This window comes from Panthera onca, chromosome C2 (assembly GCF_046562875.1).
Source record: "Panthera onca isolate mPanOnc1 chromosome C2, mPanOnc1 haplotype 2, whole genome shotgun sequence".
Taxonomy (NCBI): Eukaryota; Metazoa; Chordata; class Mammalia; order Carnivora; family Felidae; genus Panthera; species Panthera onca.
Genome location: NC_138347.1, coordinates 71799693 through 71943871, shown reverse-complemented (window position 1 = coordinate 71943871; position 144179 = coordinate 71799693). Strand labels below are relative to the sequence as shown.

Sequence of the window (144179 nt, the reverse complement as noted above, 5' to 3'; positions counted from 1 at the left end):
TTATACTCAGTAAATTTAGTTTTCTGGGTATAAAGGTTTTTGTAATGCTTTCTATTCCTGAATGCTTAAGAACTTCAGGATGGGATACTGATGAGACACCGTATTTCTTGCAACTATCACCCACTCCCGTTTCCTAGGTGGACAGTCTAGCTTATTTTGTTATTATTTCTGGGGGACTGTAGAACCAAAAAGGAGTCTCTTTGTGTCTCTGTCATTTCTCTTCTCTATCCTTCTGGGATAAGAAGGGCTCTATAGAGGGATTCTTTCTTTTCTTTCTTTTTATCTGTCTCTATCTCTGTGACTGCTATACTTTGGCTCCTTGATAGTAGTGGAGAGACTGTCATTTTTTTGGCACTGGAAAGTAATGTAGAAAAGAGGCATAAGGGACTACTACAGTTTGAAGAATCTCTTGACTCTTCCAGCTGTAGTGGAGATGTGGACTGCGTTAGGGCTATTTCCCATATCATAACAGTAATGGAGAGAGTGTGAACTAAGAGGCCACAGCAAAGAAATGGGGACTGGTAAATTGTGTACCATAGGATGGGTTAAACAATGTACGTTGGTGCCATTAGTAAGCTTAAAATAGATAGAAGGAAGAAAAGATAGGGGTATAATAAAAAGAGTGTATGTAGTGAGAAACAATAGAGTGGGGCTCCTGCCATTGATTACAAATTGAATTTTTGTGTTCCCTCTGCCCCCCAACATTTCATATGTTGATATCCTAAACCCCCAGTGTGATGGTATCAGGAGGTGGGGGCCTTTGGAAAGTGATTAGGTCATGAGGATGGAGCTCTCATGAGGAGGACTAGTATCCTTAAAAAAGATACCCCAGGAGGGGTGCCTGGGTGGCTCAGTTGGTTAAGTGTCTGACTTCGGCTCAGGTCATGATCTCACGGTTCGTGGGTTTGAACCTCTGCATCGGGCTCTGTGCTGACAGCTCAGAGTCTGGAGCCTGCTTCAGAGTCTCTGTCTCCCTCTCTCTCTGTCCCTCCCCCGCTTATGATCTGTCTCTCTCTCTCAAAATAAATAAACATTTAAAAAAAAGAGACCTCAGGAAGCCTTCTTGCCCCTACTGTGAGGACATAGTAAGGAGACAACAGTTTTTGTTTTTGTTTTTTTATATATGTTTTCTAAAAAGTTATGTATTTTAGAGTTTATTTATTTTGAGAGAGAGAGAGAGCAAGCGAGTGTGTGAGTCAGGGAGGGGCAAAGAGAGGGGGAGAGAGAGATCCCAAGCAAGCTCTGTGCCATCAGCACGGAGCCCGACACAGGGCTCAATTCCACAAACTGAGATCATGACCCAAGCTGAAATCAGGAGTCAGATGCTTAACCAACTAAGCCACTCGAGTGCCCCCAATTTCTTTTATTTTTTAAAGTTATCTTTACACCCAGCATGGGGCTCAAACTCACAACCCTCAGATCAAGAGTTGCATGCTCTACCAACTCAGCTGGGTACCCCAAGGTAGCTGTCTTTTTTTTTTTTTTTTTTTTTAAGTTTATTTATTTTTGAGACAGAGAGAGACAGAGCATGAACGGGGGAGGGTCAGAGAGAGGGAGACACAGAATCCGAAACAGGCTCCAGGCTCTGAGCTGTCAGCACAGAGCCCGACGCGGGGCTCGAACTCACGGACCGCGAGATCGTGACCTGAGCCGAAGTCGGCCGCTTAACCGACTGAGCCACCCAGGCGCCCCAAGGTAGCTGTCTTTGAACCAGGAAGCGGACCTGTACCCCACACCAAATCTTCTGGGGCCTTCATCTTGGACTTCCCAGCCTCCAGAACTGTGAGACATAAATGTTGTTTAAGCCACCCAGTCAATGGTATTTTTGTTATAGCAACCCAAACACACTAAGATGCAAGGTTAGATTAAGCTATCCTGTTGCTATCTATAATACTGAGACTTCAAAATAAGCCTATTTAAACAATTATACAGATAATATAAATCTGCAAACTTGTGGGGTGCCTGGGTGGTGCAGTCAGTTAAATGTCTGACTCTTGATTTTGGCTCAGGTCATGATCTCATGGTTTGTGAAGTTGAACCCTGTGTTGGGCTCTGCGCTGACAGCACAGAGCCTGCTTGGGATTCATATATTCTCTCTCTCTCTCTCTCTCTCTCTCTCTCTCAATAAACTTAAAAAAAAAAAAAAACAAATCTGCAAACTTGCGTTATTAGTTCCCCTTCCCTTTAAAAAAGGTATGTTTTTATTCTGAATGTAATAAGCTTCACATTTTTTATAGCTGACCCATCAAAAATAGTTATTATCTCTGAATATATGGGTAAAACTTGCAACTTTATTAAACTTGTTGACTACTGTTTCTTTCCCCTATGTATCATTTAGTCCTCCATACTTTTCCTCTGCCTTCTCAGTTAACCTTCACTTCTTCGTATTCTTCTGTTTAATTCAGTGGGAGTGTTACTGGCATTTTGGCTGGGACAATTTTTTATTGTATAGGATTGTTCCATCTGTTGCAGAAGATTTGGCATTTGTATTCGTTTTCAGTGGCTGCTGTAACAAATTACCACAAACTGCATGGTTTAACACACATTTATTCTCTTACAGTTCTGGAGGTGGTAAGTCTGAAATGAAGGTGTGAGCAGTCTTTGGGGAAGGGGAGGCATTTTTCAATATGCTATAACATCCCTGGCTTCTCTCCACTAAATGCCAGTAGTGCTCCCCCAGCCTCCAGTCATGAAACACCAAAAATGGTCTCTCACATTACTAAATACCTCTACTACTTCCCAACATAAAGAACCACTGGAACCTTTAATTATCTCTCTGTTGTCTTCTGTTTCTAAAATGATACACTAAATGATACAAGTGATACACCAAGAATGATTATAGGAGCAAGATGACTCAGATAATTTGGCTTTATTTCAGAAAGTGAATGGTGTACTTTGTTTCTTTGGTCCCTCTCTAATACTACCTTCTTCAGTCTTGCCAGGATTTAGCATGTACTTCCTTTAAAAAATAAATATTCATGGGTAGAGGCCCCTCTTTTTTTTTTTTTTTTTTTTTGAAACACTCTTACAGGTCACTATCCTGACAAGCTCCAGTGATGCAGGTTGTCCTGTCAGATTGTCAGCAGAGATATGATAGGGCCATCTCTGGGATATGCTGCCTACAGCTTAGATTCTAACATCAAATGGTTAAGTAAGGATTATAAATAGGATGGCAATTCTAGGCCTCAAGTGTTGATACCATCTGCCCCTAAAATATCACAGTTATATTTCCTTTATTAGGGCTTTATTTTTGTGTTTTAAAGTCACTCCCTTTAAGAATGACTTTAAAGAATTCCCTTTAGAAGCCCTTTTAATAAAGTTCAATAAACCTATGGACCTAGGAGATTTTGGAATACTTACCTATACTTTTATTAAGTTTTCTGTTGTTTCTATATCAGCTCCTGATGCTTCTCAGTCATACTAGAATGCTGCATAGTTATAAATTTCTTTTTTTTTTTTTTTAATGTTTTTATTCACTTTTAAGAGAGCGTGGGGTGGGGGGGGGCGCAGGGAGGGGCAGAGAGAGAGGGAGACACAGACTCCGAACAGGCTGCAGACTCCAGGCTCCAAGCTGTCAGCATAGAGCCCAATGTGAGGCTCGAACCCACGGGCCGTGAGATCATGACCTGAGCCAAAGTCAGGCGCTTAACCAACTGAGCCATCCAGGTGCCCCATGTTATAAATTTCTTTAAAGCAGATCTCTTTTGGTATTGTTTCATTCTTTATAACATTCACTTTTTCTAGAGTGATAGTTCTTATTTTACTCCTGCTTTAAAAAAAATGAGTGTTTAACATGAGTGAAGTACATGTTCATACATCAGATGAATGAGGGAAAGAAAACTGTGAGATTTCTTACTCTGCCTGCCTGTTTGCCAATAAAGAACTGTGCCAAGTTCTTTAATGTGAATTTTCTTTTTTTCTAATGTTTTTATTTATTTTTTGAGAGAGAAAGAGAGCAGAAGCGGAGGAGGGGCAAAGAGAGAGGGGGACAGAGGATGTGAACCAGGCTTTGCACTGACAGGCTGACAGCAGCAAGCCCACCTGGGGTTCGAACTCATGAACCGTGAGATCGTGACCTGAGGTAAAATCACATACTCAACCGACTGAACCACCCAGGTGCCCTTCTGTGAATTTTCTTAATCTACACAAGTATTTCATGAAGTTGATAATATCTTCATTTTATAACTGAGGAAACTGAGAGCTAGAGAAATTAGTAACTAGATCAAAGTCCTATAACTAGTGAATGAAAGAACTAGAAGTCAAATTCAGGTTTATCTGAGTAGTATCTAGGCTCTTAATATCTATATTATACTCCCTAGCCTGAGAACTAAAGGGAATATGAAAAATGTTATTCTCAGGGTGCCTGGGTGGCTCGGTTGGTTGGGTGGCCAACTCTTGATTTTGGCTCAGGTCACGATCTCATGGTTTGTGGGATCAAGCCCTTTATCGGGCTCCATGCTGGCAGCACAGAGCCTGCTTAGGATTCTCTCTCTCTCTGCCCTTCCCCTGTTTGGGTATGTGTATGTGCGTGTTTTCTCTCTCTCTCTCTCTCTCTCTCTCTCTCTCTCTCTCTCAAGATAAGCAAATAAACTTAAAAAAAAAAATGTTATTCTCTAGGACTGGCCAGAGGAAAAATTTTGGTAACTTTATTACAGCTGTTTGGTGTCTCTGTCTCCAGGTACCGAGTATCTTATTCCCATCCCTATGTGGCACTTCATGTAGACCTTTCTTAGCTCTCCTCCAAAAGGTACCTGGGATGCTAAAGCTACTTATATCTCTTTTTTCCTGACCCAGCTTCCTGAAGGTGTCTTAACCTTCATCTCTTAGTGAGTTTTAGGGAGAAGCAATATGATTGAATTAATTCACATTGTAAAATAATTGATACATCCTTAATTGTTGAGTAGGTGTTTATCATTTTAAAAAGCATGTTTGTAATCTCTTACTTAGGTGGTTGCATTTTAGGCAGCATAATAAAGTAAAAGAAAAATTTAGGCACCTATGAAAAGACTTTTAGGATAGGCAGACCATATTGTTGACAGGCTAGCTTACTTGAGGATTGGCTTTACAAGTTCCCAATTTTAACAGCATCTTTTATTTTACTTCACAGCCCACAAATTCTCCAAAGGATTCCCATGTCATTGGCGTTGGAGTTGTGATAGCTGGAGGGTGGTGGAGAGGATGGCAACTATTTGTATGCAGTGGTCATTTTTAAGTTGAATTTCCTTATGAACACATTTCAGAAGGGGTGAAAGCAGCGAGCATTGGTTGGGTTATGGTAGAGGGAGTTTCACTCCCCCACCAACAAGTTCTTTGTGCTTTTTATGGTGCTTTAGTTTGTTGTGAGCACCTAGAAAGACAGGAGCCAAAAATGATATGAACTCAGCCATTTTGTTCTCTGAAAAGGAAAAGATTAGTAGATAATGTAACAGTTCATGCATCTCTTTGCTAGAATAAGCAGCCAGAGGAGTCTACTTGTAGGAACCTTTTAACTTTTAGAAGTTCCTGCGTAAGTAAGTAAATTAAAATGGAGTACAATAGATACTGAACTTATAGGCTAGCATTTAAGAAGTATAACTAATACAACACACTATAACTGGACATAATGGAAAAATATAAGGAAGGCACTAAAACAAAGCCTTGGGTTTTATGAGAAATATGGAAGCACATGAGTCTTGAAATTGTTCATCAGATTTGTGCTGGGTTTGCCCTGAGATTAGCTAATGTAAGGTTGGCTATTGGGATATTTGAACTCCTCCTTCCCCTCAAAAAGTTGCATTTGTTTGTGTTTTGAAATTTCATTTTTTAAAAGTGTGCTTATTAATTGGTGAGAAGGTAAATTTGTACATACTAGAACTGGAGAATTTCTAGTTCAGCTTGATTGGGAACTTAGGGAGAGGTAACGGGTATGAGAAAGTGAGAACTGGGCAAGTTCAGTGAGTTTTTAAAGTTTGCAAGGTAGGAAAGCTAACAGAGACAAGGATAGAGATTGAGACTGAATGGAAAAGTGTCTATTTGTATCTACTTCAGGGAGAGGAGGGGTGGGAGGGTCCAAAACTTATCAGAAAGGTCATTATTTGGTGTGTTTCTAAGAAAAATGAAGGGACTCATTTGATGATATCACTATCCATATTATGCAAAGAAAAGTACCACCAAGGGCTCTGCTAGATAGGATATACCACCTGTGTGGCTGGAGGGAATAGTATAGGGTGAGAGAGAGAGTGGAGGGGTATCATTTGAAAGCAGTAATAAATAAGTGCCAAATCTTTTTTTTTTTTTTCAGTTTATTTATTTTGAGAGAGCATGAGCAGAGGAGAGGCAGAGAGAGAGGGAGACAGAGAATCCCAAGCAGGCTGCACGTTGTCAGTGCAGAGCCTGATGCAGGGCTGAAAATCATGAACCATGAGATCATGACCTGAGCCAAAACCAGGAGTCGGACACTTAACCAACTGAGCCACCCAGGCATCCCAACAAGGACCAGATCTTAATGGCAGCTTGAGAGAGATGAAAACTTCCAGTCAGCAGTGCAGAACTGTTGATACAGAGGAAGACAATCAAATTTACATTATTTTGCAGTGTAGAAGGTGTATCAAAGGGAGCATGACAAAGAGCAGAGAGATGTACTAGTTCACGTAAGAGGTGAAGGCTTGAACTAAGATTATAGCAATAGACACAGAGTGAACAGGATGGTTAGGAGTGGTGTCAATTATATGGAACCTGTAGGGGTTTTCGGTTGACTGATGGGATGTTTGCAGTAGAAGGAGAGAGAAGGGTTGGAAGTTTCTTAAGTTTGAATAATATATGAAGCCTTTTTAAAGGAAAAAGCGTCCCTGCCTCTGTGTAACTAAAATGACCATATATATATACCCAGATATATGGCAAACCCCAAATGAAAGGCTATCCTCTATTTGTCTAATTTCAAGAGAGATTTGTTGCTGACATAAATATGTAAGTTTCTGGAGATCTAAGTGAAATGGTCAGATGTTTTTTGTAATTTTTTTTTTACTGATTTAACATTAAATCCTAATATTATGTATTCATGTTTTTTTCACTTGTATTTCATGAAATTTTTTTTTTCATGTCTTAGTATTATTTTTTTTTTTTAAAGTAAACTCAACCCCCATCCTGGGGCTTGAACTCATGACCCTGAGTTCAAGAGTCACATGCTCTACCTATTGAGCCACCCATGAACCCTTCATGAAATAATTTTTCACTGGCATCCTAGGTATATGTCTTTGTCAGCTATCTGACAAAGTTATATCTGCTGTATCATCTGACAGATTTTTGGAACATGTGATTTTCACCTTACATTGTTTGAGGTTGAGCACTTTTAAAATTTGTATGTAATTCTCTCACTGGAAATTTAATCTTAACACATATCTTAAGTACCCGTTTGCTCTTTGTGATTTGCACAGTGTAACCATATTGCTTTATAAATGAAAATTAAAGCATAAACATATGCACACAGTATAAAATTCAGAGGATATGGAAGCATTGTTTTGGCTGAAGCCTGACCTTTCTATCTCTGGTGTATTAACTGGTGAGCTGAAGTACTGTGAGATAGTTCAAAGTCAGTTTGATATTAGACATTGATCTTATGGAAGCAAACACAATGCTAGGTGCTGGGGATACCAAGAGAGAAGCCAGTCCCTGTGTGGAAGAAGCTTCTACTCTTCTGAGGAGCCAGAAAGTAAACCAGTATAGGAATACTCTGAGGCTTAGTATATTCATGTACATACATAATAGAAGAGTGTCATAGAGATGGGAGTGGGGAGGTAGTGTAAAGAATGGGTAGCACACAAATTGGCAAAGTAACATTTAGGGTAATTCTTGAACATGGATGAACTAGATGAAGGTGAGATGAGGAGGATAAGGACATTCCAAGCATGTAATTCAGTATGACTGTACTGAATTGTGTAGGATAGGGAAGAGGAGAGGCAAAACCAGAGAGATGAGCTGAGGTTTGATCAGAATGGACTTTCCAGATCATGAGGGCTTTGGGATTTATACTGTATACTGTGGTGTCAGAGAGCCATTAAAGAGTTTTAAATAGGTGTGTGTGTGAGAGAAAGAGGGGAGGTGGGGGATGAGGGAGAGGGAGAGGAAGAATAAGAATCAGACTTGTATTTTGGAGCATAACCTCAGCAGCAAGGTGGAAGATAAGATGATGATCAATTAGGAGTCTATTGTAGTAATCCAGGTAAGAAATGTTATAGGCTTGATTTAAAGCCTTAGAAAGAAGAGTGGAGAAGAGAAAACAAATGAAAGATATTAAGAAGTAGAGTCAGTACTTCCATTGCCGGGCAGTAGGGGTAAACTAGAGAGATAACATGAATAACCCTCTTGCTGAGAAAAATCCTAAATGAAATGAGTATTTAAAATTTTTTTTCAAAATACGTCATTGGGTTGGTGAGAAAATAAGGAATACTCTGAGGCTACAAATGAAATGAAATTGGGAATGCACATGTTAGCTAGATTTAAAGCAAGCCTTCACCCTAGTGGAAACTGCCCAAATTGAATGGCTTTAAACTTCTCTTTTGATAGCCTCATAGGCCACAAGAAATGGGAAACAAAGCCTGTGACCTTCCTAAGGAAAGGAGTCTGAAAGGAGACCCTTCCCCTTAATGAAGCTGAGACTTTGTTTCAACCTTGGCAGTTGGAGAGTGGCAGGAGATATTGTCACTGAGAATTTATAATAAGGGTCTTTTATAGGGTCACATTTTCCATGTGGTCTTACCCAACTTAAGAATATATTTAGGGGCACCCGGGTGGCTCAGTCAAACATCTGATTTCAGCTCAGGTCATGATCTCACCATTCGTGGGTTCAAGCCCCATGTCGGGCTCTGTGCTGACAGCTCAGAACCTGAAGCCTGCTTCTGTTTCTGTGTCTCCCTCTTTCTCTGCCCCTCCCCGCTCATGCTGTCTTGCTCTCAAAAATAATAAACATTAACAAAAAATAAAAAGAATGTAGTTAAAGAGGCAATGCACCCCAATGTTTATAGCAGCACTATCAACAATAGCCAAAGTATGGAAAGAGCCCAAATGTCCATCAACTGATGTATGGATAAAGAAGATGTGATACACACACACACACACACACACACACACACACACACACACACCATGGAATATTACTCAGCAATGAAAAAGAATGAAATCTTGCCATTTGTAGCAACGTGGATGAAACTGGAGAGTATTACACTAAGTGAAATAAGTCAGTCGGAGAAAGTTACATGATTTCACTCACATGTGGAATTTGAGAAACTTAACAGATGACTATAGAGGAAGGGAAGGAAAAATAAGATACAGAGAGGGAAGCAAACCTTAAGAGGCTCTTAAATATAGAGAACAAACTGAGGGTTGATGGGGGTGGGGAAAATGGGTGATGGGCATTGAGGAGCGCACTTGTTGGGATGAGCATTGGGTGTGTATGTAAGTGATGAATCATGGGACTCTACTTCTGAAGCCAAGACTACACTGTATGTTAGCTAACTTGACAATAAAAAAACAAAACAAAACAAAAAAACTCACTATCAAATCACATCCTCTTAGGAGGAATTTATCTTCAACTACTACTTTAAAAATCCAAGGCACAAGAGATCACAGGGAAAAAAACCACAGAATGCACAAAAACCATGGCACAAGACAAGAACCACCAGAAACAGACAAGAACCAGCCGAAGTGAGATGATGACCTCTATAGACTGCAGAAAGTTTGTTTTTTCTTAGTAATTCCAATAAGTTTGGTCAATATGTTTGAAGAAATAAAAAGATTGAAATGTGAATATGAAGGGTCTCTGAAACATGGTAAGGCATATTAGGAAAAAAACAAAAACAGAACTCTAATTATAAAAAAGTAACTGAAATTAAAAAAAAAAAAAAAAACAGACTCGCACACCATAGAGTGAAGAGTTCTAACATATATCTTATTGGAGTTTCAGAAAGAAATAAGTGTGAATGAAGGAGTATGGTAATTGTTAAATAGAAATAGCTGAGAATTTTTCAGAATTGATCAAAGATAACATTCCTTAACATGGTAGAAGTGCAGTGAATCCCAAGGAGAAAAACAAAATCAGCCATGACAGACCAGAATGAAACTGCAGAAGACCAAAGACAGAAAAAAATCTTAAAAGCAACTAGAGAGGAACAACAGATTGCCATAAAAATGATTTTCTCTGGTCTAGCAACTGATTTCCCAGCAGCAACAACAGAAGCCGGAGGACATTGGAATGCTGTCTTTACTGAGAGAAAATAGCTATCAGCCTGAAAATAGAATATCCAAATAGAACCGTCTTTTAGGAATGACAGCAAAATAAAGATGTTTTCAGACCCAACACACACATACACACCCCCCAGAAGGAAATTATAAGGGACATGATTCTGGTAGAAGGAAAGTCATCCCAGATGGAAAACGTGAGATGCCTTTTTTTTTTTTTTTAATGTTTATTTAATTAGAGAGAGAGAGAGAACAGGGGAGGTGCAGAGAGAGACAGAGAGGGAGAATCCTAAGCAGGCAACATGCCGTCAGCCCACGGCACAATGCAGGGCTTGATCTCATGAACTGTGAGATAAGGAACCTGAGCCAAAATCAAGAGTCAGACACTTAACCAACTGAGAAACCTAGTTACCCCCTGAGATGCTTTTTAATGGTCACGAAATGTTCCAGCAAATAAATTCTACAATTTAGACTCTAGTACTATTGTATATTTATGTTTCCAAGTTTTCAGTACTGAAACAATTCTAGACATGTATATGGACGTGTTTATACATGTAGTATTTGATGTGGAATAAATAAAAGAATAGGTATTTTTTTTTACTAGAAAGCCCAAATTACTGGGTCAAAAAGGAAGGAGTACTTTTTGATACATGTAAAATTGTGTAAACATTTTTGTAAAGGGCTTTACCAGTTTATATCGCATCTAAGAGACTATGCTGGCTTTACTTTTACCAATAAATAAATGTGTGATAGGGCCAGTTTTAAACGATGAAGACTGACATTGCTTACCAGATTTTGACTTGGTTATATTATTGACAAAAATATCCCATCTCACTTCTCTCCGTTGTTACTAAAAAAAGGCTTTCTTTTTAATGGAAACAGAAATGCTAACTGACTGAAATCCATTCTAACAAAATATTTCTCATTTTCTAGAATGTAGTCTTTCATTTTTCTTTCTTTTTTTTTCAGTTTATTAATAAATATGTAGTTGGTCCATTTAAAGACATGCTTTATTTAGTGTGGTTTTATTGTAAAGGAAGACCACTATTTTAATGCTGTTAGTTTCTTTTCTAGCTTTGTATATTTACTAATCAGCCACCATTGTAAAAGTAAATAAGGTGGGTTTTTTTGTTTGTTTATTTGTTTTTTTTTTTTAAGTCATTCATTCTAAAAGGGAAAAAGTATTATTAGTTTGCTTGGGAATTCTGTATTCTAACATGAACTGAATATAATAAGAAGGTGTCTTTCTTTTTTTAACTTTTTCCCTCTCTTTTTGCTATTTCAGGTGCAAGTGAAAGTGTAGGGAAACATATGCTCGAAGCCTGCAACAATAATCTGGAGATGGCAGTTACTATGTTTTTGGATGGTGGAGGAATTGCTGAAGAGCCCAGTACCAGTTCAGCAAGTGTCTCCACAGTCAGACCTCACACAGAGTATGAATTTATTATTTATTGTTAGGAGCCACCCCTTGCCTAAATTGCGCAGTTGCATTTTTATCAGTTAGGTTAATTCTGTGGTTTTGAAAAAATTAAAAGTTCAAAGCATCTGAAAAAGTGTCATGTGGAAATTTTTATACTTATATACCTTAAATTCTCTAGAGCACAGTCATGTCTATTATTTAATCTTCAAAATAACCCTATAGGATGTCATTATTTATTTTATTATTATTTTTTTAACATTTATTCATCTTTGAGAGACAGAGAGAGACAGAGCGTGAGTGGGGGAGGGGCAGAGAGAGAGAGGCAGACACAGAATCTGAAGCAGGCTCCAGGATCTGAGCTCTCAGTACAGAGCCCGATGCAGGGCCCAAACCCACAGACCGCGGGATGATGACCTGAGCCGAAGTTGGACGCTCAACCAGCTGAGCCACCCAGGCACCCCCGTAATCTTCAAAAGAACCCTATAGGATAACATTATTATCCACATTTTACAGATGAGAAAGCAGAGGCATAGCCAATTTCCTAAGCTACACAGTAATTACTTCGCAGATATGGATGGAACTAAAGCCCACTACAGCTCAGATTTCCCAATTCTAGATTTACTTACATTGTTCCAGGAGAGTTTTGCATTGCCATGAAAATTTTTTGAAAAATAATTACAATCCTTTATACCTTAAAGATAGTTACATGTAGTTAATCATTAGAAGCACCTTTTTTTTTTTTTAACGTTTATTTATTTTTGAGACAGAGACAGAGCATGAACGGGGGAGGGGCAGAGAGAGAGGGAGACACAGAATCGGAAGCAGGCTCTGAGCCATCAGCCCAGAGCGCGACTCGGGGCTCGAACTCACGGACCGCGAAATCGTGACCTGTGTCGAAGTCGGACGCTTAACCGACTGAGCCACCCAGGCGCCCCAAATTAGAAGCATCTTTAACATATGGAACTGTAGTCTGTAGAGACTGAGAATTAATGGTGAACAGATTTGGATATTTTTTGCCCTTTACATTTGATACCAATGAGCATTTGAAATGAATACCTTATAGGCAAAATTCCAAGTCTTTGGAAGATACTAGGGATGAATGCTACTCGAGGAAAACCATTGATTTTTGAAACAAAATTATGCAGATCCTTAAATAAGACTTTAATACTTAGATTTCTTTATAACTCTTGGTGTTTACAACATGAGATACTAGACAAGAGGAATCCTCTAGGGATTCCTAGAGGGAATTCCCAAGGGAATAGACTAAAGACATGGATGGATATTATTTTTAAATTAGAGATAGATTTAAAAATCTAAATAACATTCAAGACAGAGTTGCCTCTAGCTCCAGATTCTAGACTAATAATTGTTTCCACATGAAGAGTGAACTTTAGGGATCATTATTAATACTTAATAAAGTTTTTTCCTAGCAGTGTTGGCCATGTATTTCAGATGTTGATATCCCATTCTCCCCCAACATAGCTCAGATTTTTCATGGAAATCAATATGAAAACATGATTAGTTTACAGAAACTTGAGTAACAGGTATTCACAGCTCATTTGGGGGAATATAACTTCTCATTATACAAAACATGTTTTCTTAAATGTGTTTAAAAATAGTTTTGATATGGGGCGCTTGGCTGGCTCAGTCAATAGAGCATGCAGCTCTTGATCTCAAGGCCATGAGTTCAAGCCCCACAGTGGGCATGGAGCCTACCTAAAAAAAATTAATTTATTAATTAAAAATAAAAATAAAACTAGTTTTGATAGATGAATGTCTTTTCCTACTGAATTACATTATAATTTGACTTAGATTATTTGTATTGCTAATTGATTAACACTTGATAATGGCTTCTAATTCCTAAACTATAATTTTCACTCTTTACAGTTTACCTTTTTCTGTTCCATTCTTTCATTTTGTTAGGTAGCTAGCAATCTTGGAACAGATACCCTCAAACATGTAGTAACCAAGTTTTCTTGTATAGGGACTACTACTTAATCCATCCCCTAATTGATGGATTTCATCAGATTTAAGGTTTGTTTTCTGAGTAATTGTTTTCTCTCTTAGATTGAGATAATTTTATTTATGCTGTAAAATGATAGCAATCATGGAAAGATTTATTTAGGTAAAAGAGGTCTTCTAAATTCTTAATTTTCTTAAGATAATAGATTAATTCTCTTTGATGAAAGAGGGTTAATAGAGCTTCCTCTTCCTCTTATAGATGCATTGTCTATTACTTCAGATGATTTAAATTTTTTGTGTGAGCAGTGACTGATACACATAACATAATTTTGAATTGCCCTTTATCCATCATTTGGCTTATTGTATTTGTCCAGCCAGTTGTTCTTTTTGTTGTTGTTGGATGTTTTTGTTGACAAATGAGTATTCATAGTTTATTTCATAAAGTATGTTTTAGAGTTCCAGTTCTTTGATATCAAAAGCAGGGCCTTAAGCTCAGTTACTTCTATTAGAAACACCTGAATGAAAAACATAGGCCTAACTTAAATTAACATCGTAAATAGGACAATAATAAATTGGGAATTCACTTTTCCTTGCTGTGAAAATAATAAGTAGAGATTAATATTTGAGTTTAGGGGCGCCTGGGTGGCTCAGTCAGTTGAGCATCCGACTTCGGCTCAGGTCACGATCTCACTGTGAGTTCGAGCCCCGTGTTGGGCTCTGTGCTGACAGCTCAGAGCCTGGAGCCTGTTTCAGATTCTGTGTCTCCCTCTCTCTCTGCCCTTCACCCATTCATGCTGGCTCTCTGTCTCTCTCTCTGTCTCTGTCTCTCTCTCTCTCTCTCTCTCTCTGTCAAGAATAAATAAACATTAAAAAAAAATTAAAAAAACTTGAGTTTGAACTATAAAATAGTTAAATATATTTAAAGGAGTATACACCATTTTTACAGTGTTTCTAAATGAATAGTTTTTACTGGAAGAGATAGGTTATTAGTAAACTCTTTGGAGATAAACGTTGAAGAGTTTATAGGCCTTTAAAAGATTAATAATTTTTCTGTGCTCTATGTATTAGAGTCTACTTAATAAATAATCCAAGGTAATACCTATGTTAACCATCTTTATAGCTAGCATAAAATTCACTGCTTGTTTATATAGCTTATTTTAATATATCTGTGTGATGTATTGTTTGATGCAGTAGTAATGTAATACTGCTTTTATTACGCCTATATTTTTCCATTAGTTTAAAAAAAATGTTTATTTATTTTGAGAGCATGTGTGTTCAATTGGGCAGGGGAAGGGCAGAGAGAGGAGGGGAGAAAGAATCCCAAGCAGGCTCTGTACTGTCAGTGCAGAGCCCAGTGTGGGCTTGGTGTCATGAACCATGAGATCATTACCTGAGCTAAAATCAAGAGTTGTATGCTTAATCACCTCAGCCACCCAGGTGCCCCTCCATTAATTTTTTTGTCTGATTTTCTGTTTTGTTTTTGGTAAACTCCCTTTTTTTTTTTTTTTCTGAAAAGAATCTAGGGTAAAGACCTTGGGAGGAAAGGGGAAAAAATTTTTTTTTCTGTTTGTTTTCTTTTTTATTTTTACATTTATTTTTTAAGTTTATTATTTATTTTTGAGGGGGGGGAGGGAGAGAGAGAGGGCGCATGACCGAGAGAGGGGGCAGAGAGAGAGAGGGAGAGAGAGAATCCCGAGTAGGCCCTGCGCTGCCAGCACAGAGCCCGATGCGGGGCTCGAACTCACAAATCGTGAGATCGTGACCTGAGCCAAAATCAAGAGTCAAGACACTTAACTGACTGGGCCACCCGGACACCCTTGTTCTCTTTTTTTAGAAATCATTTGAGCCATCTATGCCAGGTACTTTATTCTAGTTGACCTCTGTATGGAAACCATCTAGCAGTAATTTAACACCATGGTTCCTAAAAGTCACTAAGTTTGATGTTCATGTTACTTGTTAATTTGAATGCATTCACAATAGTTATAGAGAGAACATGTAGCAGAAAACAGTTTTCCTTTTGATATTTTCCTACTTCTTTTGATAGAGAAGAAGTTCGTGCCCCAATTCCTCAAAAACAGGAAATATTGGTGGAACCAGAACCTTTGTTTGGTGGTAAGTTCACCTTTTTTTCCTTAGTTTGTTGGACTCTGTTGTTATCTTTAGAGTTTTAATAAAGCTATCAAAAGATATGAAGGCTTACTCAGAGATTATTACTTCAAGTGTAGAGTCAATTCTTATCTTATAATTCTGTACTCCCTCCAGCAAAATTGCGTAGTTGTCTCCAAGGAGAGAACCAGATTAAAAAGTTGATATTTGTTGTGGAAGGCCAAAAAGAGGAAAATTAGCAAAAAGAACTACTACCTTGTAATGGAACAAATCTATCATTTAAAGACTCCGAGTATTTTTTGTTTTGGGGGGCACTTACTTGACTGCCATATCCATCTTTACTCTTTCTTAATTTCCAGAAGCGCTTTTCCTGTTTTGAAAGGAGAAAGTAATACCTTATCCATGCAAAAAATTGTGATATCAATCTGGGTGCATATAGAGACTATAGAAAATGGTACATTTAATTAGAATTAAAGAAAATTTATAGTTTTAGATTAATAAACACTTTTGCATGCCAAATATTTTAGGTATTAATAGGTATATTAAAAAATAGAAAACAAAGTTATAATCTGGGCAGGCAAAGTCATAGAAATGTATATTGTACATATTGAGAACAGTGATGCAGAGAAATAGACCTATATAAAGTTTTGTAGGTAAACTAGAATAAAGGAGAAGAAATAAATAAGAAAAGGAGGAACAAAATGATATAAACCATATGTTTTGATTTGAAAAAACACCTTAGTTGGAGTTTTTTTTAAAGCAATCTTTGACTTGGCAGCTTTGGAGTTTACTGTAGTAAGAAATAACAATGTACTGTCTAGATTCAGAAATAAAGATGGGAGGAAGAAAACTGTAAGAACTGAATATTGAAGTATAATATGGGCTTTCTGGACTTTGATTCAGCCAGTCATTGTGCTGTTAATATACCAGAAGTAATAAAATATTGTTCATGATTTTTTTCATATAAATGTTATGAATGGATTTTGGAATTGAGGGGGTGATGCCCTTGGAAGCTTTATCGTTTCTTTATTGCAAGGAATAAGGCAGGATTTCTGAGTGGGGTAGACTACAGGAAATAAATTTCTGTGCTGTTTTACCATTGTAGAGAGGCCAAAGAGTTCCATTTGGAACCATTTCCTTCTTTTCCCTCAGGTTTGATACACAGCAAACAGGGGATGAGAATGACTATATAGTTAGGAAGTTAGTCCTAACTTTCATATTAGACCTTATTAACTTGATAAAGGTCTTTGGAGTACTGTTTTCTTCTTATGACAGTATTGATTTCAAGTGTGGTCTGGGTGTGTGTGAGGTCAAAATTATTTTCATAAGTTATTTGCCTTTTTTACATTATTGACATTTGGACTGATGGTTCAAAAGCAATGATGAATCAAACTGCTGCATCTTAATTGAAACAGGACAGTGGCACCAAACTGTAAAGTCTTCACTGCTATATACTCACAATAAAAATTAAAAAGAACTCCTATTTTATTTAATAATAAATAAAGCAGTACTGCTTGATGAAGCAGTATAAATTAATTTCATTAAATCTTGATCCCTGAGTATACATTTTTTTAAACCACTCTGTTTTATGAAATAGGGTATGCATAAAGCACTTCTGCATACTGAAAAGTACTGTGATTACTTTAAGGAAAAGCACTTGTATAGTTGTTTGAGTTGTGAGCTAAACTAGCTGCTTCTGTCATGGAACATTATTTTTACTTGAAAAATTCCTGACAAACTATGGTGATTTAGACTTCAGCATTTGGCAGACATTTTCTTGAATGTGAATAAAAGCCTATTACTGCTTTAAGACAAACAACTGACATTATTTGTTACCAGTTATTTAAAAAAAAAAAAAAAAGAGCTTTCAGGCAGAAATTAGGATTTTAGCAAGTTGATATCCATAATTATGAGCTTGATAGCTTCCCAATACTTAAAAGCTTTCTGATAAGAGTAGTGGTGGCCTTAACAGATGGTGATTTTTAAATTATTATTGTATAATGAAATGCTTGGTGTTTGGAATGTTTGCATAACTCAGTAAACAAATGTTTTCTTTTTCTTTTTCTTTTTTTGGTGCAAAAAGGATGGTTTTAATAAAGCACAGGGACAGGACCCATGGGCAGAAAGAGCTGTGACGAATATATTCAAATGACCAGTATACCATATTACAAAATTGTGCATGGGTAAAAGATCTATTCAGACAGTAAGATGGATTGCATAAAAGTTATCTATTGATGTATAACAAATTGCTCCAAAATTTAGTTTCCTGAAACAACAAACATTTGTTATCTCACAGTTTCTATGGTCCAGGAATCCAAAAGTGACTTAGCTGGGTGTCTTTGGTTAGACTTTCTCACAGGGTGTAATCAAGGTGTCAGCCAGAGCTATAATCATCTCAGAGCTTGAATAGAGGAGGATCTCCTAAGCTTACTCATGTGGCTGTTGGTTGGCTGGAGACATCAGTTCCTTACCACAGAGCAAATGAGAGAGCAATAAAAGGCAGCCCATTATAGAAGCCACCATCTTTTTGTAATCTAATCTTAGAAGTGACCTCCCATCACATCACCTCTGCCACATTCTATTTCATCCTGCCCATATTCAAGATATTCACACACAGGTTATGAATATCAAAGATTGGGATAATTGGAGGCCATCCTAGAGACTGCTTACCACATAGACCAGTGGATTTTATTGCAACAGATAATGAAAAGTTCATTGATAAGATTTTAGATTCCATGCTGCAACTAACCTTTAAGAAGCTACCACTAGTTGAGTATCAAAGGAGAATATTCACAATGATCTTAAAACACTATTAAAATACTCCTCCCCTTACAACTATGTATCTGTGTTAGGTTGAATTTTAATTTTTTTCATTTATTTGAACTTTGAGAATAACAACAGATAGAATGCAGAAGTGGATCTGAAAATCCAGATATCTTCTCTTAAGTCAGTTGTTAATAAGGATTTGTGAAATGTGTGCAGTGCCACTCTTCTTACTAAATATTTATTCTCTACCTGTCCCACTCCCCTATTCTATGAAGCTCCTCTTGAATCTTTTATTAGCTTTTTATAGCTTAGCCTCTTTGACCTCAGTGACCAGCACTCCTGGTATGTGGGCAGTAGAGTGAGAATACAAAGGACTGATGTTTGCTGTATAGCAGATGGTTTGGAAGAGTCAGGAAACCACATATGGAAGAGGCAAGTGGGAGTATGGGCATGCCTTTTTTATTGTGCTTTGCAGATACTGTCTTTTTTTTTTTTTTTTTTTTTTTTAAAATAAATGAATGGTTTGTGGTAACCCTGTGTTGAACAAGTCTATCAGTGCCATTTTACCAACAGCATTTGCTCACTTCGTGTCTCTGTGTTATATATTGGTAATTCTTGCAATATTTCAAACATTTTCATTGTTATATTTGTCATGGTGATCTTTGTACTATTGTAATTGTTTTGGGGCACCACAAACCATACCCTTATGAGTTGGTGGACTTGGTTGATACAGTGATTCACCAACCAGCCATTCCCTTGTCTCTCCCTCTTCTTGGGCCTTTCTATTCCCTGAAACACAGCAATATTGGAATTAGGCCAATTAATAACCCTACAATGTCCTTTAAGTGTTCAAGTGAAAGGAAAAGTCATATATCTCTTACTTTAAATCAGAAGTCAGAAATGATTAAGCTGTGTGAGGAAGGCATATTGAAAGCTGAGATAGGCCGAAAGCTAGGCCTCCTATTCCAGTTAGCCTAGTTGCGAATGGAAAGGAAAAAAAAAATTTTTTAAGTTTGTTTATTTCTTTTGAGAGAGAGCGTTTGTGGGGGGTGGTGGGGCAGGGGGCAGAGAGAGAGGGAGAGAGAGAATCCCAAGAGGCTCCACGCTGTCGATTCAGAGCCAGATGCAGGGCTCAAACTTACAAACAGATCATGACCTGAGCTGAAATCAAGTCAGAACCTTAACCAAGTGAGCCACCCAGGCACCCTGCAATGGAAAAAATTTTGAAAGAAATGAGAAGTGCTACTCCATTGAACACACAAATTATACAAAAGGGAAATAACTTATTGCTGATATGGAGAAAGTTTTAGTGTCAGGATCAAAGATCAAACGAGCTACAACATTCCCTTAAGCCAAAGTGTAATCCAGAGCAAGCCCTAACTCTACAGTTCTATGAAGGCCGAGAGGTGAAGAAGCTACAGAAGAAAAATATGAAGCTAGCGGAGGTTGGTTCATGACGTTTAAGGGAAAAAGCCATCCCCATAACATAAAAATGCAAAGGGAAACAGCAAGTGCTGATGTTGAAGCTATAGCAAGTTATCCAGAAGATCTAGTTTGGATAATTAGTGAAGGTGGCTACACTAAGCAACAGGTTTTCAGTGTTGACAAAACAGCCTTCTGTTGGAAGAAGATGCTATCTAGGGCTTCCATAGCTAGAGAGGAGAAGTCAGTGCTTCAGATCTTCAAAGGAGAGTCTGGCTCTGTTGTTTGGGGCTATTGTAGCTGGTGACTTGTTGCAACCAATGCTCCTTTACCATTCTGAAAATCCTAAGGCCCTTAAGCATTATGCTAAATCTGCTCTGCCTGAGCTCTGTAAATGGAACAACAAAGCCTAGATGACAGCACATCTGTTTGCAACGTGGTTTACCAAATATTTAACCGCACTGTTGAGACCTCAGAAAAAGATTCTTTTCAAAATATGACTGCTCAGTGACAACACACCTGGTCATCTAAGAGCTCTGATGGTAATGTCCAATAAGATTAATGTTGTCTTCTTGCTTGCTAACACACATCCATTCTGCAGCCCATGGATTAAGGAGTGATTTTTACTTTCAAGTCTTACTATTAAAAAAATGAATCCCATAAGGCCATAGACAGTCATTCTTCTGATAGATCTGGGCAATGTAAATTGAAAACCTCGTAGGAAGGATTTACCTTTCTAGATGCCATTAAGAACATTCATGATTCATAGAAAGTGGTCACAATAACATTAACAAGAATTTGGAAGCAGTTAATTCCAACCCCTCATAGACGACTTTGGGACTTCAAGACTTGAGTGGAGGAAGTGACTGCGGATGCGGTAGAAATAGCAAGAGAACTAGAATTAGAATAGAAGTAGAACTAGAATTAGAATTAGAATTAGAAGTAGAGCCTGAAGATGTAAATGAATTGCTGCAATCTCTTGATAAAACTTGAATGGATGAGGAGTTGCTTCTTAGGGATGAGCAAAGGAAATGGTTTCTTGAGATGGAAGCTACTCCTGGTGAAGATGCTGTGAAGATTGTTGAGATGATAACAAAGGATTTAGGATATTACATAAACTTAGTTGATAAAGCAGTAGCAGGGTTTGAGAGGATTGACTCCAGTTCTTAAAAATTTATTTATTTATTTAAAGAATCTCTGCACCCAATATGGGGTTCAAACGCACAACCTCAATCAGGATCAAGAGTTGCACACTCCACTGACTGAGCCAGCCAGGCGCCCCTTGATTGAGTCCCAATTTTGAAAGAAGTTCATCTCAAATGTTGTCAAAATTGGATGCTGCAGAGAAATCATTTGTGAAAATAAGAGTCAATTTATGCAGCAGACTTTATTATCTTAAGAAGTTGTCACAGCCACCCCAACTTCAGCAACCACTGTAATCACTCACAGCCATCAACATAGATTCAAGACCTTTCACCAGCAAAAAAAATTTACAGCTTGCTGAAAGCTCCAACAATGGTTAACAGTTTTTAGCAATACATTTTTTAAAATTTTATTTTAGAGAGGGTGCCATTGGGGTAGAGGGGCAGAGGGAAAGAGAATCCTAAGCAGGCTCCATGCCTAGCACAGAGCCCAATGTAGGGCTAGATCCCATGGCCCTGGGACTGTGACCTGAGCTGAAATCAAGAGTTGAACACCTAACTGACTGAGTCACCCAGGTGCCCCAACAAGTAAAATGTTTCAAATTAATGTGTACATTTTTAAAGACAGTGCTATTGCACACGTAATGGACTACAGTATACAGTTGTTCCTTGAACAGCTCAAGGGTTAAGGGAGCAGACTCCCAAGCAGTTGAAAATACGCATATAACTGTTGACTCTCCCCAAAACTTCACTAATAGCCTGCGGTTGACCAGAAGCCTTACCAATAACATAAACAGTTGATTAACACATATTTGGTATGTTATATATATCATATACTGTTTTCTTAACAAAAAAGTAAGCTGGAGAAAAAATGTTATTAAAAAATCATAAGAAAAATTTTTCTGTATTTGTTGAAAAATATCCGCATATAAGAGCCTTGTAGTTCAATTCTGTATTATTCTATGGTCCACTTTAGTGTAAACATAAATTTTGTATGCACTGGGAAACTCAAAAATTCATTTGACTCGTTTTAATGTGATATTTGCTTTATTGTGGTGGTCTGAAACCAAACTTACATTATCTCTGAGGTATGTCTATAATAATGATCCTAGTACTAGAGGTGTGTTGTGTGTGGACTGAGGAGAGGTTCTTCGGTTTTTGGGTTTTGTTTTTGTTTTTTAGAGAGAGAGAGGGTGACCAGAGGAGAGGGCAGGAGGGGGAGGAGAGAGAGAATCGTAACTAGACACCACGTTCAGTGCAGAGCCCAATGCAGGGCTCAATCTCGTAACATTGAGATCATGACCTGAGCCGAAACCAAGAATTTGACACTTAACTGACTGAGCCACCCAGGCGCCCCTTTTATTTTTTTTTCTGGGGACAGATTCTAGGTTAGACTTAGCATAAATGAGGAGGAAACAAATAGGAGCAGATAACGAGCGCAAGAAATCAAAGGGGTTGGGTTCAAGGCTAGCAAAAGAGGAAGTAGGAGACATCAGGTGCCTAACAGAAACGGGCTAAAATGGGAAGAGAGTGGGTATGTGTGTGTGAAATAGTGTAGAATATTGAGTGGCCTGCCTTTGGCAGTTTTAAAAGTAGAAGAAAACTATCTTTTATATGCTACCTCCCCAATCAGAATATGCTCTTTTTAGGCAGCCATTCTATGCCTTATCCTTTGATACCCTTACTTTCTTAATTGTTATGGTTAAAAAGTATCTGATAATGAGTTTTAAGAAGGCATTATTTGACAGGCCATATTATTTTTGCCAGAAACATACATTTGAAATAGGAACTCTTGATTAAAAATAGTTCCAAGATTGAATAACATTCCTTGCTGCTTGAAGGGAGGAGAAAATACTGCAGTATTTAAATTTTAAAATTTTTGGTTAAAACAAATTCAATATAAATAAAATCCAATACAGAACTAAAACATGGAAGTTTCTTTCTCCTTTTCTTAATCACATCTCTTTTCCTAGAAATAATATTGTGATTTTTTAACATAAATACACAAAAGTACATAAATTATATACAGACAAATAATACTTTAAACAAAAACGAGTTTTTAAAATATATGGTTCTGCATTTTGCTTTTTTATTCCATTGCTCTTAGAAAGAATTATATAATGACATACACAGACTTTTGGGAAAGATGCTTTGACATGGGTGGAGGACTTTTATACTTTGTATCTAACCTCACTGCTCAATTTATCATTTATTAACGCAAAGCATTGTTCTGTTTACATGCTGGCCAAGCATGCCATAAGTCAATTTAATAATTGTTACCCATATTTTAAGAATTGTTAAGTGTCCTTGTTTACTATATATAAATGATCTGGTTTATTGTAATGCACATACATGATCTGGCAAATTATTTGAACATATGCATATAGGAAGATAACATTTTTATTATTGCTTTCTAAACTTCATCTATAAAATACTTAAGGATTGGGTAATAGACACTAGACTGAGTATCAGAAGACCTTGGTTCTGTTCACTTTCCTCTCATTAAACCACTGTGTAACTGGAAAAAAAAATTTTTTTCCAAAATTAAAAATGTTTTTGGTGTTTATAATTCTGTGAATCCACTCACTAAGAATATCTAATATTAGGGATTAGAAGTTAGGTACTTAAATGTCAACTAAAGGGTAGTCCGATTCCTTAGGCTAACCTAAATTAGATATTTGCAGCACGTATATAGCTTCATCACCAGGGGGAGTCCTCCTCAAAATCTTCTTTCTTCCTGTCTTTTACATAAGTTTGGTTAAGTCTCTTAACTGGGCCTTAATTTTCTTATTTGTAAAACAAAATGGTTGGGCTGAAGATGGTTGAGTTTTTGTGTATGAATGACTTAAAGGTTTTAAGATATTTTATTTTTTGAAGAGGACACCTTTATAAATCTATGAGTGTTTTAAAGCAAGATGTACAGATAAGGAAGTTTTTAGAGTTGTTTCAAAATAAAGGTTTAAATTTCTGTATCAACTCTATTTTTTTCCCCTAAAGCTCCTAAAAGACGACGGCCTGCACGTTCAATATTTGATGGTTTCCGAGATTTTCAAACTGAAACTAGTAGGTATCTTGGGCCAGTTTATTATCTCTCTCTTCCTCCTTCTTCTCTCTTCTGTCCTCTCCCCTCACTCTCCCACATAGAAAACCACAAGTTGGAAAAGCACCTATACACTCTGCTACAAGTCAAGATCCTGGTTTGTTTTATATAGGTGTTTTTTTTTTTTTTTTAAAGGAAAAAGATGATTAATCAAAGGAGTCACCTTATTTTATTATTTATTTTTTAAATTATTTTAGAGAGAGTGTGTGTGAATTGGGGAGGGGGCGGGGGGGTGCAGAGAGAGAGAGAGAGAGAAGGGAGGGAGGAAGGGAGAGAGAGGGGGGGAGAGAGAATATCTTAAGCAGCCTCCATGCTTAGCACAGAGCCTAACATGGGCCTTGATCTCACGATCCTGGATCATGACCTAAAATCAAGAGCTGGACACTTAACTGACTGAGCCACCCAGGCACCCCACGAATCACCTTAAATTTTTAAAAAATATTTTTATTTTATCTTATTATTATTATTACTATTTTATTTTATTTATTTTTATTTATTTTTTTATTATTACTATTTTCTAAAATAGTAATAATATTATAATAGAGATAATAGAGAGATATAATAGAGATAATATATAGAGATATAATAGAGATAATAGAGAGATATATATAGAGAGAGATAATATAGATATCTATAGACCTAGAGATATATCTATATCTATAGTATCTATATCTATATTATATATATATAATATAGATATTATCTATAGATAATATATAGAGATATAATATAATATAGAGAGAGATATAATAGAGAGAATAATCTCTAGAGAGAGAGCATGGGAGGGGCAGAGAACGAGAGCATCCCAAGCGTGTTTTGCATTGAGCACAGAGCCTGACTTGGGGCTCAATTTCATGACTGTGAGATCATGACCTGAGCTGAAATCAAGAGTTGGATGCTCAACTGACTAAGCCACCCAGATATCCCAGGAATCACCTTATTTTATTTTATTATTTCATTTCAGTTTTATTTATTATATATTTATTTATTATGTTTATTTTTTATTTATTTTGAGAGAGAGATAGCAAGTAGGGGAGGGGCAGAGAAAGCAAGAGATAGAATTCCAAGCAGGCTCTGTGCTGCCAGCTAGCAGCATGGGGCTTAAACTCACAAACTGTGAGAACATGACCTGAGACAAAATCAGGAGTTGGACGCCCAACTGACTCAGCCACCCAGGCGCCCCTGAAATACCTTATTTTAAAAGGAAATTGTGAATTCAGTCTGTGATTGTTACTAACTTCCCCTTGAGCTGAACTGTTACAAATGCTAACCTAACTGATGATAGAATAATAAGAGTGATGGAGAAATGTAAGAAATCTGGTAATTTACAAAGTTAATCAGCTTTTGAACGAGCACTTAAATGTTGACTATAATAAAAGAAAAAGGTGGTTTCCCCCAAGGTCTTGATATCTCACCTCACATCAGTCATAATGGATAGTACCAAATAGGCAAGAAATAAGAAGTGTTGGCAAAGATGTGGAGAATAGGGAACCCTTGTGCACTGTTGATGAGATTGTAGATTGGTGCAGCATATGGAAAAAAATATGGAGGTTCTCAAAAAATTAAAAATAGCAATACCATTTGACTCAGTAATTCTAATTCTTGGTATTTATTCTAAGAAAACAAGAAATATGCACCCCTTCGTTTATTGCAACGTTATTTTCAGTAGCCAAGATATGGAAGCGACGTAAGTGCCCATCAATAGATGAATGGGTAGAGAAGATACGGTATTACCAATGGAATATTACTCAGGCACAAAAAAGAATGAAACTGGGGCACCTGGGTGGCTCAGTTGGGCATCCAGCTTCAACTCAGGTCATGATCTCACGGTTTGTGAGTTCCAGCCCTGTGGTGGGCTCTGTGCTGACAGCTCAGAGCCTGGAGCCTGCTTCAGATTCTGTGTCTCCCTCTCTCTCTGCCCCTCCCCCACTCATGCTCTGTCTCTCTCCTTCAAAAATAAATGAACGTTAAAAAAAAAAAAAAAAACCTTGCCATTCATAGCAACATGTATGGACCTTGAGGATATTATGCTAAGTGAAATAAGTCAAAGAAAGACAACTACCATATGATTTCACTTACGTGTGGAATCTAAAAAAAAAAACATGAACAAACAAGCAAAAAGAGACTCCTGCATGCAGAGAATAAATTGGTAGTTGCCAAAGGGGAATGGGAGGATAGGTGAAATAAATGAAGAGGATTAAGAGATACAGGGGCGCCTGGGTGGCTTAGTCCATTAAGTGTCTGACTCTTGATTTCGGCTCAGGCCATGATCCCAGGGTCGTGAGATCAAGCTTCATGTCAGGCTGTGCTGGGCGTGGAGCCTACTTAAGATTCTCCATCTCCCTCTTCTCCCTTCCTCCCCAACCCACTGCTTGCATTCATGCATGTGGGTGTGCTCTCTCACTTGTTTGCTCTCTCTCAGAAAAGTCACGGTGATGAAAACTACAACATTGAGAATATAGTCAGTTAATACTGTAATAATTTGTATGGTGACAAAGGTAACTACACTTACAGTGATAAGCATTTTGTAATGTATATAATTGTTGAATCAGTGTTACACACCTTAAAGTAAAAGAATATTATGTGTCAACTATATTTCAACTTAAAACAATAATTGAATAATTGGCCAAAAAAAAAAAAAAATCCCGATAGCTGTCAGTTTAAAGGAATGACCATAATGAAAATGGATTATTGTGGTGTATTGAAAAACAGAACAGGAAAAAGCCACACCACCCAAAGCAGCCACTATTAACATTTTGGCTATAATTTTTTGGAATAGGTTTATATCTTTCTGTGGAGTTAAGTCAGAATGAGATTCTTGGCCTTATTCTTTTAGAGGATTTAGTACTGATTTAGCAATGGAATCTTAAAAGGAAAGTTGTTTAGAGAATATGTGAAAAACTATTAGACCATGCTTGATTTTGTAGTTGATTTATAATGAGCTCACTGAAGCACAGATAGGGCTTGTAACTTTGGAGAGAGTTGAAGGGGAACCCAGACTAACTCTGGTCATCAGGGAAGCCCGTGCACTTCCAGCAGAAGGTGACAACAGGTGGTGGTGTTCTCTTACTGTCAGAATCTTTGAAGATTGGGAATGTAGCTAGAAACGGCAGATACATTAGGATCATTGAACTGGATAAATGGAGATGGAGTTTTCTCCTCTGCTAAACTTGGTTTGGAATATGAAAAGGAAATATTTTCATTGTGTGACTCTACTATAATTTTCAGCTTTTATCCTTCCTTACATTTGGATTGAGAGCACCAGCTAAGTCTTAAGACTCCCTCCCCACCTTGCTTTGTTTTGGGGTTTGTTTGTTTTTAGAATCAGCATTAGATATTTGCACTTGCATTTGGGGTCAGGCATGTTGTTCAGTAATTCTTGCAGTTGATGCATGTTTTTTATATTTCTAGATGCACGGCTTTTATTTTCTGGCTAACTGAAATTTCCTTATCCTCCTGTGCTGCAGTTCGGCAAGAACAGGAATTAAGAAATGGAGGAGCAATAGATAAGAAACTGACTACCCTTGCAGATCTTTTCCGGCCACCCATTGATTTGATGCATAAAGGCAGCTTTGAAACAGTAAGTTGTTGGAAATTTTAAGCCTTAGGTATGAATCCTTTTGCATTTTCAATGCCATTTTTTTCTTTCTAAGAACAAAAAAGTTTCCAGCATATAGAGAATCGGCATCTTAATAAGTATGACACAAGTGTGAGATACCTAAAAGTTTACATGATTTATATTTATGCCAGCAGTAAATGAGATGATTTGATAAAAATCCTTTTATTACCCTTGTGTGGTATCACTTTAGAATCTTTGCCATTTTGGTAGCTTTTGAAAAAAATCTTAATGTGTTTTAGTTTGTGTGTATCTTTGATTAGTACTGAGACTAGTGTGCCTGTGTTTATTGGCCATTTGTGAATTTTAGGTATCTTTTGCCCATATTTCTATGGGAATCTTATTATATTTTAAAAGAGTATCTATGTAGTTGCAGAATATATTCTCCCTCAGTTCTTGGTTTTAATTTGGCTAACGCCAAAGAAAAACTTTCCAGAGCAGGTTTATTTGATTGTCTGGTAAATTATAAGCTTAATGAGGGCAGGGGTAACATGTTTCTTTTTATTTTGGTAATCATTGAGACCCAGTTTATGGTATTTTATAGAAACATAGTATTTGTTAAACAAATGAGTTTAGTTAGGATTTTAAATATCCTTCTCTTGAAGTGTTCAAACAGCTGCTTTTGTGTGTTGACTAGCATGTTAATGCTCTTTTGAATCAGAATAGCATTTCCATAGATGTAAATCACTTAAATTTTAGGTAAGTCTTATCTGTTAGGATAAAGTGGGTCAAACAATAATCACAAAAATGAAGTTTGTAGCTACATATTTGGAAGTGAGTTATGCTTGATTTTTTAAAAAGATTTTGTACTTTGACATATTCGTATAGTGGCCTAAATGAAATACTCAGGATTAAAAATTTAACTGTAAGCCCATTCTTCAGTTTTAATTTTCTGAATTGTAAAATCTCAGAGTGTTTGGCTGCAAGTAACAGAAAATCCAAATGATGGTGATTTGACCAAACAAGCATTTCTTTTTGTCGTGTAAAGAAGACTAGAGTTGATTGAGGGAGTTTTTGGTGTTCATTAGTCAGCTCAAAGATGTTTTCTTTCTTTGCCTTGTGATCTTAATATGGTAGCTGTGTATCCTCTCTACTGTTCTGGTGATAATTCAGCCATTGAGAGAATAGCAGCAATATAAAAGGCAAAAAGGACTTGAGTTTGTTTTGCCATGTTTCCCATTTTTAGTAGCTTCTGAGTTGCTCAGGGCTGAATGAAATAACTCTGAGTTTGATTTCGTTTGATCACTTTGGGCTCATAATAGCAGTTACTTTGATGCTTGTTCGTTGAGGGAAAATGTGAATCTTGTTTGATCTTGTCCTCTGAAGTTTGATTCACTTTTAAGTTATTATATGACCTGTTTTTCTTTGTATTTCATGACCTATATTATTCGCAGCAATCTTATCTTTTATTTATTGATAATATTAAGCTTTATTGTTTACAAGTCTTTAAATGATATAAACACTCCCACAAAAGGTAGGCATTTAATTATGGCTAGTGGTAAATCCATTAGTTTTATAAAAATTAGGGAGGTAATATACAAAATTAAGTCACTGAAGATTAAGGAGGTGAATGTTAAAAATTAGAGGGACACTGGCTGCTCAGGCAAAAGCCATAGGTTTGGGAACCATTTTAGATGTAGATTTGAGCTACAGTTTTACAGGTTTAGAAACTGGACTTTCTTAGTGGAACTAGAGGTAGAGTATGTTCAAGTGTTCTGGTTCATGCTAACCAAATGAGAAACGGATTAATTCACTTGTTCACTCAGTAACTATTTATCAAAGCCTTCTATTACAAGGTCTTGTTCTAGGTAATGGGGATTATATTTGTTGGGATAAAGATTTGACGGCATATGAGAGAGACCAGGAAGAAAAAAAACAGCTTAAAACAAGATAGAAGTCCAGATTGTTAGTGGTTCTGCTATATAAAGTTATTAGGAGTGGAGTTTTTTTTCTGCATTTCACTGTTGTTTCCTAGGTCTTGCTTGCTTCTGTTCATATGATTCAAGATAGCTCACCACCTTGTTTGCTTTCCAGCCAGCATGAAGGGGGGGACGGGGCACACTTTTTCCCTTGAAAGGCACAACCTAAAAGTTGTACATTTCACTTCTGTTCACATCCCATTAAACAGAACTCAACAACATAGCCACACATAGCTGTAAGAGACACTAGGAAATCCAGATGCTTAGCAAAAATTGGAGGCTCTGTTACTAAGAGGGAGAAGGGGAAAATGGGTATTTGGTACCTATACGCAGTTTCTGCCATAGGGAGATAGTGATAAACAAGCTCTACAGAGTTCTTGCCATCAAAGAGTTTATAATCTAGGGGGAGAAACAGACTATAAACAAATAAAAAACATAATATATAACATATATTTAGTGTATATATATATATATTTTATATGTATGTTTGGTATGTATATATATATAGAGAGAGAGGCAGAAGGGGAGGGAGAGAGGAAGAAAAATTTCAGGTTATAATAGTTGCTGGGAGAAAGAAAAATAGAATAAGGGAAGGAGAGAGGGCTATTTTTTTTTTTAATGTTTATTTTTGAGGGAGTACGTGTGCATGCGTGCACACAAGAGAGGGGCAGGGAGAGAGAATCCCGAGCAGGCTCTGCACTGTCAGTGCCTGGGTGGCTCAATTGATTAAGTGTCTTAACTCCTGATTTTGGCTCAGGCCCTGATCTGACAATTCACAGGATCAAGCCCTGCATTGGGCTCTGCTCTGACCATGCATGCGGAGCCTGCTTGGGATTCTCTCTCTCTCTCTCTCTCTCTCTCTCTCTCTCTCTCTCTCTCTCTCTCTCTCCCCCCAAATAAATAAGTAAACTTTTTTTTTTTTTTAAAGGTACAAGTGTGCTTAATGGAAATTAAAAGCAAGATTGATTTCATAAATTTCACATATGTCTATAATTGTGATAGAACTATTTTAGATAGTAAGATCAGGGAAGATTATGAAAGGATAAGATTTGATAGAAATCTGAATAGAGTGAAGGACTATGAATCATAGGAATGTCCAAGGGAAGAGCAGACAAAATAGTTAAGTGTAAAGGTACTGATATTGGAAATATCTAGGCCTATTTCTGATACAGCCAAGAAAACCCGTGTAGCTGGAACTGAGTGAGCATAGCCCTTAGGATGAATGATCTGACCTGGGCAACAGAACATTTCTTAGGTTTTCTTATTTCTCCACTAGCCCATAAGTTCCATGAACACAGGGACTTTGTTTTATTTACTGTTCCACAGTGCCTGGGAGAGTTTCTGGTACATGGTTGGCCCTCATTAAATCTGTGTTAAATGATTGAATGGCATAATCTGGAGTACATCGTACAGAAAGAGTCAGAACAATTTCCCTGATATTCCTTAATGCATATTTGTTAAAGTTGCCATTCAGCTACACGTGCACCTAGTCCTAATTACTAAGAGTAATTTCAAAAGTACTTGCTATAAATGTGAATAAAAATAATTAACATTTCCATAAAAAAGTACTGTGTATATTCCTTCTTAGTGTTATATATATATATATATATATATATATATATATATATATATATATAATTTCCTCTATATCTTTGTTTTTCATACTTTCCTGATCTGTCTGGGACTGAGAGAGAGGTTAGTCTTTACTGTTTCTGCCTTGTCATAATAAATCCCATCACATACCTATTTGGTGTAGCCATATTTACCCTTTTGTCTCCCTGTAATGGCTTTTAAATATTGACTCAGAACAGCCTAATAGATTCCAAGAGGGAAGATCATCATTGTCCCATGGTCCACTTACACCTCTAGCCCTTGACTCATATAATTTGTATACTAAGTGAGATTGTGTTAAGACTCTCTTATAGTTAGTCCAGATGTTGCTTTGCATGAAATTTGTATCTTCTGTGTTCCTTCCTTCTAGCAGTAGTTTCTTAATAGATCTTCAGATGTTTTGGCTGATACAAGGTTTTGCCCCATGTAAGCTTCAAGAAAGCAGGGGTTTTTGTGTTTTGGTAACTACTATACCCACCATCCATAACTGTACCTGAAACATAGTAGATACTCAAATACTTGGTGAATGAATGAATCTGAACTAATGAAAGCATGAATGTGAATGAATGAATTTTTGAAAAATAGAAATCAAATGAATTCATCATTTTTAAACTCTGAGCTTTTTAAAATTTATTTTTGAGACAGAGCGCACGAGCTGGGGAGGGACAGAGAGAGAGAGAGGGAGGCAGAGGATCCAAAGCGGGCTCTGCACTGACAGCAGAGAGCCTGACGTGGGCTCAAACCCATGAACCATGCTGTGATGACCTGACCTGAGATCAGATGCTTAACCGACTGAGCCACCCAGGCTCCCCTGGACTTTTATTATTTTTGACGTTACACATTTTTTTCCTTGTCAAGTGCTGTAGTCGAGGCAGATGTAAATTTACCTTGTGTGTTAATTTTTTCTTTATTCTCAAATAGTTTTTCTTCCATTAAAACAGTATAATTACTTACTACTCATTTATGAAATCTGTATGCATGCTATAGGTAAGGAAGTAAGTGGGGCACTACTATGTCCTAGGAGCAAGGAGTTATTATATTTATATACTTTAAGCCTTTGAATACAGCTTCCTGACTCAAATACATGGATAATTCTTTTTAGAACTTGGGTTTTCACTTGTGGAATCAGTAGTGAATATTAGAAAATGATTTTCTCTGGGGGATTCATACAAAACAATAGGATAATAGTATTTTCAAGATTGCATAAACCTTAAAACAGAAGATATTCTTAGTTTTGCATTTTATGATACTTTCAAAATGTTATGTTTTTCAATTGTTATTAATCTGAGTTAATTGATTCTTAAGATTTTCCCATGTCAAATTGATTAGGAAAAGAATATTGTTCCAGGACAAAATTATTCAAAACTATGGCTTTCATTTCACTTCCTGTGCAGAGGTTTGAGGTAGCATTTGCTCATTTGCTTTTGTGCCATTCTTTTCCTGTTCATCAACATTTCTTAGGTCTTTGTGATAATGAGGAACTGTGAGGCAAAAAGTACATACTCAAGATTGATATTTGTATTATACATTGGGGAGTCTTGGAGATCATTCTGAAATAGTCTGTGATCCTGTGATCTCATTTTTGAAACCCATTCTTAGGAATAGTAACCCCAAGAGAAGAAACCCTCAACAGCTTTTACTGAAATGTCTAGGGTAGTTCTATAAAATAGCAATAGACACATACTGCTTACATTTGTTTAAAAGGAGAGACATTTGTGGATAGGGATTGGAAGAGATGGTATGATAGAATTACATGATTTTTTGACCTAGTTTGTGGAATCTTTTTTAGGTAAAGATGTTTAATGTACAAAAAAATCTAGCCGTTAGAATAATAACAGTGTATAAATGAAAAGCAGTTCATTTAAATTTGAAAAATGCTTGAAAATGAACCTTATAATTACATACATATACTCAAATTAATGTATAGATACTGAAAACTCTAGATGTCATATTTGAGAAAAAATTTTGTATATAAGAGGACAGCTTCTGAATTCTGAAACATATCAGTTACCAAATGGAAAGTGTTTCTGACAAATGTTATATAACTTTACTCTACAGGCCAAAGAGTGCGGCCAGATGCAAAATAAGTGGCTAATGATAAACATTCAAAATGTACAAGACTTTGCATGCCAGTGCCTCAACCGTGACGTGTGGAGCAATGAAGCTGTGAAGAATATTATCCGGGAACATTTCATTTTCTGGCAGGTGAGGAGAATTAATCAAAATTTTTGTAGTATTTTACTATTGTAGTATGAGATGTTGGGGAGGAGGCAGTAGGTTATAAAATGGGAAAAAAATTAACAGTTAAATTGTGATATATGAAAAAGTAAAACTACCCATAATGGCTGAAGTAGTAAGGACAAGTGAAAATAAGGTCAGCAATGAAGAACTCCTAAGGGAAGGAGGAAAAAGAACCAACCCATGTAAGCCATGTAGTATTTATATCTCAGAAGAGTTGATATATTTCAATAGAATGTACAACTATACTATTCAACAGAAATATAATGTGAGCTACATAAGTAATTTTTCCAGTAGCCACATTTAAAAAGGTCAAAAGAAATAAGTGGAATTAATTTTAATATATTTTTATAAAGTCACATTCTCTCATATAAAACTAATATTAAAATATGAAGTGGTGTTGTTTGTTTGTTTTTTGGTGTTAAGTCTTTAAGATCTGGTGTGTATTTTATATTTAACCGGTATCTGACTAGCCACATTTCAAGTGCTTCAATACCACATGTTCTAGTGGCTACTATAATTGACAGTACTGATATAGAAGTTCTTGAAGTAATGGAAAAACATTTGACCAAGGCCTAGATTTTAGCTTGAGTTTGATACTCCCATCTGTGTGTCCTTACATTTATCACTTAGGGTCTTACTGGTTCTAGTTTCTTTTTATATAAATGATCCAAGCTAAGGTTAGATGATCTTGCTCTGGTTTTTTATTTTATGAAAAATAAATTGAAAATAAAAACTTCTGAATGAACTTAATTCTTTTCCCAATGCAAGATATGCTATTGATTTGCCTGTTCTCATGTGTTATAGGCCCCTAAATTCAACATGATTTTTCTGAATAGTAACCTTTTATTCAGCACTTGTTGATTATCTCTTTGCCTAGCATTATGCCAGGCACTTGAACCATGTAATATATAGTACATTGTGATTTATTAAGATGTATATGGTTGAAAGTCAGGAATGACATGGATGGACAGATAACAACAGGAAGGGCAATACCTCTTCTGAACTGGGAAGAGAGAAAGAACAGAGTGATATGTTTATACAAGTTTCCAGAGGCATTGAAGGCAGGAAGTTGAGGGAGTTCACATCAGATGACTTTAATTATCTAAGACAGGAGTGAAAATCTAACATATACCAACATATACCAACCATATATCTAACAAAGGCGTATTTGGATAATTAATTGCTGTTGGTATATTTAACAAAGATATAGTTGACACTTTTTTTTAATATCAATGACTTAACAGGTTTATCACGACAGTGAAGAAGGTCAGAGATACATACAGTTTTATAAGCTAGGGGATTTCCCCTATGTTTCTATCTTGGATCCACGGACAGGTAAGATTTATGTCAGCTTACAGCCTTTAACTTATTTCTCTTTCACTTATCTAAATAATTGACCTTTAATATTTGACTTGGATCCAGTTTCAGAATTATTTGGTTTTTTTTATGTTTATTTATTTATTTTGAGAGAGAGAGAGTGAGAGCATGAGCAGGGGAGGGGCAGAGAGAGAGAGAATCCCAAGTGGGCTCTGCACTGTAGTGCAGAGCCCTACACAGGGCTCTATATCTGGACTGTGAGATCATGGCCTGAGCCGAAATCAGGAGTCTATGCTTAACCGACTGAGCCGCCCATGCATCCCGAAAATTATTTGTAATACTTTAGATGAAGGGTTTTTGTTCATGTCCTTGAGAAATATTTAAATATCTATGAAGTATATATTTAGGAGTCTGTTTCTGGTAACTTTGGGAGATGGTAGTATTTTTATATTTTTGTATAGTTTTGTCCTTTGAAAGAATAACTTTTTCTTTCTTGTTATTTTATAAGGAATCTCCTTTGGTTTTCTATCATTAAAATATTAAGATTGTTCAGTGGCTGTTGTAATCCCATCAGAGAAGCAGAGGGTAGAGTTAGTTTTATTATTAATTTGAGTTTCATACAGATACTGCTTTGTCTGAACCTCTTCCTAAATAGCAGTTAATGATATCAGCAGGTAAAGTAGCTGCCCTGTCATGATGGCCAGGAATCTCTTAAGATTGATTATAATTAATGTATCCTCTAGTTTATGAACATACTATGTAACTTAGGCTGGTGAGGGGTGGAGTGTGTTCCCAGTAATTTAATTATGCATATACCAAAAGAAATATTTAATGAGAGAATATTTGGAAAGAGTATTGATTTTATTATATACCCTGGTTTTTAATTTTTAGGTCAGAAGCTAGTAGAGTGGCACCAATTAGATGTATCTTCTTTCTTGGACCAAGTGACAGGATTTCTGGGTGAACATGGGCAACTGGATGGACTTTCTAGCAGTCCCCCCAAAAAATGTGCCCGTTCAGTAAGTATGACTGAGAAGTGGTGATGGGCAGTTAAGTGTAATTGCATATAAATATCTTGTGAAAAATGTTTGAGTAAAGGTAATAATGTAAAAGTTTAAAGTTTGTGGCTGCACATATTAGATACCCTCCTTATATTTTGATAATTTCCCACATAGGTGTTCTATCTTCTCAGTGAGATTATAAGATTCATATTCCTAGTCTCCTTTGCAGTTAGGGTAAGGGCATGTGACCGGAGACCTGGATTTAGAAATAAACAGTGTGAATGTGTACCGGTAGGTAGGAGAACTGATAACGGCAAGCCTGGTGACAGAGGAATCCACTTCTTCAGGGGTAGCATGTCAGGCATTTGGTATCCAAGTCTAAGCAGCAGTAGAAATGGTATTTTTCCTAGACAGCTTTCATAGTGTAGCTGGACATTAGTACTGGTTATATAGCTTTGGGGTCTGGCTCCCTGGCCCACCCAGAGATTATTTCTGTACTTAATTTCTATAATATGCTATTATGGGGCAGACCTGTTTGATAATTAAAGTCAAGATTGGTGGTGAGTAAGAGACCTTCAGAGATAATGGGACTCTCATTTGGTGGTAGGAGCTATTTGGGTTTGATGGCAGTGAGAATAAAATTAGTTTTAGAGGATATGACTTTAGCAGTCCATATAATGCAGTTATGAAACTGTTCCTTAAGTTTATCACCTAGAATAAAGTACACAGGCACAGAATGGTATGCATGCTTGCCAAGGAGTGGTATAGAATTCTTTTTTTCCCCGTAGAGAATTTTTATTGAGGTAGTTACAGTAGTACAAAACTAAAACATTGATTCAACTTTTTTTGTTTGTTTTTTTCATTATTCTGAGAAGTTTGGCTAAGGTAGAATTCTTTTTTAAGGCAAAAAAACCCCAAAGAGTCTTTATAATTGCCCTAAGAGAGTTTCTTATCTTTTGCAGTCATACCTAAGGCTGATATTTTCAAAAACCAGAGCTTGAGCTTGTGAGTTGCTGAATTACAACAACATAAATTAACAACTTCACCAGGTCTCTTATGAAAAGTAAGACGTTTAGTGGGAAAGAATGGGACCATAACATTGGACAAATACATAGGGATGATTTGGGTGACCAGTACCTCAGACCCCACTTCTGATACAATTCTATGAATGTTACAAATATTGATCAACTGTGTGCAAGAGAAACACCAACAGATAATGACTTAAACAAAGAAGACATCTACTTTGTTCAACTTAAACAAAGAAGACATCTACTTTGTTCAACAAGAAGTCGAGGCAGGCAGTCTAGAATGTGACTTCTGTGGATGTCAAGAAACCAGATTTCTCCTCTTCCTCCCTCCCATCCCCCCATCCTTACTGTTGGCTTGTTCACACAATCACAATATAGATGCTCTGCTCCCAGGCATTATATCCAAGCGTGGACAAGGAAGATGGGGGTAGTGCCTCTGTACAAAAGTAAACAGATACAGATAAGAGTTCTGCTTATTTTAGCTGGACATATTTTCTTGCACAAATACAATTAAGGTCCTGTTAAGAAAGCAAAGAAGACTGGATATGAGATAGGAAACTAGTAGTGTCTGATATAGTGCCATTCTTTAAAATCAACATACATGGTACAGAGTGTCATTATCTGCAGTCAAAGCCATTGTATGTCATGTGGGCATATCTATTTGCTTTTATGTTTGTAATAAGTTAGCCTTTATTTTATTTTTGAAAAGTTATAGCTATTTAAAAAAAAATTTTTTTTATTTTTAATCTCTATACCAAATGTGGGACTCAAACTCTCAGCCCTGAGATCAAGAGTCACATGCTCTACCAACTGAGCCAGCCAGGTATAAAAAAAGTTACAGCTTTTTAAAAAAATTTTTTAATGTTTTTATTTATTTTTGAGGGAGAGAGACAGAGCATGAGTGGGGGAGGGGCAGAGAGAGAGGGAGACCCAGAACCTGAAGCAGACTCCAGGCTCTGAGCTGTCAGCACAGAGCCCAATGTGGGTCTCAAATCCATGAACCGCGACATCATAACCTGAGCCGAAGTCAGATGCTTAACCGACTGAGCCACCCAGGCGCCCCTTGAAGAGCAAATTTTAAATTTTTCATGAAATCCAGTTTATCAGCGTTTAGACTTTGTGCTTTTTGTCTCTTATCTGAGAAATCTTAGCCTAACCCAAGATTTTATCCCATGTTTTTTTTATTTTTAGCTCTTAAGTCAGTGATCCATTTTGAATGAATTTTTGTATATGGTGTCGGGATAGGGTTGAGTTGGGGCTTTTTGTCTGTCTGCATATGGCTGTACACTTGTTCCAGCACCATTTGTTGAAAATATTATCCTTTCTCCATTGAATTGCCCTTTGCACCTTTGTCAAAAAATGATCATATATATGTGTGGGTTTATGGACTCTTCCTTCCAGTGATTATGTTATGTCTTTCTCTACAGCACTTTTCTCTGTCTTAGTGATAGTAGCTTTGTAAATCTCGAAATTGCGTGGTGTAAGTTCTCCAACTTTATTCTTCTTTATAGTTGTTTCGTTATTTCAGATCCTTCGTGTTCCCACATAAGTTTTAGAATCAGTTTGTCACTTTCTTTTTTTAAATTTTTTGAGGAACCTCCATACTATTCCAGAGTGGGCTGCACCAGTTTGCATTCCCACCAACAGTGTAAAAGTGTTCCCCTTTCTCCGCATCCTCACCAATTTCTGTTGTTCCCTGAGTTGTTAATTTTAGCCACTCTGACAGGTACAAGGTTGTATCTCATTGTGATTTTGATTTATATTTCCCTGATGATGAGTGATATTGAGCATCTTTCATGTGTCTGTTAGCCATCCAGAAATCGTCTTTGGAAGAGTGTCTATTTCATGTCCTCTGCCCATTTCTTCACTAGATTATTTGGTTTTTTGGGTGTTGAGTTTGTTAAGTTCTTTATAGACTTTGAATACCCTTTATCCAGTATGTCATTTGCAATATCTTCTCCCATTCTATTGGTTGCCTTTTAGCAAGGGAAGCTGCTGGGATTTTGATTGGATTTGCATTGCTTTATGGATCATATTGGAGAGAATTGACATCTTGACAATATTGAGTATTCAGATCCATGAACATGTATCTCTCCATTTATTTAAGTCTTAAATTTCTCTGAACAATATTTTACAGTTTTTGTATATTGACCTTGTGGGCTGCAGCCTTCCTAAATTTACTTACTAGTTCTAGTAGCTTTTTTGTAGATCCCTTAGAATTTTTTTTTTAATGTTTATTCGTTTTTGAAAGACAGAGACAGACAGAGCACAAGCAGGGGTGGGGCGGAGAGAGAGGAGGACACAGAATCTGAAGCAGGCTCCAGGCTCTGAGCTGTCAGCACAGAGCCCGACGTGAACTGCGAGATCGTGACCTGAGCCGAAGTTGGACACTCAACTGACTGAGCCACCCAGGCGTCCCTAGAATTTTTTATATATATATATAGATGGTCATGTCGTCAACAAATAAAGACTTATTTTACTTCCTTCTTTCCAATCTCTATGCCTTTTCTTTTTCTTAACTAGGACCTCCAATACAAAGATAAATAGAAGTAGTGAAATTAGACATCCTTAACTTGCTTCTGGTGTAGGGGTGAAAGTATTCACTCTTTTACCATTAACTTTGATGTTAGCTATATGTTCCTTATGGATACAGTTGATTTGCTAAAATTCTGTCAAGAATTCTTGGGTCTATATGTTCACAAGGAATATTGGTTTATAGTTTCTTTGTCATTTGTTTTGTCTTCCTTGTAATGCCTTCTTTTGGTTTTGGTATTAGGTTAATGCTGGCCTTTTGATGAATTGGGAAGTGTTTTTTCCTGCTTCTGTTTTCAGGAAGAATTTGTGTAAAATTGATTTTATTTCTTCCTTATTGTTTGATGACATTCACCAATAAAGCCACCTGGGTCTGGAGTCTTTGTGGGAAGTTTTAAACTACAGATTCAACTTATTAATAGATATAGGACTACTCAAGTATCTACTACTTCTTTAATGAGCTTTTTAGTAGGTTTTGTCTTTCCAAGGCTTTGTCCGTTTTATCTGAGGTGTTGAATGTATTGACATAAAGCTGTCCATTATATTTCCTTGTTATTCTCTTTAATGCCTGTAGCATCTATAGTGATTGTTATTAATCCCCTGTTACTGGTAATTTGTGGTTTCTTTTTCCTGACAATCTGATTAGAGGCTTATCAGTTTTACTGATTTTAAACAACCAGCTTTTGGTTTTAATAATTTTTCTTTTGTTTTCTAGGTTGTTGATTTTTGTTCTTTCTCTTTCCTTCTCTGCCGTTTGGATTTAATTTCATTTTCTTTTTCTGTGTGGGTACTTTTTTTATTTAAGATGGAAACTTAGTCATTAATTTCAGACTTTTCTATTATGTGTGTTGAGTTCTGTAATTTCTCTGTAAGTGCTTCTCTAGCTCCATATCACAATTTTTTTCTAGATGAAAGGGAAATTGATAAATGGAATTTTTTAGCTGGGTGTGCTTTCTTTTATAGACATGATTAGGATTCTGTAAGTAAAGAAAGAAAGGAGAATGGATATTGGATAGGAAGTCTGTAGTGTCTGCCATGTTAGACAGTCTTTAAAATCAAACTGCATGCTGTGCACCGTCATTATTATGAACCTGCAATCCACTTAAAAGCCATTGCAGGTCACGTACTTACCCTTTTTTTGGTGGTAGCTTAGCCTTAAGTTTATTCAACATTTTTTCCTTAATTTTTTTTTGCTATATGATTTAATTTTTTTTGTTATATGATACAAAAGCCAAAATGAGGTTCCTTTAGTTTTTTGTTATTGACCCATATATTTTTTGCCTTTTTATTGTGGAAAATTTTAAGCATATTCATAAGTAGGAGTTTATTGAGCCTGTATGTATCCATTAACTAATTTCAGTAATTATTGCATGTGGCCAGTCTTGTTTCATTTATATTCCATCCTATTCACATTATTTTGAAATAAATCTTAAGAATTCACTTTTTATTCATTAATGCTTTGGCATGTATCTTTAAAAGATAAAGACTCTTAAAAAAAAGAAAAAAAGAAAAAAAAAAAACAAAAAAAATAAAGGCTCCTTATTTTTTTGAAACACAATCACAATGCCAGTAACACGTCCTCAATTAACAGCAATTCTTTAATATCAGGACATGTCTACTGTTCAGCTTACAAAATTTACAAAATTTTGTTAACTTATAAAATTTTTTTTTTTAACGTTTTTTTAAATTTATTTTTGAGACAGAGAGAGACAGAGCATGAACAGGGGAGGGGCAGAGAGAGAGGAAGACACAGAATCTGAAACAGGCTCCAGGCTCTGAGCGGTCAGCACAGAGCCCGACGCGGGGCTCGAACTCACGGACCGTGAGATCATGACCTGAGCCGAAGTCGGACGCTTAACTGACCAAGCCACCCAGGCGCCCCTAAAATTTTTTTTAATGATTTGAGTTAGGATCTAAATAAGTTCCATTCAAAAAAACCCATATTTTGTAACTTAATCAGTTTAGCGATACTTGTGACAGAACTTTACCTAGTGGAAAACTGTTGGAATTTGCTTTTCTCATGATCACAATGAAAACCTTCATTGTAATTAAGCTTGGGAAAATATAATTGTTGTTTTTCCCTATTTATTATATGCTGTTTTATTTTGGTTTGAATGTTACAGATCTGTTAGATTTTTTGCAAAATGATGATTACCGAGTTGTTATCCTCTCTGTGTCAGAGCAGTGCTAGTTGAAGAATATAATAAGGAGCAAGGTAGACATCCTTTTCTGTATTGAGTATTTTAAAAACTAGTGTTTGGCTTTATATTTAAAACCTTAATTCTTGTATTTTTCTGGGCCAGGAATAAACCGTTTTCTTGATTTTATTAATTTTGATGTAAAGAAAACTTGTGCTTGCAGCACCGTTGTGGCAGGTCGTAGCACAGTTTTATTTTTGTTTTTAAAATATACATTCCATCTTGGCTGTGTAAGACAAAGTTGTTGCACTTAAATAGCTTAAAATTTAGTAAAGAGAAACATTCAGCAGAAAATAATATTGGCAAGCTGTTATATTTCTCATGTCCTGTTTGACTTTATCTATTTTTGGGTTTAACTGTTTTCTTTTTCTTTCCACCCATGTTTTATGACTGCAACTTGCAGGAGAGCCTTATAGATGCAAGTGAAGACAGCCAGCTAGAAGCTGCCATCAGAGCCTCCTTGCAAGAGACACACTTTGATTCAACACAGACAAAACAGGATAGCCGCTCAGATGAAGAATCTGAATCTGAACTTTTTTCTGGCAGTGAGGAGTTCATATCCGTTTGTGGCTCTGATGAAGAAGAGGAGATAGAGAATCTTGCCAAGTCCAGAAAATCTCCCCATAAAGATTTGGGGCATAGAAAAGAGGAGAATAGAAGGCCACTGACTGAGCCCCCAGCCAGAACTGAGCCTGGAACAGCCACAAACCACCAAGGATTGCCAGCCGTGGATTCAGAAATACTAGAGATGTCACCTGAAAAATCAGATGGAATAGTGGAGGGCATAGATGTAAATGGTGAGTTACATTCTAGACCTGCTTTACTTAAAACTTGAATGTTACTGGAGGGGTTTATATATTTGTTTACATTAGTCTTCTGTCTTAAGCTGTTGTATCTTTTTTTTTTTTTTTTTTTTTTAAACTCTTTCTTTAGGACCAAAAGCACAGTTGATGTTGCGGTATCCAGATGGAAAAAGGGAACAGATCACTCTTCCAGAGCAAGCTAAACTGCTGGTAAGTATATCTAATTGGAAGTGTTTACTTGAAGCAGAGAAACTAATTAATTGGCATAATTGGCTTTATGAGTCTTTGAAATAGATGGTATTTAGTCTGGCCCCTAACTGAAAACTTACTGTGGTGAATCTTAATTCTAAGTATTTTATTACCTTCTTGAATTATCTTAGGCAAGTTACATAGGGTCTGTCCAGTCAAGGATTTTCTGTTCGTGGCTGCATGGGATAGAAACCCAGCTGAAGTTATTACCTAGCAAAGGGGAGTGGGGTGGTTATTTTGAACATTATAGTGGGGCTCTTGGGTTTCCTAGTAGCTGAAACTGCAAAGGGGTTAAGAACCAAGATTGTTTTCCTATGTCTCTCTCATGGGGCTTGTTTTGTTTCCCTCTTGTGATTTTCTGCTTCACACCATTCTTCTCTCTATACTGGTGGTTTTTATTTACCTCTCAGCTTGTACATGGTTCATCTTAGTGATGCTTGAGGGCCTTTTCCTCTGAAGTCCACAGCTAATGGGCCTTTCCTCTGTGTTTTCTAACCCCTGGAAAAGAGAATGGGTCTGACTGGCTTAGCCTAGTGTATGAGTGAATCCCCCTTAGATCAAGTGTCCATACCTAGCTGCTTGCTGTGGCAGGAGATAGTTAATCTGATTCTTCAAGACTATGAGTACAAGTAGGCTGTGGCCACTGGTGCTGATACCCAGAGCTATCTCCCTGGTCTAGCATTTGGAAGGGAATGGGAGACGAGACAATGAACAGAGCAAGTATAGATCACTGTTTTGAGAGGTTTGGTTTTGAAGCTAGTGGGAGAATGGGCAATAACCAGAGGGAAAAAAATGATTGAAGGAAAGACTGAACATGTGTAAGTCTGATGGGAAGCATCTGTAGAGAGGGAGATGTTGAAGATACTTGCAAAGGAATATTCTGTAGTGGCACAGTTTCTAAGAAGGCAAGAAGGGATTCAGTGCACTGGAGGCAAGATTGTCTGTAGGTAGACTGAAGGACATATCTTCTCTGATGAAAAGAAAAGAAATTGATAAAATGTTTAAAAAGAGGACAATAATTTTACAAATAGAAATTGGGTTTATTGGAGAAACAAACATAATCCTGTATATTTCAGTATCACTTAATGGTCCTAAATTATTGGATACAGGTTTATTATCTCCCCATCAAAAGAGTTATATTGGCCCTTCCACAAGGGTAAGCTTTGGCTATGTGAAAGAATAACTTAAACTTCAGATATCTCATCTGACATGATAAAAATGAACATAGGCTATTTAATACCTTAATATATTCTTTCTTTTTATTTCCATCTAACAGCTTTTGTCTTTTCTCTTGTTTTTCATAGGCTTTGGTGAAGCATGTCCAGTCTAAAGGATATCCAAATGAACGTTTTGAACTTCTCACCAACTTCCCTCGAAGGAAACTCTCTCATCTGGACTATGACATTACATTACAAGAGGCAGGCCTTTGTCCTCAAGAGACTGTCTTTGTACAGGAAAGAAATTAACATCATGGCCTGACCTCTCTCAGCTTACCCCTTTTATCCCTTTTCCTGTGAGATACCATGTCACTAAGTATGCATTTTGGCTCATAGGACCATAGAGCCAAAGTCGGGCAAGCAAGTCACCTGCCTTCTGTTTTATTTCTTGCTCTCTCCTATATTCAGTCTCTTCCCCCAACCCCCTTTTTCACTCCTCTTCTGTTTTCTTCTTTTTCCTACTATTCTTTCTTTCTTACCTAATCTGGTGACCAAATGGAAGTGAAAGAATTAGACCTCCTAGTACTGGCTGCAGGAAATGCATGTTCCAATAAGTGGTCTCTTGCACAGCACTTTTTTGGGATCAAGTGATAATGTTACTCCTCAGGCTCCTTTGGTAAAAGAATGGCTAGATTCAGAATAAGAACAACCTCCTTTTTTTTGTAAGGCCCATTTTTTGTAGAGAAAAGAAATTCTATAACGCTTTGTTGTTCATGTAAGAAATATCACGTAACAAAATATTCAGGCTTTTGTTTACATGGAAAAAGCATCCCTTATAATTATTGTTCATTATATTTAAAAATTTTTTTCAAAGGATTCCCATGTTCCCACCTAAAATTATTTTCCATGATATGTGTTATTGGCAGATTGAGTGTTAAATATAGGGTGAGTAGCATGGAGTGGCTTTCAATATCCTAGCCTGAAACAGCTTTCTTCATTATTACTTTATAAATTGTATTGATCCTGCTAGTCCTGGAACGGACGTTTAGTGAGGCGATTTTGGTGACTGGGATAGGAAGGTGCTTGCTGTTTCTGCCAGTACAGCATATTAGTTCCTTTGGCCCTTCCATTGTTTGGGTCCACAAGTGATCTGTAGGAGAGCAACTGTTCAATTAATCATGCAGTACAGTGGCTTGTGGTTGTAACCACTATGGTAATTGATTGTCCTATGTGCTTTAAGGCATACTTATGTATGTCCCGGGGGGGTGGGGGGGGAGAAAAAGATGCAGCTGAGAGTTGCTAACCATGTTCCTACGGTTAGAAAGAATGATTCATTTTTTCACCCCTGGTTGGAACAATTCCTAAAAGGTTCTGGTGACTGAATGAGCTTAATTCCTCTACCGTTTTCTTGCAAAAGGTATCAAAACTGAAAGCCTCTCTAAGGCAAAGACCTTTAAATCCAGTTTATAAGACAACATTTAGTAAGGGAGGTAGAGAAGGTTACCGGTAATCTTCAGATGTGGGGTTCTTCTGCCGACAAAAGCCACATTCAGACTTAGCTGGTGAAAGCTTTTTTCAGTATTATTTAGAAGAGGCCATCTTGAATCTATGTAATACTGTCTGACTTATCACCTTCACCATATGCTCAATTCTTACTTTGAGCTTTAAATAGAGTCCTCTGAAGGGGTAGTAGTGATTCTGGTGGCAAAATCAGAACTTTAACTTGTTCTATAGAATGGACCTATTTTGTCAGTTGGGGATTTGGATTGATTGATTCTTCTACTTGAGGAACATAAATTGCTATTGCTCAGAGACCTTTAGGTTTCCATCTACTTTAAGATCACTCTTTCGGCAACGTGGGGATTAAAAAAAAGATGCTTATTGTGTTGCTAGTACACAATTAGAGAATATGGTTTCTAATGGTTGGATTTTGAGGGACCCTTCCTAAAGAATGAGTATGTATCTCCTCAAGGAAATCATGGAAAATTCTGTTTATTCTTCAGTGAGTCCTTTTGAATTAATGTTCTTACATTTTTTTCTAAGTCTGTGTAAGTGCTTATGTATAAGTATATAATTGTATAAATATTTATAAATATATTTATATAATTACAATTTCATTTATACCTTGAGTCAAAGTTCTCTCTTTAGATTGGTGACTGAGTAATACCATTTCGGTGTTTTTCTCATAGGCTCTCGAGGCTAACTAGCAGCTTCTCATTTATTGAGGAAACATGGTTTTCATGTTAATTCCTCAATTGTATCTCTGAACTTGGATAATATACTTGCTATCTGAGGAATAGAGCTATATACTAGCAAAGGTGCAGTAGAAGGTTTAAAAATTGTTGGTAGTAGACAAAGTCAGAAATTAAAAATTCAGGGAGGCACAGGGTAAGAACTGAGGGTATGCCCAGCTTTGGTGCCGTGTTGGCACCCATCTCCACTCTCAGCAAAGTCACAGCTAAAGTCCAAATCTGTCAAAAATGTGAAGTCAAGAATTTTCCCTGTGGGACTCTGTTTCATTCTTTTACCTACTAACTTCTCTATAAAACGTATCTCAAGAATCCGAGACATGCTCATTAATGATAGGATGTAGTTCTTTTTGATGAGGTCAGCCGTGGCATATCCATTTATGAGAAACCAAAGTGACTTTTTCAACTTGGATAACTGTGAGATGACCGAGTAAATATAAAGTGATTTAAGTAAGCATATCAAAGACTTAGGGCATGAGATACTGATCCAACTTAGATACAGTTGGTGTTTTTAGAGTACAAGATGTAGAGGATTTTATTTTATTTTGAGGCAGAAGTGTAATTATCCTGGGCTTGATATAGAAGCCCATGGGGGAGGGATTATGGATTATACATGGGAAGAGTAAGTATAAAAAGGAGTACTGCTTCGCTCATGAACTCAATTCATTAAAGGAGTATGCTTCCTCCAGTTTGTCTTCTTCTTTGCTCTGCAAATTCCTTTGCTCTTTGGAGGAAAGATTTTACTGAATAGATTAAATGAGGCTAGTAAGATTAGTTAAAAATAGTCATTCCTTACAGGTATTGGAAACAGCTCAAAAGAAAAGATGGGGAGGAAAAGGACAAGATAGACTTTGAGAAGGACAAGAAACAAAGATGGGGAGATGGAATGAAAATTAGTGGGGGAAAAAAGTGACAGGAAACATCTTTTGAATTTGATTTAGAAAGGAACCAGAGAAGAGAAAGAACAGCCAAAGAAAGAACAGAGGGAAGAATGCGGAACTAATTCTGAGTAACTAGCATGTGCTAGGTACTTTATGTGCATTTTCTCCTTTAATCTTCTTATGAACTCTACAAAATACACACTTTCCCCATTTTGTAGGCAGGAAGAAAGTGAAGTTCATAGAACCCACTCAGGATGTCACAGCTAGTAATTGACAAAATCAAAATAGGCATCCAGAATCCATGCTTTTTTTACTCCCTTGCTGTAGTCGCCCACAACAGGGGAATCAATTTACCCAAAAGGTTCTCTTCCTGTGTTTGGCTCTGTAAATTATCGTTTGGTTTGTTTCCTTTTAAAGCTTGTGGGATTTGCACTATGCCTGTAAATTCTTATTTACACCACTGTTTTGAGGGACTGATTATTCCTTTTTTAAAACGGTGCACTGATAAAAATGTGAAAGGAAAATATGTGGCATTATTTGCCAAGAATAGATGGAAAGGCTAAAAAATAATTTTATCTTTTTTAAACCATTTTTTGGAAAAGATACAGTTTTCTTTGTCCCATCCATACCTAAATTGAGCTATGTGTATATTTTTAAATCTTCTATAAAATTCTACTTCCTTGACTCTAGAAGTCAACAAATATTTATTGAGTCCTTAATCAAAGTTGGAAATGTCTTGAAGTCTAATACCTGGTTTCTTCCTGTTTTATCCAGTTGGAAAGACACACTACACATGAGATAATTGAAGAACATGTAAATGTTTACCTTTCTGGGGCTGAACTATAATTACAATAAAACTTGAGAAAAGGGAAAGACTTGTGTAGGCTTTCGTTAGGAAAGGCCACAGAAAACTAAAACTGAAAAGTGGCAAACTCTGTAGCTCAGAGTTTTTGACTCACCTGTATTCTTTAGCTCCACCTTTTGTAACTGCTAGACTTAGGGCACAACGTTTATCGGTAGTGTATATCCAGCACCCAAGTAGGAAAGGATTATTGATCCTAGGACTAAAGATTTTAGCTAGCAAGGATCTCACTTGGACACTTAGGAAAATACCAGAGGGAGCCACTAGCAGCTGGAAAGTGAAGGAAAGATTTAATTTCTCTACCCAAGTACGAATGAAATATATAGAGGGGCACTGTATGTAGGCATGAGTGCACTCGGGTAACAGCTCTGCTATACTAATAGAGAATTGGACTGGATCAGTAGTTCTGTTTTTTCACGTTAAAGGACTTATTCAAGTTTGGCAGGGGTGGGGAATTGTGGGGTTACATATTAATAACATTAAGACCATAGCTGGAGAAAATGTGCATATGAAATTGCAGACCCTTTGCAAAAACTCTAGGAACCCACAGATTGCAGACCACCGAATGAGATTACCTCTGAAGTCCTTTCCACTCTAAACCTTTATGCTTCTAGTTTCTCCTCTTTATTACATATTATCCCTAGGCTAATTAAAAGTTTACTTGTTAATCAGTTCTTTCGCTTTTTTTCTGTGTCCAGATTTCCCAGTAACTTCATCTAACCTCACTGTGTGACCAAAATCTCCAAAAAGGAGACTATCGTAGTTCTAGACCTAGTAATGATCTTTTAAACACAATTCATCAATTTTAAAAACTTCATGCTGTGTTTTGAATCAGTGTTAAGTAGGACTAAAATGTAATTAATGAGAACCAAATATTTCACTGACACCAGAATTAAATTTTATTTTACCTGTGTGCTTAAAGCACTTTACTGGATGAGCAATTGTTAGGAAATTGATTTGACTAAGTTGTAAAATTTACACTTGGTTTTAGCAGAAACAACTTTTTCAAGATCTAATTAGACCAACTTTTAAAAATATTTCTTATCCCACAAGAGTGCATCTCTGTTATGTTGTTCATATTTTCTCTCTCTCTCTCTCTCTCTCTCTCTCTCTCTCTCTCTCTCTCAGTCTGGCCCTCTTTCACTTAACTACTCAATAGTAAATCATGGGATGCAGGTTGCTGAATAAGTGATGGCTTGTGTAAAATTAAATGAGATAGGAAGAACCAACCCTACTGATGAACATGGCAGTTTCCCAGTAATACAAGCCTTGATGAAAAGGCTACTTGAAGACAGCTGTGTCCTATGAATATTCAACTTCATTGATTTGCCTTGCATAGCATATCAATCATTGTCTTGCCTTGACACTTAGTATTGCATTGTGCACAGTTTAGATTAGTGGCAAGAATGTTTAGTACAGAAAATAACCAACAGAGAATACCAAGGCACTATCTTGATTTCTCTTGTTATGTAGAAATTTGGTATTTCGGTGCTGGTTATTTTGGTCTTTGACTCAACCGTGTGTCAGTTCTGCTAGAGAGACAGTTTAGAATCAAGAATATTTTTTTATAGAGATTATGATGACTTTGATCGTTTTCCCATGAAGTGAACTTGTGACTAAATTATTGGATGTGACTATGAGGCCGTGAATTAGAAAGTCTTTTTATCCTACCTTCTCTTTTACTTTTCCATTCTCTATTCTCTATTTTTTGGATATCCATTTTCTGAAAATTAGTCATGACTTTTAATGAAATTAACTATGTTTAAGAAGTTCCATTTCTAAGTTTGAATGTATAACATTTTTAATTTTTCATAAATTAATATATAAGGGAAGAATTTGAAGCAAATGGTTTTATAGCTCATTTTCTCTCTGCACCTAAGAATTCTCTTATTCTGTATATAGAACGGCTAGCTCCATGATACCCTTCCTCCCTTCTTTGTGCTACAGAATGTTCTGTACTGCTTAGAATCTCAGTCATTCTCATAAACATGGTAATTTTTGGTTCAAGCCTTTATTTGCCATATGATCTAAAAGCAGAGGTGGGCAATCCAATATGAACTACTTCAGTAAAACAATTTAGCATTTCTGAAAAGTATTTTCAAGAGATGACCAGATTTACTTGGATTAGAGATACAAATACCAATGGTAGTGTTTTGCCTAAACAATCCCACATTAATGTCTTAATACGAGAAGTTGCCTTCTTATACTTAATTCTGTGGCAACAAATAGCAAGTTTTTGTTGTCTGGTATTTCCTATATACAGACCAAAATGCCCTGAGATTTTCTCTTTTACAGGGTCACTTGAGTCTTCAAATAGGAAGAATAGTCAAACTACGCTGGACTGAACGTGAAAAATTTTATCTGCATCAAAAAAAGTTATTAATCTAACTGGGCTACCACGAATCATTCATTTATTAGATGTAAATAAATAAAATGGGAGACCTTTCAAATCATTGGATAAATTCTGACCTGGAATTGAATTCTCCCCTTAAAATCTTTTATTTGCTTTTTTCATAGACTCAGTATGAGCATCTTAACTAATAAGGGATAGATTCTTGATCTGGAACTGTTCCCTGCCATTCTGCTTTTTTTTCCCTTTTGTCAAGCTTGCTAGCTTTAGAAGAGTACATGTTACCAGGTTCTATTTCAAGTTAATGACTTTGGAATGCTGATGCTCAACTGGGTATCTGAATGTTTTCAACAAAATGGTTTTATAGTATGCTTTTCTTGGAGCTTCTGTGTTCTTAATAATGGAAAATATCAATAAATTATGTGATTCAAAATATAAATAGGTTTTTTACCCTAATCATATGTTCTTAATAACTTTTTGATGATTTATTGCCCTGTAAATTAAACCTCACATGAAGTTACCATTGCCACCAGAAAATCCCCTTTTACCTGCTAATTAGAATGAAAGTAGTATGTGACCTCCACTTTTTAGTTAAGGAGTGTAGCAAGCTTGTAGTAGGGGCTGTTTATCTTACCCATTTTGGGACTTGGGCCTTGGGCCTTGTTACTTTTTCCGTTTATCCCTTCAATTTTGGAAAGCCTGTTTAAAATTCTTGCTGGGAAACAGACAGTAAAGCTATGATATAATCCTCTAGTCTTAGATATAGAGAAATGAGTACCAGTTGATGCTAACATGATACTTAGACTTTGAGGGGCTTTCATCCAAGCTTTGGCATGAATCTTTTATATACAGTTTTTTCACTCCTTTAAAAATCTTTTCTAGAATGGTTTTCCTTTTGATTGTTAACAACTTCTAAGCATCTGGTGTCTTCTTTCTTTTCTTTCTTTCTTTCTTTCTTTCTTTTTTTTTTTTTTTTTTTTTAACCCTTTAAGAAAAGTCCTTTTTCGAGTAGGTATTGATTGTTCCATCAATACTCTCAGGAGTGTTTGTAGGCTCTGTGCATGCTTTGTATGAGTTCAGTTTGAATAATGCGTTTTGAATCATCTGGGATGTCCCAATTCTGGCATGTCTTCACTAATTGTGTTTTTTAAACATTTTTCACATCATTTCCCAAACCTCACTTCCCATCTTATTCAGAGAGGTTAATCAAGGAATGAAATTTGTTTGGGGAATAGGGATGGGGGTGGGTTGGGGACTTGAGTGAGGTCAGCTTGGGGTGTTTGCTTTAAAGTGTTTCTCAAGCAGTTCCTAAGAGTATTTAGAGATTCCCTGGGAATCCTTATTCTGGACAAAGTGGTGGTCTTAGTGAGATTTGCATTTTTAATGCAGGACAGGCTCTAAATTTAATCTGTAGTGTAACTTTGTTATTGAATCCAAGAAGATAATGGACAGAGACAGTGCTCCTATTGTAGCGTTTCTGGCAAGTGCTCCTTAAAAGGCACATAGAGTTCTCTGTGTTCTGGGTTTTTAATCCCATGGTGCTAGGAGATATTTGTTTCTGCAGCTCTTCTCAAAAGTGGGAAGAAGGGTTCGGGACCAGTGAGCAAGGGGGCAACTGGATCATCCACTAAATTGTTTTGTTCACGACACACTAGAGACCCTCCTGTACATCTAGCAAGTGATAATTAAGGTGCTAGGGAAAGCCTTAAATTTGAAGACACATGGAGGCGATAGCAAATCTAAACTTGGAGGAGGAAAAAACCATGCCATTAGATAAAGCAGAGCTGTGACTGCTGGCTAAGACTCCATGGAACTTCCACTTGCTCTAAAACCAGGGAAATCTTAGATAACTGGGTGTGATGTATCTATAGATACACATAGTCTATAGGTAAATAATTTCCAAAATGGGGGTCTTTCAGTTGGTGATCCTCTGGTTTTGGCTGTACCAAATTGTGAATATTGCTGTGTTGTACCCAGTTGCTTTATATTGGTACTGCAACTTGAACGGGGCGGGTGGGGTGGGACATTTGGGGTGGGGGCGGGAGGGGAGTGGGACGATCAGTCTTTTGAAGACATCAGCTCACTGTGCTGAGAGAGGGACCAAACTCAAGGAAACCTCTGATCTATAAATTCAACTGCTGCATTTTTTTATAAATACATGTAAATGTCCTGTTGTAATATTTGATCTTGGAAATAAAATCAAAAACTTTTCAGTATTAGTTTTTTGTTACTGTTTTTGTGAGAGAAGACTCTCTCTAGATATTACTTTTAATTAATATCATTCAGGATTCAAAAGCTTGCCCTCATATGCTCATGTTTAGGATCCTGAAGTATTTATTGACAGAGGTTAGTTCATAGTCGCATTGTCAAGGATAATGTTTGCTAGCTTCTCTTTTAATAGTATGTCGAAACTTTATGGTAAGTGCTGTATAAATGTTAGTGAAATTGTCATGAAATCTTTGGGTGAGCTGGCCTTTTAGGAAAGTAGGATCCTATAACTCGATATTTGGGCAATTCAAGCATGTAATCTTTCAGACCAGGAATAGTGATTAAGGACTCAGTTTAAACAAGTAAAGGAAAAACAGAATTACTAAATTAATGGGAGAAAAGCCAGGAGATATGATTGTATTATATCATAGAAATTGAGGTCACTGCCTAGCTCATGGTAACCCCAGAAACCAGTTTGTGCAATGCCTCTTGCTCTTTTTTTTTTTTTTCTTTAACATTTATTATTGACAGACAGACATAGAGCATGAGCAGGGGAAGGGCAGAGAGAGAGGGAGGCACAGAATCTGAAGTAGGCTCCAGGCTCTGAGCTGGCAGCACAGAGCCTGACACGGGGCTCGAACTCACCAACTGCAAGATCATGACCTGAGCTGAAGTTAGTCGCTTAACCAACTGAGCCACCCAGGTGCCCCTGCCTCTTGCTCTTAAGGAACTATTCCTCATCCCCACACTTCAGCAACCTATCCTGATGGGACTTGCCATCTTCTTCCAAGACTAGGTCTCCCTGGCCACATGGGTCAGCCAAGGGTTGGACCTAAATAGTAAATTGGACTGAGAGGGGGTGTCTCCCATTCCTCCAGCCACAGGATACTTATTCTTAACTGACCTCACTATGTGCCAAATAATAGAAGTATGGGGATGAGCACAACAAGCACAGCCCTGTCCTCAAGGAACGTATTTTCAATGAATACAGACAATACACAAATTTAAAGACAAAGGTTTGATTCAAATACTGTGAAAAAAATAGAAAAGCAGATAGAGAATTCTGCTTTAAATAAGATGTTGGAGAGTTAACATTTAGGCTGGCACCTGAAGGATTCGGCGAAGGTGGCCATGCCAAGAGTAGGAGGGGAACCTCCAAGCAGAACAACAACTGCAAGAGCTGGGGAACAGGATGTACTTGAGGTATCGAGAGAAGGCAAATGGGTCTGGTATGTAGTGAGCAAAGGGAGTGGCCTAAAACGCGCAGGAGCCAGGTCATATAAGGCCTTAGTAGGCCCTGGTAAGGAGCCCAGATCATGTTCCAGGTGTAATGAGAAGACATTATCATGTGGACAGTGAGTTGGAAGAGCGCAAGAACAGAGACTGTCGCAGTGATCAAACAGCAAAACAGAGGTCTCCTGGACCAAAGAGTGAGAGTGGAACTGGGAAGTAGTGTATAGATTAGAGATGCATCATCAAAGTAGACATGGAAAGACTTACTGTCGGATCAGATGTGGAGGAACGAAGGAAAGCGAAATCAATCATGAGTTTCCGGCAGGGAGTAGGTAGCGGTGTCGGTACTGAGGCAGGAAGATGTGATCAGGCAGGTTTGGTCGGGGGAGAGATCATTTTGGACGTGTTCACTGTGATACTTCCAAGGGTAGGTGTAGTACAGGAAGTTGGACATGTGAACGCGAAGCTTGGAGGAGAGGTGGACTGGAATTAGAGATCTGAAAAACCATCAGCATTACAGAGTTTATTAGTCCCATGAGAAAGAGTGAGGTCACCTAGGGACAAAGTTGAAGCAGAGGGTCCAGAATCCAGGTCTGGAGATCACCCAACAGAAAGAGGCCCAGTCGAGGGGATGCAGCCAATGAGAGAAGAGAAACACCAGAGTGAGGTGTCAAGGGAGTGAAGAGCGAGAATTTCAAAAAGGCTCTAGAGGCCACCTAGGTCTAATTCTGTCTCAGGCTCAAGTAAAAAGGACAGGGAAGTGTTTATTAGATGCAAAAAGTCACTGAGGAGACCAAGAACCTCAGTGTGGTGTTGGAAACAGAAGCCTAATTGGAGTGGGTTGACGTTTGTAATATTTGTATACTAATGAAATAAAAAGAAAAACAATACTTCCTCTTCAGTGGACTGGTATGAATGGCAATTCTTTCAACATCTATCTTCCTTTTTTTTCTCCCTCCAATTAAGGGAATGTGCTCTCCTGTTTAGTCAGCTGTCAGTTGAGGTCGGAGCCCACCCACAAGGAAGCTGACAGTCTGTCACTTTTATTTGGGGAAGACTGGCCTGATGGTCATCATCTTTTCCCCTTCCCTCTGCCAGTGAATTCCATGCTCTCAGCTTCCTCTATTCCTTGCTCAGACCCCACCTCCAGACCCCCCAGTATCCCTCAGAATGGAACATCTGTCTCTCCTGTTCTCCTAAGCCTTTCAGTCTTGGTTTATGGCATTAGGCAAATTATTTTCCCACCCAAGCCCCGTTCTTAATGTGTGCTTTTCCTAGACTCCCATCTGCTTCTCCCTAGAAATGTCACCACCAAAGTGGTAACTAGTAGATGTGTCTCCAGTGGAGCCAAATTCTAAGATTATTAACACATCGGTAAAAAGGTAACGCTGTAGTTCTTTTGTGGCCGTGTCCAGGCCTCCGTTACCATAGAGGCTTCCTACAGGGACGTGAAGAATTTGAACTAAAGCTGGCCTTACTAAGTAAAACTGTTGCAAGTATGCCGTTTCTAAAAGAAGTATCTTATCGGTAAGACTGATCATTGAAATGTGACACATTTACCCTAAGGAACAAAAACCTACAGCTGCTATCATAAGCCCCAAAGAAGTCTGGTACTTTCTTTCAGGGGTTAAAGCCAAATTCCATCACTTCCCTTTGCTCCACAAGCACCATTTTAATGATACCCATATGAGAGTGTCAGCTGTTAGATAAGCCATTGAGTTGGGAACAGAGACCCCTTCTAAAAATCTGAGCGAGATCTGGCAGTTAGCCATCAGATCACTCTAATGGCTCAAGTAACAGATTTCTAACAGCTAATGCATATAAAATCCTTTTGCTAAGCTGAGATCCAAGAACAGCGGGAGGGGACTAACTCATTCTAGGCATCTCACATTTTATTTAATGTTCAAAATAAACTTACAAGGTAGGCATCGTTTCATAAATGAAAAACTGAGGCCCAGATTATTACTGGGGCTCTGTAAACCACTCAAGTTCACATAGCTAATAGGTATTTGTGACAGGAATTGAGACCCAGGCCCCTTAGGTGCCCAAGCACCACAGTACCGCCTCTAAGAAGAAATACTTTAAGATGGTTGGAATCTGGGTTGGGGGCAAAAAAAAAAAAAAAAAAGCTCAAGCATGAATGTGTGGAATTGTGTAGAGCGTACACTCAGATAACAGGATCATTTCCCCAATCTCATTCACTGTTAACTCTGAGCAAGTCAAATTCCTCTGTTCTAGAATCTCTTCATCTGCATAATAAAGCTAACCTAACATGTATTTTACTTGCTGTAAGTCTGTTGTAAAGATCTAATGAGATAGTTTGTACATGTGTTGTATAAGGTGAATAAATGTTTCTTCTTATTATAAAGCTTTGTGAATACTCAGCCTAGTATCTTTTATCAAAATTCAGTTCTCTGGAAAGACACAAGAATTCATTTAGGTTCTAAATGGTTCCTTTTTGCAGTGAAAATGAAAACTGGTTCTATTTAATGAACTTTTCAATAGTTATTTACCAGCTTGTCTTCAGGCACATGTACATCTGCATACACAGAAAGCAGCTCGTATGTAGTTTTAAAAAAATGTAATAGTCTGTTATAATTATCCCTTCTCATATACATGCATCAACGGTTTTCTCAGGATTATTTGTTTTCATCATTAGAAGTAAAATCTGTGCACAGAGACTATGCGTGTTACTTGGTCTGGTGGATGAACTAATTCATTAACCAAGTGATTCCTGAACTCCTACCAAGTTCTAGGCTCTATGGTAGGTTCTGGGTATACAGAACAGAGTAAGATACAGCCTCTGCCCTCAGGGATCTCACAGTTGTGGGAGAAGAGGCATAAAAACAGCACAGGTAAATCAAATGCTGTTGGAAGTGGGCAACAAAAAGCAGTGACCGTAAAGGAAAAGACTGATAAATGGGACTTAATTAAAATCAAGAACTTCTCTTCATCAAAAGGTATCATCATTAGCAGAAAAGCAAAGCACAGACGAGAGGAAACATTCATAATACATACATCTGACAAAGGTGTCATGTCTGGAGTTATAAAGAACTCCCACAGATCAGTAAGAAAGAACCAATAAAAACTGAGCAAATGACTTGAGCAGGCACTTCTCAAAAAAGGAATTCCAAATGGCCGGGTAAGTGTATAAAAAGTGCTTACTCATCAAGAAAATTCAAATTAAAACCACAATGAGAAACTACTAAACCACTGGAATGCCTAAAATTAAAAATGTTGGTGAGAATGGGAAGTAACTGGAACTCACACACTGTTGCTGGGAGGTGTAAACTGGCAGGACCACTTTGGGCTACTAACAATATCATTTACTAGAATTAAATATCCACCTACCCTATGACCCAGCAATCCCACTCCTAGGTATATTCCCTAGAAAAATTAGTGCATAGGTTTTCCAAAAGACATGTATAAGAATATTTGTAGTGGCATTATCTATAATAGGTAAAAGTTGGAAATAATTTAAATGTCCATCAACAAGTAGAATAAATTGTAATATAATTCCATATAATGGAATAATAAAAAAGAATGAATTATATGAAAGATGAATCTTATATATACAATATTGTGTGAAGAAAACCAGACACAAAAAAGTGTACACTATATGATTCCATTTATATGAAATTCAAAGATAGCCAAAAGCTAATTGGTGATAAAAGCCAAAATAAATACACTGGGGATAGGGATAATGAAGAGAGGGGACATACTAGAATCTTCTGGAGATTTTGGCGATGTCCCATATCTTGATTTGTAATGACCCAGTTACCCTGGGTACACATATACAAATTCATTAAGTTTTATAATTGAGATTTGTGGGAGTGCCTGGCCGGCTCAGTTGGTGGAACATGTGACTCTTGATCTTGGGGGTGTAAGTCTGAGCCCCCAGATTGGGTGTAGAGATTATTTTAAAAAGATCTTTTAAAAAATAAAAGTGTGGCATATTTTATTGTGTGTATAGAATACCTCAGTTTAAAAAATAATAAAGTACAGTGAGAACATAGAGAAAGAAGTGCCTAACTCTGAGCGAAGAAATCGGGGAAGAATTCCGGGGGATGATTGAACTGAATCTTGAATAGGAGATTGTCAGAAGGGGGTGAGAGATCTCCCATGCAGAGAGCACCACAAAATGCTCAGCACTCTCTTGTGACTGCTACAAGATGATGGTGGCCTGGGGCTTGAACAAGAAAGTTAGGAGGCTAGTAAAGGAACCATGCAACGTATCCAGTCAGCAAAGTAAGGAGGGTGATAAGGAAAACATGGTGGCTGCTCTGTCCAGTGCTGGTTTTCCAAAGAGCCCCAATTCTGCAATGAGTGAAAGATACGGGCTGCTAGTATGTGAAAAAGTATTGCTGCTTGAGCAAGACGGGAGGATAAGGTATTTCTCACGGGTTCTTGTCTGACTCATTGAGACACTTTAGCTCACGAGGCCATGGCTCCTGGTTCCTTCCTTAAGGTCACATGAGAATGAGCAGAGGGTGGGTCATCAGGAGAGGGCTCACCAAGAAGAGAAAACTCCTTCAATGGAGGCCTGTGGGCAGTGGTGTGGGGGCGCATGCACACTCACAGGCTCGCTTGCCTGGGTGACCTCTCCATATATACAGAGCCACCCTGCCCTCTTGGAGGGTTCTGAAACGGGAGCTTCTGGCCTGCCCTGCAGGAGTCGCAGTCCCAGCCAGGGCTGTGGGAGCACAGGCCTACGTTGAAGACAGAGCCCTTCTCCAGCTTCTTTGTCTCCCATCCTGATTCTTGCCACTGGATGCAGGTAAGCAGAGATGAAAGGGCTCAGTGAGGAGATAGCCAGGGAACAGTATGGCCTAACAGTTAAGGGCACAAACTTCCAACTCGAATGAGACCTGGCTGTGCCACAGAGCAGCTGTGTGGCTTCAGGCAATTCACATCACTTCTCTTTGCCTCGGTTTGTCAACTTTGGGCTTCTCCACATGCTTAGAATACTTTTCCTTGCCAACTTTGCCTGCCTAATGCCTCGTTGTCTGTGAAGTCTTAGCTTGGTCAGCACTTCCTCCAGTAGGTGTTACCTCACTTCTGCAGGACAAGATTAGGCGGTCCCTGGTGTGCTTCCATTACACCTTTGGTTGGACGCCTCTGCTCAGCACCTGTTTATTGCCCTGTCATTGTCCCCATTCAGCTTTAAGCTCCTCAAGAGAAGAGACCGTCTCTGATTCGCCATGGTATCTCCAGCTCCTAGCATCGTGACTGCCAGAAAGCAGTCACTTACACTTAATAAATATTGACTGCTGAAGGAATGAAAGAAAAGGCTGTCGGGGTGATGAGTGAGGTAGATAGACACACAGAGAATATGCAGTCTTTTCCTTCATATGACTTAGCGGATCACTTCTGTTGTTGCCTAGACATCTGGCCAGTGATTTGTTTACCCAGTCAGGATCACAGGTTAAAACAGGGCCTGCCTGGGGTGCCTGGGTGGCTCAGTCGGTTAAGCGTCCGACTTCAGCTCAGGTCATGATCTCGTGGTCCGTGAGTTCGAGCCCCGCGTCGGGCTCTGGGCTGATCTCGTGGTCCGTGAGTTCGAGCCCCGCGTCGGGCTCTGGGCTGACGGCTCAGAGCCCGGAGCCTGTTTCAGATTCTGTGTCTCCCTCTCTCTGACCCTCCCCCGTTCATGCTCTGTCTCTCTCTGTCTCTCTCTGTCTCAAAAATAAATAAACATTAAAAAATAAATAAATAAATAAATAAATAAATAAATAAAAATAAAACAGGGCCTGCCTGAAAGCCTGGTTTTAAGGTTTCACCTTATGAACCTGCTTCTCTCTTCAGAGATCAAATTGGCCAAACTCTTTGCTAATTTCTGGCTCAGAGTTGTGGAAATGTTTCTCAGAATGTTGTGATTTCTTGGGGAACAGAGTCAGGGAGAAGGAGTGAAATTCAAACTAATCTGAATTAGTTGAGGCAGCCCAGCAAATGCTTTTTTAGATTAGTGGACGGCCAGGATTCTCTGAATTCCACTCATCCCAAAGGCTGTGCTCAACTTCTTAATTTTCCCTCTGCGTGTTTATATTTTTTTAGTTTCCTTTATAAACCTCTTTCCTGATAGAAATATTTCCACAGAAGTGATCGTCCGGGCGGGAGGGGGGTGGTTATCTAAGTCTAGACAGTCCTTAGTCACAGGTGGATTCAAAGGTGGCCCAACGAATTCCTGAACAAAAGCTCCTCCCAGCCCGTGGTCTGCAGCGCATGCTTGAAAGTCCAACCACACACTGGTCCTTACTTGGGCCCTTGACAAGATGTCAGTCCTCTGGGAGGGCGTGAGGGTTAAAGTTACTTGCTAACACCCCTGAGGAGTTAATTCGAGACGACACGGAGATGCACTGAGAGCCCTGCACTCAATGACCAAACAGTCTGGGAGGGAGGCTGCCCAGACACGCACTTACATCCTGAAGGTTGGTGGGCAGACTGTGGGGAGAACTGTTTTCCTACAGGTGCCCTGTCTCCCGACAGCAGGGCCAGCTCATCACCCTAAAGGCCTCCTGCAGTGGGCCCGCTGGGAGAGGGCAGTGGGAAGAAACCACAGCATCCCTCCTGATCCCTGGTCCCCACCCTTCCCTCCAGCTTCCTCCCATCCCTGGGCTAAGGGTCACTGTTCCCCCATATCCTACCTCCAACTCCCTCTCCCTGGAGGCCTGAACTTACTTTCATCCAGGGGCAAGTTCTTTTATCCACTGTGAGAAAAATGGCTTCAGGAGCAAATACCCTGGGGCAAGGGCACACAATGAGACAACTCTCCACCCTAAACACTAGCCCCTGCAGCTGGAAGTTCTCCCTTGGGAAGAGTTGCAGGAGGCAAGCTTGGGCTCCGAGATTAGGGGAAGCAAAGGTCCCTAGGGGCTGCAGGGGTTGGGGAATGATGGGAAGGGCACAGGAACATAACCCCCAACGCAAAGTCCTGCTCAGCGTTGTGTCTGGCACCAAACTCTACCATGAGCTGCAGCCGGACAAATACAAAATGCTGGGCCAATCAAGTTTTTGTTTTTAAGAACTGACTTTGTAAGTTGTAAAACTGCTTTTTTCTTTTAATGTTTATTTTTGAGAGAGAGACAGAGTACAAGTGGGAGAGGGGCAGAGAGAGAGGGAGACACAGAATCCAAAGCAGGCTCCAGGCTGTCAGTGCAGAGCTGGGCTTGAACCCACGAACCGTGAGATCATGACCTGAGCCAAAGTCCAAATGCTTAACCGACTGAGTGACCCAGGCACTTCACAAAGCTGTTTTTGAAAAGGTACGATAGGGGTGCCTGGGTCGCTCAGTCGGTTAAGTGCCTGACTCTTGGTTTTGGCTCAGGTCACGATCTCATGGTTTGTGAGTTCAAGCCCTACACTGGGCTCTGTGCTGACAGTGCAGAGCCTGCTTGGGATTCTCTCTCCCCTCTCTCTCTGCCCCTACCCTGCGTGCGTGCTCTCTTTCTTTCAAAATAAACTTAAAAAAATTTTTTTTTTAAAAAAGGTATGATAAAAAATGTAGGATAGTCTTTCCTAGGAAGGAATCTAGAAAAAGTGTAGGATCGATAGGCACACATAGGGTTTCAATAATATTAGTGGTAGCGACCTGTTTTGTAAGCTGGTTGTATTTATATGGATGTTGCTTAGTTTTTCCATAGAACTTATAAGTATATACATTGTGTTTAATGTTTTTAACTCTGAGATATTTTATTATGTATGTATGTGTATGTATGTGTGTAAAAGAGAGAAGCGGGTCTCTGATTCACACATATTTTCTGATTGTGTGCAGAGTAATGTGTTAGGAGGGGAGTGTCAAGAGCCTCACGGTGAGATGGACTCAGCTAAATTGCAAAGCAGCAACAGGCAACTTCTTCGGAATGTCAAAGCACTGATATTTTTCAGATCCGTATTGACAGGAGTCTACCAAATCTCACCAGCCTTATTCTAATTCACATTTAGAAAAACAACAAGAAGCGCATGTATCAGTGAAAATGTAAAAAGGAGAAATGGCTATAAGTAAAGGTGCCGAGGTGGCATTTTTCACCTGATCTAGTTGAGACATGTAATATTCAAGTTCATTGTTACATAATTAAAAAACAATAACCTTGTATTTTATTGCCTGGTAGAGGTACTCAGTTGCATGGATATACCACAATTTATTTATTCACCTATTGATGAACATTTGAGTTATTTCTCATTTTCAGTTAATTTTTTTTTATTATGGTAACATGTATATATCATAACATTTATTACTTTAAACATTTTTAAAGTGCACAATGCAGTGGCATCTATTGCATTCAAAATATTGTGTAACCATTACCTCTATCTATTTCTAAAATTCTTTCATCACCCCAAACAGAAACTCTGTAACCATTAAACAGTAACTCCGCATTCCTCCACCCTCAGTCTCTGGTAGCCGCTAATCTACTTCTGTCTCTCTGAATTTGCCTACTCTGGATATTTCATGTAAGTGAAATAATACAATATTTATCCTTCAGTGTCTGGCTTATTTCATTTAGCATAATGTTTTCAAGTTTCATCCATGTTGTAGCATGCTTCAGAACTTCTTTCCTTTTCATGGCTGTATAATATTCCATTGTATGCACATGCCACATTTTGTTTATCCATTCATCTGTTGGTGGACACTTAAGTTGTTCCCATTTTTCTAACTTGTAGTTGTTATGAATAAAGCTGCTATGGACATTCAAGTCCTAATCTTTGTGTGAATGTGTACTTTCATTTCTCTTGGATAAACATGTAGAAGTGGAATTACTTGATCATTTGGTAAGTTAAATGTTTAACTTTATAAGAAACTGCCAAGCTAATTTACAAAGTGGTCTGGTGGGGGGGGGTGCGGGGTGGGGGGAAGGCGCTGGGTGGCTGAGTCAGTTAAGTGACTGACTCTTGATTTTGGCTCAGGTCATGATCTCTTGGTTCTGAGTTTGAGCCCTGCATCGGGCTCTATGCTGACAGTGTGGAACCTGTGTGGTACTCTGTCTCCCTCTATCTCTGCCCCTCCCCCACTTGTGTGTTTTCTCTCTCTCTCTCTCTTTCTCTCTCTCTCTCTCTCATATAAATAAGTAGGCTTAAAAACAAACAAAATAAAATACAAAGTGGTTTGTACCATTTGCATTCTCACCAGCTACATATGAATGTTCTGGTTGCTCCACATCCCCCCCAATACTTGGTGTAGTCCAACCTTTTAACTGAAACAATTCTGCTGGGTCTGCAATAGGATCTTATTTTAGTTTTAATTTGTGTTTCCTTATGTTAATGATGTTCAGCATCTTTTCTTGTTCTTAGCTATCATCCATATATCTTCTTCTGTGAGATGGAATGAAATATCTGTTTAAATCCTTTCACCATTTTCTAAATCAACCTGTCTTATTATTATAGAGATGTAAGAGTTCTTCATATAATCTAGTTACAGTGTGTTATCAGATGTGTATGCACTCGTATTCACATACACATTTACAAAATTTATGTTGTGAATATTTTCTGCCAGTCCGTGGTTTGCTTCTTTATTTTCTTCATGGTGTCTTTTGTAGAACAAATTAATTTTGCAGTAGTTTAACTTCTCATTTTTATGGGTTGTACTTTTTGTGTTTTATCTAATAAATCTTTTTCTAACTTAAGTCTCAATGTTTTCTCCTTTGTTTTCTTCTAAAATTTTTGTAAGTTTAAGCCTATGGTTCATTTCTAACTAATTATTAAATATGGTTTGCAGTAATAGTCATGGTATATATATATATGTATATCATATATATATGATATAATATATGTATATTGTTTTGCACATAGATTGTCACAGCACTGTTTGAGACTATCGTTTTCCCACTGAAATAATATCGTTTTCAAAAATCATTTGCTCATATCTGTGTATGTCTATTTCTGAATTCTCTAGTCTGTTCTCGTGGTCTGTATGTCTTTATGCACCAGCACTTTACTTTCTGTACCTTTACTGTAACTTTATAATGTCTTGAAATCACATGGTGTAAGTCCTCCAACTTTGTTCTTTTTCAAAATTATTTTGGCTAATCTAGGACCTTGGCATTTCTATCTACATTTAGATTCAGTTCGTTAATTTCTACAACAAAATGTTGCTAGAATTTTAGCTGAGATTGCATTGAATATACACATCAATTTTTTTTAATTTTTTAATGTTTATTTAAAAAATCCATTATTTTTGAAAGACAGAGAGAGAGAAAGAGAGAGAGAGAGAGAGAGCAGGGGAGGAGCAGAGAGAGACGGAGACACAGAATCCAAGGCAGGCTCCGGGCTCTGAGCTGTCAGCACAGAGCCCCAAGAACTGCGAGATTATGAGCTGAAGTCAAATGCTTAACAGATTGAGCCACCCAAATGCCTCTACTAAACATCAATTTAGAGATAATTGACATGTTAATGAGAGTAAGTCTTTTGATCCATGGATGTTGTATATCTCTCCATTTATTTAGGTCTTTAATTTTTCTCAGGAATCTTTTGTTCTTTTTAGTGCACAGGTCTTGCACATCTTTTGTTGAATTTATCCATAAGTATTTTCTATGTTATGCCATTATTTATTTTTAATCTTTTAAAGTTATTTATTTATTTTTGAGAGAGAGACAGGAGACAGAGAGAGTGAGGGAGGGAGGGGCAGAGAGAGAGAGGGAGAGAGAGAATCCCAAGCAGGCTCTGCACTATCAGCATGGAGCCTGATGTGGAGCTTGAACTCACAAACCGTGAGATCATGACTTGAGCCAAAATCACGAGTTGGATGCTTAACTGACTGAGCCCCCAGGTGCCCCTATTTTATGCTATTTATTTATTTATTTTTTTAATTTTTTTTTTAACGTTTATTTATTTTTGAGACAGAGAGAGACAGAGCATGAACGGGGGAGGGGCAGAGAGAGAGGGAGACACAGAATGGGAAGCAGGCTCCAGGCTCTGAGCCATCAGCCCAGAGCCCGACGCGGGGCTCGAACTCACGGACCGTGAGATCATGACCTGAGCTGAAGTTGGATGCTTAACCGACTGAGCCACCCAGGCGCCCCTATTTTATGCTATTTAAATGATACTGTTTAATTTTTTCAATTTGTCAATGCTTGTGTATAGAAATACAACAAAATCTTTGTATATTCATTTTTTCAATTAAAAAAATTTTTTTAATGTTTGTTTATTTTTGAGACAGCCCGTGCAAGTGGGAGAGGGGCAGAAGAGAGTGGGACAGAGGTTCCATAGCAGGCTCTTTGGTGACAGCAGAGAGCCTGATGGGGGCTCGAACTCACAAACCATGAGATCATGACCTGAGCCAAAGTCAGATGGTTAACAGACTGAGCCACCCAGGCACCCCTGTGTATTAAGTTCTTATCCTGTGACTTGCTAAACTCACTTACTAGTTCTAGTACCTTTTTGATAGATTCTTTTGGATTTTCTTTTTTTTTTTTAAATTTTTTTAAATATTTATTTATTTTTGAGAGAGACAGAGACAGAGCTTGAACGGGGGAGGGGCAGAGAGAGAGAGAGGAGACACAGAATCCGAAGCAGGCTCCAGGCTCCGAGCTGTCAGCACAGAGTCTGATGCGGAGATGCAGGGCTCGAACCCACAGACGATGAGATCATGACCCGAGCCGAAGTCGGATGCCCAACTGACTGAGCCACCCAGGCTCCCCGATTCTTTTGGATTTTCTACATAGATAATCATGTTACCTTACTTTTTTCCTTCCTATCCGTATGGCTTTTGCTTCTTTTTATTTTCTTATTGCACTGGATAGCACTTCCTGCACAATAATGAATGGAAGTGGTAAGAGTAGACATCTTTAAAATGGCATTTTTTAAAGAGAGAGGGTGACATCTTTAAACATTTTTTTTCGGGGCCCCTGGGTGGCTCAGTCGGTTAAGCGTCCGACTTCAGCTCAGGTCATGGTCTCACGGTTTGTGAGTTCGAGCCCCGTGTTGGCTCTGTGCTGACAGCTCAGAGCCTGGAGCCTGCTTCGGATTCTGTGTCTCCCTCTCTCTCTCTGCCCCTCCCCTGCTCATGCTCTGTCTCTCTGTCAAAAATAAATAAACATTAAAAAAATAAAAATAAATAAATTAGTTGCAACTTGCTTTTAAAAAAAAAAATAAAAAATAAAAATAAACATTTTTTTCTGTACCAAATAGAAATAATCACTAGCTGTAACAGAGGTACAGGAAAACATGAGGGGACGAGGAGTGTGTGCATGTGAGTGGGGGTTGGCAGAAAATGGAGCAATTAAATCCTACCCATTGGGGCATATTTATAAAAGGCAGCGTTTCAAAGCAGGTTCCTTGGCTCTTCTTGATCTGTGCCCCTGGAAGTCATAGTATCTGTAGTCTGTCTCCCCCACCCCACCCTTGCTATGAGTGTTCTCCTTCCTGATGCTCCCAGCAGCAGAGCCACCATGACCCTCCGTCCATTGGTTCCAGGATGCTGTCCTCTCCTGGTGTGATGGCATGCTCACGGACCTGCTCCCGCATCCTGGGGCTGAGCCTCGGGACCACTGCCCTGTTTGCTGCTGGAGCCAATACAGTGCTCCTCTTTCCCAACTGGGATGTGAGCTACCTGCTGAGAGGCCTCATTGGCAGGCAAGCCATGCTGGGCTCTGGGCTCTGGGGAGGAGGCCTCATGGTAAGTGTTCTGAGTTCCCCAGGTGTGACTTTGCCAGACACCCCTCGGGGTGGAACAGGGAGGTGGTAGGGGAGTCATGTTTTGGTTCCTTGCAAGAATGCTTGATCTTGGGGGCGCCTGGCTGTCTCAACGGGTACAGCATGTGCCATCTTGATCTCAGGGTGAGTTCGAGACCCATGTTGGGTGATTTACTCAAAAATAAAATCTTAAATGGGGGCGCCTGGGTGGCGCAGTCGGTTAAGCGTCCGACTTCAGCCAGGTCACGATCTCGCGGTCCGTGAGTTCGAGCCCCGCGTCAGGCTCTGGGCTGATGGCTCGGAGCCTGGAGCCTGTTTCCGATTCTGTGTCTCCCTCTCTCTCTGCCCCTCCCCCGTTCATGCTCTGTCTCTCTCTGTCCCAAAAATAAATAAAAAATGTTGAAAAAAAAAAATTAAAAAAAAAAAATAATAAAATCTTAAAGAAAAAAAAAAAAGAATGCTTGACCTAGCAAGCTGGTCTCAGTTGTATATCAGTTCCGAGGAATAGGAGACTCTAGGAAGACTTGTCAAGTCTTGTGGCTGAACTTTGGCTCGGGACTAGCAGGCCAGGGGTAAACGTTGCCGGCCAGAGAGGCAGATCAGGCTAGTCACCCAACTGGGTCCTGATAGTCAAAGCCAAACCCTCTGGGAAAGATAGGATAATCAAGTCCATGTGAGGTGCCCAGCCAATCTATTTCAACAGCCACAGGTGGCAGCTAGAAATGTCAATTACCCAATCTCTTTTTACCTTTCTTCTCTCCTCTCCCAGGTACTCATTGCAGCTACCCTCATCTCCTTGACGGGCTGGAGATATGGCTGCTTCAGTGAAAGTGGGCCCTGTCAAAGTGTAAGCACCAGATTCTACTCTTCTAACACCTAGAATATCCCTACATTCTGTCACTCTACAGACAGAATGGTAAAGAGACAATGTCAGTCTTGGGGCTTGAAGTCAGGTGCTTACTGTATCCCTTAATAATCCTAAGCTATCGGGCAACTTCCTTAACCTTTCTGAGCCTCAGGTCCTCCTCTGTAAAATGGGAGTGAACAGGATCAAGTCAACAGAGTAGGTGTTTAATGAGCCAGAAATGTCTATAAACATGTAGGAACTGTTACTATTATTTTTAGCCTATTGAACAATATGGACACGATTTAAGTGCACTGCAATCATGTGTCTTTGATAGAAAATTTCCTGGCTATTTTGTGTAACTTTTCTTAGAGTTGGAAAAATTTCCAGAAATCATCTAATGACTAGATTCTAGTCTAACCCCTCCATTTTACAGATAATGAAACTGAGGCCCAGAATAAATCTGCACTTATTAATTACAGTGGCATTTCTGAAAAATCTCAGTACATACATAGTATAAGATATATTGCTTATTCAGTCTCAGACACATGAACTTGTGGCCTCCTTGCAGTAACTCTACAGCCTGCTTTGCTATCTGCAGCCCATGTACTGGGAATTCCTCTGATTCAGAATTATATGCTAAAGAATTAAATATCAACACCCACGCATTTCATTCACAATCTGTTCTCAGTCTCTCCTGGTTTTCCCCTAGGTGAGTGGGTAGTTCTCAGACTTAAGCCTGCATCAGAATCCCTGAAGGGTTTGTTAAAACCAAAACCAGGGGGGCACCTGGGTGCCTCGGTTAAGCATCCGACTTCAGCTCAGGTCATAATCTCACGGTTTGTGAGTTCGAGCCCCATGTTGGGCTCCGTGCTCATAGCTCAGAGCCTGGAGCCTGTTTCAGATTCTGTGTCTCCCTCTCTTGCTCTCCCCCGTTCATGCTCTGTCTCTCTCTGTCTCAAAAATAAGTAAACATTAAAAAAATTAAAAAAAAAAAGATTGTTGGGTCTCACCCCCATATTTTCTGATTCAGAGGTGGGGTGAAGCGGGAAATTGTGCATTTCTAACAAGTTTTCAGGTGATGTGATGCTGCCAGGACAGGGATCACATTTTGAGAACCACTGTCCTAGGCTTCCATCAGACTAGTTCACCTCGAATCTTTAACTTAGAGTCAAAACTGACCATGCGCCTTTCCCTGGCCCCTCCTAAGCTCCAAACTGGCTTGACATAAAATGACTCCGTGATTCTGTATAAAAGCTATATATATGTATATACATGTGTATATATATACACATATTTTTTTTTTATTTAAAATTTTAAAATATGTATTCTTTGCAAGGGAGAAAATGACCTAGTATCCTGAGAAAGAAGCCAATTTAAAAGTAAGCTAGAGGGGCGCCTGGGTGGCTCAGTTGGTTAAGCGTCTGACTTCAGCTCAGGTCACGATCTCATGGTCTGTGAGTTCGAGCCCCGCGTCGGGCTCTGGGCTGACGGCCTGGAGCCTGTTTCCGATTCTGTGTCTCCCTCTCTCTGCCCTTCCCCCGTTCATGCTCTGTCTCTCTCTGTCTCAAAAATAAACATTAAAAAAAAAATTAAAAAAAAAATAAAAGTAAGCTAGAATCCTGCCAACTCGTTGTTATCTTTTGGGAGGGAAGTGAGTGGTACAAAGACTAGAAAAGTGCAGTGACAGCACTGGAGTCACTTCAGAGTTGACTGTCATTTTTCTCTGTCTCTGTCTCCCTCCCTCCTTTGTTTCCTCCCCTCCTTCCCTCTTTCCTCCCCTGCTTCCTTTCTTGCTTGATTTGAGAAAGTGAGGAATCAGGGATGGGAGTATGGAACCTTTGAGAACACAGCTTTCCCTTAGAAGAGTCAGAAGTGGGCATATGAAAAATGACAATCAAACCCTTCAACCCAGAGGCTGAATGGTTGCAGTCTGAGTATAAAAGCTTTTAATGCCAACCTGCTGAGAAGCTCTGGAGAGCCTGCTGGGTCAGGGAGACCCAGGTCCATGTGCTACTGCTTCCCCCTTCTCAGTGCTTTCTCTCCCTCCCTACCCTCCACACTTCCTGGCTCTACCACTGACCCCACATCAGTCACCTTTGCCTTGGTTATCCTTTAAAGGAGGTGCCAGGGACAGAATTATCCCCATGTGATATGATGGGGGGAAGCCTGAGCACCAGAGAAGTTAGACTTGTCCCCATCACCCCACCACTTGGTCACGACCCCATCTCACCTTATGGCTTCTTCTCTCCCTCTACAGATGCTCACTGCTCTGCTGTCCAGTAGCCTGGCTTTTCTAGGAGCCTTGATTTGCTTTATCACTTCTGGTGTAGCCTTGAAAGATGGCCCTTTATGCATGTTCGATGCCTCATCCTTCAATCAGATGCAAGCTTGGAAATATGGTTACCCATTCAAAGATTTGCATAACAGGTAAATGGATGGAGTCTTTTCACAGAGGCAGAGAAAGATGACAGAAAGACACACAAACTTCTTTTGGTCACACATTCTAGCATTTCCTTTCTCTGGGAAGATGCTCAGAATTTTGCAGATGCAGCAACAATAGTTACCCTCAAAAGTCTAGTCCTATGACCTTGGCTGGGGGAGGCACCAGGTTTCTATCGAGGTTGCTTATTTGGCTTTTATTTCTTTTTCCTCAAACCCTGGTCTCCTTATTTTTGGGGATAGGAATTATTTGTATGACCGTTCACTCTGGAACTCTGTCTGCCTGGAGCCTTCTAAAGCCGTCATCTGGCACGTGTCCTTCTTCTCCACCCTTCTGTGCATCAGCCTCCTCCAGATTCTCCTGGTGGTCATTCATTTCATCAACAGCTTCTTGGGACTTTTCTGCAGCCTCTGTGAGAAGTGATAGGTAAATGCCCTTTCATGCGAGAGAGTTTTCCTCAGAAACTGTCTTGAATCCCTTCTGTAAGAAGTGGGTATGGATTGTAAACAAACTTCCTTTTTAGGTGTGCCTGTAACAATGATTCCTTGAGCATAGGCTGAATGATATTGGTGAATTTTGAATCACATTGTAAACTGCAAGTCATTATTATTGTGTAGGAACTTATGGTTCATAAAATGTCTTCCAGCCATGGCCTCATTTCAGCCTCTCAACAACCCTGTAAAATTGGTCACAGGTCACAGATATAGCAGTTGAAGTTCCTAGAACATAACGGACTTGATGCCTAAAAGCTCTCACCTGGGTTCAGGTAAAGTTAGTACTTGAGCTCTTATCTTCTAAATTCAAGTTCACCAGTTGTTATGCACTGCACTATGTGTCCCCAAAATTCATAGGTTGAAGCCCTCACCCCCACATGTGACTATATTTGTAGATAGAACCTTTAAGAAGCTAATTAAGGTTAAATGAGGCCATAAAGGTAGGACCCTAATCCAGTAGGACTAGCATCTTTTTTTTTCTAAATACTTATTTATTTTTGAAAGAGGGAGAGAGACAGAGCGCAAGTGGGGGAGGGACAGAGAGAGGAAGACACAGAATCCGAAACAGGGTCCAGGCTCTGAGCGGTCAGCACAGAGCCTGATGTGGGGCTCAAACCGACGAACCGTGAGATCATGACCTGAGTCGAAGTCATATGCTCAACCGACTGAGCCACCGAGGCGCCCAGGACTGGCATCTTTTTATAAGAGGAGGATGAGATTCCAAATCTCTCTCTCCACACAAGCACAGAAGAAAAGGCCATGTGAGGACACAGCCAGAAGGTGGCCGTCTGCAAGCCAATGAGAGAGGCCTCAATAGAAACCAACCTTGTTGTTACCTTAATATTGGACTTCCAGCCTCCAGAAAATAAATGTCTGTTGTTTGAACCACTCAATCTTTAGTGTTTTGTTATGGCAGCCTGAGCTGATTAATCCACCAGTGTTCTTTTCATTCGTGTTCAGTGCAGTTCAATAAGTGGTATACACTGAGTGTCCACTGTGTGGCTGGCTCTGCTGTGCACGCAGTGGATCCAAAGATGACCGAGACACGGCCCTTGACCTTGGACCCTGCCTTGTCCTTGAATAGCTCATGGTCAGGTTAAGGGAACAAACACATCTCCCAGCAATTTAAATGTCATATGGTAAGGGCCATGTTAGAGGTCAACAGGACACGAAAAGAGCTCAGAGGAACAGCAAACCGCCAAGCAGAGGGTCTGTGAGAGATCAAGGAAGGCTTCCATTGTGTCTGAGCTGATTCTTGAAATAGCCCGGCAAGACAGGAGAAAGGGATTCCCTAGCAGAGGAAACAGCACACTCCAAGGCATGGGGGGGAGACACAGGATAGAGCGTGTGGAGAACTGCAGAGCCATGGCTGTTTCTCATGCGGAACGAGGAAAGCAGAGGACTCCCCTCCCTCCCACCTCAGGATCTTGGTCAGGAGGTGGTGTCAGATGGTGAGCAGAGTCAGGAGTGGGATAAAGGAGATCTGGATGGGAAAGCCTGATGGGTAGGGAACAAGATGAAGCAGGCAGAAGCATTCTGGGAAGAAGATGGGTACTGGCAAGAGAAGAGGTAAGTGGACAGGTCCAGGGAATGAGTTTGAGAACCCCAGGCTCTGGAGCCACAGAGTGGACAAAGCCAGGAAGGGAGTATGTGGGTCCAGGGGCTGCTGTATCCCCTCCACAGTCCCCTGGGCCCCAGCTCTGTCCTGTCAGGGAGGAGCCACTGAAGCACCAGATGCCTCCAGGATACAGGAATTCTTCTGTCACCAGGGAGGAGAGGGAAGGGGAAAGGAGAGGAAAACAGGGGAGGGGAGGGGAAAGGGAGAAGAGGGAGTTCTGCATTCATTCTACCATGGGCTCCATAGCCCTCCACACCTGGTTGTTGGCTGCCCTCTGTGGGATTCCACAGGACACCTGCATCCCCTTCCTTCTCCCTCCATCCCAGGACTACCTCACCCTCAGAATGGGCTTTCACCCTGGGTTTTTCTCCTCAAATGAAAGCTGCATCTGGCTCTTGGCTTGGCTTCCAACCAGGTTTTAGGCAGGAGGGCCTATGTTAATCTGTTCATCAGGACAGTGCTAACATTTTGTTAAGAAGAAAAGTTGTCGGTCCCTTGCTTTGTGAATGCCTTCTTGAATATCATCCTGGAAAGAAGAGGATGTTGCCTTGTTTACCATCCTGCTCAGAGAAAAGTGGGCCCATCTTGGGAATAAGTTGGCTGGCCTTCAGCTTTCTGTTGTAGCAACTGGCACTCTAGGTAGTAACAAGTAACAAGTTTAGCCCATTGCTTTCCTGTTCACCCTTTAGGGCAAGGCCTGGGTTTTATTCACCTTTGTATCTCCAGCCCCTAGCACAGATGGAATAATAAAATGTTTATTGAATTAAATTACACACCTAATCTTCTGTGTTTTTAGTTGGACTGGAGTAGGTAGGGTGAGAGAAATATAGCTGAAGAAATCATAAAAAGGGAGGAAAAGTCGGTGTACTAGGAGTATGATTTCTTTCTTTTAAAAAAAAAATAATGTTGGGGCACCTGGCTGGCTCAGTCGGTTAAGCGTCCGACTCCAGCTCAGGACATGATTTCATGGTCCGTGAGTTCGAGCCCCGCGTCAGGCTCTGTGCTGACAGCTCAGAGCCTGGAGCCTGCTTTGGATTCTGTGTCTCCCTCTCTCTCTGCCCCTCCCCGGCTCATGCTCTGTCTCTGTCTGTCTCAAAAATAAATAACACATTAAAAAATGTCTTTAAAAATTAATGTTTATTTATTATTTTGGGAGAGAGAGATTGAGACGGAGCCCAAGCCGGGGAGGGGCAGAGAGAGGGAGACACAGAATCTGAAGCAGGCTTCAGGCTCTGAGTGTCAGCACAGAGCCCGATGCAGGGCTCAAACCCACTAACCGTGAGATCATGACCCAAGCCAAAGTCAGACGCTTAACTTACTAAGCCACTCAGGTGCTCCTAGGGGTATGATTTCTTAAGGCTGGTGAAATAGTAAGGAGAAAAACACTCTCTGCCCCTTAGGAGACATTGAATTTCTGTGCAAGGCTAGTCTGTGGATGCATGACCCCAGCCAAAGATGGGGCTAGCGCTGCTGAATCAAGGGGCAGTTAAAGAGGGCATGGTTGAGGCAGCACTGAGCTGCCTTGTGGCCCTTGCACAGACCCCAGTCTGCTGGTCAGTGCCAGGAGGAAGGTTCAGCAACCCTGCCAAATCATGAAAGGTCTTATTTGCAGCAAATGCTGGGGAGATGGTCCTAAGGAACCACTGAAAGATTTCAAGCAGAGCAGTGACAAAGGAAAGCCATTCTGGGGGCACTGTGAAGGGTGGACTGGGAAGGTGAAGTTCAGGGGAGTTTACCGGACTCGGGGAGACCAATCTAGGCTATACTATCAAGAAAACACATTGTAAACCAAAACTTGGAATAGTAAAACTAGTCTCTACTGGAGCTTGCAAAGGTATACTTTTATAGAAATACTCCTTTTGCATCTTATAGAAGGAAGTTCTGGAATTTGTTAATCCAACCAATAGGAAGCCTGAATGGATACTGGGGGAAATTCTTTTCTTAGTTTTTGAAGCTGGTAGAGGCCAAGATACTACAGTCTTCTACAATAGGACCAGAAACTGGTGCTCGTTAAGTGGGGAATACACCTTAATGTCTACTCCTTTCTGAATTTTGCACGGAGAGTATGGTGTGGGTGAGGCTAGGGGAACTGTGAGTTGGCAGTTATGAAGTAGAGCAGGGCACTGCAAACTTTTTCTGTAAAGGGCCATATGGTTTCTGTTGCAACTGCTCAATTCGATCAATACAGTGCAAAAGCGGCCACACATGTGCAAGCGAGCATAGCTACGTTACAACAGAACTTTACAGATACTGAAATGTTAAATTCACGTGTAGTTTTCACGCGTCACGAAACATTTTTTTGATTTTTTTTTCGATCATTTAAAAATATAAAACCCGTTCACAAGACTTGCATAATGAAATGAAGGCTGGCCTTGCCCACAGGCCACAGTGAGAATGCCCTTTTTTTAGAGCCCTGCCGCCCAATAGCCTTATATCCTTGGATCTCTATGAACCTTAGGTTCCGCGTCAATTCCCTAAAATTGTAGCGCGGTGAATAAACGCTGACAAACTTCGAAGAGCTTTGCGATCCCCACAGGCTCCAACAGCTCTGCGCCAAAGCTAGGGTCGCCTTAGCTCAGCCAGTTTCCGCCCAGCAGCTGGTGCGCAGGCGCTGGGGAGGGCCGCCGGACCCGCAGAGAAGGGAGGGCCTCTCCGCTGGGAGCACGCAGCAGCGTTACGTCAGGGCCAAGGGCGGTGCTGTCGCCCTGGCGACGGTTTCGCAGCCCCGCGCCGCCACCAGCCAGGCCTTCATCTCGACACACTGGGCCAAGAAGCCCTAGCCATGACCTCGAAGACCGCGGCGTCCTTGTCTATAGGCATGGCCGATGGGTTGTTTGAGACCGAGAAGAACGCAGGGGAGTCCGAGAATACCTATATTTTGCGGCCCGTTTTCCAGCAAAGGCGGGTAACGGACGGGTTGTGGTGGGGGCGACCTGCGAGACTGCTAGGTCAGGCAGGCAGAGCCCGCCTGGAAGCCTCAGCGTCGGTAAAGGGCGCGGGGAGCGGCAAAGTGGGCGGGGCTGGGGGGGGCAGGCTGGGGCAGAGAGGCGGGGCTGGAGAGGGAGGGGCGGGGCTGGAGAAGGAGAGGCGGGGCTGGAGAGGGCGAGGCGGAGCTGGGACTTAGAAGGTGTTAGGTTGGAGTACAGAGATGAGTCGACAGAGGAGGGAGGGGCTGGGTCTGGAGCCGCACGGGCAAGCCGGGGAGTGGGCGGGGAGGAAGGGCGGGAAGCTATTTTTCTTGAGCTTTCAGCTGCTACTGGCAGCTGAAGACCCGGTCTCCGGTTGCAGTGTTAGGGCGTCGGAAGCGCCTGAGGCTAGCGCAGTGGGAATGGTTGGCTCTAGGAGACCTGGGACGTGAGCAGAGGAAAGGAGATGGATGGAATAGAGAGAAGAGCAGTAAAGAAGAGCCTTGCATAGAATACCATTCAGCCACACGCTTCCTGTGTGCAAACGTGTGCCAGAATACGCTTACTCCTTTGCAGGGCACGGGACCTGTATGTATATAAAGCCTTACCCAGATAGTATCCGGATGTTCTAGGCCCACCACCGCGATACTTTCCCAGAGTTGAAGTACACAGTCTAGTGCAGGGGAGAGTCTGCTAGGGCTGTAGACTCTATCACTCGCTTCATTTTCACAAGATGAGAAAATATATATACGTTAAAAAAAAAGCCCAGGTTGCTGATCAAATGCTTGGCAAATACTGAAAGCCAGGAACTTTGGTTATAATGTGATAAAAAATTTCATGCAGCATTTTTATGGTGGGTCGAATGGACATATAAAACTGTATGTTAAGTTATCTTGGTAGAAGTATCTAAATGCATCGATTGCCATTTGCCTGCATTTCTGTTGTAAAACGGAACAAAAGCAGAACAAGATTAACAAATATATATTGTGTGGGAATAATCCTATGAGATTATTTGTGACTTGTTTCAACAAAACTTTTAACATTTCACTGAGAATGAAAAAGGCTTCAGGAAAAGAACCAGATATGGTATGTTTATTCATAACAGGGAGACCCCTTTTTGAACGGATCAAGTCCTGGAAAGTTTGTCAGTGATTCTAAAGTTCATCTGTGAGAATAAGCAGCAAGAGAGCAAAGAAAATAATGTTAAGAAGTAATAAGGGGCCACCAATACTACCAAATATTATTCCACATTATAAGCTCAAAACCTAAAACATTCTGGTCACTTGGACCTAATAGATAAATCAACTGATAGAATATATAGCCCAGAAAATGAACCTACTGCTGTAATCTATGATAAATACAATAAAAATGTTAATGGTATTGTTACGGTGGTGAAATTAGGGGAGATTTTTTTTTCTGTCTTCATTTATTCAGTAATCCATTACTCCAAAAAGTATTTATTTTCTATGTGCTGGGTGCCGTTCTGAAAAATGGGGATATAACAGTGAACAAAGCAGATAGAAATTTCTGCTCGCATGGAGTTTACGTTCTAGCTGGGTAGAAGGACAACAAACAAAATAAACACAGAAGTGAACTGTACAGTGTATGAGATAGTAATCAGTACTGGGAAGTGAGCTATGAAGTGATGTGATAGGAGGGCAATTTGAAGTTTTAGAGAAGGTGACTTTTGAAAAAAAGACTTGAAAGAAGTGAGGAGGTAGCTATGCATATAGAATGAGACTTGCACTTCAGGCAGAGGTTCACAGCAAGTGCAGAAGCACTGAGGTTGGCATGCCTGGTGTGATCAAAGAACATAGGGAAGGCCAGTGTGGCCAGAGTGGAGAGAACTAGTGGGAAAGGTAGTAAAAAACAAGGTCAGAGTTTGGTAGGGTAGACATATGGGACTGTACAAGTCATAGTTAGGATGCTGCTTTTACTCTGAGTGAGGTGGGAAATATCTGGGGTATCTTTGAATAGAGAAGTGCCATGATCTGACATATATTTTAACAGGACCGATCTAGTTGCTATGTTGAGAACAGGATCTGGGAGCAAACGCAGAGACAGAGAGACTTGTTAAGAGCCATTGTAATCCAGGCAGGAGGTAAAGGTACCAAACTGGTGGCAGTGGATGGTGAGAGTGATTGAATTTCAGATTATTCTGAATGTAGAACTGCTTCAGATTTGCTTATGATTTAAGCAAGATTTGCTTATGAACCAGGATGTGTTTTGTGAGAGAGAAAGACGGCAAGACTGACATCAAGGTTTTTGGCCTGAACAAATGGAAGAATGGAGTTACCATTGACTGATACAATTCTGGGGAGGGGAGATGGTCAGAAGCTTGATGTCGGGGGCATCTGGGTGGCTCAGTCAGTTGAGTGTCCTCCTTCCGCTCAGGTCATGATTTCACAGTTTATGAGTTCAAGCCCCACATTGGGCTCTGTGCTGACAGCTCAGAGCCTGGAACCTGCTTCCGATTCTGTCTCCCCTTCTCTCTCTCTCTCTGCTCCTTCCCCGCTCATGCTCTCTCTCTCTCTCTCAGAAATAAACATTAAACAAATAAAAAAAAAAACAAAAACGCTTAATGTTGGATATATTAAATTTGAGTTGTCTGTTAGACATTCAGATGGAATATGTGTTGGAATGTGTGGTCTGAAGTTCAGGGGAAAGGTCCGGGCTGGAAGTATACATCAGGAATATGACTTGTTTTCTTAATTTGCTTGTATCACTTTTTTAATAAAAAATATGAAAATGGAAGATTACATTGTTTTAGTGGCAAAGAGCTGGGGGCAGTTGGACTGTGAAGGTAAATTGGAGTTTTGGAGTTACCAATTAGTTGTTCAAACTGTTTCATTTAGGTTCAGACCCTCTGTGGTTAAAGACTGTATCCATGCTGTGCTTAAGGAGGAACTGGCAAATGCTGAATACTCTCCGGAAGAAATGCCTCAACTCACAAAACGTTTATCAGAAACCGTTAAAGATAAATTAAAAGGTAATTGTGATGGTAATTGGAAATGATATGTTCCCTTCAAACATTCAATTTTACCTATTTGTTTCCTTCCCCATCTTTAAACAAGGGTCATACGCTGTGCATTCTTTTAAACACAAATTTCTCTTCAGTGTCTAGTCTTCTCAGTTATTTGGTAACTTTTATGCATGTGGGTTTTTGCAGATAATGGGAGAGCGTAAAGATGTAAAATAAAACATTGTAGGCAAGCACTGTCTGAGAAATTCCAGTATGGGAAAGACCAGAAGTTACAAGGGCTCCTTTCTTCCATCATTCTTGATTGTTTTTCTCACCAACATATCAGTTCCTTAGGCAAGCCTCTTAGGCAGGCGTTCATACCCTCACTGTCTGACCTCAGCCCATCTCTCCAGCTCAATCATTAACTAGTTGCCCTACTCAACTCTCCATTCCTGCTTAAGCTGTACGTATACAGAGCACACCTTGTGCTTTTTCTCCCTGTTCCCTTGGTCTCTGTCTCTGTCTTTTTTTGTTAATAATGTTATACCATCTGAAAAGTCCTTTCTGTCTACCTTTTTAAAAATATAACATTTTGTGGAGGGAAGGAAATGTCTATGTAACAGTTATATTTCATTGTACTAACCTAGACAGTCTAGAAAAATACACATATGAATTTTTTTTAAAATTATATAAAATTCCATTACCCAAAGGTAGCTACTATTTAGTATTTTGGTGTATTTTCTTCTTTTTCTTAATTTTTTTCAGTTTTTAGAAATTAAAAAATATATAAAAGTACAAAGAAGAAAATAGAAATTCTGTGGATTTCTATCACTACTGTTTGTATATTAGCATTTTTATTTCACTTTTTAAAAAAAGTTTTATTTATTTATTTTTGAGAGAGAGAGGGAGAGTGAGCATGTGTGCATGGGTGGGAGAGGGGCAGAGAGAGAGAGGGAAACAGAGAATCCCAAGCAGGCTCTGCACTAATAGCACAGAGCTCGATTCAGGGCTTAAACACACGACCATAAGATCATGACCTGAGCCAAAATCAAGAGTCAGATTCTTAACTGACTGAACCACCCAGGCACCCCTTCACTTTTTAAAAAAGTTATTTATTTATTCATTTAAGTAATCTCTGTTCCCAACATGGAGCTTGAACTCATGACCTCAAAATCAAGAGTTGCATGCTGTACCAACTAAGCCAGCCAGGTGCCCCTTTATTTTCACTTTTTAATAAAAATTGACTGTTAAAATTATTATAAAAAAAGATACATGTCCATTATAAATAAAGTTAAATGTATAGAAAAATACATAAAATTAGAAAATCATCCCAAATGCCACCACCACATTAAATATCAATATTTAATGATAATCATTAATATCAGGTGAACATATCACACTCTTTTCTATGTATATATACAGATAAATAAATACTTTAACAACAGTAGGATACCTTAGACTTATTTCACATAGTGGTATAGTATTCATTTTCGCTCTCTCTCTCTATTTTTGCATTTGTTCTATATTTAAATGAAATGATTGCTCACTATTTAGTCCTTTTATCATGCCATTTCCATTGCTGAGTTCTTTATTTTGGTTCAATTCTTACCTGATGAGATTTTGTTGTAAATTTTTTCGGGAAGGGCTCAGAAATGCTACATTCTCTGGGTTTTTTCATGTCTGACGATGTCTGCCTTTTGCCTTTAAACCAGAATAGTTTTGGATGAATATAATATTTTGAGGTAATAACTTATTTTTTGAGAATCTTGTAGACTTGTTTTTCATTATCTTCTGGCATTGGATATTACCGAAGAGAAATCTAAGGCCACCTGATGTCCTCTGCTTAAAGAATCCCATCCTTAACCTTGATGCTCAATAGCTTTTTTAGAATATGGCTTGGTAGTGAAAATTTTATAGCTTTAAATCTGCAGATTTTATTTTTTCCATGTCAGGAAAATTTTCTTCTATCTCTGAAAACATTTCCTGTTGCATTTATTAGATTCTCTTCTTTAGGAAAATAAATACTGATATGTTGAATCTTCTTTATCTTCCATATCTATTAGCTTTTCTGTGCCATACTTTCTTGCCTTTCCTTTGATATTTACTTGTGATTATCTTAAGCCAGTTATTCAATTTTCATTTGTGTCTGTTCTGTCCTTTGCCACTTTTAATTTATTAGGCCTGCACTGATACTGTGTGAGGATTCAGTTTGTTTCTTCAGGCTGTGATCTTCCTTTCCATTTTTCTGCTGTTTATAATCTGATTAAGTTCTTATTTTGTTGAATTTATGAGCTAATTTTGTTCTATACTGTGAATCATTTGTGAAGAACACGAGCAGGGGAGGGGCAGAGAGAGACACAGAATTGGGAGCAGGCTCCAGGCTCTGTGCTGTCAGCAGAGAGCCCGACGCAGGGCTTGAACCCACGGACTGCGAGGTCATGACCTGAGCTGAAGTTGGACATCTAACCGACTGAATGAGCCACCCAGGTGCCCCCTTTTTTGTCTTTTAAACAGTGTGTTTCTTTCTTGTTATTCTTTTGTTTGTTTTTGCTGCTGCATCATTGCATATTGCCAGTTGGCTTCTTTCCATTTTACTCTGATGTGGTGTGGTTTTCAGATCTTTTCATTTGCTCTTTTCATAATTGCTTCGACATAATATAGGTGATATTTTTTTTGTACTCTCCCACTATATCTGAGATTATTTTATTTTTCCCTCAGAACTATGATTTAAGGGCTGTATATATAATATTCTAGCTGTGTGGGTATCAGAAAAGGAGGAAGAGAAATGAGTAGAGAAAAGAGGAAGTTCCATGGAACTGTCTGCAGTGTTTTGGGCTCTGTCTCCTAGATTTTGTTAAGTATCCTGAATTAGGGTTCATGTTTCACATGGGAGGAGACCTGTGGTCTTCAGATTGTTTGCCTAATTTACTATATAATCCTGGAGACTTTCATCAGAGTTGGCTCTGTTTCAACTTTGCCCATTTCTTTTCCTTTTTTTTCCCCCAACTGTTTCCACTAGTCTTTGGTTAGAAAAGAGCAGGGAGATAAAGATGCCCATTCAGTTTTCTTCTTTCCATTGGTGTTAGGGAGAATTTTCAGGATTTTGCTGCTTTAGCAGTATAGTTTTTGGGGAAGCAGCAGAGTTGTGCTAGGCTACACCATTATACTTCAGAATCTTATACTGTTATTTTCTTTTCTCCCTTACTGAACAGCTTACAGTTTTCTAAATATCCCATACTCTAGGGGTGCCTGCGTGGCTCAGTCAGTTAAGCGTCCAACTTTGGCTCAGGTCATGATCTCTCAGTTTGTGAGTTCAAGCACTGAGTCGGGCTCTGTGCTGACAGCTCAGAGCCTGGAGTCTGCTTTGGATTCTGTGTCTCCCTCTCTCTCTGCCTCTCCACTTGTCTCTCTCTCTCTCAAAAAGAAATAAAATAAATAAAATAAATATCCCATAGCTTATGCCTTTGCACATGATATTCCCTCTCCATAAAATGGAGAGACATTGTCTGCCTGGTAAATTCCCACTCGTCTTTCAACACTCAGCTTGTGTATCTCATCCTCCAAGAAGCCTTTTCTGGTCATCCCTTCCCCACTGTCCAAACAAAGGAAGGAGCTGCCAGCCCTGTGTTCCTAAAAGACATGCCATTCCTGGAATTATTAATACATTGCATTTTTATTTTATTCTTCATGTTTGCCTTCCCAGCTACTGTGAGTTCTTTAAGGCAAGAAGAGTGTCTTATTTATTTCAGTGTTTTGAGGACCTACCAGCACCTGTCTTAGAGTAGGAGAGAAACAAAGGGAGCTGCGATCTATTGAGAAACTAGTATGTATCAATACTGTTGTAGATGCTTTACATATTGTGAAAATTACTAAAGCAAAACCTCACTAAAATGTTGGAGTTGGGAGGCCAGAAGGGGGAGCTCTAATACCATACGGTTCCTTATCAGCCTATACTTTACTACCCTAGCAGGAGAAAGAAAGATTTTCTGCTTGCCTAGCAACAGACCAGCCAATGAGAGACCATTAAAATTCAGGCAATGAAAAGCCACTATACTTTCAACTCCCATTTACTCCAATGAACTTTTTGTTTATAACAGCTCTCCCAATGACCTCCTTTCCTCTACAAAAGAACTGACTTTTTTGTTCTCTGGACTTGCAAATGGTTTTGCTGTAGCTTTCATGTCCTGAATTGTAATTCTGTGCCCTTCACGAATAGACTCATTTTTTTGCTGGTAAAATAACTGACAGTTTTGTTTTTAAGGTCAGTGTACTATATCTTATCTCATCTCACCTCACAGTGTACCCCCAGGGTAGGTAATAATATTTTTCATTTAACAGATGAGGAAGACTTAAGCCAAGAAGGTAAATAACTTGTCTAATAACTTGGTAAGCTGACTTACTCACCAAGTAAAATTTGCCCTCTAGTCTCTCTGACTCCCAACTTATCAACCCACTCAGTCAGTGCTTATAGACTGAATGCCTATATCCATTTCTAGGCAAATATACCATCATATTTATCACTTTTATCACTTTTATTTATGCCTTTATCACTTTTACTTATAGATAACCTTCTTATTTTTCTTTCTAGAAATGGGATTTGACCGATATAAAATGGTGGTGCAAGTAGTGATTGGAGAACAAAGAGGTGAAGGAGTATTGTGAGTAGTTGGTTTTTCCTTCTTGTTTTTATTCTTAAATGTTTATTAGGTATTCCTCCTCCTAACAATTCAGAAAGATTGTGTCTTTGTGAGAGTGAGAGGAAAAGGCAGCATTACAAAATGCAGCTGTGAACCAAAAAGATCCGGGTATTGAACAGTGGGGTTGACAAGTCTGGGTGAGCTCCGTGAGGTAACACTTTGTGTCGTATCTATAGGGTTTATGTTTATATGCTCCTAAAGAGAGTATGGGAACATGTATATATGTTTCTTCCTAAATTGCTTTTTGCCTGTTTTTTTTCCTATCATTCTCCTAAATTAATTTCTTTAACATTGTCTGAGATCTCTTTATTAGCATATCTGGTAACCCTTTCTTACCTCTTATTCTTGGCCTGGGCTTCTATTTCTTTCTTTCTTTTTTTTTTTTAATGTTTATTTATTTTTGAAAGAGAGAGAGAGAGAGAGAGCATGAGCAGGGGAGGGGCAGAGAGAGAGGGAGACACAGAATCCAAAGCAGGCTCCAGGCTCTGAGCTGTCAGCACAGAGCCCGATGGCGGGGCTCAAACTCACAGACCGTGAGATCATGACCTGAGCCGAAGTTGGATGCTCAACCTACTGAGCCACCCAGGTGCCCCTGAGCTTTTATTTCTTAAAATTCACTCTTTTTCTTTTTTTTTTTTCTTTTTTTTGGCCCTGATGTCACTTAGCTAACTTGTTTCTCTTCTATTTTTCTGATTATTGTCTTTCCTTCCCTGGTTCCTTTCTCCCCTACATCGCCAGCTGTGAGCTTTCTTCAAGGCTCACTTCTTGTTCTTGGGCTCTTCTCAATGCTTTTTCAATGAACTCATTCATTGTCATGACCTCAAACTGTCGTTCATGTATTAGTGAGTTCAAAATCTGTATTTCCTCTCTTTTCCTGTGCCCAAGTGTTAATCTCACATTTCCCTTGGCAAACAGTGCTTAGTATAGTATTTTATAAAAAAAAATTAAAATATTTGTTAAAGGAATTAAAAAAAAACCCTTGTATATATTATGAGTGAGAATTTTTACTATGGAATGTTGGATTTGGAAGGGACTATGGATATTTTCTACTGTCCACTCTCCTGAATTTATAGATGACACTTATGAGGATCACTATATTTTGCCCAAAATTATTTATCTGGCTGGTGTCAGATTAACTAACAGAGCCTAGCTTTCTGGCTCGTGGTGCAGTACTCTTCACTGTGGTGCCCTCTACCATTTGGTCAAAAGGCTTCAGGAGAATTTCTCACCTCCAAGACATAAAGAAATACTTTACTAGTTTATCTCGCCAGTTTCAACTTGTTGTACAGGTGTAAATTTCTTCTCCCTTCTTCTCCTTTAGTCAACCTGACATTTTAATTTCTCTTTCACAGTATTACCAAGGTTCTGTTGACTCCGGCTTAAAACCTCGGAGTCCTCTTTTGTCTTGTTTAGCCGTTAGTCTCTCCTACTGTATGCACTGTAATCTGGATGCCAGGGTTACTTGGCAACCCCTTATCAGCATTTCCAGACTCTGATCTCTCTCCTCTGCATTTCATTTTGCAGCTAGAGCAGTCTTTCAGGAGTACACCTCATTTTCTTTCCATGAGCTCTTTAGAGTTTATTTTATTTTATTTTATTTTTTTTTTAAATTTTTTCAACGTTTTTTATTTATTTTTGGGACAGAGAGAGACAGAGCATGAACGGGGGAGGGGCAGAGAGAGAGGGAGACACAGAATCGGAAACAGGCTCCAGGCTCCGAGCCATCAGCCCAGAGCCTGACGCGGGGCTCGAACTCACGGACCGCGAGATCGTGACCTGGCTGAAGTCGGACGCTTAACCGACTGCGCCACCCAGGCGCCCCTAGAGTTTATTTTAAACCCTGTCAGGTATAAACTCCTTGAACTGGTTGTGATTGACTTTGTTAAACGTGATAAGGCCAAATTCTAAAGCGTAGCATTCAAGGCCTCCCTCCCTCCTTTTTTAAAACCTTTATCATCTAAAATTTCAAACATATGCAGAAGTACAGGGACTAAGGAACTCCCATTTTTCTGTCATTTAGCTTCAACGTTTATAAGCCCATACAGATACTGTTTTATTTATCCCTCTGCCTACTCTCCCTGTCCCATCAGATTATTTTGAAGCAAATTCCAGTCATCATACCTTTCATTTGTAAATACAACAATATATGATATCTCTAAAATTTAAAGACCCTTTTTATTTTATTTATTTTTTAAAAATGTTTATTTATTTTGAGAGAGAGAGGGAGAGCGTGAGGGGCAGAGAGAGGGGGAGAGAGAGAATCTCAAGCAGTCTCTGCACTGTCAGCACAGAGCCCAATGCGGGGCTCGAACCCACGAAGCATGAGATTATGACTTGAGCCAAAATCAAGAGTAGGATGCTTAACCCACTGAGCCACCCAGATGCCCTAAAGACCATTTTTAACATAATAAAATATCACATCTAAAATATTGCCAGTCCTGAATATTACAAAATATTCAGTTAGTGTTCAAATATCCCCAGTTGTCTCATATATAGTTGACTCTTGTGCACCATGTGGAGGTTAGTAGTGCCAACCCCTGCACAATCAAAAATAACTTTTTGTATATGCATATAACTTTGACTCCCCCAATACTTAACTACTAATAGCCTATTATTGATTGGAAGCCTTAATGATAACGTAAACAGTCGATTAACACATGTTTTATATAGGTATTATATACTGTATTCTTATAATAAAGTAAGCTAGAGAAAATAAAATGTTACTAACAAAATTATAAGAGAGAGAAAATACATTTACAGTACTGTACTGTATTTATTGAAAAAACATCTGCACATAAGTGGACCTGTGCATTTCAGCCCAGGTTGTTTAAGGGTCACTGTATACATATATGAATATGTATTTAAGTGTATGTATTTATGTATGTGTATTTTTTTTTTTACAATTTGTTCAGATCAGGATTCAGATAAAGTTCACACATTGCATTTAGTTGATACATCTCTCTTTTTTTTTAATGTTTATTTTTGAGAGAGAGAGAGAGAGAGAGTGAGCATGAGCAGGGGAGGGCAGGGGCGGGGGGGCGGGGGGAGACACAGAATCCAAAGCAGGCTCCGGGCTCTGAGCTGTCAGCACAAAGCCTGACTCAGGTTTCGAACTCATGGACTGCAAGATCATGACCTAAGCCAAAGTCAGAAGCTTAACCAACTGAGCCACTCAGGTGCCCCAAAACCCACCAAATTTGAATAAAGACATCATCCAATGAATTTGGACACAAAGTTTGCTTTGAATATTTCTTTGGGGGAGAGGACACCACACTTCTACTCAATTAAGAGTAACATTTTTAGTCTTGAGGTCTTTTTTTTTTTTTTTTAATATATTTATCATGCCATGAATTCATAGTGAATGGGCTCCAGGAGCTCAGGCTCCGATCCATTGGTTCTCACAAAATGTGCATCTCTGGGTGGGGCAGGCTGGCACTTCAGTTGAACCCAAGTGCTTTTCTCCTTGCCTTCTTTCTTTTCCTGATCATTTTCCTTCACACGGTTCAGGAAGCTGTCTTGACTCTTTGAGTGCTTAATGCGCTCAATATGTACATGAATTCTCTTAGCAAGAATCTTGCCCTTGTTTGTTTACAACAATGCCAACAGCATGGTGGGTAACATTGTAGACTCTTCCAGTTTTGCCACAGTAACATTTGTGCCACATTCCTTTTTGAAAAGTTCCCATTCCCTTGATGTCCACAATATCACCTTTCTTGTAGATTGGCATGTATGTTGCCAAAGGAACAACTCCATGTTTTCTAAAAGGCCTAGAGAACATATAGCGAGTACCCCTCCTCCTTCCTTTTGTGTTGGTCATTTTGGCGAATTACTAGGAGGTTACTCCCTCTTTTATCTCATTTTCTCATTTTTTTTTATATTGCCATTTAATTGTTAAAGAAATTGGTTTGTTTTTTCCTGGAGAGTTACTTACTTTCTGGCATTTACTAATTGTACCTTATTTATTACTCAGTGTTCTAGCTTCGGTCATTGGCAGCTCTTTCAGTTGACTCCTGTGTCCCTTTGATACACCCTACTATTATTATGGGGTTTCTTGAGCACTTCTTTACTTACTGGCACTGTAAGCTGCTTCATCTTATTCATTCCCTGCACCAGCCCTAGAATTAGCCATTTCTCCAAGGAGCTCTGGTTCATTTTATGGAGAATAGCATTAGAAACTAACATCTGGGTGCTAAGTGTGGCCATTAACTTTTTAAGTATTGCTTCTGCTCTGTTTGCTTTCTGTTGTCCCTTTTGGACTCCAATTACCTGTGTATAGAGGGAGATCCTCTTTTTACTGTATTTCACATGTCTTTTATGCTCTTCTCTGAGTTTTTGTGTTTTCTCTCTGTACTTACTTTTGGATATTTTTTTCTTTTTTCTTTTTTGGGAGGGAGAGAGAGAGAGAGAGGGAGAGAGAGAAAACGTGTGTGCGTAGGTGCATGCATGAGTGTGTGGGGGAAGGGCAGAGAGAGAGAATCCCAAGCAGGCTCTCCACTGTCGGATGAGGGGCTAGATCTCACAACTGTAAGATCATGACCTGAACCGAAATCAAGAGTCAGATGTTTAACTGACTGAGGCACCCAGGTGCCCTGCTTTTGGATATTTTTCTGTTGACCTTTCAGTTAATGTGTTCTCTTTTCTGTTGTATCTAATCTGATATTCAACTCACTGACTGAATTCCTTTTTTTTTTTTTTTTTCTCAGTGTTTAATTATTTTTGAGAGAGAGACAGAGTGCAAGCAGGGGAGGGGCAGAGAGAGAGAGGGAGACACAGAATCTGAAGTAGGCTCCAGGCTCTGAGCTGTCAGCACAGAGCCTGATGTGGGGCTTGAACCCACGAACCGTGATGTCATGACTTGAGCTGACCTTGAACAGTTAACTGACTGAGCCACCCAAGTGCCCCTGACTGAATTCTTTTTTTTTTTTTTTTTAATGTTTATTTTTGAGACAGAGACAGGGCATGATTGGGGGAGGGGCAGAGAGAGAGGGAGACACAGAATCCAAAGCAAGCTCCAGGCTCTGAGCTATCAGCACAGAGCCCAAAGCGGGGCTCGAACTCACAAACAGCAAGATCATGACCTGAGCCGAGGTTGGACGCTTAACCGACTGAGCCATCCAGGTGCCTTGCCCCTGACTGAATTCTTAACGTCAGTTATTATATTTTTTAGGTCTAGAATATCCATTTTAATTCTTTTTTATAGATTCCAATTCTCTAGTGAAATTATTATTATTTTTTAATACTACACGAGCATTATTTGCACATTCTGTGAAAGAGATTTCTGAATCTGTCACAAGGGCAGAAGGGGCCTTGCTCTCACTCCTATTACTAAAATGTAAATTAATATAATTGCTGATCAAACTTACACACTATTGGCAAATAATTTCTAGCCCCTATTTTAGTTATTGTGATCATCAGCGGGGAAGAAACCTTTTCCTAAGACACTCAGCTGCAAAGGGCAGGCAGTGTTGGAACCCCCCTCCGTGATACTGCACCACTCTGGAAAATATGCCTTCAGGCTCCTTCCCGTCACTCAAGGCAGCAGCAAATCCTTCCTGTCACCACACTGTCAGCGCAGAGCCTGACACAGGGCTTGACATGGGGCTTGACCCCATGAACTGTGAGATCCTGACCTGAGTCAAAATCAAGAGTCAGATACTTAACCAACTGAGCGCCTCAACTGTCCAACTCTTGCTTTTGGCTCAGGTCATGATCTCCCCGTCATGAGATCAAGCTCTGCATTGGGCTCCGTGCTGGGTGTGGAGCCTGCTTAAGAGTCAGTGTCTCCCTTTCTCTCTGCCTCCCCCCACCTTCAAAACTAAATAAATAAACATTAAAAAAAAGTCTTTTGTTCATAGGTAACTAGATCTGCAAGTGCTTTCCTGGTGAACTACACCTGGCACTGAATTAAATTGACAATGAATGCTGGTACTTTAAGCTGCATTCCTGGGAGGCAGCTGCAATTTGATTCATCTCGAGTGTACTCATGTTCCTCTTTGCAGTTCAGTGCATTTCACAAATGCCCTGGTCACAGCTCTGACTGCCAGCCAGTAGCACCATGCATTCCAGCACCTCTCTGGTAGTGGTCAGTGAGGCCAATGAAATTATTTTTTTTTTATCCAGTTCTTCATCCTTCCTCTCTCCTCCCTTTTTACATTTTGGTCATAGTAGTTATTTTAAAGTCACTGTCTGCTTACTCCAGTATCTGGATCATGTGTGATTCTGTTTCTGTTGATTTTTTTTTTTCTTGGTAATCCTTCATGTGGCTGTGTTAGCATGCCTAGTTTAAATCCTGGACATTGTGTCAAAAAATTATAGAACCTCCAGATAATATTATTTTCTTCCAGAGAGAGTTTACTCTTTTCCTTTTTCATTCAGATAGACTATGGACTGCTTACCTTAATCCAGCCAGGTACTAACCAGAGTTGAGGTTGGGTTGCATTTTTGATGAGGCTCCCTCTGCCTTTAGTTCACCCTTCTTTCTTGAAGAAGCTGTCCAGATGGGACCCCACCCCCATCAGGTACTGACTTCTTTACTTGTCTCCTCAGCATAAAACTATTCTTTACTTCAAAAGTTTTTGCCTTAGTGTACTAGCTTCCTATTGCTGCTGTAAAATATTATCACAGATGCCTGGTTGACTGAGTTGGAAGAGTGTGCGACTCTTGATCTCGGGGTTGTGAGTTCGAGCCCCATGTTGGGTGTAGAAATTACTTAAATAAATAAATAAATAAATAAATAAATAAATAAACAAACTGAAAAAAATTACCACAAACCCAGTGGCTTAAAAATATTATTTTATAGTTCTGGGGATCATAAATCCAAAACGGTTTTCATTCAGTGAAAATTCAGTCTTTGGAAAGACTGCATTCCTTCTGGAAGCTCTAGGGGAGAATCCCTTCTTTTGCCTGTTCCCACTTCTAGAGATTGCCTGCATTCTTTAGCTTGTAAACCCTTCCTCCATCTTCAAAGCCAGCAGCATAGCATCTTCAAATATTTCTCTGACTCTGACCCTCCCACCTCCTCCTTTCTAAGGACTCGTGTGATTACGTTGAACCCACCTGTATAATCCAGGATAATCTCCCCATCTCAGGATCCTTAATAATATATCTATAAGAGTTTTTTCCTCGTATAGTGTAGCTATTCACAGGTTTGGGGCATTAGGACATAGATACATTTGGTGAGAGGGCGTTATTTTGCCTACCACACATGGCTTTCAGTTTCAAAATTCAGCACCTGTCTTGAGGGGAAAACCTATCATGTGACAGGCTCAGTTCTACTCTCTCCTTTTTCACAGTGATCTTGGTTCCTCAAGTCTCCAGTTTTATCTTCTTAGCTGCCAGCAGTCCTGCTGGTTTCTTTTTCCCTCAGTAATTGGTTCTCTAGCTGGGAAAAGCCTGGTTTCTTAGCTTTTAGTCCTGTGCCTGGACTTGGCAAATGCCCCAGGGAGAATTCTGATGCAGGATATCTGCTTACCTCCTAGCAGTTCACCTCTCTCTGGAATTTTGGCTCCCCTGGTCTTAACTTGCTTCAGCTGCATTCTGGTTCACTTAATCCAGCCTCACTAACTGATCTTGGGGGGAACATAGGCCTCTACAAACTGTTCCATCATACTTCTCAGTCCTATTGACACAAATACTTACACTTAAATATAGCTATGTATGTATGTATGTATGTATGTATGTATGTATGTATGTATGTATAGCCCAGGGTTTGGATGTGACCCTGAAGTCCCAGGTTTGTCTTATACATTTCTAGCCCAGGCCCTAGAATTGGCCATTTCTCTGAGAAGTCCCTAGTTCCTTTTATTGGCAAATGATATATAGACCAAATTTTGAAAGCAAGGATTGTGTTTTTTGCATCTTTTTATCATTTGTACCTAGCACTTTGCTTCATATGTAATAGACCCTCAATAAACGTTTGTTAAGTAAATGTTTATATTCCTGCCTTCTTTGGGGCTACTTAGCTTAAGTACCACATCCTTCATTAACTCTTTTTTGGCTTTTTCTCCTATCTAAATTCTCTAAATGTCTGTGGCACTTCTACAAATTTAGTACAAATGTGACAATTAGGCTTGGAATAAACAGACTTTACAATACTTTCGAATCCTAATAACTGATAAATTAGCATCAACCATACATTATCTTATTCTTTTTATGTGTGTTAATTTTTTTCACCTAATTAAATTGGGAGTTATTTGAGGATTGACACAGATTTTTCTCCTTTTGGACATATGGTAGCTGCTAAATAGATACTTGTTGGTGATGAATTAAGTAGGTTAATTATATTTCACATTGTTACTGTTGCAGTTTGGAAAGAGATGGAACTTTTTTTCACTTAAGAATGCGTGAGGGGCACTTGGGTGGCTCATTCAGTTAGGTGTCTGACTCTTGATTTCGGCTCAGGCCATGATCTCAAGGTTAGTGGAACTGAGCCCTGCATTGGGCTCCACACTGACAGCGTGGAGCCTGCTTGGGATTCTCTGTCTTCTCTCTCTGCCCCACCCGCTGCTTGTGCGGGTGCTCTTTCTCTCTCAAAATAAATAAATAAACATTTAAAAAAAAAGAATGTGTGGAACACTAGGATGGGAGACTCTTCTATGCAAAACTTTAAAAAAGCACTTTCAAAAATGAACCAATATTAATATGGTACATGTGTTATCTTTCTCTATAACTTGAAGCTGAACTGCCTAGGTTCAAAGCCAGACTTTGTCATTTACTATTTGTTTGACCTTGGGCAAGTTTACTTAATTTCTCTAATATTCAGTTTCCATATATACTAAATTAGTGTAATAACAGTACCTACTTCACAGGATTAAATGAGTTAATACATGTGAAGCACTTGGACTAGTGGCAGGCACAAAGTAAGTGCTCAATAAATGGTAATGATGACTCATATACATACAGTTAATAAAAATGTAAAACATTTATAATTAGTTTTTTCGCTTTATATTGTGAATGTATTTTAATTTTTGTAAAGTTTGTAAACATCTTTGTAAAAGATCTTTGTAAAATGTCTCTTTAATGGCAGCTGGTAGCATAGAATTTCATTACCATGAAATACCATAATTTCATCGACCACTTACTACTGTGCATTTAAGTTGTTTGCATTATTTATTTATTTTTCAAAATTTTATTTATTTTTTAACTAATCTCTACATGTAACATGGGGCTCGAACCCCCAACCCCAACAGCAATAGTCATATGCTCTACTGACTGAGTCAGCCAGGCAGCCCATAGTTGTTTCCATTTTTTTAAAAATGTTTATTTTGAGAGAGAGAGAGAGAGTGCATGAGCACGGGAGAGGAGCAGAAGGAGAGAGAATCCCAATCAGACTCCATGCTCAGCACAGAGCCTGACGTGGGGCTTGATTTCATGAACTGTGAGATCATGACCTGAGCTGAAATCAAGAGTTGGATGCTTAACTACTGAGCTACCCAGGCACCCCTGTTTCCATTTTTTTAATTGGCTTTTATTTTGCCTAACATTCTTTCTTACTCAAGATTTGGGTAGAGGAGAATGGCCAATTTGAGAATTCAGAGGTAGCATAGCAATTCTGTAGAGACAATACAGACAATACTGGGTGTAGAAGTAGTTAGAAGATTGAGTTCTAGTTCAGAGTTTGTCCTTTTCTGGAACTCTACAAAATGATCAGGTTGGATTAAATAATCTATTGGTCCTTCCTAGACCTACTTTTTAATATTATTTTGCAGGATTGAGCTCATTTCAGTCATAATTCTTAGGTATTAATTTCCTCTTAAAGTTCCACAAAAATATCTTGGCTGAAGTAATCTATAACAGAGCTTCCCACCCAGAACACCAAGGACTTAAAAGTATTGACCCCTTAAGCTTCAGGCAGCCAGAGTCTGAGGCTGTGAGAGCCCATGGGCTGTCACCTCCAGTGACATCTATGATTCCTGTCCCTCTTGGTTTATCCAGTATATTCTGCTGTATACAAATAGGATTTTCTGCGTGCCAACCTGTGAAAGGGTTTGGAAACACTGATCTACAAGAATGTATCAAGGAAAACTTTTGCTCATGGCAAATATATGCAAGTCAGATCCTTGTTATATTGTTTATAATTCTTCATTCTCTGACTTTTCAGCATGGCTGCTCGCTGTTTCTGGGATGCTGACACTGACAACTATATTCATGATGTTTTCATGAATGTAAGTCCATTTGGAAGCCTTTCTGTCCTTTCCAAGGACATGTGGATGTTCCAAATCCAATTAATATTATTAAGATATGAGGACACGTCAGTTTTAGATGTTTGTCTTAAACTCCTGGATGAGATGATTTTACTGTTCCTTTACTATGTTACTAAAGCAGGAGAAACCTAATGTGCTGCTAATAGGCCAGGAGATTTGTAGCTGTGCTGATGACATAACTCTTCATAAGTGTGATTTTGAGAATATCAGATTGTTTATTCAGTGCTAACAGACATATAACACTTGGCTAACTACAAAGAAGAGGTGCTAGGGATAAAATGATGAATAAGACAGGCATGGTTTCTGCTTGTAGAGAGCTTATAAACCAGTGGGAGGTCAGACAATACTCACATTAACAAATAATTAATTTAAAACTTTAGTTTTCAGTTATTACTTAATAAAGATGACCAGGATCTGCTTTTAGAGTGCAAGATTGGTGGGATAGATGTCTACGAATCATTTTTAAAAATAAATAAAAATAATTTTTCGGAGCCTGGTTTACGGTGCTGACTTAGTCTGCTATATCTTTAGTCCAGTTTGTTGAGTCAAGTGTATATTTAGGTCTCATTTTCAGAGCTTATTTTGTTTATTTGGGGGGAGATCCCAGGAAGCACTGATAGAGGATGAGGACATGAGACAGGAGAGAGAAAAGTACATGTTATTGCGCCTATAATTGCTGTGGATAACTGGACTGGGTCTCAGGAGAACTCTGGGCGGCACTGTAGAACAGTGGCCAAAGTGGGATCCGCAGACCAGTGCTAGTCCTTGTCCTGTTTCCAGGTCCTTCATGAAACAAGTACATAAATAGAGTGTAAGAGTTTAGAAAGTCTTACAGAAATTTGACAAAGCAATTTGTATTGATTAAATCTAATAATAAAATGTTTAGGCTGTATTTTGTATGTTTCTTTTTTCATTTCATTTTTGTGCTTATTAATTTTTATTGTATTTTACAGAAGCATCAGTCCATAAGGGCCTGAAAAATTAAAGCAAAAACAAATTTCTCACCACAGATAGCACTGTTGTAGAACACAGTTCATAGTTATTCTACCCAAGGAGGCAGAGAACTGAGCTAACCAAAGAATTTTGCTTTGGTTAGTAATCAGATACTTGAGTTTAGATTGTTTTTCTGCCAGTAGTACTAGGCTGGAGGAGAGATTTGTTGGTCAGGAGTTGCTGAGGCAGGTGGATCTCCTGTAATCATTACCTAAAAGCTGTTTTAACAAGTTTAACTGGGATTTGGAAAACATTTTGTGATTCCAAGTTAAAGATGGATAAATGAATTTTATCAGTTAAGAATAGACACCCAGAAACCATTTGCCCTTATCCAGAATTTATGACAAGGTGCTGTTATTTTTATCTGTGATGTTATAATATAGTTATGCATTTACTCCAAGAAACTCAAGGTATTTCATACATTGTTTATTTCTGTGATAAATCAGGGAAAATGGGAATACTTATAAATACGAATTACATAAAGTTTATTAGTTTGCATTTTACTTCTACCTTCAAAAAATCTAATTCTTTACCCATCCTACCCTTTGAGCAAGCAATTTTGTAGTTACCCTGAGGCAAGCAAGTTTATGGCTCTAATCTGGAAACCCTTTGTCTATTGAAGAAGAAAAAACCTTCATGATTGAAAATTGGCGAAGATCTGAGATGATGTTAATTTCAGTTGCCTATGCTACCTTAGCCCTTCATTAGTACTAATGTTCTGGATTTGTGTGTTTTCTGTTTTGCTTGCTTTTTAGGACAGTTTATTCTGTGTTGTAGCGGCATTCGGCTGTTTCTACTATTGAATCTTTGAAAAGTTGGATAAAGATAATGACCATGAAGAAATATGAACTTTTTTATACTGTTAAATATCTCAACAAAATAAAGATAATTTGGCAGTTTGGCAACTGAGTCTGAGTTTTAGGCTTTATATTTTCATGTTTTGATTTTTGTTGTAGTATGTTCTCACTGTATTTGCAAAGTGGGGAGAATCCATATTTCAGTTGTTCAAACATTGTACCAAATTGTAAATATTTGGGTATATTTTCTACCAGTGTTTTTTATATTTGCAGGATTAAAAAAATCATATATTCAATTTTGCACCCTGATTTTTCACTTCTAGTGTCATGTGCAGGGTTCATGTCATTTTATTTGCATTGTTGTGATTTTGATAAGCATAATTTAATAGCTGCACTTAGTCTGTTAGGTTATACATTGGTTATTTTTGCCATTTCCTTTGTAAGGGACTGATTATAATTTTTTACTATTATAAATAACATTGAAATGAATTTATTTGTGCATCAAGTTTTTTTCATACATTTTGAATTATTGTCTTTATCTCTCATCCAGTATTTTTGCTTAGCTATTGCGACTCTACACCTTACACAGCTTATTAGGTTAAACACACATTGATTTTTTTCCAGGGTTTGCCCACAGTGTCAGCGACATTGTCCAAGTTCTGTATGAAATTAGCCCTTCTTTAAGACTCTGAGATTATTGTTACTACCCACACTCCCACTGTCTTTGTGGTGATGTTCCGCTTGTAATTACTTAAAAATTTTTTTTTTAAAGTTTATTTATTTTTGAGAGACAGAGTGTGAGTGGGGGAGGGGTAGAGGGAGAGAGAGGGAGACACAGAATCTGAAGCAGGCTCCAGGCTCTGAGCTGTCAGCGCAGAGCTTCACATGGGGCTCAAACCCACGAACTGTGAGATCATGACCTGAGCTGAAGTTGGACGCTTAACCGACTGAGCCACCCAGGCGCCCCTACTTTTTTTTTCTTTTTAATGTTATTTTTGAGAGAGAGTGTGAGTGCAGTGAGACAGAGAATCCAAAGCGGCTCCGTGCTGACAGTTTACAGCCCCATCCCAGACTCAACTCAGGAGCTGGGGGATCAAGACCTGATGGTTGGACGCTCAACGGACTAAACCACCCAGGCGCCCCCTTCCTTGTAGTTCCTGATGTCTTTTCCAGCTAGCAGTCAGTCCTTATTTGGAGCACCTTAGTCTGTAGGCCATGTTCAAATAACTAATTGAAATTCAAAAGGGAAAGGGTTACAGTTAATCCTCTTTCTCCCTGGAGGCTCCTCAGCAGAGGCATAAGTATCTACCCACTTCTCAGCCACTTTCAAGTCAAGCATGTAGACAAAAAATAATAAATACATCAAAAAGTTCTTTTACATTCTTCTCTCATGACATTGGGTATATGCTTGCCTTACATCTGTGGAATCAAAAGGGACCCCTCCAAAGGTTCATTCTAGCAAAGGAAAACGTTTTTCTTCACCAGATACCCTCCTACATGTGATTTCCTATCAGCTGGCCTCCCTTGAATCCGCTCCTGCTCAACTAGCCCTCGGTTGATTCCTACTGATCATTTTTCCGTGAGCCAACCTGGGTCAGAAATAACAGGAGGAAAACCAGCTTTGGGACCAGCTACAGGTTACTACAGGACTTGATTGCCGGACACGAATTCTCCCTACAAGACCGAGTAGGGCAAAGGTGGTGCCGTGTTGTAGCAGTCGCCCAGGGGTCTCCGGTGGAAGGCGTCACGGCCATCTGCCCTGCACCAGACGCTGGAGACAGAGCAGACAGGTCCTCCCCGGAGGAACCTGGCCCGGAGCGGGACGAAAGGGAAGCCGCCGGCTTAACGCATCTTGACTGACTGCCAGGGAGCAGGTGCGACAGTTCACAGTCGTATCTCCTCGCGAGGAGGCGTCTTTACCGCAAACTGCAGTTCCGCATGGAACCTGACCCTTAGTCACTTCGTCTCTAGCGTCTGGAGTTTCCGGCTCAGCCACTCCACCCCAAGGGCCTCCGTGGAGGCGGAACTACTGTGTCAGGGGTCGTGGTTTTCAGGGAAGTGTCGCGGTCGGATTGACAAGAGGGCGGGCAGTAGGCGGGACTTCCGGCCCGCTGTTCCGTCAGCTGCCTTTCCCGGGCGTCTCCCCGCAACCTCCTCAACTTCCCTTGTCCGTGACGCGGCGCCTGGGAGAAATCCGACGGGACGGGGGCCGGGGGGAGCGTGACCTCACCACTGCAGGTGAGGACCCGGTGTGTGCATATCCTTGCGGCTGTCTTTGAGAGAACAGACTGTGCGGCTAGGACCGCGAGGAGACTGACTGAAAGAGGAGTGGGTCAGTGACAGCGAAGGGAGTGTAAGGAGGGGCTGTGGAGGCTACTGTGACCCAGAGGGGCAGTGACAGCGAGGGGACTGTGACCGAGATGTAGCTGCTTGCGAGGAGCGTGCGACCCAGAGGCAGTGAATGCGAAGGGACTCTGACCTCGGAGAGCGCGAGGCAGAGGCTGCGAAGGGACTACGATTGAGAAAGTATGAGGCAATGACTTGGAGGAGACTCTGGTCGATGGATAGTGACTGTGAGGGGACTCTGATCTAAGGCAACTGAAGGAACGGCTGCAGGGGGATCGACCAGCAGTAACTGAGGGGCTGGCTTGGACAGCAGTGTGGGCTCAGTGACTGGACATGGTACTGTAGGGTTATGTCTGGGCACTGGGTGTGGTTGGGTGGTCATGACTGGGCAGAGAAGGTGTTTAGTGTAAAGAACACTGGTCTGGGACTTATCAGGCCCGAGTTTAATTTTATGGACAACCATCTTGTGGCTGGGAAACGTAGCCTCAGGACTGAGCTACAGTTTCTTCATCAGTGAATGGGAAGTTTGGACTAGATTAATATTTCCCGGACTGTGGATTCCATCCTATTATTGGGTTGTGAAGTCCATTTAGTGGTTAGCACCTGAATTTAAAACAAAATGGAATACAATAGAAATTTTCAGTGTGTTCACATAGTGAGGGTAAGTATTGTTTCATGAAACTTGTTTCAGTTATCCGTGTATGAGATTATGATGTCAAATGGATTTCATATATCTTAAAATGTATGAAATGTAGTAAAAATGTTGGACCAGGTTATTTCTGACTTTTCTTTCAGGCCTAAAATGCCATGATTCTATGTTTAGGAGACTGTTTGGATGTGCAAAGACTGGCTCTGGCTGGGGCATAGGCTCCATCAGATTGACTTAACCGGCAAAGGCTTCCCAAATATAAGTGAGATGACCGGTTATGATGGAGGACTGAAACTCACAATCTCAGTTGGGAGAACTAGAACTCACATTTTGCAATAGAGACAGTGGTATTTACAGAGACAGTGAGGATACAGGGGTTTGTGATAGGAAAAACTGCTAGAAATAGACATTGAGAAAGAGGAAGCTTTGAGGAGGGTAGGAACAAGGCTTAGGAAGGGAATTGAAGACAGAGACAGAAAACATTCTGCCAAGAATAAAATGGGAGTAGGGAGATATGGTCTTCAGGGCCCTTTTCAATCTTGACATTTAGTGATTCTGTAAGTACCGAGAATTGCTGGTAAAAAGATATTAGTTGAGAATGGTATTGGTCCAGTAATCAATGGTAAACAGATGGTGACCATGATGGGGAAGAAAGGATGATGCTTAGAAAGTCAACAGTGGTGACTGGAATACCATACCAGAGAGGCTTTGATATATTTAGCTGTCCAGCTCAGTGATTTGTGCACTGAAGGCCAAGACTGGCATACTGGAAATGATACCATGCTGTGGGTAACGTTTTAGCTGCTGTTTTTATTCCTGCTGATCCCATTTGTGAGGGTGGCTGGTGATGCAGATGAAATGAACTAAAGTGAATTTCACTACCCCCTCTCTACAAACCTTTGTAGAAGGTGCTACTGAATTGTGCCACCTGGTGGTTTTTTAAGAAATCTAATAGAAGAAACTTGAGGTAATTTTACTTTATCTGACACTGCATTTATCTGATAACCTAATAGTCACCCCCACTTCCTATACATGTACACTTTGTGATACAGGAAGGGAGTTCAGAAAGATTCTTGAGTGGTAGTGAGTTGTGAATAATGCCTTTGTTTAGCTAAAAAATGGCTAGTTACACCTTTTTCTAAAACATTAGATGTTTATTTGGCTTACATTCTACATAACTAAAAGGAACTACTCAAGAATTTCTTTCTGTAACCAAATATGGTTGGCTGAGCAGCACAGGTTTGAGCTGCGTGGGTCCATGTACACGTGGATATTTTTTCGATTAATGCAGTGCTGTCAATGTATTTTTCCTTCCTTATGATTTTCTTAATAAAATTTTGTTTTCTCTAGTTTATTGTAAGAATACAGTATATAATACATATAACATACAAAATGTGTTAATCAACTGTTTATGTTATTGGTAAGGCTTCCAGTCAACAGCAGGCTATTAGTAGTCAAGTTTTGGAGAAGTCAGAAGTTATATATAGATTCTCAACATGTGTGTGTTGGGGGGCAGTGCCCCTCATCTCTGTGTTGTTCAAGGGTCAGTTTTATATGCTTCAAGGTAACTGACTTAGAAGAGAAGACATTTAGGCCTGGGGACTGCACTACTGCCTCTGGGGTCCTTTGTGTTTGTTGAATGAAAGGATTCTTTTTGACCGGCCTGTTTTGCAAATTCCCTTCAAAAACCAGTATTATGTCCTGATTGATAAGGAATGAACTTTATTCTTTTCTTAGCCTATGGTTTCTCTTCCAATAAACAGTTGAGGTTTTATTTTTCTCGGGGACCTTCTCGTTGGATATGTGATCCCTTAGGGAAAATAATCTAGTCAGAGCCTTGGATTCAGAAATCCCAGGTTACTTTATCTGATGTTAACACTGACTCACTCTGTGAGTATGGGAAGAATTGTTTGCTTTTTCTTGTTTCAGCTTTTCTAACTATGGCAGAGGTTGCTATTCATCTGCTTAAACAATCCTTTAATAATCTGAAACATACGCACACTTACAAATCTTGTATACAATCTCATGGCATTTGTAAACCACCTGACCCCATTCATGATTCCCCTATAGAACTGTCTGATCTCCAGGTTAGACATCATTACCCTAGGGAGCTGAATAATTTTTCTGTGTTTTAAATGCTGATAAGAATTAATTTATAAAATATAGAGAAAGCAAGAATAATAATTTGCTATTGTTAATGACGAGTAATGACAAAAATATCTAGTAATAATTGTAATTTTATGCTTTTCACGTATTTGCATAACTCTGATCTGAAGTCAGATTTTTTGGCGCTTCTACTAATAGAGAACTCCCTCTTCTACAATTGAGTCAGTAAATTCAGGGACTATACATTTTTACAACTCTATTTTGCAGTATGTGCCAAAGCTCCACTCCAGCAGGGGGGAAAAAAAAAGAACTGTGAGTCTCTAACAAATATTTGGCATTGGGTTAGGTTTGTTTACATGCATTATCTCATTAACATAAATAATTGCATTGCTTGTATTTTACTATTTGCAAACAAGATTAGTAGATAGCTATATAGCTGGCTTTTTTTGGTTTTTGTTTTGTCTTTTTATCCCTTTTTTGGATAACTCTCTTGTTAAAAGTTAGATTGGTTTGAAGCTTTCTATATTTGTACTAGAGTGACTGCCAATGAGCTAGGGGAACCCCTGGCTGTTAGATCACATTCACAACTATTTGCAAACCAGCTGTGAAGTGAAGGCTGGTAAAAAAAAAAAAATAGTGACATATGGTCTTTGCTGTATGCTAGAGAACAAATGGTATGTGTAGCACTTAACAGAAAGCAGGTAGTTTTTGGGTTTTTTTTTAGGTGGTTTTTCTTATCTAAAGGGAATTACCTTAGATGTGATTATCCTTGTTTATTTTCTGGCCCTAAAGTAGAAGTCTTTTTTTTTTTTTTTGGAGTAGAAATCTTAAATCATTTTGTGCCATGGACGCCTTTGGCAGTATGGTGAAGCTTTGTGTATTCCCTTTTGGAATAATATTTTTATGTGCAAAAAACAAAATATAATTATAAAGGAAACTGTTGAAATATAGTTATCAAAATGTTTTTAATATGTGTGATACAATGCTATATATGCTTTTTATTAACATAGTAAATGTTTACTATCAATGGATCTTATAACCATAATAACTTTATTTTTTTTAAGTTTATATATTTTGAGAGAGAGAAAACATGAGTGGGGGAAGGACAGAGAGAAGGAGAGACAGAGAATCCCAAGTAGACTCTGCGTGGTCAGCACCGAGCCAGATGCGGGACTCAAACTCACAAACCCATAAGATCATGATCTGAGCCTAAGACGCTTAACGAATTGAACCACCCAGGTGGCCCTAACCATAATTACTTTAAAATGATCATATGTTTAAACAATATTTGAAGATATTTGTAATAAGTATAATGTCTAAATATATCTAAGATTTCAATTGGTAACAAAGTCTACTGTTATGTTGTGGCTTATGTTCATAACTGAAGGAAGTGGTGAATTTGCCAGAGGTTAGTAAAAGTGAAGATATGATTTTTTTTTTTTTTTTGGTCCAACCCAGACTCCCTGAATCTATTGTAGACCCTGCCTTAGAGATATAAATTCTGTAACTCACTCTAGGAAGAGCAGAATCTAAATACAGTGTTTACTTACTGAATCTTGTAGTGGAAAAGTGGTGGAGCAAAATCGTTCAACCGTAAGAATTATTACAAGTGTTCCTTGTGGTTTTTAGTATAATCTCTTTCCAAAAAAGTTCTATTATACGGCCACGTGCAAATATAAGCTTTATTTTGTTCCATGGAGAACCCAGGGTCTGGCACAGAGTAAGTACCCACTCAATGTCTGTTGAAAAAAAGGTTTCTCTGAAGAAATTAAAGAGAAGAGATCAAGTTCAAAGATAAGATATTAGATGTGGCAATTTACAAGCTTCAGATATTGAGGCATAGCATTGAGCTCTGGTTTAAAACTAATCTGTCAGTGTAGGTTATGTTGTGACATTTACTTTTTCATTTGGCATTTCCTACATCAGGCATACTTAAGACTTATTCTATATAGTGTAGTAGTACATACAGGTCAGTGATATAAACTGCAGTAATCCTGTATCAGAAAGTTATAGTACAATTTCTTGAAATAATCATATTCCTAGCACTAACTTCTACTTTACAGCTGTTTGGATAATCTAGGTAGGATTTTCTTCCAAATTACTGATAAAACTGGCTCCGTCTTCATTTAGGATAAGAGTTGGATTTTTTTTTTTTTTTTGGGTAAAGGACCAGATAGTAAATATTAGGCTTTATAGGTCATACAGTGTCTGTTGCAACTACTCATCTCTGCAGTTGTAGCACAAAAGCAGCATAGACAGTACATCAGTGAATGGGTGTGGTTGTGTTCCAATAAAACTTTAGTTACAAAAGCAGGCAGTGGGCCATTTCTGGCCTGTGGGCTGTTTTTTGTTAATTCCTGATCTAGGAGGTCTGCTGGTTCTTGAATCCAATTCCTCCTCCCCACTATGGGTTAGACATACCCTCTCTCTAACTTCAAAGGCCTTTATATAAGCGATGACATGACTGCATTCTTCGGAAAGGCCTGAATGTACAGCAGATGAAGTGAGTAATGCCAAGAGTATTAGATGCACTTTGACCTAGGAGTTCAGAGTTTGCCTCTTAAGAGCACCACTTTATCAGGGCTCCTTGGTGGCTCAGTCGGTTAAGCGTCCAACTTCAGCTCAGGTCATGATCTCATGGTTCATGGGTTTGAGCCCCATGTTGGGCTCTGTGCTAATAGCTCAGAGCCTGGAGCCGGGTTCGGTTTCTGTGTCTCCCTCTCTCTCTGCCCCTCCCCCGCTCGTGCTCTGTCTCTCTCTCTCAAAAATAAATAAACATTAAAAAAAATAAAAGAGCACCACTTTATTAAGCTCCACAATGGTAGAAGCAGGTAAAGATCCCAAATATGAAGTATGCTTGCTTACTCAGCTTTGTAACTGAACATAATGTAAAAAGTAAACCATTACTGGGCATATGGTTTTACTGAGGAAATCTCTGGGAAATCTCCCAGAGATGGGAGAAGCAGGAATAGAATACAAAGGAAAAATTCATGTTTCCTCTTTTTGCAGATAGTTCTCTGCAGTACTCTGGCAAATTTGAATTCAGTTTTTGAAACTTGAAGAATGTATGTGATCGCAACTTGCTATTACTTAGGTTGTTGCATAGGTTAGGAAACAGAATCTACCTCCTCTTTCATGTTGGAGTGCTTACTAGATCTGTTAACAATAAGGAAGTAGAATAGAAGGGATTGAGTGGGAGTCCTTAAAGCTGCACTTTAGGAGCCTTTCATCTTTAAAACACAAGCATATGCATGCCAGTACCCAGATTTTGTCTGCCTTAGGGTACATATTGGAAAAAATCCTTTACTAGAGTTATCTTCAGAATCTTCTCCTTGCTACCCTTCCCACCTCACACACATTTCCACTTCTCTGTACTTTCTTAGTAGCAAATTTGATGCATCCAAGCAGGCATTTATTGGAACATTGAAGAACAAGACAAGCAGTGTGTACTGGGAGGTGAGTCAGCAGAAATGGAGCCAGATTTTGTGAATCTGAGTAAAAATTGCAGGCAAAATACTACGTTCTGTATCTTGAAAGCAATTTGAGACACTAATTCATTTAATAGGCTTGGTGGTGGTCTGGTGGTGGTGGCAGTTGTCTATATTTAGAATTTGTGCATGAATGGAGAATTTGACTAAGATAAGGTGACTAATCTCGGGACTGAAAAGGTAGCAATATTGGAAAAATGAGGCCTTACAAATGCTGCACTCTCACTGTCAGCTTCCTTTGACAAAGAAATTTTTTGTAGGATAAACCGCTAAAGAAACAGGAAGTGTTGGCACACACCAATGAATTCATAAGGGAGGCTATGTATTCTATCTTCAGCTACTTTCATTCTCACTCATCCCAGCTTAATGTGGATGCTATGGTTGGAAGCCAGAATCCACCTGCAAAATATTAGGTAATTTCCCACTCCCCATCCCCATTTTGATCTTATACCATATTGGTTCTTTTCCCTGCCTTATTGCCTTCTGGACAACCTGTTATGTTAAGGCAGCCTGTGTATGTATTTTTTTCTCCTTCTGGAATGTAGATGTTTTAAAGCCACCTTTTCCAGAAAGAATGTGCACCTTTACTTAATGGTGTTGGTTGATTACAGAGGTGCAGTTATCATAAATGAAGAGTTTGGGAAGTATTGTTCCTCACTGTTGTAGGTATTCAATTACTGGGCGATTGTGAATGTGGTATAGGTGATGTGGCTTTAGATGCAGCAAAGTTTCAGTTTAATAACTAAAAGCCAACATGTATTTACTATCCTCAGTATGTCCTCATCCTCCCACATGCCTTTTCTCAATAGCAAACTTGATGTGTCCTGGCAGGCATCTGTTGTAACTTTTGGGGAACTGGTAATTTTTTCCAGTAAGGCATTGATAACTAAAAGAACTCTTTTTTTTCCCTAATAAGGCACTAATTATAAAATTATTCTATATGCTTCTGTGGTGTATAGGTTAGTGGATGTGAGGGAGGATGGGGATGGTCTGAGAGAGCCAGTGAAAAATGGTTTCTTCAGAAATCTACAAAGTCAGAATTTAAAAAGTAGTAGTAGTTCTAGAGGAAAAGCATGAGGGTTAATCTCTATGATTTCTAAATTCGTTTAGAGTTACTGTTATGGAATGTCTGTGACCTTCGTGTTCTCCATCTCCTAAGGAGATAAGATACAGAAGTGTTTTATGTGAAACACCAAAAGTATTAGGTGTGTTTGTTCCAAATCCATAGAATCTTAAGACCTGAGTTTAAGTCTAATGTGTAATGTTCAGTTTAAAGTATAATGTAAAATACAATGTAAGACACAAAAATCATCTTTAGAAAACAGAAGAACTGTATGCAAAAAGGAATAATGTGGGCAGGTAAGGAAAAATATTTTTAACAGGATGGGACTTGCATTGTGTCATCTTTGATACACTTATAAACTGACAAGAACTTGACCCCTTTCCATCAAAACAGAACAGTAATGTATAAAGAAAGTGCTTTTCAAAATTTCAGAGTGGTTTTCTATACTTAGTATATTTATTTAAATAGTTATTGAGTGCCTACTCTGTGCCAGAGCTCATTGATAGGTATTGGATGCATCAGTTGTGATTTTTGTGGTTTCAAGTGATAAGAAACCCAGTTTAACTAACTTAAGCAAAAAGGAGAGTGTATTGGTTGGCACAATTAGACAGTTGAGGATCTGAATTCTCTCCATCACTAGCTTGCTTTCTCTGTGTCTGTGTTGACAATTTCAAAAGAGGCTCTCCTCCTGGTGATAGGATGGGGCACTGGATTGTCACAGGATGGTTCCCAAAGCCGTGTCTTTAGGTTCACATCCACAGAGAAAGAAGTGATCATCTTTGTCCAAGCATTCCCATCTGGTGAGTTCTAAATTTACTCTGATTGGACTGGCTTAGGTCACCTATTACTGCCTATCCCTTCTCCCTTCCTCCCCCAATCTCTGGCCAGGGGAGAGTGATGTGCTGATTGGTTTAGGGCACATGTTATCTGATGCTAGGGTTTGAGATTGAAGCTTACACAGACCAAATGAAAGCGAATTTCCAAATGAAAATGGGCTCTTTTTGGAGCAGGAGGGTTGAACAGTGGGAAGACAAACAACAGATCTCCACTACATCAGGGAGTTTATAGTCTAATTTCTCATTTAACCCTTAGCATGACTTAGAAATTAAGTACATTTTAATAGAGCCTTCCTTAATCACATGAAGAAACTCTTAGAATCAAGGGACTTACCTTAACCTCGAGTTAAGGTACTAGAAGGAGCTAGAATTAAATCTCAGTTTATATGATATGATTCCTAGTCTAGCGCCCTCGCTACTCTTCTGTTTTGGCCCAAACCAAAACAAGTCCCTAGAGTTCTTGAGTAGTCTGCCATCAATATGCCCAGTGAGAAGGGAGCCCACTGTTTATGAAAGATGAAAGTAAATTCCTGTCTGACAGAATATAATAAGTGGTTTTGATTAAATTCATATATGACCATTTTATATACTAGGTAGCATAGTGTTGTTAACTGCACAGACCCTAGAGCCAGAATGCTTAGGTTCAAATCCTGTTTTTGCCCTGTCCTAGGTGTGTGATGTCCGTCATTTAACGTAGCTGTGCCTTAATTTCCTCATCTGCAAAATAGAGATAATAGTATTACCTACCTTATAGGATTGTTGTGAGGGTTAAATTACTTAATATATGCAGAAGTTGAAAGTTCTTGGCCATAGAAAGTATTCTGTAAGTGTTAGCTATAATTATTATCATCACTATTTTCATCATAATCTTTGGTATTATGATAGAGAAATATGGATTGTGTGATAATGCAGTGAAACAGATTTACATCTGATTGAATACCCTAATCATTAAGAATTTTAAATATATTCTATATTCTGTTTTCTAAAGATAAACTCTGCCATGTTTTATATTGTATTAAACTAGAGTATTAGGAGTGGATCTTATTTTGGCTCAGGTCATGATCACGCAGTTCATGGAATTAGGTCTCACATTGGGCTGTGTGTCAGGCTCTGTGCTACTGGCTGGGAGCCTGCTTGGGATTCTCTCCCCACCTCTGTCTCTCTGCCCCTCCTCCCTTTGCACATTTGTGTTCCCTCTCAAAATAAATAAGTAAACATTAAAAAAGAGTGGGTCATCACAAGGGGGAAAGGATCTAGTGGTATGTCACGTTGGCATATGATGACATATATCAATCCTGATCAATATTTTCATCAGTGACTTCGATGGAGACATAAAAACATTTTCAAGTTTACAGACTACATAAAATTATGATAAATAGCTAATATTATAGATGGCAGTCAAAATTTGAAATTATTTTAACAGACTGGAATAAGCAAAAAGATCAACCAAAATGGACTTTAACAGGATAATGACCAACAAAAGGAATAAATGTGTTTCTACACAACCTCAGCTCGAATGTCCTGGTGTGCCAAAAGGAAATGCCTCCTGAGGTAACCCAGTCCCATTTCAGATAACTCTTTTGTTCCTAAAAAGGTTATTATTAAGTTTAGTTAAAATTTATAACTCTGCATCTTCCAACCAATGATGCATTTTTTGGTCGACTCTCACAGAACAACTGTTTACTCTATCCAACATGACAAGCATTCAGATATTTAGAGATAGTTATCAGGTACCTTCTTATATAGTATAGAATTGTATCATATTGTATACTATAGTAGTTAGGGGTGTGTAGTCTGCAGCCAGGCTGACTGAATCTGATTCCTAGCTTCTCAGCTTACTAGCTATGTGACCTTAACTGTGCCTCAGTTTTCTCATCTGTAAAAATAGTGTTAAAAAACAATATAACTATGTCGAAGGATTGTGAAATTAAGGGAGTTTTAAATATTTTTAAGTATTTAGGTATACAGGTGTTATATAAGTGCTCACTGTTAGCGTAGTGGTGGTAATATTTCTTTCTTCATCACAGCTTAAGATCAGACTCTCTAGAAGGAGCGCCTGGGTGGCTTAGTCAGTTAAATGTCTGACTCTTGTTTGTGGCTCAGGTCATGATCTCGCAGTTTGTGGGATAGAGCCCCAAGTTGGGCTCTGTGCTGGCAGCACGGAGCCTGCTTGGGAGTCTCTCTGTCCCCCCCTCTCTCTGCCCCTTGCTCACATGCACACACACACACTCTCTCTCTCTCTCAAATAAATAACCTTAGAGAAAAAAAAAGATCAGACTCTAGAAGAGTTCTTGCTACAACAGTAGTTCTTAAATGGGGTAGGAGTGGGAGATATATAGCAGGAGATATAGCATATTTAATATTTTACCATATTTTTACATTAAAATGTAAAATATGTACAAGCACTACTGTGTGCCAAGCACCGATTAAGGCTTTACATGGATTACTCCATTTGAACCTCGTTTGTTAGGTGATGCAACTCTGACGATTAAGGAATTTGTTCCAAGTTCTCATGGCTAATAAGTGGTAGAGATAGGATTCATATTTAGGTAATCTGACTTTAGGTCCTGAACTCTTTTAATCACTACACTGTGCTGACGAAGCGAGGTTAAGATTTCTGTATTTCTTAAAATGGAGCACGGATAAATAATATTGAGAAACACTGCCTTACACATTTGATTAAAGGTGTTTATATAAGGCAGATGGAGAGATTTTGTTGTATGTATTCAAATGAAATACAGGTAAAATATATTAGTATTACTATTATTTACCAAAGGGCTTTGTAACATATTAATAACAATGGTTGCCTTGATTCTTTTTATGTTTGTGAAGTTTACTTTGGCTTTTTAATTAGCTAATCATACAAATCCTTTCTCTTGCCTTGAGTCCTCATTATGATATTTTATATTTTTTGTATGATTTTTTAAAAAAAGTTTATTTATTTATTTTGAGAGAGAGAGAGAGGAGAGGAGGGACAGAGAGAGAGAGAGAGAGAGAGAGAGAGAGAGAGAGAATCCCAAGCAGGCTCCATGCTGTCAGTGCAGAGCCCCATATGGGGCTTGAATCCACGAACCATGAGGTTATAACCTGAGCCAAAATCAAGAGTCAATGCTTAACTGACTGAGCCACCTAGGCACCCCTGTGGTTTTTTAATCTAGTGAAATAGATCCAGTGTCACAAGGTCCAACCACCCCAGATACTAATTTGGCTTTAGAATGTCTTTAAAGCCACACTGACAATATTTTAACTCTTGGAAGGAGAGCCTTTGCTTCTTTCTAGTATAATAATATCCACCATGATTTGTCTAGTTAAGTTGAATCATATGACAGGATGATTCAGTATTTTAAGAAGTAAGCAGTTCAAAAGCAAAGCAAATTTTATGTTATGTGTATTTTGCCACAATGTAAAACAAACAAAAAAGCAAAGCAAAGTTGAAGTCGGGGAGGGAGGGATAGATTATAAAGTGAGTGGCATGAAGAAACCTGAGAGTGATAGTTATGTTGCTTATCTTAATTTTGATGATTCACAGATGTATAGATATGTTAAAACTCATTAAATTATATACTTTAAATACAGTTTGTTTGTTGTGTGTCAATTATACTTCAATAAAGCTGTAAAAATATTGTAGCACACATTACCCACCCACCCCTTCCTCTTACTCCCCACCCCACCCCCACACACAGAGCAGACTTCTGAGAAATTCCTATAAACATGTTTTTGGACCTGTTAAGTATTTTTCTGTTAAACACTAAAGAATTTTAACTGTAAGTTATGGAAAATAATTGTTGAAAATATGACATGACATTTATTCCCTTGATTTATTATGGCGCCCTTAAAATTCTTTTATATCACGAATGGAAAGTGCCACCTATTTGTAATGTCAGAAGAGGGAAGAACAGAGATTAAAGAATTTTTTTTTTTTTATTTTTGAGAGACTGAACTCAAGTGAGTGTGGGGGAGAGAGAGAGAGGGAATGAGAATCTTAAGCAGGCTCTATGCTCAGCTTGGTGTTGGACGTGGAGCTCGATCTCATGACTCTGGAACATTGACCCCAGCCGAAATCAAAAGTGGGGAGGGAGCTTAACCAACTGAGCCACTCAGGTGCCCCAAGAATTCTTTATTGCTTAAGTTGAAAGCTTAGAAAAATCATAGCAAAACTATCTAATAGGGAAGATCTATATATCTGTACAGCTGACAAATTGGACTGCCTCTGAATCAGGCCAATAGCCATGTCAGTTATGTTTGATTGGTCCTGGGGCCTTGTTTACCTTTTAAGTAACTGTGACCTTTTATTCTGTGCAGTTAAGACTGATTTACATCAGTAAGAACTTAAGGGACCCATGCCGTAAGGAGAATGTTCCTGATAGAAGGAAGCAACAGTATTGATGATGAGACAGCTTCTTTTTAAAAGTCTTGGATTTCTGGGGCACCTGGGTGGCTCAGTTGGTTAAGCATTGGACTTCAGCTCAGATCATGATCTGACATGAGTTTGAGTCCGGCATCCGATGTCTGCTCTCAGTGCGGAGCCTGCTTTGGATTCTCTGTCTTCCTCTCTCTCTGCCCCTCCCCTGCTCACTCTCTCTCTCCCAAAAACAAACATAATAAATAAATGAGTAAGTAAGGAAGTAAGGAAGTAAGTAAAAACCTTGGATTCTAGGAGATAGCCCAATATAGTGGTGAAGACTTGGGAATTAGGCAAGCCTGGATTTAAATCCTGGCTCTCCCATTGGCCAGCTGTGTGATCTGTTGGTTATGTTGCTTAACTTCCCTGATCTTTAGTTTTCTCATTTGTAAGTTGGGGCTAATAATACCTGCATCTCAGGTTGTATGGGTTAAATGAGAATAATGTGTATTAAGTGCCTAGCACAGTGCTTGGCACATAGTAAATATTCAAAAAAAGATAGTCATTATTATGATTGTTGCTGTTATGATCTTACTTCCTTGCAAGATGTTTAGATTACGAGAACATATACTTCTTGGAATATTTGTATCATGTATACTAAATCAAAGAATTAGGAAGGAGAAGGAATATGTTTCTAGAGAATCTGAAAGACAATCTTATATGAGAGCCTATCTATGTGGAAAATTGCTACAGAACATTTTAAAAATTAAACTTTTTATTTGAAAAGTGTAAAGCCTATAGAAAAGTTGCAAGAATATTAAAATTAACTCCTTTATACCCCATCTAGTTGCATACATTGATAACATTTTGCCATATTTGCTTTACCTTTTTTTATATATAACATAGTGTACACAATTTTCTTCTTTCTCCTCCCCCACTCCTTCCCTTTCTTCTCCTCCATCCCCTTCCTTTGTTCCCTCCTCCCTCCCTCCCTTCTTTCACCTCCTTTCTATACCGCTATTGCTGCTGCTGAGGGTAAGTTGCAGAGATCATGACCCTTTTACCTCAAGGTACTTCAGCATTTATCTCCTTAAAACAAGGATAGTCTTTTACATAACATAGTGTAGTTATCAGGAAGTTTATTTTTTTCAATGTTTATTTATTTTTGAGACAGAGAGAGAGAGAGTGTGTGAGCCGGAGAGGGACAGAGAGAGAGACAGGAGATGAAGTGAGTTCTATGCTGACAGCAGAGAGCCCAATGTGGGGCCTAAACTCACGAACTCTGAGATCATGACCTGAGCTGAAGTTGGACACTTAGCCGACTGAGCTACCCAGGCGCCCCAGGAAGTTTATTTTAACGTTGATGTGTATTATGATTTGGTACACAGTCCATATTCAGATTTTACTGATTGTCCTAATGACTATCCTTTATAACCATTTCTCCTGCAGCCTAGAAATGAAATTTCGTTGTCATTTCTTTGGAACAATCCCTCAGCCTTTCAGTGTGTGTGTGTGTGTGTGTGTGTGTGTGTGTGTGTGTGTGTGAATTTATTATTTATTTTGAAAGAGAGAGAGCGTGCTTGAACTGGGGAGGGGCAGAGAGAGAAAGAATCACAAGCAGGCTCCACATCATCAGTGTGGACCAACGTAGCACTTGAAGTCATGAACCATGAGATCATGACCTGAGCGAAAATCAAGAGTTGTATGCTTAACCGACTGAGCCACCCAGGCGCCCTTCATTGTTTTTCATGGTTTACATTTTTTGAAGAGTAACAGGCTTTATTTATTTATCTATCTATCTATCTATCTATCTATATCCATGCTCAGCGTGGAGCCCAATGGGGGGCTCATGGCCTGAGCCAAAATCAAGAGTCTATGTTCAACCAACTAAGCCACCCAGGCACCCTGTAGAATCTTTTTTTTTTTTTTTTTTTTTTTTTTTTTGAGAGAGAGAGAGAATGTGTGTGAAAGCACGTGCTGGGGAGGGGCAGAGAGAAAGGGGACAGAGGATCTGAAGCAGGCTGTGTGCTGACTGCCGGGAGCCCGATGCGGGCTCAAACTGTGAGATCTGGTCTGAGCCAAAGTCTGGCACTTAACCCAATTGGGCCACCCAGGCACCCCTACAATGTCTTTTAATTGAGGTTTGTTTGCTCGTTCCTTATAAATCCATACAGGCTACGCATTTGGGGCAGGTGATGGAGACATTATTGGTGATGTTAGTTAACTTGGATCACTTGGCTAAGAAATTTTTTCGTTATAAAGTTAACTCTTTTCCCTTTGTAATTAATAAGTAATTTATGAGAATTGCTTCAAAATACATGGAGATACTTTGAAACTGTCTAAATATCCTGTTCTTTAGCAAATTTCCCCCAGTGGTTTTAGAATCCTAAAGAGCACTTTTATATCATGAACATGTGGTTTCTTCAGCTGAATTAAAGTCTTCTTGAGAAAATAGTTTACTTCAAAAAGTATGTATCTTGTACACAGTAAGTTCCCACTATTAGTGACTGCCTGACCTTCAGCTGCCTGACACCAGATTGCTCATTACATTTTTCATGATGGATTTTGTCTACTTACCCTGAGAAGAAGTTAACAGATACTTAAGCAAAAGTCCTGTTGTGTGTAAATTAGAAATGGTCACTAATTGCACTGATTAGGTGTTTTTAGTAGGCCTCAGACCAGTGAGATAGGAGTAGTAATACAATCTCTGGATAGTTTCAAACATATGATAACAATAATGAAGAAAAGCTCTGATCATCACCGGAAAACTTGTTAAATGTATAGCACCTTTATTCCATTTTAATTTGCATTCGTGATGAAAGGAAGTTTCTGGGTGGTGTTCATCTTTCACTTTGGACTCTGACATTTTTCATGTCAGCCTAATACTTAGCCATGACTCATGGGTGTCACCTTCACTCTTTAAGAATTAGGTCAGATTTCTCTTAGATCTTGTCATATTGCCACTTGGAATTTAGCTGGAGGAAAGAAAATAAGGCTCAACTGCAGTTGTTTAGATGAACATCTTATTCAGGAGGGCTAATTAGAGACAGAAAGGTGGAGTAGAATGTCCTCATTCTGTCTGGCATTTTTTTAAAATAGTATTTTATTTTGGGGAGAGTGCAAGTGGGAGAGGGGTAGAGAGAGGAGGACAGAGGATCCAAAGCGGGCTCTGCACTGACAGGCTGACAGCAGCGAGCCTAATACGGGGCTCGAACTCATGAACTGTGAGATCATGACCTGAGCCCAAGTTGGATGCTCAACTAACTGAGCCACCCAGTGCCCCTGGCATTTTTTTTGTTTTGTTTTTTATCTCTGCTCTGAGGATATTTTTTCCACCTTTCACTGTACATATCTTGGGCAGAAATGACAGTTAACCATTAAAGTTCCTCTATCCCCAATTTCTGGCTGATGCCAGAAATTATCATTATCAATTATCATTATCATTATCAATTAATTTGTGCAAATTATGTTACCCAAGAAAAATGCAGATATCCTTGCAGGGTGTTGGAGAGGTAGCACAAGCCAACATCTAAACATAAACATCAAATATTCAGAGCTGTTCTGTGGTAGCTAGTTGCTAGAAGCTTTCTGCTAAGTGAGAGAGTAATTTATAAGTTTTCACTGGGGGAGGGAGAAGCCAGGGTGAGGTTTTAATAGTTGGTGCTTTGAATAGCTTAAGGTGCTAACTCTGAAAGAGGAAGGGGAAATGGGTATTAGACCAGGAAAAGGAAGGACATTTAAAAGATACAATATACTTACTTTACAATTTTCATAGATAACCCTGATGGAGTGGTCTCTGAAATCTACAGAGCATTAGGAGTTAAGAAATACATGTTTTGTTAAACCAGGAATTGGTGATGGCTGTCTCTTTTTAAAAAAGGCTCTTTTTTTTTCCATCTGCACCAAAGACATACCTTTCACTTTTCCTTGTGTCTGTCATATCTCCAGGTGTATCAGGGATGTTATTAGGGGAAGGTGGTAAATTCTATGTAACTGACTTTCTCAAAAAAGTTATTTCAATCTTTTACATTTAGACAGGATATGAAATTAGCAGTTGGTATACAGGCTGCATTGGTCAGGGTAATAATTTCCAAGGTCAGGTGATTAATTGTGGCCATTGTTTCAGAGAGGCATTTCAGTGTTTCTACTAGAGCATGTGTTTTGTGAAGCTTTGTTGTTTTTTGCCAGATGCAATTGGCTCATCTTGTGAGATCTGTGCTATGGAATTGATCTTTTGCTCAGTGTATCTGTGTTAACATCTCTGAAATACTTGTGACAGACTTTTTCTCCACTTCAATGAGAAAAAAATTCTTTTTCACTTTCTATGACCAGTTAAAAGAAGATGGATGCTCAGAGTTCAGCCAAAGTCAACACACGAAAGAGGAGGAAAGAGGTACCTGGACCCAATGGGGCAACAGAAGAAGATGGAATTTCTTCAAAAATGCCACGCTGTGCAATTGTAAGGAAGAGATATCTTTTTTGAACACTTAACCTGGCAGGGGGATGGTAAACACTGATATAAAATTAGTGATATCAGTATGACAAATCTTCTTAAATGATGGAAAGAATGAATAGTAAGTGTGAATAGTATTTTCACAGTTGTTGGAAATGTTCTACTTTCTTATCAAATTGAAGTTCACAGCTAACTTGCAAAAGCTTTACATTGGAACTGGAAAAAGAATGTTAGGAAAATTTGGAAGTTGTTAAGTTAGTTTATTAAGCTAAAGATTAAATTAAAGTGAATGAAATAGAGAAATTTGAGCTCTAGGCAGTCATCTGATCTTAGTATCATCTCTTAGTGTTTAGTTTTCTGTGTCTTACTTTTTTTCTGCCATATCATGCCTTCACTCTATTACTGGCTATATCTTAGATGAGAGCCTTTTTCTGTTACTGCCTACCTTATATTCCTTTATCCCTGGGACATTATCTTGTATTTCCTAACCACTGCCAAGCTGTCAATGAAACACCCCATTCCAAACTGCTCATCCTGTCTCAGTTTGGTACCCTTCTTAAAGCTTCCCCTAAAAAACATGTCAATGAACACATGTACAATTGAAGTTATTATTGGTATATAATATTATTATGAAATCCATGTTTTAAAATTCCAGTGAAAGGATTATATATTTCTGTGTTTTCTTTACCTATATTGACTGTTAGCCATTGATCAAACTGCAATTTCCACTGGTTAGTTCTGGAACTTCATGTAGTGCAAAGGGAAAAGCATTTTTACTCTGACACAAATAACATTTGTTCTAAACCAGTACTCTATCTTGATCAGTAAAACCAGCTGGACTCCACCAATAGGAGGCTTATGCTTTAGGCCTGATATTGATGATATTGGTAGGGGCAAGTATATTCCTTTCCTATTGCTGCTTAACGAATTGCCACATATTTAGCGGCCTAAAACAATACAGATATATTGTCTTACAGTTCCGGAGGTTAGAAGTCTTAAATGGATTTTGGAGGACTAATATCAAAGTGTTGATAGGACTGGAGGTTGTAGGGGAGAATCTGTTTTCTTGTCTTTTCCAGCTTTGAGGGGCTGCCCCCATTGCTTTGCTCATGGTGCCAGCCAGCAGTCACATCACTCTGCTGCTTCTGTCATCACATTTCTTCTTCTTCTTCTTTTTTTTTTAAGTTTTATTTATTTATTTTGAGAGAGAGAGAGAGAGACCTAGCGAGCCCAAGCACAAGCCAGGGAGGGGCAGAGAGAGAGAGGGAAAAAGAGAATGCCAAACAGGCTCTGTGCTATCAGTGCTGAGCCCAACAAGGCCTTGATGGGGCTTGATCTCACGAACCATGAGATCATGACCTGATCTGAAATCAAGAGTCAGACACTTAACTGAGCCAACCGGTGCCCCTCATCACATGTCTTTTGATTCTGACTCTCCTACCTGCTTTTTCACTTATAAAGACACTTATGATAGGGTACCTGGGTGGCTCAGTCGGTTGAGTGTCTGACTGTGGCTCAGGTCATGATCTCGTGGTTTGTGAGTTTGAGCCCCACATTGGGTTCTCGTCTGTCAGTGTAGAGAATGTCTCAGATTTTCTGTTTTCCTCTCTCTTTGCCCCTCCTTCTGTCTCTCTCTCCAAATTAAATAAACATAAAAAATTTTTTTAAAAGGCCCTTGTAATTACATTGAACATATTTGGATAATCCAGGATAATCACCCTTTCTCAAAATCCTTTAATTTAATCATATCTGCAAAGCCCTTTTTGCCATGTAAGGTAACATAGTCACAGGTTCCAGAGAATAACATGTAGACACGGCTTTAGGAAGCCATTATTCTGTACACCATACCAGGTATACTGAGAAAATGACTCAGCAGTCAACAAAACAGGAGAACATTGTTAATTTCTGAATGTTTCTTAGAGAATTCAGGTTAAGAGGATGATGGTAAGCACCAATTCAGCAATCAGTCTTGGAGGAGGGACAAGGTATAACCATGTAGTTGATACTCTTCGCCAGTCACAAGAGCTAAGAATAGAGCAAAGAAGGCAAGTGGAATGGTGGAATGGGCTCTGAGAAGACTTAAATTTCTCGGTCCTTAGAATTGAGGAATTTCAGTGCTTTAAATTGTTTTGCTTCGTATATTCATGTCACAGATCAATTGAGTGACTTGCTACTTACTCCACATTCCTCTCTAGTTAACACACTGGCTCTTTAGCATGGGCTAATGGTCAAAGATTCATTCACTCAACAGGCTGTACCAGCCCTAGTGAGGAGTGTCCGCTAAATAAACTTGTCTGTCATTGTACACTTGTACTTTCTCTGATCCCTTTTCAACTTTGTAGTGAAAGCAAACAATATTTTTTTCCTGTTTTTATAACAGGAATCTCTATTGAGATCATATAACCCACCCGTTTAAACTGCACAATTCAATGATTTTGGGTATATTTAGAATTGTGCAACCATCACCACAACTAATTTTAGAATATTTTATGTATCTAAAATGTGGATACCACATTTTATGTGTCCACACATTAGTTGACATTTGGGTTGAGCAAACAAGATTTTATCACACACAATGTCCAGCATAGCCACTAGGTGCTAAGAGTATAAAAGTAAATAGGACCCTCCCTTTGAGAGATGTGAGCCTAATGGGGAATTCTATAGCTCAGAGCTCAGAAGAATTTTTTTCCTTGCAAGGGTGGAGAGAAATTGGAAGGATCATTTAGTATTAGGTAGCTACATTGGTGGGTCAGGATGAATTAGAAAGAAGAGAGAAAAGAATTGGGGAAAAATGAAGCGATAACTTTATGGCTAGTTTGTTTGTAAGTATAAAGAATTTACTGACTCTTAAATACAGAGAACAAACTGAGGGTTGCTGGAAGGGAGGTGGGTTGGGGGGGCAGTTAAATGAGTGATGGGCATTAAGGAGGGCACTTGTTAGGATGCACACTGGATGTTATATGTAAGTGATGAATCACTGGGTTCTACTCCTGATACCAATACTACACTGTATGTTAACTAACTTGAATTTAAATAAAAAAAAAAAAAAAGAATTTACTGATACAGATGTTTCTAAAGATACAATCAAAAAGAATCACAAAAATATTTATGAAGAATAAGACATTTAGCCTATATCTGTATTTAGCACATGTATGGTTAAGTCACAAATTGGCAACAGTTCTGCTAATGGAGATAGATATCACAACCTCATATATTGAGAACACCTGTGTGCCAGTTACTATACACTGGAGATGCAAAGATGAAAAGATGACCTTGCTCTTAAGAAGCTCACAGACAAATAGGGGAAATAGATACGTTATTAAGATATAGAATGAAAAGGGCCAAATAGAAGGAACTTAGAAATACAATGGCTGCCTAGATGAACAACAGATTAACTTTGACCTAGAGGTGGGGACAGTGGTTTTGGAAAAGCTTCACTGAGGAGATTATTTCTGAGCTGAACTTTGAAGAATAAATAGGAATTCAAGAAATGGACAAGAGATAGAATACAAGTTCAAGTGTGATATAATAGTATGTTTAGCAAACCATGAGTAATATTAGAGTTTAAAGTTCAGAAAATAATCTGCAATAGATAAGGCAAGCGACAACCTGATTAATGAAGGATCTTGTGTGCTGTGCTAAAGAGTTGAACTTTACCCTGTGGGCAATGTGATCAGATTTGTAATTTAGATCATCCTGATTGCTTTGGAAAAGATGAGCTGAAACAGTGACAGAAACCAGAGAACTAGTTGCGAGATTGTTGTAATGATCCAGGTTGAAGATAATGAGGACTTAAACTAAAATTTTAAGTTTTTAAGAGGTAAAATAGATAATTCTTGGAAATCAGGATGTAAAGGATGAGGGTGTTAAAGATGACTTCTAGATTTGAGTCTTAGGTAGATTGTGTATATGGGATGCTTCTTAAATAAATACAGAAAGAAGATCTGGTTTAGCAGAAAGATGATAAGTTTAATTTAATACAAGTTCAATTTAAAAGGTCTAGGAAACATCCAAATAGTAGTTAGATAGATGAGCTCATTGTTTCCATTCATTGAAATGGCAATAAGAGTCTGAGAAAATTGTTACTTTTCTTTTTCACTTCCTCCTTTCCTTCTTCTCTCCCTCCCTCTCTCCCTCTCCCTCTCCCCTTATCTCCTTCTCCCTTCCTTTCTTCTTTTCCTCCTTTTCCTTTCCTTCTTTCCTTCCTCCTTCCTTCCTTCCTTCCTTTCCTATCCCCAGGGAGTGGAATCTCTCAGCTCTGTTCTTTATCCCTTCTTTATCACACCATATGGTATTCCTCTTGACTCCATAGCCTTTCGTCTAGTATTATGGAAATAATTTGGATCTCAGGAACACTTGTTATCATTTGTGCCGCATGTTTGAGTAAAAGGGAAATGTTTCTCTGTGTCATTCTGAAAGCTTTTGCTGAAAAATATTTAAGAGTCCTTAGAAGTAGAATCCTGGGAAGCCAGTATCAAATTATGGTCTTAATCTGAGTTATCTCCATTTCCCTATTTTTTTTTTTAATTTTTAAGTTTATTTGTTTGTTTTGAGAGAGAGAGAAAGAGAGAGAGGGCAAGCATGAGTGTGGGAGGGACAGAGAGAGGGAGAGAGAGAATCCCAAGCAGGCTCCACATTGTCAGTGCAGAGCCCGATGCAGGGCTCGAACCCACGAATTGTGAGATCGTGACCTGAGCCAAAATCAGGAGTTGGACGCCCAACCAGCAGAGCCACCCAGGTTCCCCTCCATTTCCCTATTTTAAGGACACCAGAATGTCATCTCTTTGACTGGAATTTTGAGGAATAGTGCGTTAATATATGTGAACATAATCAGGAAAAGTTTTCATGAAAGCAATATTGCATTTAGAAGACCATTCATAATTTGGGAGATGATCATTAATAGTCAGAATTTTTAGTTATAATAGTATTAGTTATAATTTGTATAGAATTAGAAACTTCATATAGCATCTAGAAGCTAACCTCTTAGATTAATACAATTTAGTTAATTTTGTTGATGTAATGAAATCCTGTGTTCCATAAAATGGAATTGAAAATGAACTCATGGGGGCGCCTGGGTGGCTCAGTCGATTAAGCGGCTGACTTCGGCTCAGGTCATGATCTCGCGGTCCGTGAGTTCGAGCCCCGCGTCGGGCTCTGTGCCGACAGCTCAGAGCCTGGAGCCTGTTTCAGATTCTGTGTCTCCCTCTCTCTGACCCTCCCCTGTTCATGCTCTGTCTCTCTCTGTCTCAAAAATAAATAAACGTTAAAAAAAAATTAAAAAAAAGAAAATGAACTCATGTTGTTGATGATGACCTAATTTGTTGAGTGCCACTATATGTAAAAAGTTGTGCTAGTGACTTTGTGTATGCTATTTTATTTAACTCTCAAGTAACCTTGTGGGGCCAGTATTATCTTCTATTTTATGGAAGATGAAAGCTGTGATATCACAGCTATTAAGTGATAGAGCTGGGATTTAGATCTAAGTTTTTTTAAGTTCTAAATCCATGCTTTTTCATTTATGCTTCACAACCAGATAGTCAAACGACTTGAAAATAATACTATTCTGTAGCATTCCCTTGAGGTTAAAATGAAGGAGGTATGTTTTAGGAGAATATAGGTAGAAATACTTAGTCCTACTTTTATAAAGCATCTTCTAGATGCTTTTTTAGAAAGATGTTTTTAAAAATACTATTCATTCTAGCTGGAGACATCTAGAGAGATAAAGATTTTGCTGATCTCTTGTAGTCAAAGAACTTTTGGTTTCACTTTCTATACTTAGGAGGAATTGAAACCCTAGCCAGGAGGGATAGCTGTATTTGCCTTTTGCCTTGGAATGTACACAGTAATCAGAAAAGATTGAAGAAATAGTTGTAAAAGATAGGATACTTTAATGTATCTTTTTAAATTAAGATAAAATTCATATAACATAAAATTTATCATTTAAAGCATTTAAATTTTTTTTAATGTTTATTTATTTTTGAGACAGAGACAGAGCACGAGCAGGGTAGGGACAGAGAGAGAGAGGGAGACACAGAATCCGGGCTCCAGGCTCTGAGCTGTCAGCACAGGGCCCCACGCGGGGCTCAAACTCATGAACCGCGAGATCATGACCTGAGCCAAAGTTGGATGCTTAACCAACTGAACCACCCAGGCACCCCAGCATTTAAACCATTTTAAAGTGTACAATTCGGGGGTTTTTAGTATATTCACAGTGTTATGCAACCATCACCACTATCTAATTCCAGAACGTTTTCATCACCACAAAAAGAAACCCCATATCTATTACAATCACTCCCCATCCCCCCAACCTACCCCTAGCAACCCTACTTTCTATCTCCAGGTGTTTGTATATTTTGGACGTTTCATATAAATGGAATCCTCCCAATAGCCTTTTGTAGCTGGCTTCTTATATTTAACATACTATTTTCAAGGTCCAGCCAGGTGGTAACATGTATTAATACTGCATTCCTTTTTATAGGTGAATAATATTGCATGTGGACATACTGTTTTGTTTATCCATTCATGAATTGATGGACATTTGGATTGTTTACACTTTTTGGCTATTGTGAATAATGCTGTTATTAATATTATTTGTGTACAGGTTTTAAAAAAAAAAATGTGTCTCCAGGGGCACCTGGCTGGCTTAGTCAGTAGCGCATGAGATGCTCGATCTTGAGGTTGTGAGTTCAAGTCCCACGTTGGGTGTAAAGCCTACTTAAAAAATAATAATAAATTTTAAAAATCTGTGTTTTCATTCTCTTGGTTACATACCCATGGGTATAATTTCTGGATCATATGGTATTATATGTTTAACATTTTAAAGAACGGTTTTCCAAAGTTGAGCACCAATTTACATTCACAGCAGCAGTGTATGTAGGTTCGTTTCTCCACATTCTTGCCATCACTGTTACCGCCTGTCTTTTTTGCTCATAGCCATCCTGGTGGGTGTGAAGTAGTATCATTGTGGTTTTGATTTGCATTTCCATGATGACTAATGTTGTTGAGCATCTTTCCATGTGGTTTTTTTTTTTTGGCAATTACTATACCTTCTTTGGAGAAATGTCTAGATCCCTTTGCCTCCTTAACTCTTCACTGCCCCCTTCTGCCTCCCTGCAATTCATCATGGCCTAACCCTAGATCTTTCAGTTTCTGATAATTCGTTGTTTCTCTTCCTGGACTGTTAACTTGGCCTTCTATAGATTAATGTTGCTAGCTTGATCTGGACTTAATGTAGTGCCCAGTATTTGCTGATGCTCTGGTATATTTCCCACAGCAGCTAGTCCACATATTTTCTGCTTTCCTCAAGCTTTCAGTCTCATTCCAACCTCTCTGTTTTTTTGTTTTTTTTTAACGTTTATTTATTTTTGAGACAGAGAGAGACAGAGCATGAACGGGGGAGGGTCAGAGCGAGGGAGACACAGAATCTGAAACAGGCTCCAGGCTCTGAGCTGTCAGCACAGAGCCCGACGCGGGGCTCGAACTCACGGACGGCGAGATCATGACCCGAGCCGAAGTCGGCCGCTTAACCGACTGAGCCACCCAGGCGCCCCCATACCTCTCTGTTTTTAATGGTAATTTCATGTCCTTCTTACTATACTGAGAAAATTGAGGGCATCGGTTATAAATTTGTACATCTTTCCTCCTTTACATCTAACATTAGCCTTTTATCACCTTCCCTTTCTTCTGCTTTTAGAAAAGTGTGATCATTCTTATTTCTAGGGCTAATACCTTCCCCCGTCCTGTCCTTTGAAACCATTCCCTGCCATTTCTCTAGACTCTTTCTTCCTATTATCTATTTTATTCCTTCTCCAGTATTTTCCATCTCTTTGAATCCTTTTCCTCTGTCTTGGACATGCCCAGATCTCCTTAACTTAAAAACAAACAAATAAAAACAACAACAACAACCCCCCCCCCCCCCCAACCTGCCACCTATCTTTCTGTCTCCTTTAGATACCTTGCAGTTTTTCTCATTTCCGTTTATGGGTACACATATCTAGTGAGAAATTATTACTAATCTATTTCCTTTTCTTCTAATTTTCTTTTTTTTCATTTTTTAATGTTAATTTTATTAAAAATTTTAAAAATATTTGTTATTTATTTTTGAGAGAGAGAGACAGAGTACGAGCAGGGGAGGGGCAGAGAGAGAGGGAGACACAGAACTTGGAACAGGCTCCAGGCTCTGAGCTGTCAACACAGAGCCCGATGTGGGGCTCCAACTCACAAGCTGTGAGATCATGACCTGAGCGGAAGTCTGACAACCAACTGAGCCACCCACGTGCCCCTTCTTCTAATTTTCTTAAAGGCACTGGTGTCCTCACTTTCATTAATATTCTAAAAGGTCTCTAATGATCATTTGAATCACCATGCTCAAAGACTTCTCTCACTTCTCATTTTCTTTGATCTCAACTCCTTTTTTAAAAACTTCTCCATTCCTGCCACTAGTAGTACAATCTAATTTTCTTCAGTTCTACAACTCTAAAATGCCTGTTTTTCTCAAGTGACAGTATTTTTTCTTTTTACCATGTCCTACCTATTCTTCCTTCACAAAATCTGCCACCCTTTCTACTCCCACTGCAACATTTATGGGAAAATCTGTAAGTCCATTTTCTTCTCCCTGTAATAACCTCAGAACTGATCTCTTTCTAAGTATGCAAATAACCAGTGGTGTTCTAGTAAACTGGCTTACTGGGGGAAAAACCCTCTGATATGTAGCACTTGCTGATTTCTGTGGCTAATAAGTTCAGACTACCAATGATTTAATAAATGGCCCACATAATTCCTGAATTTTTAACAACCAGCTTCTGTACACCATTGATAATAACTTTCAGAGACACAATAAAGCTCATCTTTTATCTACATGTACTATTGTTAATAAACATAATTTTTTCTATTTGTTTGATGTATTTTTGCCTGTTTTTATGTATAAATATATACATAAACTTTATTGAGATGTAATTCACATACCATTATAATTCACATGCCCATTTAAAATGTGCAATCCAGTGGTTTTTAGACTATTCAGAGTTGTGCATCCATTATCATATCTATTTTAGAACATTTTCATCACCCCAGAGAGAAACCTGGTACCCATTATCAGTCACTCTCCATTTCTCCCTAACCCTCCAAGCCCAGTATAACCACTAATTTACTTTCTGTGTATAAGTTTTCCTATTCTAGATATTACATATAAATGGAATCATACAATAAGTGGTCTTTTGTGACTGCCTTCTTTCATATAGCATTATGTTTTCAAGATTTCAAGATCCATATTGTAGCATGTATCAGTACTGCATTCCTTTTTATGGCCAAATATCATTTGTTTCTAGAGATATAACTTACATACAATAGAGTGCACAAATCTTAAGTGTACAGCTCAATAAATTTTTACATATGTATACCTGTCTTCCCAGAAGACTCTCATGTCCCTGCTCATCAGTATCCACTTTCCCCAATTTCCTCTTTTTCCTCTGGCTTCTATTCATCATAGATTTAGCTTTGCCTGTTTTTTTTTTTTACCTTTATATAGATGGAATCATAGAGTATATTATTTTGTGAATAGCATATGCTTTTAGAAACACACTACTGTTAAGCAACTCATTTGAATACTGACTTTTAGAAGATAAATTGTCTTATCTAATCTGTAGAGAAATCTCTCTTAACTACAGAAAACTGTATATTTGTGTCTTTGGTCTATTCTTATCTCTTTTATAAAATGTTCTTAAAGGGGCATCTGCGTGGCTCAGCATGAGCCTGTTTGGGATTCTCAATCTCTCCTTCTCTCTCTCTGACCCTTCCCTGCTCTCTCTGTCTCTCTCAAAATAAAACACTAAACTAAAAAAAAAAAAAAGTTCTTAAAAAGGATAACATTCATATGCACACGTCTCCTAAAAATGGGTGTTTTCACTTATCTTTATTATAGCTTTAGCATATCTTAACTAAGCTTATATAAGTGATTTTATTTTTTTATATTAAAAATTTTAATGTTTATTTTTGAAAGAGAGAGAGAGACAGAGACAGAGTATGAGCAGGGGAGGGACAGAGAGAGAGGGAGACATAGAATCTGAAGCAGGCTCCAGGCTCTGAGCTGTCAGCATAGAGCCCGGCATGGGTCTTGAACTCACAAACTGTGAGATTATGACCTGAGCCTAAGTTGGACACTTAACTGACTGAACCACCCTGGTGCCCCATATAAGGGATTTTTAAAAAGAAGTATGTTTTAATTTTAAAATCTAATCTTAAAAATCTGTCCTTATCTGAAAACAAATCAAAGTGATGTTTTCCCAGTCCCTGGATTCAGACCAATCATGATGCGATTTGTTTAGAATTTAAAATTCTAAGTGAACATCACTATAACCCACAGAAATTAAAAGAATTATAAGGGAATGTAATGAAAAATTAAATGCCAAAAAAAGTTGACAATTTAAATGAAACAGACATTGCTAGAAAGAGACAAATTGCCAAAACTGACCCAAAATTAAATAGAGAATCTGAATGACATATCCCAAGTTAAAAAATAAAAATAAAAAAAGTAGTCTTTAAAAATCTTCCCACAATGATAAGTCCAGACCCAGATGCTTCATTGGTGAATTCTTTCAAACATTTAAGGAAGTAATAGCTTTCTATTCTGAATAAATGGTTTCAGAAAATAGAGGAAAAGAAAATACTTTCTATCCCCTTTTGCGAAGCCAAACATCAAAGCCAGGCAAAAAAAGCACAAGAAAAGATAACTATCGTTCAAAATTTCTCACAAGCTTAGATGCAAAAATCTGTAACAATATATTAACAAATTAAATCCAGGAATATTTAAAAAGATTTATATAACATGACCAAGAGGGATTTCACTCAGGAATGCAAGATTGGTTTAGCATCCTAAAATCAATTAATCTAATACACTATAAGTAACAAAAGACAAAAACAGAATATGCATGTTTCAGTAATACAGAAAAAGCATATGACAAAACCCAACACCTATTATAAAAGCTCTAAACAAATTGCAAAAATAAGGGCGGTTCCTCAGCTGATAAAGGCATCTACAAAACATCTAGGGTTAACATAATATTTAATGGTGAAAGATTGGATACTTCACCCCTAAGATTGGAAAAAAGGCAAAGATCTTTGTCCTTGTTACTTCTATTCAGCATTGTGCTAGAGATTCTAACTAAGGCAACAAGGGATAATAAAAGGAAATTAAAGGCATCCAAATTGGAAAGGAGTAAGTAAAACTGTCTTGAGTCATAGATTACATGATCTCAAATGGAGAAAATCCTAAGGAATCTACCAAAGTGCTAGAACTAATAATTGAGTTTAGCAAATTCACAAGACATTAGATCAATATACAAAAATCATCTGAAATTACACACACAGACACACATTTGCACATATAAATCAACTTGCATTTTTATATACCAGTAAGGAACAATCCAAAAATACAGTGAAGAAAAACAATTCCCTTCATAATAGCATCAAATAGAATAAAATACTTATGAAACAATTTAACAAAAACTTTTAAGTAGTAGAGTTAAGTTAACTCTGTAGAGGAAAGAGAATTCCTGCATTCTTATTTTAGCTTTGCCTCTGAGTAATTGCATATAACTGATATAACTTATTTGAACCTTGTTTTCCTCATCTGTAAATTGAGGATACTGACTGTTGTACTACTTGCCTCACAGGGCTGTTATGAGCATTAGAACATATTTAAAGTTGGGGAGCCTGGGTGGCTCAGTCGATTAAGCATCCAACTTCAGTTCAGGTCATGATCTTGCGGTCTGTGGGTTTGAGCCCCGCATCGGGCTCTGTGTTGACAACTCAGAGCTTGGAGCCTGCTTCAGATTCTGTGTCTCCCTCTCTCTCTGCCCCTCCCCTGCTCACGCACTCTCTCTCTCTCTCTCAAAAATTAACATTAAAAAAATTTAAAAAAATATTTACAATGTAAAGCATTATACAGAGATAATCATAATAAAGCATTCAGGAGCTGTTTGCCTTTGCAGTCCCTTAGTTGAAGTGATAGAAAAATGCACAATAGAAGCTTGGCAATTTCATCACATAGAATAGAGTTGGGTGTTCTGCCATGTGATGGGAGGAGCCATCATTCTGGACCCAGTTAGTTGGGACCCAGTTAGTTAGTTAGTTATGCTTAGGTTCCCAACCACCTCGCTCAATATTATCCTGAAATCACCAGCAAGATATTTATCTTTCTTTTTTAAAAAAAATTTTTTTTATGTTTTATTTTTTATATTTAAGAGAGAGAGAGAGAGCAGGGGAGGGGCAGAGAGATGGAGACAGAATCTGAAGCAGGCTCTAGGCTCCAAGCTAATGCCCCATGAGGGGCTTGAACTCTCGAGCAGTGAGATCGTGACCTGAGCCAAAGTTGGACACTAACCAACTGAGCCACCCAAGCGCCCCAAGATATTTATCTTTCATATCATGATTTAGCAATTTACCTCTTTGGTAAAAGGTTGCAACTTTCACCTGTCATTTTGGAATGCCTTTTTTTCTTTTGTATGTTATGAGGTTTTAGGAGGAATTTAATCACCAGCATATTGAATAACTGATTGTTCTTTAAAGCTGCCATTTTTTGAGTATTTCAGTCTATACCATTGAATTTAACTTTCTTTTCCTTCACTTTCCTTATCTTAAGGGCTTACAGCAGCCAGCTCCTTTTTCTGATGAAATTGAAGTAGACTTTAGTAAGCCCTATGTCAGGGTAACTATGGAAGAAGCCAGCAGAGGAACTCCTTGTAAGTAAATGCTTAATTATTTTGTTGTTTTACTCTGTTTTTAGCATTCAGTTGTATTTATCAAATATGCACCTACTTTCTATATTCTTTCCTCAATTTACCTATAAACTGGGTATAAAAAGGGTAGTTGGGAGGGGGTTTCCTCCTATCTCCCAGCTGTTTTATTTGGGAGTATAACTGCATTCCATAAGATTTCATTTTTTCTTATCATTTTAAGCTTGTTTCCTAGGATGTTGTTACAGCTGTGAGATATAGTGGTACATACTTGCTTCCTGGGCTGTTGTCACAACTATGAGGTATAGTAGAACAGAGACAATAGGATATTAGCCTGAGCTGGATTATAACCTTGTCTGTTTTTACAGAGGTCTGAATACTATGTCAGGCTGTCACATTTTTAATAGCCTTCAGAATTGTCCCCCAGATCTCCCTTTCTATAAGTTAATACCCTTGCTAGACACCACTGAATGTTAGAGGATAAAATATCCTAAGTGGGGAGATGCTTATCACTTAACTTTATCTTTACTGATACAATCTTTTAGGTTTTTTAAAAACTCACTGTATTATTTTTAAACCCTATACTCTTTATTTGTATGCTTAGTTTACATCATTAAGTAGCAATTTTTGACTACATAAGCTATTAATATGTGTTCTAGATACTCTTCCTGTTTTGGACAAGTGGTTTTAGAGATTTTTGTTTTTAATTTGAGTTATTTCATTTATTTGTTTGTTTATTTTTGAGAGAGAGAGGGTGCAAGTGAGCAAGGGGCAATAGAGGGAGAGAGAGAGAATCCCACAAGGGGCAGAGAGAGCGAGAGAGAGAGTGAGAAGCGGGGCTCACTTGAAACGGGGCTCATGCTTACCCCAAGTGGGGCTCGTGCTCACCTGAGGTGGGGCTTGATCTCACCCAATGTGGGACTCAAACTCAGGGACTGTGAGATCATGACCTGAGCTGAAGTCAGATGCTTAACCAGCTGAGCCACTCAGGTGGCCCAGTTTTAGGGATTATTTTAAAGAGAAGCTTCCTTGGGTATTTGTTAGAAATACAAATATAGGCAGCTGTCCTTACTTATCTGTAAATTCTCCAATTCTTTTTTTCAATCCTTTTTTGGTTCTTTCCATTACTATGGTAAGTGTTCTGTCTACTCTGTAAATGTGGGCCTAGACTCAAACCCAGGTAAACACTAAGGAATAAGAGGCAGTTACAGCCACAAATGTATACATTTCCAATATGTAGAAGATATTTGTGGTTACTTCTTAATAGTGTTAGTATATTTGTTCTCTGTTGTAATGGAGGAGTAGCAAAATATGAATAGATATAGATGCTGGACAGTTTCAGGCCAGGGAGCCCAGTACTCCTTAGCTAAATCATGGCTATATGAAACATAGTTTTTGAGTCCTCAGAATTCCAGATAATGCTTTTTTTTTTTTTCAAAAGTGTTTGTATATGTCTCATGTTGATCACAGCCCTTCTGACTCATGATGTAGCATTTTAGGCTTGGTTCCCCTTGAGTAACAAGCAGGTTGATGGGGCAGGGTAGAATGACAACAAGGAAAAACAGGGTATGTGTAACAAGGCATAGTGGTGTCAGATCAGAGTTCGAAATGCCATCAGACAGTTCAAGGATCATGTTCAGATGTGATAGTAGAGCATGTTGAAGGCAAGAACTTTTCATGTGCTCTCTAATAACACACATTCAGAATGTAGTACCTCACATTACCCAGCTTGTTGTTAGTCTACCCACAAATCATTTGTGGTCAATAAAATGTATGTGTATTTGAAGCTTATAATTCACATGCACTAATTTTTAACAATTTTAGAATTAATTCATAGAATTTTATAAGTCATTTTTGAGATCATCTACTTTATCATCTCATTATATACATGAAGAAATTAAAGTCCATAGAAACTAAGAAGTGAAAGGTCCCCTGTAGTAAAACCAATAATTAGTGATAGAATTGAAACTAAAACCTAAGTTTTTCCATCTTCATGTTCTTTTTACCCTGGAGTGGTGCTGCTCTTTGTAGACATTAGTTATAAATAATAGAAGGCCATCGGCAAACTGACTGCATTTTAGGTGGAACAGATAGTCACACATTTGCTTATAAAGTTTGCTGGTCTAGTTTGATCTCCAGTATTTCTCCTATATCTGATTCTGCCTGTTCAGTTTTATGTTAAATAACCAAGGAACTATTCATGCCAGTATTGGACAAGGAGTAAGCCAGGGGGGCATCCTTCCCTCCACCATGTTTTCATTAGGGAGGTTAAGGACTCCCTTAAGAAAGGAGTTGGTAATAATCTAGGAGAAAACTCACTACCCAGAGAAAAAAACAAATATAGCTTGAGAGAAGATTATTCCTTTAGGAAGATGAAAGAAAAAAATCAGCAATGTGTTTTCTAGGAGAAAGGAAAAGAAGTCAAAGTTGGAAGGGCAACAGAATCTGTTAGAAACAAAATGTTTTGGGGATAGGTATTTGAGAGAATATATTAAAAGACACAATAAATTGAAAGCCACGTTTGTTCTACGTAAGGAGAACATATATTTATTTAGTGCAAAGACTATAATTTATATTAAAAACCAGGACCATTTTGAAAGTGAAAGGGAGTCGCTCTTATTAATATGCTGAAACAACAGATGTAAATCAGATGGTTTGGTTATCCTGGCCAGTAGCCACTTGGGAAAAGAATGGGTAACTTGTACTTAGTCCTCAGATTTTCTCGTTAACAGTGATCTTTCTGGCCATTTGCTTACTATACCCACCCAGGTTTGCCAAAGACTTGGGGGTAAGTCATAGGGAATTGAGAGGCTGGGTGGCTGAGAAAACACTGTAGAGAGCAAGGAGCACATCTGGAGTTGGTCCGAGAAGGGGTTTGGTGGTGACTTGGCCTTATATGGGATGATTAACCCTGACAAACAGCCCGTTGATCAACAGTATTTGGTACTACTTCCACCATCCTGGAAATGTGTTTATGGCGCTAAATCCCCCTCATCTCACTTTGCCCTTGTTGTATGCTAATGTCAAAGAAACAATAACAAAGTATTCTTAATCTTTGTGTTCTATCCTTTGTCTTTTAGGATCAAAAAAAATGAGATCATAGCCACTCTGGACTTGTTTAGGAAAGATGGATTTCTAAGATGTAGAAGAAAGATTATGCTCCTCAGGTTTTGTTGTGTTTTGCTTTGTTTTATAGATGAGGAAACTGAGTGTTAAAGAGGTTAAGATTATAGAGGAAGGAGGCTGGTCGTTAAGTTTGAGCTATAAGCTTTTTGACTCTTAAATCCATTATGTTGTTTTTCATTGTATTGGTGTATCTATTTTATTTAAAAATTTTATTTCCTGTATTACAAAACCAATACATTTCCATAGCCTAACATTTACAAAATACATTAAGGGTATAGAGTGAAAAGTCTTCCTATTAGTATCTCACAGCCACCCAGTATCTCTCCCTTCCACCCTTAGTAGGTGTATCATAGTATGTTCAGTCTTCCGTTGAAATTTAAGTTGTTTCCAAACTTTTACTATTACAAACTATGCTGCAATGAATACCATGCATATTTACAAATATATGTATGAAATAAATTACTAGAATTGGAATAGCTGGGGTAAAGGGTATAAGCATTTCTGTGTCTTTTGACAGATATTATCTAATTACCCTTCTTAAAAGCTGTACCAGTTTATATTTCTAACACCAGTATATGATTTCTCAGTTTAAATGTTTATTTATTTTTGAGGAGGGGGGAAGGGCAGGGAGAGAGAGGGAAACACAGAATCCAAAGCAGGCTCCAGGCTCCAAGCTGTCCACGCAGAGCCCAAAGTAGGACTCAAATACACAAACTGTGAGATCATGACCTGAGCTGAAGTCTGATGCTTAACTGACTGAGCCACCCAGGCACTCTCTATTATTTCTTAGTTTAAAAGCTACTTGTTTAAAGTTTAAAGCCACCTGGGTGGCTTAGTCAGTTAAGCAGCCAGCTCTTGATTTTGGCTCAGGTCATGATCTCATGGTCATGAGGTTGAACCCTGTGTCAGACTCTGCACTGAGTGTTGAGCCTATGTAGGATTCTCTCTTCCCTTCTCCTTCTGACCCTCCCCTGATTGTGTGCATTCTCTCTCTCTCAAAATAAATAAATGATCTTTTTAAAAAGGCTACTTATTTATGGATAAACCTATCTGGAAAGAAAAGTCCATAAACCTCCTGGGAACCAATTTTCTCCCCCTTGATTTGTTGTTCTCAAGACAAGGGTGTTGTATCTTACGCCTACCTTCAGTATGGTATATCTGATGAGACTTTGGCCCTTCTTTCCCAGACGATGTAGCTGCTCCTACTGTTATTTGCTGCTGCTGCAGTGAAATAACTCTTCTTTTATTTACATATAGGAATATATTACTAGGACTTACTAGATTTATTATTTGAAGTATGATGAACCATTATGTCAATTCCATTCTCAGTGTGTTTGTTAGGCTTTGGAATTAGTCTTGTACTCAAAGAGATCATTTCCTGGCTTTTCTTTCATAGTCCACCACCACTGAAAATAAATTGGCAATCTGTTCTCTATCATTTTCACCAATGGAAAGAAGAGGAAAAGCTCTAATATAAAGTCCTATAATATTTATATTTGACTTTCAAATACTTAGTATATCACCCTCTACTGAGAAAGTATAACATGCTCACTGCCAAGGAGAAATACTTGAAGGAATCCTATCTGTTATCACAGAGCAGGTGCTGAAGGTGAATTTGGGATTGAGAAGCAGTAAGTCGATAACTGGTACTTAACCTTCCCTTTTTCTCAGTCTCACCTCTTTGGATCACTCCTTACTCACTGGGCAATCAGAGGGAAGTTTATTTTCATAGCAAAGCTTAGTTATTAGTAATCAAGGCAGCCTGAAAATGAGAGAGCAAGCAGCCAGAGTATACCTTAGCTATACTCTAAACATGACTGAAATTTAAACATAAGCTGAAGGTGAGGATTTTAAAATTTAGGACACATATGTTATGTAACTCTTCCCATTTACTTCTAAAATAACTTTAAGAAAAAGCAATCATGATATCCAGTTACATGAGCAGTTTGGTGAAATCAGGGTAACAGAGTCAATGGATGTGATGTCAAAAGCGTCTTTGTAGCCAAGGAAGTCTGATGTTATTCCTCACAACCCCAGTCTACCCCTAAATTAGGGTGAATATTCAGAAAACAAGAGAGGGGCATGCAAGGGTGGAAACACAGTGCCATTTCCACTTGTCAAGTATGAGATATTGAATCGATGTGTTTTTTTGATAAATTCTTTCCTTTGGATTTAGGTGACCGGCCTGTGAGAGTTTATGCAGATGGAATATTTGACTTATTTCACTGTGGTCATGCCCGGGCTCTTATGCAAGCAAAGAACCTTTTCCCTAATACATACCTTATTGTAGGAGGTAAGAAAATATCTGATAACTTTAGGTGATTTCCAGAAAAAAATTATAGTAGCATTTTTCTGCTTTCATAACCTGAGCCCTGGCTCTTATTTTGGTTTTAAAATGAGGGATGTAGAGCAGCCTCTCTAAAACATGAAGTATATGAAGTACATGAAGTATACAGACCTGGTGAAAGAAACTACAAGCTCTTTGACCTGAGATGTCCAGTTTTGTTTTGTTTGTTTTTTTAAAGTTTTATTAAGTAATCTCTGTACCCAACATGGGGCTCAAATTCACGACCCCGAGATGAAGAGTCACATGCTCTTCCAATTGGGCCAGCCAGGTATCCCAGAGATGTCTAGTTTTTATCTCACTGTTTTCATTTGAGTTTCTACAGTTTGGGGAGCAACAGTGACCCCTATTGCCTACTTAAGAACAGTATTTACTAGATTCCAGTTTGTCATTTTGAATCAACTGAAGTATGAAAGTCTGTTAAGCAAATGTTATGTGATCCAGTACAGTCTTACAGAAATTTAATAAGGAAACATTTTTAAAATTTGTTTTAATGTGTATTCACTTTTGAGAGAGAGAGTCAGAGTGCAAGCAGGGAAGGGACAAAGAGAGAGGGAGACACAGAATCCGAAGCAGGCTCCAGGCTCTAAGCTGTCAGCACAGAGCCCGACATAGGGCTTGAACCCACAGACCCGATCATGACGTGAGCTGAAGTCAGACACTTAACTGACTGAGTTACCCAGGTGTCCTAAGAAAATATTTTTAAAAACTTAATTGCTGTAGAAATTCACAGCAGGTTAATTTCGAAGTCTTCTCCAAAGTGTGAACATACTGTTTAGTGTGTATTGCTCCTGAAGGTATATCTTGGATTAGGAAAAGCATTGCTACCCAGAATGAGCTATATCCAGAAAATACTTCTCCATGTGGGGAGATCGGTTACAGTCCTAGTAACCTAGATCGGTTACTCCTAGTCCATGGGAGAGGTGGGTGGCTGAGGAATGGTTAAGCAAAGGGGACTTTGACTTACAACTTTATGATGTGGTGAACTCAGTTTGCAGTGATGAGCTCACACACAACTTCAAAGGCTTCACAGTGATGAATGAAAATGAGCGCTATGATGCCGTGCAGCACTGCCGCTATGTGGATGAGGTGGTGAGGAATGCCCCCTGGACCCTCACACCAGAGTTCCTCGCGGAACACCGGGTAAGAGACTGAGTACATGTCCCCATTCCCCTCCTGGAATTCCCTCGACTCTCAAGACTTCCAAGACTCAGGCTAGTTTTCCACTAGCCTTATTTTACTTATATGTTCTGTGTAAATTTCACATGGAAGAGATGACAGTGATTTTACTACTAGTCATCCCTAACATTTATATGGGGTTTGGTGGCTTAAAAGCACTTTTACATCCATTATATTTCATTTGTTCCCCACAGTCTTACTGGGTAGTTATGGTTTCTACTTTAAATTTGTTTAATGTTTATTCATTTTTTGAGTGAGAGAGAGACAGAGAGACAGAGAGAAAACGTGAGTGGGGGAGGGGCAGAAAGAGAGGGAGACACAGAATCAGAAGCAGGCTCCAGGCTCTGAGCTGTCAGCACAGAGCATGATGTGGGGCTCGAACTCATGAACCATGAGATCATGACCTGGCCAAAGTTGGATACTTAACCAGCTGAGCCACCCAGGTGCCCCTATGGTTTCTACTTTATATCTGAGAACAGAGCCAGAAAGACCAAATAACCTGGTCTAGGATACACAGTAGCAGGGCTAGAAACTGAACTCTTCAGTTAAGTGATATTTATCCCCCCTCACTATGGATGTGTCCGTCCTCCTAATATACCAGTCCTTTAGAATATACAGAGCTTCAGCCATGTTCTCAGGAGTTCCAGGAAATAAGACAGATAAACATAGACTTCTTTTGTATTGACTTAATCTAGTTTCAGGGCTTTGATTTTGGGCTAGATGTTGTGTGAGATCAGAAACCAGGGGGGTTTCTCACTTTTACTCATTGAGTTAGTATTATAAAACCCCTTACCTTCTTTTAATTCTCACACATTAGAGAAACAGGTTTCCTATAAAAGGTGAGTATAAAAGATGAGAAGGGTCTATCAGATCAGGTCGGAGGCCCTCAAGCTTGAGGAATATTGTCAGTTCTCAGCAAGAGTGATGTTTGTTAAAACTAGGATTGTGACAGACCTTTTATAATTCTCTAGCTTTTCTATATCTATACTTGGCAGCTGATGTACCAAAGGTGATGAACAAGATTATTCTCAGCAACACAGCCAGGCAGGCCCAGGCAGAAGAGGGTAGAGGAACTTCTAACTTCTCTTTTCTCCTTGTTAGCAGTGTATCCTCAACCAGCCGTCTTACTTGCCCACTATTCTTTTTTTTTTTTTTTTTAATTTTTTTTTTCAACGTTTTTTATTTATTTTTGGGACAGAGAGAGACAGAGCATGAACGGGGGAGGGGCAGAGAGAGAGGGAGACACAGAATCGGAAACAGGCTCCAGGCTCCGAGCCATCAGCCCAGAGCCTGACGCGGGGCTCGAACTCACGGACCGCGAGATCGTGACCTGGCTGAAGTCGGACGCTTAACCGACTGCGCCACCCAGGCGCCCCTGCCCACTATTCTTATTTTCACTTTGCTGCCTATTGACCCCTGATAAATTGTCCGTAAGTAACCAAGATGTTAGCCGAGAGTCTCTGACACAGTCCTGGGCATGGTTCATACTACAGTGGCTTCTGGAACTGGGTATGGTTGTGTTAGCAGTTATATTAGTAAATGCCATTTGGCCTGCTCAGGAATGACTAAGTAAGGTTAGCATGTCTGTCTGAAAGATTATTGATCCCAGTGGCATTGTTCTCTTCTCATTGTTGCAAGAGGTATTGACAGTAGTAAAGTGATAGAGCCTAAGACCAAAAGGTCTTTTATGGCTTTGAGTTTTACATTTCTCAGGAGTATAGATGTATCTGTTCTAGTAAAAGGGCTCTTGGGGCGCCTGGGTGGCGCAGTCGGTTAAGCCTCCGACTTCAGCCAGGTCACGATCTCGCGGTCCGTGAGTTCGAGCCCCGCGTCAGGCTCTGGGCCGATGGCTCGGAGCCTGGAGCCTGTTTCCGATTCTGTGTCTCCCTCTCTCTCTGCCCCTCCCCCGTTCATGCTCTGTCTCTCTCTGTCCCAAAAATAAATAAAAAAAAAAAAAAAAAAAAAAAAAAAAAGGGCTCTTGCCTGCTATTTTTATATTCCCACTCATCTCATGGACTGAGAGAGAAACCAGCTAACAACGAAGTAACCTCTTTTGCATATTTTTAGAAACCCTTATTTGACCAACCCTTATAGACCTGGGAGGATGGGGAGATTTCCTTTCTTCTTTCCTTGGCTCCACTCACTAGCTAACACACCAGCAAATTCTCCAGTCCTATTTACTATAGTATGATGACTGGTATGCAGTGTGAGGGTAGCACTTCCAGTATATCAGGAGAAATAGTTAAAAATAGAAACTGGCCAACTTCATGTTTATGATTGATAAATAATTAGTTTGGGTGGCTTATGAATGAATCACGGAATGTATGAAGCAAAGCAAAGAGAGATAAAGAAAAAAAAAGTCCATTCGAGGCCTGGCCTCTCCTTGTCCTTTATCTGGGTCTGGGAGAGTATTTATTGAAAGAGTATTTACTGGTTCTTTCTGATGGCAGTTATCCTGGGTTTTAAATGAAGTTTCCTTATTTCAGATTGATTTCGTAGCCCATGATGACATTCCTTATTCTTCTGCTGGGAGTGATGATGTTTATAAGCACATTAAGGAAGCAGGTGAGTAAGCTGATGTATATCCTCACTTTATGGAGTTTCAGGGGCAGTGACAGAGATTCAACAACATCTACTTTACAGAGGAAAATGTATATACTTAGAAATTCAACATCTACTTTCCGGTCACACTTCATTTCAGATAAAAGGTTAAGGTGAGCATAGTTCTGACATCCATCAATTCTCAGTCTAAACATCTACTTTTGATATCTCTTTTAATTTCAGCTATATGTGTGTGTGTATACACACACACACACACACACACACACACACACACACACACATATACATTTGTTGTTGTTGTTGAGAGAGAGAGAAAGAGAGAGGACACAAGTGAACAAGGGGCAAAGAGAGAGAAGTGGGGCTCACCCGAAGCAGGACTTGTACTCACCCAAAGTGGGACTCGAGCTCACTTGAAGTGGGGCTCATGCAAACTCATGAACTGTGTGAGATCATGACCTGAGCTGAAGTCAGATGCTTAACTGACTGAGCCACCCAGGTGCCCACCCCATATTTTTCTTAATATTAGGACCATATAGCTCCTGCTTTCCTTGCCCCTAGCCTTTAATTCAGTCCTCCTATCTGTCAGTATCTCCAGATTTCACTTAATAATAGCAGATTCTGCTTTTTGAGGAAAACGGTGTTGCTCCCAGTTTTCATCTAGTTCTACTGTCTAAGTTAACCAGAATGTCACAGTGTTTGTATGTGTTCTTGGATTAGGCATGTTTGCTCCAACACAGAGGACAGAAGGTATCTCAACATCAGACATCATCACCCGAATTGTCCGGGACTATGATGTGTATGCCAGACGGAACCTACAGAGGGGCTACACGGCAAAGGAGCTCAATGTCAGCTTTATCAATGTGAGTTCCAACCTCATCCCAGAATTCCATGGCCTGATAGGACACACATTTGCCTCCCACTTCATCTAAGCTGAAGTTGCTTCTTTTCAGTCTGTTATAATTATCACCTCCAAAATTCAGTGATTGCCTCTTTGCTGATACCACTATGCTAAGCTATTTACAAAGAGAATAAAACAGAGGCATTTTCTGCCTTTATAGCTTACTATCAACACATTGATATAAAGATGTACAGCTAAATAAATAAATAAAAATATGTAACTTACCTAGTACAGTATTTATATCAATTATGTTTATTTACATTTTATTTTTTTAAAGTTTTATTTTGAGAGAGAGAGAGAGAGAGAGAGAGCGTGCAAATGGGGGAGGGGCAGAGAGAGAGGGAGAATCCCAAACAGGCTCGGCACCATTGGTGAAGAGCCCGATGGAGGGCTTGACCCCATGGAACTGTGAGATCATGTCCTGAGCTGAAACCAAAAGTTGGATGCTTAACCAACTGAGCCACCCTGATACCCTCTATATCAATTATATTTAAAACAGTAGTTCTTAACCTTTTATTTATTATTATTATTATTATTATTATTATTATTATTATTACTATTTTGGTTGGTCTTTGGAAAATCTAATGAAAGCTATTCCCTCTGTGGATAGTGACACACAACATTTTGCATGCAGTTTCTCAGGACATGTGGACCTAGGTTTTAAAATTTGATTTATGAAAGCAAAGTTTATCTTAGCTTAATATTGCCTTTAAGAAACAAATGGCTATACATTTTATTTGGAAATTATATCTTAATAAAGTTGGTTTTAAAAGAAGGAAGCTGCTAACTCTATCTTCGACACAAGTAGCTTACTGTGCTCTCTTACCTGTTTCTAATTCTGTGAATTATCAATAGGTGAAATGGTTTCATCTAAATATGATTTATCTATGCGGATAAGCCCTAGCTGTTGCTAACCACCTACTTCAGAATCTCTATGTTCAGTTGTTTAAAAATCCTAAATATATTCCCTTTCCCCTTCGTGATCTGGAAATTACGAAAATACTTTTCATTTGGCAAAACATACCCCCCCATCCCTAGAGGGTTCATACCATTTTCCCTTCTCTTTAGGGAAGCTTGTAGGACCAAAGAGTATCCTCTTCCTTTTGCAACTGAGTAAACAGACCTCCAGATACCAAAAACTAAAATAAATAGCTCTTCTAAAATCATAGAATAAGCCAATGATAGAGGGGAAAACATCTAGCACAGTAAACTAAGTAAAAGATGCACTACTGCAACCAATAATTCTTGGTGGTATTGTGCAGAATCTTGTGGTTCCCTTTACATCTTCATCTAGAATGGGGTTTGGGTTATGTTGGGCATGTTTATGTTCCAAGTTTATGTTTTGTCCTAAAAAATCGGATGCATTTGGCTATGTGTCTGTCTGTTACTGAGCCCACTCTATATATTTAGTTTAGTCTAGGCTTCCACAATGTTTGAGTTATCACATTTTTGTATAAGATGACCATCCAGAGTATATTTTATGTTACTATGATAGAGAACTATGGGATACATTAGAGCGAAGTGAAGTTCTCATGGCTGGAAATAGTGCCAGTAGAGTGCCAGACCATTTTCTTCTTTCCCTTTGGAATGGAGGTCAGAGTGAGTATTATTTCTCAAAACAATTATTTCTTTACTTAGGAGAAGAAATACCACTTACAGGAGCGGGTTGACAAAGTAAAGAAGAAAGTGAAAGATGTGGAGGAGAAGTCAAAAGAATTTGTTCAGAAGGTTGAAGAAAAAAGCATTGACCTCATTCAGAAATGGGAGGAGAAATCCCGAGAATTCATTGGAAGTTTCCTGGAAATGTTTGGTCCAGAAGGAGCACTGGTATGTTCTTTCCTGATGGACAGTTTAGGGAATTTTAGGAAAATATAGGGAATTCTCATGCTGTGGAAAGAATTACAGAATTATAGAAAGAGATATCAACATTAAGTAGTTACCTAATTTGTCCCTTGTATTGGGCAGAACTATCTTTTGACTATCCCCAAAAAGTTCTTTAAAATGTTCATAGAAAGAAGTTATATATTCTCCTAAATAATTTTGCCAACTCTTTGTCCAAATCTGGTGATAAGTAAGTAACCTTGCCCAACTTACTTCTACACTATAGTTTTCAATAAAAGGAAAGGAAAGAACAAAGAATAGTAAAAAGAAAGCTGCCTCCCCTACAAACAGCCGCTGCAGAATTGCTGGGTGAGGTGAGAATTCTGCCCTTGAGGAGTAGCAAGGTCTTTTCAAGCCAAATAGAAGGTGAAGTGTAGCAATTTAGCAAGTAAGCCCTCGGATATCAGGAAGGATCTAACTGTGAGACTGTTTGATACCAGAATAGATTATTCAGGGAGAATATAGAATTTCCTTTTCAGAGAGCTCTACAACTAGAATAGGTACACTTTTGTCTGAGTTAGTTCCTTTGTTTTTGCCTGGAGCCTGGAATGCAGACCAAGTAGCCATTTAAGAATTCCTTTGACATAGAAGTCAAGGATTGAGTGATAGCATGTGGGAACCCTTAGATAAGTTGCATAGCATGGACTACTTTAGGGAGGAAATTACTTAAACTTATAGCTGTGTCCCTCCCCTAGCTTATTCAATTACTTATGATATTGCACAGGGCACTTGTGATAATTTGAAGTCGCAGATCCTCCAGTGGTGATTTAGTAGGATCCATAGGTTTCTTCTAATTTTACCTTTTGGTCTCCCCAGAAACATATGCTGAAAGAGGGGAAAGGCCGGATGCTGCAGGCCATCAGTCCAAAGCAGAGTCCCAGCAGCAGCCCCACTCGGGAACGCTCCCCCTCCCCGTCTTTCCGATGGCCCTTCTCTGGCAAGACTTCCCCGCCGTCCTCCCCAGCAAACCTCTCCAGGCACAAGGCTGCAACTTATGACATCAGTGAGGACGAAGAAGACTAAGTTTTCATCCCTCCTTTCCTCTCCCTTCCCTCTGTCCCATAACCTTCGGAAGCTCTCGGTTGAATTCCAAATTGTGATCCCAACACTAAACCTAAGGACAGCTACAAAAGAAAGAAAGTTGGGGCAGGAGGACCTAGGATGGGATCAGCCCATCCTCCAAGAGGCGTCACCCATTCACACCAAGAAGGAGGCTGAGTACACCTTAGAAGCCTGTTCTGCATCCATATTCCCTCTTTACAGACTTTGCTTTACTGTTTATGTTCATGTGATCTTGACAGGAAATTGTCATTTTTAGTAATTTTTTAAAAATCAGTCTTTCAAATGTTATAAGTAAAACTGATTTTTTGCCCTGAGGAGTGGGCACAAGGAAGTGGTGTATTACCCAGAGGCCTTTTCTTCCTGATACACTATAGTGTTGCCTTCTGCTCTGAGGCAAAGTGGCTTGCCAAGTCCTTCAAGCAATGACCTGCTTATGAGTGATTTCATGGGGAGGGGCAAATAGCATAATTTTGGCGTCCTTAAAAAAAAAGCTAAAAGCTGAGTAAGCTCGGCCACAAATCACCTAAATGTACTGCTGACACATGTGTCAATGTGGCTTGAGAAGAAGGAGATCTGAGCCTAACTTTTCTTACTCCCTGAGGAGTTTCGTATTGGACCCAATGGGGTCCATGGAAGACACTGATGGGGATGGAACCAGACCACATGGCATCGTCTGCGGTTTTCCTGCTGTGTTCATCTTCCCAGAAGATTCTTTTGCCCAGTTATTTGGGAGCTCTTATCAATCTCATTCCTGCAGTCTACCTTTGAAGGAAGGAATGCTTTCAGGTTTATTGTGATTGAGGAGGGGAGTGGGGCACTACTCAATCCTATACGGGGTCGATTCAGGTTAATTTTCCCAGACAGGAGTAAGTCCCTGGCCCTGATACTCCTATTTCAATGCTTATTACCTAGCTTTTTGCAAAGGGTACTTTGTAAATGTCTGCAGTTTGAACATGATCTGTTAATCCATGTTGCTCAAAGCCATACTGAATATTTGGAGAAACTTTGCACAGAATTTAAACACAGAAACGTAAGGAAACACCCCCCTTTCTGAAGCCTTATCTTGAACCCTGCCCCTCTTAAGAAAGTTGTGGGGTTTTTTGTTTGTTTGTTTGTTTGTTTGTTTGTTTGTTTTTTTCTTAAAGTTCTTGACTGGAACTAGTGCTCCAGGTAGTGTTCCTTTTCCTCTGAGAGTTGCAGCTGGTGGGGACTTCCCTCCCCTGCCCCTCCAGCAGGCCACAAAGCATGGGTTCACATTACAAGAGTATGGTAGGTTCTCTCTCTTCTCCACGTGTGCCTGCTGGTTATGGTGCCATTTCCCCTGTTAGGTTGCCCACGGGGATTCACCACTTATATTTCCCATCAGAGATGCTGAAGCTTAACACTTGCAGTTGAGTGTGAGCTCATTTGAAACCTCTAGCATTCTACAGCTACATGACCTAGCAGACTGTCATCTTCAATAGTCCTGTAGCTGGGTTCAGGGGAAAACTGCTTATGTCCAGGCCCCACCCTGTCACTCATAAATACCCCTTGTGGGGGTGGAATTTTGATGTTTTCAGTGTTAGAAAACCACATTTTATCTTTCCTTGCCCCTGTGCTAGGGCTGTGAGCATCTCATAGTCTCCTCTCTAAATACTTTGTGATAAAACCTGCTCTTCTGCCTGAGGATCAGAGGCTAGAATCACTGCCTGCCTGCACAGCAGGACTACCTTGGTTCCTAAAATTCTGATCATGCAGAGAGGCAGAGTAGAGACACAAAGAGAGGGAAATCTCTTGTTGTCGTGACGGCCTATGAAAACTGCATTTCTGACTCTTCTCATGAAGTGCTATTTGTGCTATCAAATCTGGTTTACTTGAGCTTTGGCTTAGAATCCTTCTTTTGAAACAGTTCAAGTTACTGTTTTCCTGCATTAGCCAGCTTCATAGGATCACATATTTTAACTTTTCTGCTTCAGTCTTCCTTCTTTGGGAATTTTGCCTACTATTCTCCCTGGTATAGAAACGTGACGAAGTCATTACTGAGGCTCACCTATGTGTTCCCTCAAAGTACACGTTAGCCAAATGTATTTGGCAAGGAAGATGCTCAGAATGTGGTTTTCCTCCCTGCAGTCAGTCCTCTCAAGCATACTGCCTGGGACCTCTTCCTCTGCTCTATCAGTGCGCTCTTTTTCACATTCCCTGCTCTTGGAATATAACAGCTGTGCTGGGAAGCTCTGTGAGACTACCAGGGCCAGCATATGCACGTGTTCTTGGAAAGCCCTCTCGCCCCTTTTGACAAGACTACAGTCTCAGTCTCCTAACACCAGTGCATCTTCAAATAATTGTGACTTTAAGCAAAATCTTTTATGGTGTGGCATATTTGCTTCTTTGGGATAAATGTGATCCTAAGTGCTGGACAAGGATGGGTGGAGGGAGGAAGCTGTTGGGATGATGCATTATTTGATTGTGCCTAATTCAATGAAGTTAGTTGTTTGCCTACCATGACCATGCCTGTGATCTGTAAATCTTTGAATATTAATTTTAATATTAACTGGTAATATTAGTTTCTAATTAGCTGTTTCCCTGAATCCCACACACAAAGCAATAGGCCAAATGTAGCAGAGATGGGAGAGCCTTAAAAGTTGGTTGGCTTCAGAGCGCAGTGCGTAAGACCGAAGAATGGAGACAGATGCTCAGGAGTTGGTGCCGAGGAGGTGCTTCCAGCAGTTATCTTGAGATGGCTGGGCAGAAAGTTTGCTCTTTTCCTACACTAGACTCAGGAGCACTGAGGAACAGAGATTGAAACTTTCGAGGAACAGAAATGGATCGTTCGTACTACTGTGGCTGTTTCTGATAGCTAGAGCCAAAGACCATTATTTTGCTGAGGCTCAGTTAGGTAAGAAGGGTAGGGATATGAGGAGGCTGAAGATCCTAAATGAGAAAAAACATGAAGGAGGTCAAGAGAACTTTTGACTTTTTGTGATTGCCGATAACCCGGCACCTGAGTTAGATTCTTCTTTTACTTGTGACCACACAGCTGGTCAAGCAGCTTCTGGATGGTCCCTCTACAGTGGTTCTTCACAGTGCTTTTGCTTTGCCAGAGTATCTTGGTTTGTGGGTAGCTTCTGTTTTTCTGGAGCCGATTGCCTTTTTGACTCTGTTCTAGATCTCATGTCAAAAATCTTTCCAAATCAATTATATTTTGCTGCTTCTCTTTAATTCCCTAAAAGCCATAGCTTCTACCTTTTCTGTCATCACACACTTTCACCAGAAGTTGAACTAATACAGGTAGGAAAAAATACTCCCTTAATAATGTTTTTAACTAATGGTATTTTTTTTAAGCTTACCAATATAAGTATTTTTAAAGGTTGTATTTTGCAAAGTCATACAATGATTGTTCTTGTTTTCTCTCATAGAATAGATTGTCATGAGATAAAGAGTGGTCCCTAGCTTCTATTTTTCCAAATAAGTAGAACATGTCCTTGGGATTATATTATTAAATGTTAATTTTTCTTTAAAAGAATGAAAGATTTTCTGTCTGCCAAAGTTTTATGTTAATACTCAGATTGGGGTAGAGAACAAAAGTGCTAGGTTTAACACTGGGATGACTCAGGTTGTGTCCCTTTAGGTTTAAAGAGGGTTTTTCCACCCTTCTTAAGGGGCACCGACTGTTTTAAACACAGAGACTCGATCAGTTGGGTTGTCCTGTATTGAGGATGCTGAAAAGAAAAAGGCATGTTGGGAAGAAATGCTGGCCTTGGCATGAATGTTAGCCTCATCCCCAGTGCCAGCAACCCACAGGACGTTTCCTCAATCGGTGTTCAGTATATTGTTTTCCTATGTGAGTGTTACTAATTTGTTCAGAGTTATTTTGGCCTTTGTCATTTAGCCAAATAAAGGCAAAGTGGTTTTACCTAATATTCCATTTCCTGTGTTTTTGACCTGGTATACATGTGTGTAACATGTGTTATATATTTGGGGCTTTTGCCTATGCTCTCAATTTCTTTGCCTTTGCATCCTGATTTGTCTCCTCAAAGTTGTCCCATGACCATATTATTAGGAAAATCCTTTTTCAGCTTTGCACAGAAGCTATTGTCCCACAAAGGGAGGCTGGTCCAGATCTATGAGGTCTAATGTCCTCAGTGCCCTAATGACACATCTGTCATTCAGAATCCATCAGGCTTCCATCTCTTCTTCAGAAGCCTGATTTATTGGACACTGGGTTTGTACTATTTTGCCTGGTTGAGTTCTTTTTTTTCTTTTTAGTTGACACACAATGTTACATTAACTTTAGGCGTACAACTTAGTGATTTGACAAGTTTATACATTATACTGTGTTCACAATATCATTAACTATATATTCCTTATGCTCTGCTTTTTATTCCTGTGACTTACTCATTCCACAACTGGAGGCCTGTATCTCCCAGTCCCCTTTACCCATTTTGTCCAACCTCCCACCCCCTCCGCTCTGACAACCATCAATTTGTTGTTTGTATTTATAGTTCCAATTCTGCTTTTCGTTTATTTATTTATTTTATTCCATTTATGAGTGGAATTGTATGGTATTTATCTTTTTCAGTCTGATTTATTTCACTTAGCATAATACCCTGTAGACCCATCCATGTTGTCTCAAATGGCATGATCTCATCCTTTTTTATGGCCATGTAATATTCCACATATATATATATGTGTGTGTGTATATATATGTGTGTGTATATGTGTGTGTGTATATGTGTGTGTGTGTATATATAAGTATATATACACACACACACACACACACACACACACATGCACACACCATACTTTCCTTATCTGTTCATCTATTGATAGACATTTACGTTGCTTCCAAGTCTTGGCTATTGTAAATAATGCTGCAATAAACATAGGGGTGCCTGGTTCAGTTCTACTCCTGTTCTTATACTAGGCAAACTACCATATACTTTCCTCCTTTTCACTGGCTTTAGGAAAA

The 144179-nt window shown here is 39.0% G+C and overlaps 4 protein-coding genes and 1 pseudogene across 8 annotated transcripts in view; 4 read left to right on the top strand and 1 right to left on the bottom strand.

The window, feature by feature from the left end:
• Positions 1-51641, top strand: part of UBXN7 (UBX domain protein 7) — a 59561-nt gene extending 7920 nt beyond the window's left edge. Inside the window, exons 2-11 of one of the 2 annotated variants that reach the window (XM_060639637.3) lie at positions 11498-11645; positions 15639-15706; positions 24028-24093; positions 27598-27710; positions 33335-33481; positions 34762-34852; positions 35726-35853; positions 41997-42390; positions 42527-42606; positions 43950-51641. In XM_060639637.3, coding sequence (XP_060495620.2) covers positions 11498-11645; positions 15639-15706; positions 24028-24093; positions 27598-27710; positions 33335-33481; positions 34762-34852; positions 35726-35853; positions 41997-42390; positions 42527-42606; positions 43950-44111 — 1397 coding nt within the window. In that variant the 3' untranslated portion in view covers positions 44112-51641. The remainder of the gene's footprint in view (positions 1-11497; positions 11646-15638; positions 15707-24027; positions 24094-27597; positions 27711-33334; positions 33482-34761; positions 34853-35725; positions 35854-41996; positions 42391-42526; positions 42607-43949) is intronic. The other variant, XM_060639638.3, reaches the window with a different exon arrangement.
• A 6515-nt stretch (positions 51642-58156) lies between these two features.
• On the top strand, positions 58157-70879 carry TM4SF19 (transmembrane 4 L six family member 19). Its single transcript, XM_078452623.2, has 5 exons — positions 58157-58362; positions 65991-66192; positions 66979-67056; positions 69314-69483; positions 69739-70879. The coding sequence occupies exons 2-5, from the start codon at positions 65992-65994 to the stop codon at positions 69917-69919; spliced, it is 630 nt and encodes a 209-aa protein (XP_078308749.1). The 5' UTR covers positions 58157-58362; position 65991; the 3' UTR covers positions 69920-70879.
• Positions 70880-74230: 3351 nt separating this feature from the next.
• Positions 74231-94273, top strand: DYNLT2B (dynein light chain Tctex-type 2B). 2 transcript variants are annotated; one of them, XM_060639646.2, is made up of 5 exons: positions 74231-74509; positions 77370-77503; positions 82065-82134; positions 92273-92336; positions 94124-94273. In XM_060639646.2, exons 1-5 carry the CDS (start codon positions 74391-74393, stop codon positions 94169-94171), a joined length of 435 nt encoding a protein of 144 aa, XP_060495629.1. In that variant the 5' UTR covers positions 74231-74390; the 3' UTR covers positions 94172-94273. The 2 variants fall into 2 exon arrangements, with proteins under 2 accessions (XP_060495629.1, XP_060495630.1); XM_060639647.2 differs by having other exon boundaries at positions 74402-74513.
• LOC132683577 (large ribosomal subunit protein eL21-like) lies at positions 78589-87078 on the bottom strand (annotated as a pseudogene).
• Positions 94274-96261: 1988 nt separating the features above from the next.
• PCYT1A (phosphate cytidylyltransferase 1A, choline) lies at positions 96262-143130 on the top strand. 3 transcript variants are annotated; one of them, XM_060639641.3, is made up of 10 exons: positions 96262-96403; positions 106077-106204; positions 113328-113454; positions 126086-126185; positions 131482-131598; positions 132641-132792; positions 135315-135393; positions 136108-136250; positions 137927-138115; positions 138986-143130. In XM_060639641.3, exons 3-10 carry the CDS (start codon positions 113338-113340, stop codon positions 139190-139192), a joined length of 1104 nt encoding a protein of 367 aa, XP_060495624.1. In that variant the 5' UTR covers positions 96262-96403; positions 106077-106204; positions 113328-113337; the 3' UTR covers positions 139193-143130. The 3 variants fall into 3 exon arrangements, with proteins under 3 accessions (XP_060495624.1, XP_060495625.1, XP_060495623.1); XM_060639640.3 differs by lacking the exon at positions 106077-106204 and having other exon boundaries at positions 96263-96403; XM_060639642.3 differs by lacking the exons at positions 106077-106204; positions 113328-113454.
• Positions 143131-144179: the final 1049 nt, after the last annotated feature.

Bases quoted from the DNA above. Each gene is read 5' to 3' on its own strand.
- PCYT1A (XM_060639641.3), top strand. From the start codon at position 113,338: ATGGATGCTCAGAGTTCAGCCAAAGTCAACACACGAAAGAGGAGGAAA. The intron at 113,455-126,085 runs GTAAGGAAGAGA...CCTTATCTTAAG, and splicing joins AAATGCCACGCTGTGCAATT to GGCTTACAGCAGCCAGCTCC. The intron at 131,599-132,640 runs GTAAGAAAATAT...TGGTGAACTCAG, and splicing joins TACATACCTTATTGTAGGAG to TTTGCAGTGATGAGCTCACA.
- DYNLT2B (XM_060639646.2), top strand. From the start codon at position 74,391: ATGACCTCGAAGACCGCGGCGTCCTTGTCTATAGGCATGGCCGATGGG. The intron at 74,510-77,369 runs GCGGGTAACGGA...TGTTTCATTTAG, and splicing joins CGGCCCGTTTTCCAGCAAAG to GTTCAGACCCTCTGTGGTTA. The intron at 92,337-94,123 runs GTAAGTCCATTT...CTTGCTTTTTAG, and splicing joins TTCATGATGTTTTCATGAAT to GACAGTTTATTCTGTGTTGT.
- TM4SF19 (XM_078452623.2), top strand. From the start codon at position 65,992: ATGCTGTCCTCTCCTGGTGTGATGGCATGCTCACGGACCTGCTCCCGC. The intron at 66,193-66,978 runs GTAAGTGTTCTG...CTCCTCTCCCAG, and splicing joins TCTGGGGAGGAGGCCTCATG to GTACTCATTGCAGCTACCCT. The intron at 69,484-69,738 runs GTAAATGGATGG...TTTTGGGGATAG, and splicing joins TTCAAAGATTTGCATAACAG to GAATTATTTGTATGACCGTT.